We start from the raw sequence: 144,179 nt of genomic DNA, 5'->3' as shown, positions 1-144,179 counted from the left end.
GTGGGGTGAGGGTAGAGGGCCCAGCTGACACTCTGCAGGTCCGGTCTGTGGGGTGAGGGAGGGGGGAACCACTGCCATTTTGCCTGTGATTGGTGGGGTGAGGAAGGGGTCTCACTGCCACTCTGCCTGCGATCAGTGGGGTGAGGGGGTTACCGCTGCCACTCTGCCTGTGATTGATGGGGTGAAGGGGGGCTGCTGCCACTCTGCCTGTGATTGGTGTGGTGAGGGAGGGGGGCCAATGCCACTCTGCCTGCAATTGGTGGAGTGAGGGAAAAGGTCCTGCTGCCACTCTGCATCAGATCAGTGAAGGGGAGGGGGGCACGCTTGATCTGGGAAGTGCAGGGGGTAGCTACATTTAGGGTGGTGGGGGGCTCACGATTGGCTGCGGGCCCCCATGATTGTGTGCGGGGTGCTGTGTTGAGGCTGGATACAACAACAGAGGCCTGACAGCTCTCTCTCTCTCTGTGTCAGCCCTCTGCTTTTGCTATTACACGTGTGTAGACACAGAGGTCTGCACATGCACAGTAGTTCCCTTTGCTGCTATCTGGTGAATTAAGCCCTGCCCACTGCCTGTAGTAGCTCGAAATGGTCAAGTCCATTTTTCATGCACTATGTGCAAAAGATTGGGTATAAAAACTCACCCAAAAAACGGATCATTTTCATGCTAGCTGGACACTTAGAATCATTCTCGTAAGATTCCACCCACTGTGTTCCTTTTCTAAGGGCGCTTGGGAGTGGGCATAACCACAAGTCTTCATACTCTTGAGTAAAAATCAAATAAACAAATTAAAGCCTCATAAAGAAGCACTGTTATAAAATGTCAAAAGAAATTAACAGAAACTTATTAAATTAAACTAATGTTCCCACGTCTGGTGATGCACTCCGGCCGCTAAAGCACCCACTGATCATGCACAGAAAGCCTCAAAGCATGTCAATAGACACCACATGCTTTCTCTTTAAGGACAGCCGGGTGTCAATGTAACCAGAAGATTTCTTTATACTCTTTTGAGCAAACAAACAATATAAATGAATCAATATTAGGTGAAAATCCCTTAAAGAGGGTCTGTAACGAAAAACAAAATCCCAAAGGAAATTTATCAAAATCAAAGTAAAATATTATTTTGGGGGTCAGTAATACACCCCAGCCCCCATGGCGCCTACTGGTCTCAGAAGGCCTCAAGTGCACTGGTGAACACTGTGTGCTCCTTCTCAGGACAGCAAGATGTAGACATAGCAGAAGTATTCTTTATATGTTCTGAAGATACTTGATCAGTCAATGCCCTCTGCCTGCATATCCTTAATCTTGAACATACCATTAACACTGCCCAAGAAGATGACTCTTTGTCTCTTCTCACATTATGATGCTCTGTATCACAGGAACAACTGACAAACCTGGTGTCTCTTGCAGCACATGAGATGTACTGTCATGTGGAACACTTTCCCATTAGGACAGATTGAAGCTTTATTCATTTGTTCATGATTCCATAATAGTAACACATGTTGCTGCTTTCTCAGGTCAGCTAATGCAATTTTGTATTCCTTCATCACTTGGACAAGTTTCCTACATCACAACAGTGAGTGTACTTCAAAAGAACTTAATTGACTTTGAGATGTCCTGGGGTCATGAAGGATTCTTTAAATCCATTCTTGGGATATGGCATCAATGGCACGCCAGGATTTATTGCTCACCTCTAGCCCTTGAGGAAGTGGTGGTGAACCTTATTTTTATTTATCAATACCACATGCAAGTCTAGTAAATGCAGAGGAATTTTACATTAATCTAGATAGCAAAGGTAGCAATTGTTCTTTAAGTATTAATGTGTAAAAACACTACAGCACATTTACAACATGTACCTCACATGAATAGCAATTCTTAAAAATCTTATTGGCATTTACTTTTATGTTTCAGGGTAGATTACAGCTAACCAAATTCATCCTTCATTAGTACAAGCGTTCATTTAAGACAACAGAAAACATCTTAATAATTCAGGAAATGGTTGCACAGGACAGGCAAATGCAGGGGCTTAGAATCATAGAATCCATGCAGTGCAGAAGGAGGTCAGTTGGCCCATCAAGCCTGCATCGACAACAATCCCACCCAGACCCCATCCCCGTAACCCCATGTATTTACCCTGCTGATCCTCCTGACACTAAGCAGCAATTTAGTATGGCCAATCAACCTCATTCACACAGCTTTGGAGAGTGGGACGAAACCAGAGCAGCCAGAGGAAACCCACGCAGACACGGAGAGAAGGTGCAAACTCCACACAGGCAGTGACCCGAGGCTGGACCCAGATCCCTGGTGCTGTGACGCAGCAGTACTAGCCACTGTGTTGCCCACTTATTTGGCATGTTCTTTGTTTCAAGAATGTGGGGATGTTAGTGTCACTTTGGGCAGGGCAGTGGTTTTGGTAACCACAGTCCAAATCATTGACTCATATAATTGTTTCTTACTGTTCCACTCTCAGGCCATGCTCTGCCCCTCGCTTATATTTTAGGGAGTGGAAAAAAAGCAAGGGATTGAACAATCTTAAAAAGGAAAGGCATTTCATGGGTGAGATATAACACAAAGAATTTTCCACTGATAATATTTAACACAATTAATTTTAAATATTCTAGATTACAGAGTTTTTCAATGTAGATTAATGTGAGGTATCTTCCTTTACCATCTAAACAGCAAAGGAAGTCCTCTGAAGTTAAGTCAGCCAAGAAGATAAATTTTAGTCCATGCGTTTTCTACCACCACTCACAGGTTTGTGGGGTGGGTGTTGTTGTGCCTGCCGTACAGTCTGTTTTAACCCTTATACGGTGGACAAAGAACTGCGAGTAGACGCCTTGTTAGTACAACCAATATTTATTTAAAACACACAATCAGTAATCACCCACCCAACCAACAATAAGTTATCTTACAGAAAATACTAAAGTTCAAGTCCAATACAAGACCTTGACTTAACTTTGCGTGACTGGCAAGCACCCAAGCAGACATTGGCCTTTATCTGTGCGCTGGTCTCGGTCGTCCTCTGCGCAGTCTGGTCCTTTGATCTGGTCTGGCTCTGGTCTTCCTTCCTTCTCGGATGTGATGGCTCTCCTCGTGCTGGTCGTCGCTGGCAACGGTCACCGTTGTTGTAGCTCATTCGTGGGGTCAGAGAGAGAGATTCTTGGTTGCACAGCACCCTTTATACCCCGTTGGGTTTCACGCCTCTTTTGGCCATTGCCAATCAATTGATCAGGACTTGATCACCCTGATCGATAAAGTCCAATCAGGTGCTGCCAATCTCTGGGTGTGTCTCCAACGCAGTAAGAAGTTTAACACACCTGGTTAAAGTCCAACAGGTTTATTTGGTAGCAAAAGCCACAAGCTTTCGGAGCCTTAAGCTCCGTCTTCAGGTGAGTGGGAATTCTGTTCTCAAACAGGGCATATAAAGACTCAAACTCAATTTACAGAATGATGGTTGGAATGCGAATACTTACAACCAATCAAGTCTTAAAGGTACAAACAATGTGAGTGGAGAGAGCATTAAGACAGGTTAAAGAGATGTGTATTGTCTCCAGACAGGACAGCCAGTGAAATTCTGCAAGTCCAGGCAAGCTGTGGGGATTGCAGATAGTGTGACATGAACCCAATATCCCGGTTGAGGCCGTCCTCGTGTGTGCGGAACTTGGCTATCAGTTTCTGCTCAGCGACTCTGCGCCGTCGTGTGTCGTGAAGGCCGCCTTGGAGAATGCTTACCCGAATATCAGAGGCCGATGCCCGTGATATTCTCTGATATCCTCTGATATTCGGGTAAGCATTTTCCAAGGCGGCCTTCACGGCGCAGAGTCGCTGAGCAGAAACTGATAGCCAAATTCCGCACACATGAGGACGGCCTCAACCGGGATATTGGGTTCATGTCACACTATCTGCAATCCCCACAGCTTGCCTGGACTTGCAGAATTTCACTGGCTGTCCTGTCTGGAGACAATACACATCTCTTTAACCTGTCTTAATGCTCTCTCCACTCACATTGTTTGTACCTTTAAGACTTGATTGGTTGTAAGTATTTGCATTCCAACCATTATTCTGTAAATTGAGTTTGAGTCTTTATATGCCCTGTTTGAGAACAGAATTCCCACTCACCTGAAGACGGAGCTTAAGGCTCCGAAAGCTTGTGGCTTTTGCTACCAAATAAACCTGTTGGACTTTAACCTGGTGTTGTTAAACTTCTTACTGTGTTTATCCCAGTCCAACGCCGGCATCTCCACATCATATGTCCCCAATGGCCATGTCTGTAGGTGCTGGGGGCACATAGAATATACACCTCCCTCCCAAATAAGGGGTTACGGCGCCCCTATGCCTGGTAAACAACCCAATTTGACCAGAAAGCCTCTTTTGTCCTGAAGATAACCCATATCCTGTGAATTCATTAGTCTGGGTTGCAGCCTGTTTATCTCTGTCTTTTAGGCAGCCTGTCGTTTTAGTTCTTGCCCAATTGTCCCAGAATGCTTTACACATCACCATTTTAGATGGCCTGTTTGGCCACAGTCCCCCCTTTGATCCTGAACGCGAAGCGTGATGGATCACAAACTCAGGACCAGTATCTGTCAGGAATTCCCCAGTCACTCAACAGTCAAGCAAGGCCCAGGCATTGGCATGCACAGTAATAATACATTCATACAACATATTCCAGAAGCTACAGACAATAGCCCTCTACAAATACAAGCAACCACATGTTCTAAACACCATTATTACAATAATTACCCACAAATACAGACAATCAGATATTCTAAACACCATTATTACAATAAGCTAATCATAAACCAACACTCAAACAAACATTACAATAAAGTATTCGCAGATCTGAGGCACATTTTGGTAGTAGAATTTCCAACGGCTCATTAATACAAATCGCAAAATGGCAGGCTTCCTGTAAACATTGCTCTACTGCATTAGAGGGGACCATGGTTCAAGAGCGGACCCTATGTTCTGCCTCCGGGTGATCCTCTTTTTCCATCGGCTGAATTGGACTGTGAGGATGATTAGGTATACCAGGGTGAACAAAATCAGTACTACCGCCAGGTGTGACATTATGCGAACAAATGGATGGATTTGGATGTTTGAGCCCCAGTTCCAAAGGTCATCCCACCAAGAGGTGACTTTAATTTCTTTAATCCTCCTTTTCACCTCTTAGGTCTGCTGTACTATTGGTGAAGGTTCTGTGGGCTGTAGCCAATTTTGCCCGAATCAGGTTCAATTCCTCTGGCAGGAGTTTTAGGCTTGTGTCATATTTTTCATGGTACTCCCCTAGAGTCTGTCGGAGCTCGTCAGTGGTGTTCAAATCTACCCTCTTCCTCTTATGGATGTCTATTAGTTGAATGAGGCCCACCCTGGCTGGTATGTCTGGTTTGATGCAGAATGTAGTGTTAGTAATGTTACAATGTGTCACACCATACTGATATTGTTTCAGGGAGGTGGTGAGACAGTATCTCCCTGCTCCCTTGTAAGCCACCCGAGTTATGTCTGTGTCCAGGCTACGAGCTTCTACTGAGCAATTTAGGCTAGTGTTTGTTCTGAAGCCACACAGTGCATGCTCATTTAAGTAAACCGGGTATGGGCATGCGATTATTTCGTCAGTTTGCTGACATCTGTCCAGAGTAGTGCCTATGAGCCTCTCCTCTTTCTCCACTGCGTACGGTAAAGTGCCATCGTGCCCTATCCAGATATCCTCATGGATAGTCCCTATATTGTCCACTTCAAAGACCCTCAGTCCGACCCAGTCGTCAGTGATTATGGGGAGACCTAAGATCATTCCCTGGGTTTTCCCTGGAGTCCCTTTGCAGTCGTCATTGAACCAGACTTTGGTCAACTGTTGCATCTGGCAGCCAGATAACTCGGGGTGCTTTTTTCCCGTAAATAGGTGTTCCATCTGTTCGTCACTAATCCAAGGCGGAACCTGTCTACTGCGTACCTGCTCTAGGTTTTCCCTTAGCTGTACTATCATCCATTGTCCATGTGCACTACATAAAGTCCGGTTCTGTTGTCGGTCATCATCCTTTAATTTTTCCCTGATAATTTGATTGATTGTCTTGGCGTGTCCTTCTAATACAGCTACCATGTGGCTGCTGGTTATGTTCCCAGTCAGTTCCCCTTCAGCATCTTACTGATTGTCCTCATTGATAGAACTTAGTGTCTGTTTAACCTGTTGGATCAGAACCCTAAGTTTATTGTCCAGGTCAGCTAAATCAAGGGTGTTGATGGTCACTACCCCTGCCCCGTATGCTGTGGCCATGTCATTGACTAACTCCCTCCTGGATCCTTCCTGTCTTTCATCCATTCCTATCTTCCATCCTAACAGTCTGCGAGTCAAGTGGAGGTATAATCTCTTAAATTGGGGAGAGCACCACTCTGGCAGTTGGGTCCCAGATATATCCACCACCACAGGTACCAATTCGTGGGGGATGTTGACATACAAGGTTTTTCCTGTGTGTTTTAGTATCAATCCATTCTGTGGTCCGGGGGTGGCTTCAGGACAAATCGAGTGGGATGGGTCTGGGGTTGGCTTCAGCCCAGTTCTTATTTCGTACAATGCAAAGTTCCCCTCTATGAGAGTCCTGGGGCACCGCTGCCCGAGTTCTAATCCTTTTTCTGGGCTGTTGGCCAGACATCCAATTTTCAGGGCACCCATTATTTGAAAATCCCCACCAATCCCCTTCTATGGTGACACTCAGATAACATTCAGTTGAACTGCCATTTGCTTTTTTGTATACCAACCGCTGGTTGTTACACCCAAACATTATACTCTTCTCGGGGTGCACCCATAACACACCCTCCTCACAATCCCCCGCGTCAGGTGGGCAAACCATAAATAACCGGGATACCACAAGTTCATCTTGCTTGGAATGTCCTGTGTGCTTATCCCGATGATGAGTCTGATGAGGTAGATCGTAGGTTGCATCTCTGTCGTCGTCTGTCACTGTCCTGAGGAGATCAATGTAATTTCTGCTGTTATCGCATCTAATATTTGATGTATATACATGTATTTAAAGTGTCCATGCCCCACTCCCTTTTTTTTTGAACACTTATTGACAGTGGCGTGGTCAGGAGGACCCGGGTATATCACGTGTCGCTTGCATGTCGTGGTATTTTTATTCTAATTGTGGAGAACTATGGAGCAATTTTTGTTCAGATCGATGAATAGATGAGTCGTGGGGTGGTCAGAAAAGAGCTTATTTAACTGGCCAGCAAAATCAAGGTGGCCAGTTTTAGTCAAGCAGCAGTCACCATTAACTATAGGGATTCGAACAGCACTGGAGTCGGTCTGTAATGACCTGAAGAGGTGTCTGTTCTGTAAGTGTGTTGGAGTTCGAAGGCCGGCCGCCTGTAAGATTTAGCACAAGTGCCTCTAAGAGTTGAAAATGTGTCCCTTTATCATTAGAACACTGGAAATAAAATTCTCAGTGTCACTTGGAACGCTAAGGAGCCAGGTTAAGAGCAGCTGCATATTGTACCAGGCTTTTGCACTGTAAGAGTTTTGTTTGTTTTCCATTTCCTGTTGAAAATATAGCCCAGTCACAGCTGCCTCAATGACATTAAAATTTAGCATAGCTGCCTCAAAGATTTGTATAGTAGGCTTAATGATGTCTCAACTAGAGAAACGTGGCGAAAGAGCTGGCGTCGGATTGTATAGATAACCTGGCTAATCGTACTAGCAGTATACAAATGCTTTAAGTGGGTGCTTCCATCAGCGATTCTTGTACCTTGCATTGGTCTGTACTGTAGGCTGAATTTCATCATCTGGAGCACCTTAGATTCCTTCATTCAGCATTTCCATTAACCAATTGCCCAACAGAGACTCATCTTCTGAATCATTTGTCTCATGGGGCTCCATCATTATCTCTTCACCTGGTTTCCATACCCGTGTCTGTTCGTTGGACTGCACTGTGGGGGTCTGCATTTGAATCAGGTTTCAGGGGTCCTTTATCCTCGTGTCCCAGTCTAATTGATCTATGTGTCTGGTCCCTTATCCATATGGGGGATGCAGCATCGGGTGTCCCCATCAAAATAACCCGGTGTTGTTTAGTCAGGGCCTCACTGTTGGGTCTGGGGCTGTTAAGGTTTATGTTTATGGGAGAATCCATAATACTGCGAGGGTCAATATCTGACGAGTCGTGCCAGTCCTCTAGGGTGCGCAAGTCTCCTGATATGTTTGGGTCGATCAGTACCCCTAGGGGCACTTCAGGTGTGGACCAGGCTCTGGGCTGTAGTGTGCTCGGGGTAAGGGTCTGGTCTGAACCTGAAAGTGGATGAGAAGGTGTCCGGGGAAATACATTTCCTGGGTGAAGCCATTCCGGTCACCGAGTGTCATCCTCCCCTATCTCTAATGTGAGATGGTGGAAGTGATTATTCTGAGTCCCGTAAACTTTCAGTTGATTGACGTGGAACCAACCAGTTTTCCCATTGGTGATCAGGACCTTATACACTGAGGGGCTTATTTTGTCGGTGATGGTGTGCGGACCTGTACATCTCGGGGACAAGAAAGAACTGGGGTTGTAGAGGGAAATCATTACCTGCTGGCCAACCATATATTCTACGGGGTGTACCCTTTTATCGAAATATGCCTTGGTCTGTTTCTTTTTAACTCCTAATTGGACAGCCGCGGCTAACTGGGCTGCTTTAATGTTTTTGGTTATTTGCTGGACGGCTTTCTCGTGGGTGAGCGCTGTGATAGCAGGCTCAGTTAAATCAAACCCCAATAAGTATTCAGCTCCCCTCATAGGTCGGCCAGTCATTAATGTGTGGGGGGTGAACCCAGGAGAACTGGAAACAGTGTTACGTACCATCATGAGGGCAAAGGGAAGCGCTGTATCCCATGTTGTGTTGTTTTGCTGCACTGTCTTTCTAATGATCCCTTTTAGCGTTCGGTTCATGCGCTCTACAATTCCACTGGATTGTGGATGGTAGGTGATATGGAATTTCTACTTGATGCCAAACACAGCCATAACGTTCTGCATCACCCGCCCGGTGAAATGGTCAGACTCTATGCTGCGGGGAAGACCACATCATGTAAACACCTGCTGGGCTAATATCTTTGCGGTGGCCTTAGCTGTGTTGGATCTAGTGGGGAATGCCTTGACCCATTTGGTGAAAGTGTCTATTATTACTAGGACGTATTTAAATCCATTCCTACATGGCGGTAGTGGGCCGATATAATCAATTTGGAGATTTGTCCAGGGGCCTTCTACTGGGCGTGTGTGTCTTAGCTCTGCTTTTCTGGTATACCTATCGGGGTTGTTCTGGGCACAAATTAAACAATTGTCGATATAATGGGCAATGTCACCATGCAGTTCGGGCCGCCAACATAATTCTTTTAATCGCTCGGTTGTTGTCTCTATGCCCTGATGGCCATGTCCGTCATGGTACTGGTAGATGAGCTGATTTCTGTCCTGGGTTGGGACTACGTATGTGCCTGCCTTTAATACCAAACCATCCTGAATCTGTATTTTGTCCTTCCATTTCTCATATGGGGCCTTCTAAAATTTGTTTTAGGGACCTGTCAGTGCGCTGCGCCTGGACCAGGTCGGCTATATTAGTTTGGCAAATGGTCACAGCGTTTACTCGCTCTCCTACTGATGGCTGCCAAAACTGTCCCGTACGAGCACCAGCCTTACAGTTACCAGGTGGGGAGATCCTATGGTGGCTTCTAACCTTAATAATCCCATATGTGCGCCCTTCGGTGGCCTGCAGAACGTATTTTAATAAGGGGGCTGACAGTAGGGGCTTTCCGTTTGCAGATATGAAGCCTCTGGCTTCACATAATGGTAGGAACTCAGTCAGGCTGTTGCACACGTACATACTATCGGAGTGTATGTTGGCGGGGGTTGGAAATAGGTCTGGGTGACTCACTACTTATGCGACTGCTGTATGTCCCTGTTGATTTTCTACATAAATGCCACATCCTGTGATTCTGGTCCCATTCTCTCTGGTGGATGAACCGTCTACATAAATTCTCATGGCTGAGTCTGTCCGTTGGGTGGCTGTTTGTTTTGTCCCTGATCGTCTCTCCTATTGTTTCGGGATAAACAGACCTGTGGGGTCCTTTGTGGCTATCACCTGACACTCATGCGGATCTCCCCCATAATTTAAATTATCTGCCAGGAACGTGGGTACTTTGGTTCGCTTTACAGTGATGTCCCTACCCTGCAGTAGTAGTGTCCAACAGGCAGCGCGGACCTGGCTTACTGAGCCGTCTTTAAGGCGGCCATCCAGCAGAATCTGGGTTGGGGGGTGTTCAGTGAGGACGGTTATTGGGTTCAGTCTGGTGATTGAGGCGAAATGCTGCACAGCCCAAAATACCGCGAGCAGGTATCGTTCACACCCGGAGAAGCCCTGTTCGACTAGAACATAGAACATAGAACAGTACAGCACAGAACAGGCCCTTCGGCCCACGATGTTGTGCCGACCTTCATCTGAAACCAAGATCAAGCTATCCCACTCCCTACCATCCTGGTGTGCTCCATGTGCCTATCCAATAACCGCTTAAATGTTCCTAAAGTGTCTGACTCCACTATCACTGCAGGCAGTCCATTCCACACCCCAACCACTCTCTGCGTGAAGAACCTACCTCTGATATCCTTCCTATATCTCCCACCATGAACCCTATAGTTATGCCCCCTCGTAATAGCTCCATCCACCCGAGGAAATAGTCTTTGAACGTTCACTCGATCTATCCCCTTCATCATTTTATAAACCTCTATTAAGTCTCCCCTCAATCTCCTCCGCTCCAGAGAGAACAGCCCCAGCTCCCTCAACCTTTCCTCATAAGACCGACACTCCAAACCAGGCAGCATCCTGGTAAATCTCCTCTGCACTCTTTCCAGCGCTTCCACATCCTTCTTATAGTGAGGTGACCAGAACTGCACGCAATATTCCAAATGCGGTCTCACCAAGGTCCTGTACAGTTGCAGCATAACCCCACGGCTCTTAAACTCCAACCCCCTGTTAATAAAAGCTAACACACTATATGCCTTCTTCACAGCTCTATCCACTTGAGTGGCAACCTTTAGAGATCTGTGGATATGGACCCCAAGATCTCTCTGTTCCTCCACAGTCTTCAGAACCCTACCTTTGACCCTGTAATCCACATTTAAATTAGTCCTACCAAAATGAATCACCTCACATTTATCAGGGTTAAACTCCATTTGCCATTTTTCAGCCCAGCTTTGCATCCTATCTATGTCTCTTTGCAGCCTACAACACCCCTCCACCTCATCCACTACTCCACCAATCTTGGTGTCATCAGCAAATTTACTGATCCACCCTTCAGCCCCCTCCTCTAAGTCATTAATAAAAATCACAAAGAGCAGAGGACCAAGCACCGATCCCTGCGGCACTCCACTAGCAACCTGCCTCCAGTCCGAAAATTTTCCATCCACCACCACCCTCTGTCTTCGATCAGACAGCCAGTTACCTATCCAATCGGCCAACTTTCCCTCTATCCCACACCTCCTTACTTTCATCATAAGCCGACCATGGGGGACCTTATCAAACGCCTTACTAAAATTCATGTATATGACATCAACCGCCCTACCTTCATCAACACACCTAGTTACCTCCTCAAAAAATTCTATCAAATTTGTGAGGCACGATTTGCCCTTCACAAATCCGTGCTGACTATCCCGGATTAATCCGCATCTTTCTAAATGGTCGTAAATCCCATCCCTAAGGACCTTTTCCATCAATTTACCAACCACCGAAGTCAGACTAACCGGTCTATAATTACCAGGGTCATTTCTATTCCCTTTCTTAAACAGAGGAACAACATTTGCCACTCTCCAGTCCTCTGGCACCATCCCCGTGGACAGCGAGGACCCAAAGATCAAAGCCAAAGGCTCTGCAATCTCATCCCTCGCCTTCCAAAGAATCCTAGGATACATTTCATCAGGCCCAGGGGACTTATCGACCTTTAGTTTATTCAAAACTGCCAATACATCCTCCCTCCGAACATCTATTTCCTCCAGCCTATTAGCCTGTAACACCTTCTCTTCCTGAAAAACATGGCCCCTCTCCTTGGTGAACACTGAAGAAAAGTATTCATTCATCACCTCGCCTATCTCTACTGATTCCACACACAAGTTCCCACCACTGTCCTTGACCGGCCCTAACCTCACCCTGGTCATTCTTTTATTCCTCACATAAGAGTAAAAAGCCTTGGGGTTTTCCTTGATCCGACCCGCCAAGGACTTCTCATGTCCCCTCCTAGCTCTCCTCAGCCCCTTTTTCAGCTCGTTCCTTGCTAACTTGTAACCCTCAATCGAGCCATCTGAACCTTGTTTCCTCATCCCTACATAAGCTTCCCTCTTCCTTTTCACAAGACATTCCACCTCTTTTGTGAACCACAGTTCCCTCACTCGGCCATTTCCTCCCTGCCTGACAGGGACATACCTATCAAGGACACCCAGTATTTGTTCCTTGAAAAAGTTCCACTTTTCATCAGTGCCTTTCCCTGACAGTTTCTGTTCCCATCTTATGCCCCCTAATTCTTGCCTAATCGCATCATAATTACCTCTCCCCCAATTGTAAGCCTTGCCCTGCCGTCCGGCCCTATCCCTCTCCATTGCAATAACAAAAGACACCGAATTGTGGTCACTATCTCCAAAGTTCTCTCCCACAACCAAATCTAACACTTGGCCCGGTTCATTTCCCAGTACCAAATCCAATGTGGCCTCACCCCTTGTCGGCCTATCCACATATTGTGTCAGGAAACCCTCCTGCACACACTGCACAAAAAGTGCCCCATCCAAACTATTTGACCTACAAAGGTTCCAATCAATATTTGGAAAGTTAAAGTCCCCCATGACAACTACCCTGTGACCCCCACACGTATCCATAATCTGCTTAGCAATTTCTTCCTCCACATCTCTATTACTATTTGGGGGCCTATAGTAAACTCCTAGCAACGTGACCGCTCCTTTCCTGTTTCTAACTGCAGCCCATATTACCTCAGTGTGCATATCCCCCTCAAAGTGCTTTTCCGCAGCCGTTAAACTATCCTTGATTAACAATGCTACTCCTCCACCTCTTTTACCAGCTTCCCTACACTTACTGAAACATCTATACCCCGGAACGTCCAACAACCATTCCTGTCCTTGTTCTACCCACGTCTCCGTAATGGCCATAACATCGTAGTCCCAAGTAGCAATCCACGCCCCAAGTTCATCCACCTTGTTCCGGATGCTCCTTGCATTGAAGTAGACACACTTCAACCCATCTTCCTGTCTACCGGTACCCACCCTTGACCTTGATACCTTCCCCAATACCTCACCACCCTCAACACTGACTTCTGGACTACAACTCCTTTTCCCACTCCCCTGACAAATTAGTTTAAATCCCCCTGAAGAGCCGTAGCAAATTTCCCTCCCAGGATATTGGTGCCCCTCTGGTTCAGGTGCACCCCGTCCTGTTTGTAGAGGTCCCACCTTCCCCAGAACGTGTTCCAATTATCCACGTATCTGAAACCCTCCCTCCTGCACCATCCCTGCAACCACATGTTTAAGTGCACTCTCTCCCTGTTCCTCAACTCGCTATCACGTGGCACCGGTAGCGTACCAGAGATGACCACATGTTTTGTCTTTGCTCTCAGCTTCCAGCCGAGCTCCCGAAATTCCTGTTTTAAATCCCCGTCCCTTCTCTTACCTATGTCGTTGGTACCAATGTGTACCACGACTTGTGACTGTTTCCCCTCCCCCTTAAGAATCCGGAAAACACGGTCCGAGACGTCACGGACCCTGGCATCCGGTAGGCAACAAACCATCCTCGAGTCTCTTTTGCTGCCACAGAACCTCCTATCTATCCCTCTAACTAACGAGTCCCCAATAACTATTGCCCTCCCGCTCTCCTCCTTACCCTCCTGAGCCACAGGGACGGACTCAGTGCCAGAGATCTTCACACTGCGGCTCACCACTGGTATGTCGTCCCCCTCAACCGTATCCAAAGCGGAATACTTATTGCTAAGGGGAACGACCACAGGGGATCCCTGCACCGACTGCTTCTTCCCAGCCCCTCTCACCGTCACCCATCTATTTTCATTCCGCGGAGTAACTGTATCCCTGAAGCTTCTGTCTATGGCCATCTCTGCATCCCTAATGATCCTAAGTTCCTCCAACTCCAGCTCCAGTTCCCTTACACGGTTTTGGAGGAGCTGCAGATGGATGCACTTCTCACAGGTATAATCAGCAGGGACACTGACGTCGTCCCTCACCTCGAACATAGTGCAAGAGGAACATTGCACTGCCTTCACACCCATCCCCTCTAGATACCTTGCCAGTACCAGGTAGAAACAGCAAAAAATGAATTAACTCACCCCTGCTCGCCCAAGCCCTGTGAGCCAAAGCCCTACAGCTTTCACTCTGCCTCCTGCTCACTCTGCTGCCCGCTCAAAAGTGCGGCCTACTTTTAAACCCTCCAAAAACCTTCCCAGACTCCTGCTGGGCCCACTTCCTGTTTTAAAAAAAACCTCCGATTTTTTACACAAATTTAACTTAAAATAAATAAATAAATGTAGTGAACAAACCAACTGCCTTCTCCTCAGCCTGGTCCTGTGGAACAATGAGGCTGAAAACTGCAAGTTAAGCACTTTTAAACCCTCCAAAAACCTTCCCAGACTCCTGCTGGGCCCACTTCCTGTTTTAAAAAAAACCTCCGATTTTTTACACAAATTTAACTTAAAATAAATAAATAAATGTAGTGAACAAACCAACTGCCTTCTCCTCAGCCTGGTCCTGTGGAACAATGAGGGACTAGGTCCAATACTCGTGAGGCATAGGCTACTGGGCCTGGTCTACCATGTCTTTCTTGTAATAATAAGGGGGCGGCACGGTAGCACAGTGGTTAGCACTGCTGCTTCACAGCTCCAGGGACCTGGGTTCGATTCCCGGCTTGGGTCACTGTGTGGAGTTTGCACATTCTCCTCGTGTCTGCGTGGGTTTCCTCCGGGTGCTCCGGTTTCCTCCCACAGACCAAAGATGTGCGGGTTAGGTTGATTGGCCATGCTAAAAATTGCCCTTAGTGTCCTGAGATGCGTAAGTTAGAGGGATTAGTAGGTAAATATGTAGGGATATGGGGGTCGTGGTCGGTACAGACTCGATGGGCCGAATGGCCTCTTTCTGCACTGTAGGGTTTCTATGATTCTATAAATACTGCTGAAAGTGTGTGGTCGGTGGCTGCAACTTCTAAGGCGTATAGTAGATCTGCGTCAGGGACTAGTAAGGCTGGTGCTGTGGCAAGGGCACGCTTTAAATCGGTTACTGCAGCTATGGGCTGCACAGTCCACTTCCAGGTCGCGTTTTTCTTTAGCAATTCGGAAAGTGGGGTTGCCTTGGTGACAAAGCTGTCTGTATGGTTCTGACAGTACCCTACTAGACCTAGGAAAGATCAGAGGGCGCTCACATCTCGGGGCAGTGGAAGGTGCACTATGGAGTCTATCCTTTTCTGTTCAATCTCCCTCTTCCCATGGGTAATCACTGTACCCAGGTATATAACCTTGGGTTGCAAAATTTGGGTCTTTTTCGGGTTGACTTTGCAGCCGAATGAGTGGAGCAGTGCGAGTAATTCATCCAGCAATGTTATATGTTCCTCTTTGGTGTTAGTCTGTAACAATAAATCATCTACATATTGGACCAAGCACTCGGGTTGGGAAAACTTTTCTAGCTCGGTAACTAGTCGCCTGTGAAAGATTGACAGGGAATTATGGAAACCCTGTGGCAGGCAAGTCCAAGTGTATTGCTGTCCTTGGAAGGTAAAGGCAAACTTGTACTGGCAAGACCGATTTAAAGGGATGGACCAGAAGCCATTACTGATATCTAGTACCATGGAAAACTTTGCTTGGGCTCCCTGTCTCATCATGGTGACGGGGCTTGTAGCTACTGTGGGGGCCGTGAGTGGGGTAACCTTATTTAATTCCCGATAATCGACCGTTAACCTCCATGATCCATCTACCTTCTTCACAGGCCATATCGGCGCATTATTTGTGGATGCCACTCATCTCAACACCCCCTGCTGTAATAGACTATCAATTACTTTGGCTACCTCCCCCTCTGCCTGTCTGGGGAAACCGTATTGTCTCTGTGGTTTCGGGTGCGGCCCTTCAATTAACACCTTCCCAGGTATCTGGCCACAATCATGTTTATGCCGCACAAACACCCCATTGTTTCTTTGAAGCACCTCCCTGACGGCTGGATCACTGCTAATCGTCAAGGGATCAAACCAGAATTCCCCTATTGTGCTAACCCTATTAGCATATGTCCCAACTGGAATAATTGATGGCGCTCTGCTAATCGTAGCCATCTGCCAAATGCATCGATTAGCTGGATCGAATGAAAGATTACATTTATTCATGTAATCAGACCCAAGGATGTGTTCAGCGTTTGAGGGAAGGTCAACTAACACCACCGGATGGTCACACACCAAGTTACCTAGGCGGACTGTAATGCGTCCCTCCTGCATGTGTCCTGTGAATCCACTGAATGTAATTGTGCCTGAAGTGGGCCAAGGGATGTCTGTTTTTAATTTTGATACATTCAGGGTAGTTCAGGAGCCTCCGGTATCCCAAAGGAATTCTACGAGGTGGCCTCTTACCTCGCCGTTAACTAGGGGTCTCCCTCTGCTATCCCACCTGGTGCTACAGATCCAAGTTGGAGGGGCCGGGCACCGTCAATCTAGGGTTCCATAGGCGGGGACAGTTGGATACAGTGATGGGCTCGTGCTTGCAGTATGCATTGGGTGACCGGGACCTTCTATCGGTGGTGTGCGGTGATCTCTCTTGTACCTAGGAGCTGGCCTAACTGGTGGAGCCGGTGGTCCTGGTAGTCTCGGGGACCATGTATATGGTGGCGGGGGTCTCCTACAATCTCGGGCGAAGTGTCCTGGCTGCCCACAATTAAAACATGTCCCTCTATCTCTCCCCGGGGCTACTGTGTAAGGTGGAGCTGTACTTCTCTGGTATTGGTGATCCCCTCTACACTCGTTTCTCCATACTGGACCCTGGCTAGCCCTCATCGGAAGCATTCTCGCCTCCCTTTCTGACCGTGACATTGAGGCTCCCTGAACTTCCTGTTCCCAGACTCGAGCTAAGCGTCTGAGAACCCATGCTTCACTATGTATGGTCTCTGCGGGGTCAAAATTAGTGCAGGCTTTCTTGCCTTCCTCTGTGGTGTACGAGACTAATGTCCTAGCCCATTTGGATGAATCAGCCTCATTCAATCTAGCCCGATCTAATTCCCCATATACTCCTGTGAAGTGGATCCATAAACGATCAGCAAAGGCAGTCGGATGTTCCCCTTTCCTCTGTCTACATTTATTTAACCCATCTACAGGATCCCCTTTATTAAATCCTACCGCAGTCAATATCGCTTCCTTAATTTCGTTTAAGGTTCCTTCCCCGACATTTTGAGGGGCTGGCAGGGCAGACCGTACAGACTTGCTTAAGCACATGACTTTCAGCTTCACTTCTTCCCTTTCATCTAGCCCATGCATAATCTTCTGCTGCCTGATATCCTCAAAGAAACTGAGCCGAAGGCTCAAAAGTTGTGATTTTATTTGCGATTTCGGCCAATTGTGCCACCGTAAACGGGGTTGTGTATGTAACAGCTGGGCCCTGAGACTCTCCTACCCGACGTTCAGTCGTCACTGGGTGCATCGGTACTGGAGGTGAATCTGGGGGCGCGGTGGGTATGACTTCCCCTGGGAAAGATGGTGGTGGACCCCAATCCTCAGTTTGCGTAACGTAAAATCTAGCATTCTCCTTTAGCCCTCTCCAATCCGCATCCTCTATCTCCTCTTCCTCTACTGTCCCAAAGGAACACATAAATCCGTTCTGAACCGATAATAGGGATTCCAGCCGTGAAATTTCTCGCTGGTATTTGGAGTGGTCAGCGGTTGCCTGTCTCTGTTCTTTCCTGGCTTGATATAGCACTTTTATTGCCGCCTGCAGGTCAGCGCACTTAGCTTCCAATCGTGCTACTGCCCGCTCGACTTCACCTTTGGCCAAGACAGCGCGCTGGGCGTCTTGGTAGGCTCTCTCATACTGGGTTTGAAAATTGCCCAGATGTAATAAATTTGCCTGGTTGGTTCTCTTTAATTCATCTAATTCTCTGTCCTTTTTGGCTCTTATTTGCTCTATCCTCTCCTGCTGCTGTTCCTTTAGTTTCTTAATCTCCTCCTCCTTTTCCTCCTGTGCCTGCTTCGATTCCTCCAGTTCCTTACGAACTGTGTTTAATTCCTTTTCTGTTCCAAGCAGCTGTCCTCAGCAGCTCACAATGGCAATTTCTTTCTCACTTTTGTCTGCCCGTTTTCCCTGAACTTTCCTTAGATCATCCCAATACTCCTGTCCTCGGGATCCCGGTCCTGTCTCAGTATTGGACAAGATTCTGTCCATAGGGGCCACCCTTTCTTCTTAATAAATTCCCTGATTTTTGTTTCCCATATGTGACACTTCTCTGTCTCTGTGCTGTTTCCTGCCATTCTATATTCAACGACAAGGGGTGGGGAGTTGATCGGACTGCAGGTATGGCTTTGGGCTATATTCCGGTCCTAATCCCTCCGGATTCTAATGTAAACCTACGGAGTTTACTCTATCCTCCTTGTTAGTAACAATGCATGCAATTTCCCGAAAGCAGTTATTTGTCCAATAAGGAGTTTACACCTGTTGGTTCTGAGTTTTAAATAATCGTTCAATATACATTCTGCGGGATTCGATATTGGGTCAATGTCCCGGCGGAGTTGCCAATTGTTGTGCTTGCCGCACAGTCTGTTTTAACCCTTATACGGTGGACAAAGAACTGCGAGTAGACATCTTGTTAGTACAACCAATATTTATTTAAGACACACAATCAATAATCACCCACCCAACCAACAATAAGTTATCTTACAGAAAATATTAAAGTTCAAGTCCAATACAAGACCTTGACTTAACTTTGCGTGACTGGCAAGTACCCAAACAGATATTGGCCTTTATCTGTGTGCTGGTCTCAGTCGTCCTCTGCGTAGTCTGGTCCTTTGGTCTGGTCTGGCACTCTGGCTCTGGTCTTCCTTCCTTCTCGGGTGTGGTGGCTCTCCTCGTGCTGGTCATCGCTGGCGACGGTCACCGTTGTTGTAGCCCGTTCGTGGGGTCAGAGAGAGAGAGAGATTCTTGGTTGCACAGCACCCTTTATACCCCATTGGGTATCAAGCCCCTTTTGGCCATTGCCAATCAATCGATCAGGACTTGATCACCCTGATCAATAAAGTCCCACCGGGTGCTGCCACACCAATCTCTGGGTGTGTCCCCAACGGCCATGTCTGTAGGTGCTGGGGGCACGTAGGACACACACCTCCCTCCCAAATAAGGGGTTACGGCGCCCCTATGTCTGGTAAACAACCCAGTTTGACCAGAAAGTTTCTTTTGTCCTGGAGATGACCCATATCCTGTTTTTTCACCCGTCTGGGTTGCAGCCTGTTTATCTCTGTCTTTTAGGCTGCAGCCTGTTGGTTTAGTTCTTGCCCAATTGTCCCAGAGTGCTTTACAAATCACCATTTTAGATGGCCCGTTTGGCCACAGCGGTGTGGATAGAGTAGGGATTTTATATCTTATTTTGATAAAGGAAAGGGCTGTTTTGGCTTTGTTAGAATCTTCTGGGGGGAAGAAAAGCACTCAAAGGAAACACTAGTAAAGAAATCACTGGTCTGGTGGCTGTGTGGCCAAATTCCCCTCCAACTCAATTTTCAAGTTTGCTGATGACACCACTGTAGTGGGTTGGATCTCAAACAATGACAAGACAGAGTACAGGAAAGAGACAGAGAATCTGGTGAACTGGTGCGAAAACAATAATCCCTCAAAGTCAACAAAACGAAGGAGATATCATCAACTTCAAGAAGTGGCATGGAGGACATATCCCTGTCTATACCCCATGTGAGGATGAAGTAGAAATGGTCGAGAACTTCATGTTTCTAGGTGTCCAGATCACCAACAACCTATCCTGGTCCCTCTATAGTTAAGAAAGCCCACCAACACCTCTACTTTCTCAGAAGACTAAGGAAATTTGGGATGTCCACTACGACTCTTACCAATTTTTACAGATGCACCATAGAAAGTGTTCTTTCTGGTTATATTGCAGCTTGGTACGACTCCTGCTCTGTCCAAGACTGTAAGAAACTACAAAGGGTCGTGAACGAAGCCCAATCCATCACTCAAACTAGCATTCATCCATTGACTCTGTCTACACTGCCCACTGCCTTGGAAAGACAGCCAGCATAATTAAGGACCCCACGCACCCCAGACATACTCTCTTCCACCTTTTTCTGTCGGGAAAAAAATACAAAAGTCTGAGGACACTTACCAACCGACTCAAGAACTGCTTCTTCCCTGCTGCCATCAGACTTTTGAATGGACCAACCCCACATTAAGTTGATCTTTCTCTACATCTTAGCTATGACTGTAATACTACAATCTGCACTCTCTCCTTTCCCTCACTATGTACGGTATGCTTTCTATAGCGCGCAAGAAAAAATACCTTTCACTGTATACTAATACATGTGACAATAATAAATCAAATCAAATCAAATCAAATTGTGATAATTAAGTGCTGATCCTCACTTTCTTGTGCCCTGGCTGCAGAATTAAGGTGGGATTGATATGTGTGTGTGTATTCCTCACTTAATGCCATAGTCACACATTCTAGGAATGCAACTATGAGCAAAAGTGAATCATATTTTCTGCCAAAAAAAATGTTATAAGTTGAAATACTGTACATGTACATTTCTACGGTGGTACTGTAGATTTGTGCTCTAGAGATATCTATGCCTCTAGTCAAGCTATTCCAGAATAGCTATAACACTGTCATCTACCCAATAATGTGGAAAATTACCCAGGTATGTCCTATCCACAAAAGAAGGACAAATTCAATCTGACGAATTACCATCCCATCAGTCTAGTCTCAATCATCAACAAAATAAGGGAAGCTGTCATCAACAGTGCTTTCAAGGCCCTTATTAGTAATAGCCTGCTCTCTAATGCTCAGTTTGGGTTCTACCAGGGCCATTCAGCTCTAGGCCTCTTTACAGCTTTGGTTCAAACCTGGATAAAATAGCTCAATTTCTGAGATGAGGTGAGAGTGACTGCTCTTGAGATCAAGGCAACATTTAACCGAGTGGGCATCAAGGAGTCCCAGCAAAAATGAAGTCAATAGGAATCAGGGGGAAAACTATCTACTGTTGGAGTCATATCAAGCACAGAGGAAGATGGTTTTGTTTATTGATGACCAAACATCTCAAAACCTAAGACCATAACTGCAAAGTTTCTTAGGCCAGTGCCCTTGACCCAACCATCTTCAGCTGCTTCATCAATGCCCTTCCCTCCCTCCATTACAAGGTCAGAGTGAAGATGTTTGCATACGATTAATACTGAACATTGTGCATTCATAAATCCTCAGATACTGGAGCAATACATATTTGCAATTGGCTTGACCCAGACAATATTCAGGCTTGAGCTGATAAGTTATGTCACACAAGTGCCAGGCAATTCCATCTCCAACCACAGAGAATCTAACCAACCCCACCCCCGTGATATTCAAAGGCATTGCCATGGTTGAACACCCACATCAATACCTTGGGGCTACTATTGACCAGAAAGTTAACTGGAACAGGCACATGCATGCTTTGGCTACAAAAGCAGGACAGAGGCTGGAGATTTTACAGTAAGTAGCTCACTTCTAGTCACCCTAAAGCATGTTCACCATCTACAAAGCACAAGACAGAACTGTGATGAAAAAATCTCCACTTGCGTAGGTGAGTAAGCTTTATAAAACCTTGCCTAAGAGAGTTGCTGGCCAATCTGCAGTCCCAACAGCACCAGTTTCAAGCAGTGGCCACTGCTGGGACTACAGACAGTCCCCAAACAAGTGGAGGTTATTGGAACTGGACGTCAAGGTTAGTCTGTGGAATCAGTGGGACCTAGCTGGAGTTTGGGAAGCGAGGAGGAGTTTTAAAGAGGGCTGGGGCGTCTCCGATGGGCCCACCCTCCCTTACTCACCTTACATCTCTCTGTATTAAATTCCACCTGCCGTTTGTTTGTCTATTCTGTTAGCCTATGTTGTTTTGTAGTTGTTTTTTAAAATATGGGATATGGGTCTGGCTGGTTAGGCCAGCATTTATTGTCCATCCCTAATTTCCCTTGAGAAGGTGGTGGTGAGATGTCTTCTTGATCCGCTGCAGTTCAAGTAGGTACACTCACAGTGCCATTAGGTAGTGACCTCCAGAATTTTGATCCAGTGAAGGAATGGTGATATATTTCCAAGTCAGGATGTTGTGTGACTTTGAGGGGAACTTGTGTCCCCATGCTTCTGCTGCCCTTGCTGTTCTAGGTCCTAGGTCGTAGATTTAGAAGATGCTGTTGAAGGAGCATTGTGACTTGCTGCTGGCCATCTTGTGGATGTTACACACTGCTGCCACTGCACGTTGTTGGTGGGTGGAATGAATGTTTAAGGTGGTGGGTGGGGTTTCAAGCAGTAGGCTGCTTTGTCCTGGATGGTGTTGGCTTCTTGAATGTTTTTCAAGCTGCACTCTTCCAGGCAAGTGGATAGGATTCGGTGGCACGGTGGCATAGTGGTTAACACTGTTGCCTCACAGCACCAGGGACCCAGGTTCGATTCCCAGCTTAGGTGACTATCTGTGTGGAGTTTGCACATTCTCCCCATGTCTGCGTGGGTTTCCTCCAGGTGCTCCGGTTTCCTCCCACAGTCCAAAGATGTGTGGGTTAGGTTGATTGGCCATGGTAAATTGCACCTTAGTATCAGGGGGACTAGCTAGGGTAAATGTCTGGCAGTACGGGGATAGGACCTGGGTGGGATTATGGTCGGTGCAGACTCGATGGGCCAAATGGCCTCCTTCTGCACTGTAGGGATTCGATGATTCTATGATTCCCTCACACTCCTGACTTGTGCCTTGTAAATGATGGAAAGGCTTTGGTGAGTTAGGAGGTGAGCTACTCAACAGAGACTTCCTAGCCTCTGACCTGCTCTTGTAGCCACAAGTATTTTTATGGCTGGTCCAGTTCAATTTCTGGTCAATGGCTGCCCCTAGGATATTGATAGTGGGGGATTCAGCCAAAAGTGCTGAGTCGATGGTAATGCCATTGAATAAACATAGAAACTAGAAGCAGGAGTAGGCCATTTTGTCCTTCAAGCTTGCTTTCACCATTCATTATGATCATGTCTGATCATCAAATTCAATGATGATCTCATTGAATTCTCCCCATGTGTGCTCCTTCCCCCCATATCACTAGATCCCTTTAAACCCAAGAGCTATATCTCATTTCTTCTTGAAATCAGACAACTTTTTGGCCTCAACTACATTCTCTGGTGTGAATTCCACACGTTCACCACTCTCTGGGTGAAGAAATTTCTCCTTACCTCAGTTCTAAAAGCTTTACCCCTTATCCTCAAACGATGACCCCTAGTTCTGGACGCCCCTACTTTCTGAATCTACCCTGTCTAACCCTATTAGAATTTTGTAAGATTCTCCTCTCACTCTTCTAAACTCCAGTGAATATAATCTTCACCAACTTAGTCTCTCCTCATCTGATAGACCTGCCATCCCTGGAATCAGCCTGGTAAACCTTCGCTGTACTCCCTCTATAGCAAGGACATCCTTTCTCAGATAAGGACACCAAAACTGCACACAATACTTCAGGTGTGGCCTCACCGCGCCCTATACAATTGTAATAAAACATTTCTATTCCTGTACTCAAATCCTCTCGCTATGAAGGCCAACATACCATTTGCCTTCTTTACTGCCTGCTGAAGCTGTGCACTTTCATTAAGTGACTGATGCATGAGGACACCAAGGTCACACTGAGTATCTACCTCTCTGAATTTACACCCATTCAAGTAATAATCTGTCTTCCTATTATTGCTACCAAAGTAGATAAACTCACATTTATCCACATTATACTGCATCTGCCATGCAAATGCCCACACACTCAGCCTGTCCAAATCACACTGAAGCATCTCTGCATCCTCCTGACAGCTCACCTTCCTGCCCAACTTAGTATCATCTGCAAATTTGGGGATAATACATTTAGTCCCCTCTTCCAAATCATTAATATATATTGTGAACAGTTTGGGTCCTAGCACAGATCATTGCAATACCCCACGAGTCACTGCCTGCCAATCAGAAAAAGACCCATTTATGCCAACCCTTTGCTTCCTAACTGCTAACCAGCTTTCAATCCATCTCAAGACATTGCCTGCAATCCCATGTGCTTTAACTTTACATACTAGTCTGTTATGCGAGACCTTGTCGAAAGCCTTCTGAACATCTAAATAAACCACATCCATTGGTTCACCTTGGCCAATTCTACTAGTTACATCCTCAAAGAATTCCAATAGATTTGTCAAGCATGATTTCCCTTTTGTAAATCCATGCTGACTTTGTCTGATCATACCACTGCTTTCCAAATGCTGAGCTATGAAACCCTTGATAATGGACAGCAACTTCCCCAGTACTGATGTTAGGCTCACTGGTCTATAGTTCACCAATCGATCTACTATTTCCAGAGCCACTTCCTTAAGTACTCTGGGATGAAGATTATCTGGCCCTGGAGATTTATCCACCTTCAATCCCATCAATTTCCCCAAAACCACTCTTCTACTAATGCTGATTTCCTTCAACTCCTCACTAAAACTTGTTTCTCTCAGAACTTCTGGTACATTATTCATGTCTTTGTTTGTGAAGACTTAAGCAAAGTACGAATTTAATTTGAATGTCAAGGGGGGATAGTTAGATTTTCTCTTTTTGGAGGTGGTCATTGCTTGATCTGACTTGCCACTTATTGGCTAAAGCCTGAATGTTCAAGTCTGCTGCATATGGATACGGACTGCTTCAGTCTCTGAGGTGTTGTGAATGGTGCTGAACATCCCCATTTTTGGCCTTATGAAGGAGGAAAGTCATTGATGAAGCAGCTGAAGATGGTTGGGCCTGGGACACTCACTACCCTGAGGAAGTTCTGCAGTGAAGTCCTGGTACTAAGATGATTGACCTCCAGTAACCACAACCATTTTCCTTTGTGCTTGGTATGACTCCAACAAGTGGGGAGCTTTCTCCCAGTGCCCAGTGTCATTTTTGCCAGCGCTTCTTGATGCCACTTTTGGTCAACTGCTGCCTTGATGTCAAGGGCAGTCACTCTCACTTCAGCTCAGTTTCTTTATCCAAGTTTTGAACTAAGGCTAGAATAAGGTCAGGAGCTGAGTGAACCTGGTGGAACCCAAACTGAGTGCCAGTGAGCAGATTATTGCTGAGTAAGTGCCACCTGATAGCACTGTTGTGATATTTTCCATCATTTTGCTGATGTTTGAGAGTAGGCTGATGGGGCAGTAATTGACTAGATTGGATTTGTCCTGCTTTTTGTGGGCAGTCATGATGTGGAGATGCCGGCGTTGGACTGGGGTAAACACAGTAAGAAGTTTAACAACACCAGGTTAAAGTCCAACAGGTTTATTTGGTAGCAAAAGCCACACAAGCTTTCGGAGCTGCAAGCCCCTTCTTCAGGTGAGTGGGAATTCTGTTCACAAACAGAGCATATAAAGACACAAACTCAATTTACATGAATAATGTACTCACCTCAGTGAATCGGCCTCATTGCGTCTTGGAAGTGCAGCAGAGAGGGAGAGTTTCGCGAGAGGAGTGCTGCGGGTAAGCGCTGTTATTTTTAACTTACTTTTTCGCGGGTTTTTTCTTTAAAAATATCTAAACCCGGAAGTGGTCGCGCAGGGAGGTCTGGGAGAGAGAGATTTTTTTTTCCCCAATAAATTGGAACAGAGAGGAATCCCGATACTCTACACTTGTAGAGTATCCCACCCTCCCTCCTCCTCTAACCTAAAAAAAAAGACCCAGTGAGAGCAGGGCTTTGGAGAAAACAGGAGGAGGAAAGGTAAGTTTAAAATTTTCATTCACTTTTTTTTTCCTGTGTGTTTAAAGGGGCAATTATGAGTGTGAGGCCAGTATGTTGTTCCCAATGTAGGATGTGGGAGGTCCTGGAGGCTCCTAGCCTCCCGGACGACCATATCTGTGCTGGGTGTGTTGAGCTGCGGTTCCTAAGGGACCATGTTAGGGAACTGGAATTGCAGCTCGAGGACCTTCGCCGGGTTAGGGATAGTGAGGAGGTCATTGACAGGAGCTATCGGCAGGTGGTCACACCGGGACCACGGGAGGAGGGTAACTGGGTAACAGTGAGGAAGGAGAAAGCTCAGTTGATGGTGAGCACCCCGGTGGATGTGCCCCTTAATAATAAGTACTCCTGTCTGAGTACTACTGGGGGGGACAGCCCACCTGGGGGAAGCAGCGGTGGCAGTGTCTCTGGAGCTGAGCCTGGCCCAGTAGTGCAAATGGGTAAGGAAAGGAGGGTAGTGCTAATTGGGGACTCTACGGTGAGGGGGTCAGATAGGCGTTTTTGCGGACACAGACGGGACTCTCGGATGGTGGTTTGCCTCCCTGGTGCAGGGGTCCGGGATGTCTCTGGTCGAGTCCCAGAAATCCTGAAGGGGGAGGGAGAGGAGCCGAAGGTCGTGATGCATATAGGTACTGCTGACATAGGTAGGAAGAGGGAAGGGGTCATGAAAAGAGAATATAGGGAGTTAGGTTGACAGCTGAGAAAGAGGAATGCAAAGGTAGTAATCTCGGGATTGCTGCCTGTGCCGCGGGAGAGTGAGAACAGGAATCGGTGGAGAATGAATGCGTGGCTGAGGGACTGGAGCAAGGGACAAGGATTTGGGTACTTGGATCATTGGGACCTCTTTAGGGGCAGGTGTGACCTGTTTAAAAAAGACGGGTGGCACTTGAATCCCAGGGGGACCAATATCCTGGCGGGAAGGTTGGCTAAGGCTACTGGAGAGACTTTAAACTAGAAAGGTTGGGGGGAGGGAATCGAAATGAGGGGACTGAGAGCGAGGAGGTTAGCTCGCAAATAGATAAGGAATGTAAACAGGGTAAGAGGGAGGTTAGACGAGTGATGGAGAAGGGAAGTGCTCAGGCTGAAGGTCTGAGATGTGTCTATTTTAATGCCAGGAGTGTAGTGAATAAAGTGGATGAGCTTAGAGCGTGGATTGCTGCTTCGAATTGTGATGTGGTGGCCATTACGGAGACTTGGATGTCTCAGGGAGAGGACTGGGTGCTTCAGGTGCCGGGTTTTAGATGTTTCAGGAAGGACAGGGAGGGAGGCAAGAGAGGGGGGGGAGTGGCACTGTTGATCAGGGATAGTGTCACGGCTGTAGAGAAGGTGGACGCCGTGGAGGGATTGACTACGGAGTCTCTGTGGGTGGAGGTTAGGAACAGGAAGGGGTCGGTAACGTTGCTGGGTGTTTTCTATAGGCCGCCCAATAGTAACAGAGATGTTGAGGAGCAGATGGGGAAACAGATCCTGGAGAGATGTAGGAATAACAGAGTTGTCGTGATGGGAGATTTTAATTTCCCAAACATAGATTGGAATATCCCTAGGGCTAGGGGTTTGGATGGAGAGGAGTTTGTTAGGTGTGTCCAGGAGAGTTTCCTGACACAGTATGTGGATAAGCCTACTAGAGGAGAGGCTGGACTTGATCTGGTGCTGGCTAATGAACCTGGACAGGTGGAGGATCTCTCGGTGGGTGAGCATCTTGGGGATAGCGATCTTAATTCTATCTCCTTCACGATAGCATTGGAAAGAGATAGGATCAGGCAGGCTAGGAAAGTGTTTCTCTGGAGTAAAGGGAAATACAGTGTCATCAGGGAGGAAATTAGACGGGTAAATTGGAAGGAGGCATTCTTGGGGAAAAGTACCGAAGGAAAGTGGAGGATTTTCAAGGAATGTTTGTCTGGAGCTCTGCATGACAACGTTCCGATGAGACAGGGGGGTGTTGGTAGGGTACGGGAACCGTGGTGCACGAAGGTTGTGATGAGCCTGGTGAATAAGAAAAGAGAGGCGTACAGAAGGTTCAGAGAGCTAGGAGGTGATAAGGATTTAGAGGAGTATACGGGATGTAGGAAGGAGCTTAAGAAGGAAATTAGGAGAGCGAGAAGGGGTCATGAGAAGGCCTTGGCGGGTAAGATTAAGGAGAATCCCAAGGCTTTCTACAAATATGTCAAGAGTAAAAGGATGAGATGTGAAGGCATAGGACCCTTAAAAGGTGAAGGGGGAAAAGTTTGTGCGGAACCGTTAGAAATGGCGGAGGTGCTTAATGAATACTTTACCTCGGTATTCACGGTGGAAAGGGATCTGGGTGGTTGTACTGCTGGTTTGCGGTGGACAGTAAGGATCGAGCATGTGGACATAAAGAAAGAGGATGTGTTGGAACTATTGAATGGCATCAAGGTTGGTAAGTCGCCGGGACCGGATGGGATGTACCCCAGGTTACTGTGGGAGGCGAGGGAGGAGATTGCGGAGCCTTTGGCGATGATCTTTGCATCGTCGATGGAGACGGGAGAGGTTCCGGAGGATTGGAGGATTGCAGATGTGGTCCCTATATTCAAGAAAGGGAACAGGGACAGCCCGGGAAATTACCGACCGGTGAGTCTAACCTCAGTGGTTGGTAAGTTGATGGAGAGGATCCTGAGAGACAGGATTTATGATCATCTAGAGAAGTTTAGTATAATCAAAAGTAGTCAGCACGGCTTTGTCAAGGGCAGGTCGTGCCTTACGAGCCTGGTTGAGTTCTTTGAAAATGTGACCAAACACATTGACGAAGGAAGAGCGGTGGATGTGGTCTATATGGACTTCAGCAAGGCGTTCGATAAGGTCCCCCATGCAAGACTTCTTGAGAAAGTGAGAGGGCATGGGATCCAAGGGGCTGTTGCCTTGTGGATCCAGAACTGGCTTGCCTGCAGAAGGCAGAGAGTGGCTGTGGAGGGGTCTTTCTCTGCATGGAGGTCAGTGACCAGTGGAGTGCCCCAGGGATCTGTTCTGGGACCCTTGCTGTTTGTCATTTTCATAAATGACCTGGATGAGGAAGTGGAGGGATGGGTTGGTAAGTTTGCTGACGACACCAAGGTAGGTGGTGTTGTGGATAGTTTGGAGGGATGTCAGAAGTTGCAGCGAGACATAGATAGAATGCAAGACTGGGCGGAGAAGTGGCAGATGGACTTCAACCCGGATAAGTGTGTGGTGATCCATTTTGGCAGATCCAATGGGATGAAGCAGCAGTATAATATGAAGGGTACCATTCTTAGCAGTGTAGAGGATCAGAAGGACCTTGGGGTCCGAGTCCATAGGACTCTTAAATCGGCCTCGCAGGTGGAGGATGCGGTCAAGAAGGCGTACTGGCCTTCATTAATCGAGGGATTGAGTTTAGGAGTCGGGAGATAATGCTGCAGCTTTATAGGACCCTGGTTAGACCCCACTTGGAGTACTGCGCGCAGTTCTGGTCACCTCATTACAGGAAAGATGTTGAAGCCATTGAAAGGGTGCAGAGGAGATTTACAAGGATGTTGCCTGGATTGGGGGGCATGCCTTATGAGGATAGGTTGAGGGAGCTTGGTCTCTTCTCCCTGGAGAGACGAAGGATGAGAGGTGACCTGATAGAGGTTTACAAGATGTTGAGAGGTCTGGATAGGGTAGACTCTCAGAGGCTATTTCCAAGGGCTGAAATGGTTGCTACGAGAGGACACAGGTTTAAGGTGCTGGGGGTAGGTACAGAGGAGATGTCAGGGGTAAGTTTTTCACTCAGAGGGTGGTGGGTGAGTGGAATCGGCTGACGTCGGTGGTGGTGGAGGCAAACTCGTTGGGGTCTTTTAAGAGACTTCTGGATGAATACATGGGATTTAATGGGATTGAGGGCTATAGATAGGCCTAGAGGTGGGGATGTGATCGGCGCAACTTGTGGGCCGAAGGGCCTGTTTGTGCTGTGGCTTTCTATGTTCTATGTTCTATGTTCTAATGGTTGGAATGCGAATACTTACAACTAATCAAGTCTTTAAGAAACAAAACAGCATGAGTGGAGAGAGCATCAAGACAGGCTAAAAAGATGTGTATTGTCTCCAGACAAGACAGCCAGTGAAACTCTGTGGGGGTTACAAATAGTGGGACATGAACCCAATATCCCGGTTGAGGCCGTCCTCGTGTGTGCGGAACTTGGCTATCAGTTTCTGCTCAGCGACTCTGCGCCGTCGTGTGTCGCGAAGGCCGCCTTGGAGAATGCTTACTCGAATATCAGAGGCTGATATCAGAGACTTTGTATCTTGTCACGGGTGAGGTACAAGAGGATTGGAGAGTAGCTAACATTGTTCCTCTGTTTAAGAAAGGGCAGAAGAAACAATCCGGGAAATTACAGGCCTGTGAGACTTACAGCAGTGGTGAGAAAATTATTGGAGAAGATTCTTAGGAACAGGATGCACTCACCTCTGGAAGAGAATAAGCTTAGGAGCTATACACAGCATGCTTTTGTGAAGTGGAGGTCGTGTCTCACAAACTTGATTGAGTTCTTTGAGGAAGTGACAAGAAAAATTGACCAGGGCAAGGCAGTGGATGTTGTACATGTGGACTTTAGTAAAGCCTTCAATAAGGTTCCTCATGGCAGGCTGATACACAAGGTGAAGTCATATGGGATCTGGTAAGATGGATAGAAAACTGGCTTGGGCATAGAAAGCAGAGAGTAGCAGTGGAAGGGTACTTTTCTAACTGGAGGTCTGTGACAAGTGGTGTTCCACAAGGATCAGTGCTGGGCCTTTGTTGTTTGTAATATATATAAATGATTTGGAGGAAAATATAGGTAGTATGATTAGTAAATTTGCAGATGATACAAAAATTGGGGGAGTAGCGAAGAATGAGAAGGATTGTCAGAGGATACAGCAGGATATAATTGGGAGGAGGGTCAGGATTCGCCCCTTGGAAGAAAAGTCTGCCAGAAACTGACCGACTGTAAAAACTGGCATGCTGGCCTTCATCGATCGGGCCGTTGAGTATAGGAACTGGAAAATCATGTTGCAGCTGTATAAGACTTTGGTTAGGTCACATTTGGAGTATTGTGTACAATTCTGGTCACCACACTACCGGAAGAATGTTGATGCATTGGAAAGGGTGCAGAAGAGATTTACCAGGATGTTGTCTGGTTTTAAAGGATCTGAACTATGGATAAAGGTTGAACAAACTTGGATTGTTTTCATTGGAGCATCGGAGGTTGAGGGTGGGACCTAATAGAGGTTTACAAGATTATGACAGGCTTGGATAGAATAGATAGAGTCTTTTTCCCAGAGTCAAAGGGTCAATTATTCGGGGGCATAGGTTGAGAGTGAGAGGGGGAAAGTTTAAAAGAGATGCAAGGGGCAAGTTTTTCACACAGAGGGTGGTGAATGCCTGGAATGCGCTGTCGGCGGAGGTGGTGGAAGCAGATTCTATAACAACGTTCAAGAGGCATCTGGATAGATACATGAATAGGCAGGGAATAGAGGGATATGTACCACATAGAGGCAAGGAAATATTAGATTAGAGAGGCACCTGTGTCGGCACAGACTTGGTGGACCGAAGGGCTTGTTGCTTTGCTGTACTGTTCTTTGTTCTCTTTGTTCTTTGTCTTCAGTACTAATGCTGGAATATGGTTTGCAGTACCTTGCGCCTTCAGCCATGTTTTGATATCATGTGGACTGAATCAAATTGGATGAAGACTGGCATCTGTGATGCATGAGACATCAGGAGGAAGCCAAGATGGATCAACTATTCAACACTTCTGGCTGAGGATGGTTGCGAATGTTTCAGTCTTACCTTTTGCACTGATGTGCTGGGCTCCTCCATCATTGAAGATAGTTAGTAGTTTAATTGTTCACCACCATTCACGGCTGGATGTGGGAAGACTGCAAAGGCCAGACCTGATCTGTTGGTAGTGGGATTGCTTAGTTGTGTCTATCACTTGCTGCTTCCGCTTTTGGCATGCAAATAGTACAGTTTTATAGCTTCACCAGGTTGTCAACTTATTTTCACGTATGTCTGGTGTTGCTCCACTTGCATTCTTCATTGAACCAGGAATTATCCTCACTGTCTGCCACACTTCCAAGTTTGGTATCATTGGCAAATTTAGAAATTTTACTCTATTTCAATATCCAAATCATTTATAAACATGTATCAAAGAAGCAGTGGTCCTAGCTCTGATCCTTGCAAAATATGGAGATCTATCATCCTCTGGTTTGAAGAACAACCACTTGTCACAATTCATTGTTTTCTGTTCTTTAGCCAATTTTTTTATCCAAGAACTAACCACCTTTTTCCACCAACCTCAATTTGTTAACAAGCGATACTTTGCCAAACGCTCTCCTAAAATCCTTACGTACAACATTCCATTACTTTCCCTTCAACACCCTTCTCTGTTACTTCATCAGAAATTTCAATTAGATGATCAAACCTGATCTGTCTTTTACAAGTTCATGCTGGCTCATCTTAATTACTCAAACCTCTCGAAGTACCTGCTGAGACTATTGGGCTGAATTTTACACCCCCTACCCCCACCCACTGGGAGTTTTGAAGGCAGCAAGACAGCACAGCACCTTCCTGCCACCAAAGCCCCATATTCTGGGGGAGGTGGGTAGGGTGTTTGCTAGTCCACCTATTGAGGCCCTTAACCGCCCAAATATTGGGCATTTAAGGGGCTAAGTCGGCCTCTTCGCCCAATACACTAGCTGGCAGAAGACAGACCAGATTGGGCAGGCTACTTTTTCCCCAAACTTGGTGAAAGGGCAAGAAGGAAGGGGGTTATCTCTTTTTGGGTATTACCTGATGTGCATATGGGACACCCCACCACCTTTTGTGCCTCTCCACCTAGCCTTCAAAGCCCACTCATTCACCTCACTCCCTATTCCTCCATCCCTCCCTATCTAAAACCCCATACTTACTTCTTTCCAGTGTGCCCTCCTTGCAGTGGACTGAGAGGCAGAAGACCAGACCGTAGCTTGCACGATATCGCTCCTGGGCAGATATTTTTACAGTCGATCAGTTTCTGGCAGACTTTTCTTCCAAGGATCCAAGGGGCGAGTCCCCATCCCCACCACCACCATCACCACCACCACCCTCCCCCATAAAGTTTAGCCCATTGTTTTCAAAATCTTATCTACCACAGATGTTAAACTGGCTAGCCTGCAGTTACTACCAAATGTCATTACACCCTTTCTTGAATATCACATTTGACACTTTAGCAACCTGTGATGCAGGGCATCAGGACTTATCTGCGTAAAGCTTAGGCAACCTTACCAGTGTATCCTTCCTGTCAGCTTTCACCCCATCTACCAGTATTTTGTTAATATACCCTCCTTTAGCTAAACACCTATAGTCATTAAGTGTTCTAGCCTCGTCCTGTCCCTCTAAGCATGGGACTTAACTGACCTTCTACTACTTGTTTACTATTTATATGCTGGTAGAAGATTACTGGATTAACTTTTATGTTAACTGTCAATTCTATTCTCAATTTCTCTTTTCCAGTCTTATTTTTTTCTTCACGTCTCCTCTCAACTTATGGCATTTGGATTGGTTCTCATTTGAAGAATTCACCTGACTTGCACCACACATCCTCTTTCTCTGTTTGATCAGATTTTCTATCACCCTTGTCATCCAAGGAACCCTGGCTTTAGTTCTCCTGTTGGGATGTACCTCCAGTCTGTATCTTAATATCTCCCCCTTAAAAGTTACCCATTGTTCTGTTAGTTTTTCCTGGCAATATTTGGTAACATTTTACCCTGGCTTGATGTCCTCTCTACTCACTGAAGTTCACCTTCTTCCAATTTTGACATTCCACTTTAGACTGTTCCTTATTCTTTTTCAGCAATAATTATGACATGATGATCACTCTTATTCAAGTGTTGTCTCTCAGACACTTAGGCCTCCAATTTTCCTCCTGAGGCCAGTGCACAGAGTCAGGAAATTTTCCAATCCATCACACCTTCCTTGGAAAAGTACCCCGAATTGCAGGATCTTCATTCTGGAGAGGTGGGTTGGGTGGATGGGTCGGTGGGGATAGGGGTGTTGCTTGCTGGAGTCAGGCCCACCATTCCTGGAAACAGTTCAAAGGTGAACCCAAGCCTCCTCCCTTATAGGCCCTATGCCAACTTAGTGCCATCTCATGCCACCCCATGCTCATCACCCACCAACCTTTGCCCTTATAACCTTCCTTCCAACACACCCAGTATCCATCATGGCAGAAGTTAAGAAATATGCTGAGATTAAATAAAATAAGGTTCTAAGTATCTAATATAGACTTCATTACATAACAAAACACTCTAACTGATAAAAGCTCTTTCAATGCATTTAAATCCCATCCAGTACTGAATCCCTTATAAAAACAAACATTTTATTCACAACCCACACGAAGGACAGCTAACCCCCTAATAACCTCTTGGAGCTGTCAATTAAACTGTGGACCTACAGTTTCACCACAGTGAAAATGATAGGTTATGGAAGCAGTCAAATAGTCATAATGCTATATATAGAAACATATGATAGTCCTTAGAGTTATGGCAACAGAGCTGCAAGCACAATTTCTTTTCAACTCAGAGACATAGGTAGGCTTTTTTTTAATCAAAGGGCAGGGTGTTTAAATAAATATGCAGCTTGACAGTTCCACAGACTTTATCACTTCTGCAACCATTTATAACTACTCTAAAAAAATGTAACTCACACACTGCAGGATAAAGCATGCAGTTCTGTTGGAAATCAACAATGCGTTCAAATGGTCTTGCTGAGTTCAGGTTTCCTCCATGTGTGACCCATGTCCCTTCTGCAATACTATCCATTGCTTCCACTTTATGCACATTATTCTGCTTTTTTACTTCCATGCGCTGGTGCCAATCCTCCTCTCAATTTTATTTAAATCCTCCCTAATCATCCCAATGAATCTCCTCAAGAGGACTTTTGTCCCAGTGGATGTCACTCTTCTCTTTTGATTAGGTGCCTCTTACCCCATAACTGGTCCAAATGCCCCAAGAATGAAACTCTCCCTCCTGAATCATGCCTTAAAGTGACTCACTGATTGTCTTTATCTTCCTATCTCTACTGGCACCCAGCACTAGGAGTAAACCAGAGATTACTACCTTTGAATCTTACTTTTGAATCTCCTCCCAGCTCCTGAAAATCTGACTGTAAGACCTCAGTATCTGTTCTCTCTATGTGGTTGGTACTGATGCGGACCACAACTTCTGGCTCATGCCCTTCCCCCTGCAGAATATTATGAACCGTCCCCATGGTTCTCTTTTCTGACACCAGAGGGGCAGCACACCAATGAGGGACTCATGATGACAGTTAGAGAAACACCTCTCTGACCCCGAACAATGGAATCTTCTCTTTCGACTGAATTTCTACTCTTTGCTATTATCTCCGTGCAGTACCTCGTCCATTGGTGCCATAGTCTGGACTGCACTCCTTCAAGCTATCGAGCTGTCGTCACTCCCAACAACTTCCAAAACTGAGTTCCGGTTTCAGAGTGGCACACAGCCCGAAGACCCCTGAACCTCTTGGCTCCTCTGACGCTTCAGGATGGCTCCCAATCTGCTATCCAGAACTCTCACTGACCATTGGGGGTGACCACTTCCTGAAATCTACCATCGAGGAAACACTCATCCTCCCTGATACTCTGCAGTGACTCCAGCTGCCCTTCAATCTTAGACATCCTTACATTTACCTGGAGAGACCTCCTCCACATGTGGACACATGGAATGTCATGAAGATCCCTCAAGGTGTAAGAATTGAAAATAACAGATCTCAGCTGCCCATCCATAATTTAAGAAAAAAAATCTCTATTTCCTCTTTTAGAATCTGGTTAATTTCCTGTTAATTCCTAGTTAACTTTATTTAATTAATAAATTATTAATTTTAATTAATACATCTTGACTTCTCTGTACTATTACCTTTAATAATAATTAGAATGATATTTCCCTTACTATGATGCTTATCCTGATTGAAATTGATTAGTTTAGCCAGTTATGCTATAAAATACAGTACTTTAGTTTCCTCTTCCTAGTTTAAACATAGAAACATAGAAGATCGGAGTAGGAGGAGGCCATTTGGCCCTTTGAGCCTGCTCTACCATTCATTATGATCATGACTGATCATCCAACTCAGTAGCCTAATCCTGCTTTTTCCCCGTAACCTTAGATCCCATTCGCCCCAAGTGCTATATTCAGCCACCTCTTGAATACATTCAATGTTTTGGCATCAACTACTTACTGTGGTAATGAATTCCACAGGCTCACCACTCATTGGGTGAAGAAATGTCTCCTCACCTCCATCCTAAATGGTCTACCCTGAATCCTTAGACTATGATCCCTGGTTCTGGACTCTCCCACCATTGGGAATATCCTCCCTGCATCTATCCTGTCTAGTCCTGTTAGGATTTTATAAGTCTCTATGAGATCCCCCCTCATTCGTCTGAACTCCAGCGAAAACAATCCTAACCTAATCAACCTCTCCTCATACATCAGTCCCGCCATCCCCAGAGTCAGCCTGGTACACCTTCACTGCACTCCCTTGAGAGCAAGAACATCCTTCCTCAGAAAAGGAGACCAAAACTGCACACAATACTCTAGGTGTGGCCTCACTAAGGCCCTGTATAATTGCAACAACACATCCCTGCTCCTGTACTCGAAACCTCTCACAATGAAGGCCAACATGCCATTTGCCTTCTTTACCGCCTGCTGTACCTGCACGCTTACCTTCAGTGACTGGTGCACAAGGACACCCATTGCACACTCCCCTCTCCCAATTTACAGCCATTTACAGCCAATTTACAGTAATCTGCCTTCTTGTTTTTGCTTCCAAAGTGAATAACTTATCCAAATTATACTGCATCTACCATTGATTAGCCCACTCAACCAACCTGTCCAGATCATTCTCAACCACTGCTGTAGTATTAAAATAAAACCTAATTCTTACCAACCAATTATCTACCTGCTCTCAACTGACCTTGCTATTTTATTGAAATATACCAATCAGTTTAGCGCTGTTCCTGTCCTTGTCTCGCTCTCTCTTTGATCCTCTGCCACCACCAATGGTGTCTCTGATCAGTCCCACCACCACCTTTCTTTATCCTTTGTTGCCGTTGCTGGTCCAAACAGGTCCAGAGTTCTCAACTGCTCTCCTGTAGCATCAACCACCCTTTGTTTTTTTTTGTAACTACACCAATCAGGTCCTCTAGTTTTCCTCTCTCTGATCTAACAGCCATCGCCGCTATCTCCAATTTCTCAATCAGAGCCATTGAAAGAAATTGGAGGAGCCGCTAAGTATTTGGATAAGTTGAAAAGAATCAGTGTGGCATTTGAAACTGTGTATTCTTAAATTCCTTCATTTAATAAATTTATTGAGGAAGTTCATTCAAATATACAGCAATTTAAAATTCAAAAATTCTGCTTAACTTTATTTTTATACTACATCTGCTCATCTCCACAAACCACTTATGTTGACAGAATTACAATGGTTCCCAACATGGTGACGTATTTGCATATCTTTAAATAAAATGCACAGCGAGAGAGATTTAAAGCATTTACTTTCATTGCCATTGAAAAACGTCTGGTTGTCAAACTGCCAATTTATTTAACTTTAATCCATATTGCTTTTGTTAAAGACAATAGAGGTACATAACAGGAGGCAAGGGCTCCAAGCAGGTGGTAGAGCCCCTTAGGAGAAAACATTAACGGCAAAAGAGATCAGACTTGTTCTATTAATTGAGAGGGAGGTTTTCAAAAGCACAATTCTGAGGTGTGTAGGCAGAACAAATCGTGCATACCATATTAATAATATATTCTTTGATTTGCTACACATCATATGTCAACGTGTCAAAAGGTTGATTGTGCTGAATAAATTAATGAGGAAGGAAATAAGAGGCACAATTTTAACTCCAGTGGGTTTTGTTTAGGCCAAATAATCATAGAACCATGGAACCCCTACAGTGTAGCAGGAGGCCATCTGGCCCATCAAACCTGCACCAACAACAATCCCACCCAGGCCCTATCCCTTTAACCCCATGTATTTACCCCGCTGATCCCAGTGACAGCCAGAGGCAATTTAGCATAGCCAATCCATCTAACCTGCACATCTTTGGACTGTGGGAGGAAACCAGAACACCCGGACAGATGGGAAGGATGCAGACGGGAAGGATGTGCAAACTCCACCCGAGACAAATACCTGAAGGTGGAATTGAACCCTAGCCCCCGTGCTGTGAGGCAGCAGTGCTAACCACTGTGCTACTGTGCTGTCCTTAGCGACCTGGGTTTACAATCTTGCTGCAAACAGGCTTGTGTAGCTCTTGGTGTCATCTCCTAAAGTGTTTGCACTCTGCAATCTATCACGGAAAGTGTCATCACCTCCAGAGATCTTACAACCAGGCACTCACAGGAGCCCATATTCACAGCCTTAGTGGCTTTGCAAAGCTCAAATGGCTGTCACACAGACTCTGGGTTCAAACCTGTGCTTCACCTTGAAGGGACAGACATCCACCTGATACAGATTGACAGAGTAAATGTTTAGTGCTTTCCAGACCTTGAAGAAAATATAGTGAGGAACAACAACAGAGTTGTTCAGTGATTAATGGTATATACCTCAGTGCAAAGTGTCTAGTGAATAAGACCAATGAGCTAAGGGCACAGAAATACACTTGGAAGTATATCATACTGAAACACAGCTTAAAAAGGGGGAAGAATGGAAGCTCACCTTTCCTGGTTGCAGGGTTTCAGACAGGATAGTGAGAGGGCTAAAAATGGAGAGGGGTGTTAATTTGGTTAATAAGACAACTCTAGCTGTGAGGAGGGATGATATTCAAAGTTGGGTCAAATGAGGCCTTATGGGTTGAGCTGAGGAATAAAAAAGGGGCCAACATTACTGGAACTATACAATAGACCCCAAACAGTCAGAGAGAGAGAAAGAAGAGAAAATATGTTGATGAGTGCAGGAAAAATACGACAGAAATAGTCAGGGATTTCCATAATATTAATTGGGATAAATCAGTGTAAAAGGCACAGAGGATGTTAAAATTCTTAAAATGTCTTCAGAAGATCTTTTTTAGCCAGTACATAACAAGCCTAAGATTTGGACTTAGTTTTGGGAAATGGTTTCATTGGGAGAGCATTTCGGTGGTAGTGATCATAATTACAGTTAGTGTGGTTGTGGCGGAGGACACAGATAGACTAAAAGTTTGAAAATGGGGAAAGACCAATTTTAGTAAGCTGAGATGTAATTTGGCAAATCTAGACTGGAAACAGTGTGTTGAAGGTAAACCAGTATAGGAGCAGAGAGGCATTGAAGAGGAAATAAAAAGGTTTTGGAATAAGTATGCCCACACAAGTTCTGGGTTCAAGTGCTGTTCCAGGCAGTTCTGAGGGAGTTCTGCACTGTCGGATATGCTGTCTTTCAGATGAGACATTAAACCGAGGTCCCATCTGCCCTCTCAGGTGGAAGAGAAAGATCCCATGACATCACAACAGTGACTACACTTCACAAAGTATTTCAGCGACAGTAAAATGCTGTGTGATTTCCAGTCATTGTAAATAACTTTCTATAAAGGCCAGCCGTTCTTTTCACATAGAATTTTTTTCTGCGAATGTCAAAGCACATTCAGAGTAAGATAAGGTTAAAAAAAAACCAAGAGCTCAACGCTTAAGAACCCAGGGGTGTATAGAAAGCACAGGCATGGAGTTAAAAAGGAAATTGGGGAAGCAAAGAAAGGGTATTAAATATTGGCAAGTAAAATTAAGGAAAATATGTTTTTATAAACACATAAAGAGCAAAGTTTAACTAAGGGAAGAATAGGGGTGATTAGAGACTGAAAAGATAACATGGGTGAAGACAGAAGAAGTGAGCATGGTTCTTTTGTGTCTGTTTTCACAAAACAGCGTGATAAAGCTGTAGACGGCAGGAAGATATTGATGGACCTGCCAGATGGACAGAAAAGTGGCAACTTGAATTCAATCTCTGAGGTAATTATTTTGGGATGACAAACAAGGCAAGGGAATACATAACAACTGGAAAGATGTTGAGAAGTTGTAAGGACTCAGGAAGCTTGATAGGAAAGGAACATAATTTATTACAGAACGCAAAGTGAGCCCACTACCTTGGTGTACACACACTGGTCCCTGCCTGGGACTACCATTCAGTAGGCCCAGTCCTGGGCCTGCCTTAAAAAAGGCTCAGGTAATGAGTTCAAGCTGAGCAGGCCACTGTCTGTTACCAGAGGAACTCATACTCAACGAACCCCGGAGATAAAACAGTGATTCCCCATGGACCTCTTAGGTTTATCGCACCCTTCCTAGCTCTAGTCCGAGGGTTCCCCTTTGCTCCCATGACAATTGGGCCTTCTCTGTCTTTTTGCTCATGGCCTCATCTCCGTTGCATGTAGGGTCTAGTCAGACGGCGCAAAATGGATAGGTGAATGCCTCTTCAGAAGAGCATTGAAGAATCACTACAGGGGGCTCACCCTTGGTTGCAACCTCTGACTGGGTGTCTACCGCCTCTGCCTCCATGTCCGAACCAGAATCTTCATCATCCAGATGACTGGCTCTTGAGTTTTTCAGAGGGCAGAGTTTCCTTTCCACAGGCCAGTGTGACAGATGCTGACAATGGCACAAATTGTTTTGGGCGCTCAATGCCAAGTTCCTCTAGACCTTTCAATTCCATCTCTACTTTGGCACATAGGGCATAGGGAACCGGTTGTGCCTTGAAGTATTTATGTTGAGCCTCTGAGTCCACGTAGATCTTGGCTCTCGCACTTCTAATCCTCCCAAGGTCTTCTTGGAACACTTTGGGATACTTCCCAATGACTTTGTACAAATTCCCAGTACCCATTTTAAAGAACTGTTGCCAGTCCAGGCAGATTTTCTGTAGCCAGTCCCTTCCCAAAAGGGTGGGCCCTGGTCCTTGCACCACTAGTAGGAGAAATTGGACTTCTGTAGATCTCTGTTGGCACACTTAAGCCCACATTTTTGACTTATTCCAGTTGAGCTTAATGGCTGTTACATAATGTCTACAATTTGGAACTCCAGATCTTCATTCATGCCATTGCATTGGGCTCTCAGATTAATTTATCCTCTTGATATGGGTATTGTGCCAATATATAGCCTCGACCTTACTTTAGAGGTCTTCATTTTTGGATCACCATGTTAATCCTCTTAGGACAAGTCTGTGAAAGTCATGATGTTGCATGATGTACCAGTGTCTATCAGATACTTCTTGTTCACTTGACACTCTTTTATGATTATCATTCTAATAGTCAAAAACCATTTATCACCTATACATTTGACCAACCAACCTGTTACATGGTGCACAGTGCTTCCATCAGACTCTTCAGCTGCTATCTCTCCAGTGGCACCTGTGTCAATGTGATTTGCTTCTTTCTAGCCAAACACTTGTATGCAAGATGATTCAGCTTAATGTAATTAAACACTGCTTTTCCTTATGCTTGACATTCCTTCTTTTCCTTTGTATGATGTCCTCCACAATATTTGCATCCTGCCCTTTGTTTGCTATTGTCCTGATCTTTTGGACTGGAAGATCTCTCAGCAGAATGTAACTCCTAGTGTGTTCTGCCATACGTATGCTCTAGCTAATATTTTAGAACCTCTGTGTTTCTGCACAGGTCTACCACTTTCTTGAGTTTCTCCTCTCTCAGTAGACTTGCTTTCACTGCCGAATCTTACACCTAAAAATTCACATGATTCTGCGAGCTGTGTTATGACAGTCACATACTGATCAGTGAGACTTTTGCTCACTTTAAACCCTGATATTTAACAGATATTGTTCATAAGTTACATTCACTTGGGGTTCAAATTGCGTCTTCAAGGCTTTAAACATTTCTGCCTTTTTTTTCTGCTCTGTGGATAGATTGAGGGTGGAATACAATTTGTAGCAGTCTCTTCCCACTAGTGTTAAATTGTAGCCACTTGTATCTGGTATGGCTTCTTAATTAAGTCTGTTGAAATCTTGAAGTTTTTGCCATCACAGGTGGAAAAAATATCAGTTCTTTTACGTATTTCCTTTCATTTTAGCAGGAACTGGGAATGGAAAATTTACAGCCATTTTTGTCTTACCCAATATTTTACTTGCAGTCTTTTGTTTATGTCAGCTTTTCCTTGTCTCTTTGTATGCTTTTAGCAGGATTTTACATTTCAGTGTTTCACTTTCAATAGCTGTGACTTCTCTTCCAGCTTTTCAAAATTCACTCTCAGCTCCACTCCTGAAACCATGTTATGAGTTCAAAGACCACTGTCTTTCTGGTGTGGTGTCTTTGTTGAACTGAATGTACCATGGTTGCTTACAGGTATTCCCTCATGGCATAAGTCGCATAAGTGTGGCAACCCAGGTAAGACACTTAGGAATGATTGCATTTCAAAACCCAAACAGTGAGGTTCTTATAACTCACTGTCTGAAAGGGTGATAGAGGCAGAAACCCTCATTGCATTTTTAAAAAATCCTTTGAAATGCCTTTGGAGTGCCGTAATCTGCAGGGCTTCAGGCCAAAAGATGGAAAGTGAGATTAGACGGGCAAAGATAAAATGAACCAAATGACCTTCAAGTGCTCTAATCTTTCTGTTTAAATTGATCTTTTGATTTGATTTCATTCATTATTGTCACATGTTTTGGGGTACAGTGAAAAGTATAGTTTCTTGCACGCTATACTAATAAAACATACTGTTCATAGAGTACATAGGGGAGAAGGAAAGGAAAGGATGCAGAATATAGTGTTACAGTCACAGATAGGGTGTAGAGAAAGATCCATTTAATATATGGTAGCTCCATTCAAAAGTCTGACAGCAGCAGGGAAGATGCTATTCTTGAGTAGGTTGGTACGTGTTCTCAGACTTTTGTATCTTTTTCCTGATGGAAGAAAGTAGAAGATAGTATGTCTGGGATGTGTGGGGTCCTTGATTATGCTGGATGCTTTTCCCAGGCAGTGAGAAGTGTAGACAGAGTCAATGGATGAGAGGCTGGTTCGCCTGATCGACTGAGCTATGTTCATTATCCTTTGTAGCTTCTTGCTGTCTTGCTCAGAGCGGAACCATACCAAGCTGTGATACATCCGGAAAGGATGCTTTCAATGGTGCATCTGTGAAAATTGGTGAGGGTCGTAGTAGACATGCCAAATTTCCTTAGCCTCCTGAGAAAGTAGAGGCATTGGTGGGCTTTCTGAACTATGGTGTCAACATGGAGGGACCAGGACAGATTGTTGGTGATCTGGACACCTAGAAACTTGAAGCAGTTGGACCATTTCCACTTCATCACCATTGATGTAGACAGGGGCATGTCCTTCACTACGCTTCCTGAAGTCGATGACTATCTTTAACTATAGAATGTTACAAACTTCTACCATTCTTTGCATGTGCAGGTCTTTCCTAATTTCATCCCGGAAAGATCTGGTTGTAATTTTTAGATTGCCGTGCAACCCTTGATTCTCAACCAGCTATCTAACCTATCTGATCTCCTTAAAGTCTTGAAATTTGATGAAATCACCCCTGAAGATGTTAAGTTCTACCGATTACAACCTTAGTTTATGAAATCACTGCTGACAATTTAATCCTTCAAGTTCAGGTATAAATCTGGTCGATCCATCTTCCAAAGTGTGATGCCCAGAACAGTTCACAATACTCCAGGTATAGTTTAACCATGAATTTGTATAGCTGTGGTGTGACTTCTACCCCCTTGAATTCCAGTTTTCTAGATATAAAGGCCAACATCTCTCTCTGATCTCTGTCATTTTACCTATTAACAGATGTGTCTAGTTTACTGTGGACAGTCCATGTGTGCCTCATTGCATTGAAATCAGCCTTATTTAAATCTTAGTCTTAAATTTTAGTAGCTGGTTCATGTTTCTCCTCTTCAAATGTTGAATGTAATCAAATTATGACTCACACTGAAATAGTCTCGCTTCTGAGTGTGTTTTCTTTTTGTGGTTCTTGTACATTTCTGTGGGAAAATCCTTCTCTGTCTTCGCTATGGATTATTCTATGTGCAGACACTTGACCTAGCATTTGAAAAATGAGTTTTGTTTTGTGATGGTATATAGATGGTGCATTTCACTCTCAGGAAAATAACTTTCCACATGTTGAAGAGATGAAGTCGTCTTCTTTGACAACCTACACTTGAAGCATGAGTTCTAGTTTTTTCCCTTGGGACAGACATGGCTTTGTGACTCAAAGAGCATTTCCACAATTTGAGCACAGTTTTGAAGACATCTCACTTTGACACCTGGATGTAGCAAATCTAGGTGAGACTTTGGTACCTGTAGTAATTCAGCTGATGAGAGTCCTGTTGTTGTTTGTGGAGCGATACGATATTGAAACAAGAATTGTGAGAGCTTGGTTCCCAGAATATCACTTGCCATTTTCCTCAATCCTTCTTTCTGTGTCTGAACAGCTCACTCTGCTGAACCATTTGAAGCTGGATGAAAAGATGCAGTACACACATGGTGTATTCCATTCCTTTGCATAAACTCTTGGAACACACATCACTCGTAAATGTTGTACCATTATCAGAAACAAGAGAATCCGGTAAACCATGAGTTGCAAAAACATGGCGTAGCTTCTCTATCGAAATGAGAGCTGTGATGTTGCTCATAGTGTGTACTTCTAACCACTTAGAATGTGTGTCCACGATGAATAGAAACATGTGACTCATTAAGGACCCATTAAGGAGAGGCAAAGTCCACATGAAATCTCGACCATGGATGATCAGGCCACTCCCCATGGGTGTTGTGGTTATGGTGGCGCCATCTTCTGTTTGATCTGACACACAGAACAGGATTTCACCTTGTTCTCCAGATCTTGATCCATATTAGGCTACCAAATATATGATCTAACCAAACTTTACATTTGGGAGTCATTGGGTGAGCCTCATGAATTTCATCCAAGACTTGTGAATGACCAGGGGTTGGGGTGACAAATCTGGATCCCCAAAGGATACAGCCATCCTGCACACTCAGCTCATCTTTCCACTTTGCATGATGGTCTCAATTCCTTATCCTCTATAACCGTGGCCAACCCCACACAAGGAATTGCTTCACCTGGAATGGAACATGGTCCAAGTTCATAGAACATAGAAAATAGAACATAGAAAAACTACAGCACAATAGGGCCCTTTGGCCGACAAGTTGTGCCGAACACATCCCTACCTTCTAGACCTACCTATAACCCTCCATCCTATTAAGCTCCATGTACTCATCCAGGAGTCTCTTAAAAGACCCTATTGAGTTCGCCTCCACCACCCCTGACGGCAGACGATTCCACTCGCCCACCACCCTCTGTGTGAAAAACTTACCTCTAACATCTCCCCTGTACCTACCCCCCAGCACCTTAAACCTGTGTCCTCTCGTAGCAGACATTTCCACCCTGGGAAAAAGCCTCTGAGAGTCCACCCGATCTATGCCTCTCAACATCTTATACACCTCTATTAGGTCTCCTCTCATCCTTCGTCTCTCCAAGGAGAAAAGACCGAGCTCCCTCAGCCTATCCTCATAAGGCATGCCACTCAATCCAGGCAACATCCTTGTAAATCTCCTCTGCACCCTTTCAATCTTTTCCACATCCTTCCTATAGTGAGGCGACCAGAACTGAGCACAGTACTCCAAGTGGGGTCTGATGAGGGTCTTATATAGCTGCATCATTATCCTAAACTCAATCCCTCGATTGATAAAGGCCAGCACACCATACGCCTTCTTAACCACCTCCTCCACCTGCGGGGCCGATTTCAGAGTCCTATGGACCCGGACGCCAAGGTCCTTCTGATCCTCTACCGTACTAAGAGTCTTTCCCTTTATATTGTACTCCTTCATCCCATTTGTCCTACCAAAATGGACCACGACGCATTTATCTGGGTTGAAGTCCATCTGCCACTTGTCCGCCCAGCCTTGCATCCTATCTATGTCCCTCTGTAACTTCTGACATCCCTCCAGACTATCCACAACCCCACCAACCTTCGTGTCGTCGGCAAACTTACCAACCCATCCCTCCGCTTCCTCATCCAGGTCATTTATGAAAATGACAAACAGCAAGGGTCCCAGAACAGATCCCTGGGGCACACCACTGGTGACTGACCTCCATTTAGAAAAAGACCCATCTATACCCACTCTCTGTCTCCTTTGGGCAAGCCAGTTCTGGATCCACCGGGCAGCAGCCCCTTGGATCCCATGCCCTCTCACTTTTTCTCGAAGCCTTGCATGGGAGACCTTATCGAACGCCTTGCTAAAATCCATATAAACCACATCTACCACCTTCCCTTCGTCAATGTGTTTAGTCACATTTTCGAAGAACTCCACCAGGCTCGTAAGGCACGATCTGCCCTTGACAAAGCCACTGCTTAATCTCTTAAGCAATCACTGGGGAATGTGAAAGTCTCTCAAGGAAGGAAAATGGCTCCGGCTTGGTGGGCATGTCTGGTAAAGGAAGACAACTAAATGTGTCTGTGTTTGCATTGTCTTTCCCTGCCCTATACAACTTTATACTGGTATGCTGACAATGTGACAGCTGTATTCTTGCCGAGGCACTGAGAAGAATGCACTTGGATTCACTTAAAAGATACATCAATGGCTTATAGTTGGTACATATTGTGAATGAATGACCATAAAGGTACTGATGAAAATGTTCTGCTGCAAAGAAAATGGATAGACCTTTCTTGTCTAATTGTGAATATCCCTTCTCAACAGTTGACGTACGTGATGCAAACCCAGTAGGATTTTCTGAACCGTCCTCCATCAGATGAGGGGGTTTTGACCCAACACCATCAGGTGAGGCATCACATGACAGAATGACTTCTGTCTTGATCAAAGTGAACCAGCAGATTAGCTGATTGTAGCAGCGCTTACACGTCCTTGAAAGATTTCTTTTATGCTAGCCCCACTTCCATTTTGTTTCTCTGTGAATTACTCGATACAGTGACACCAACACTGTCCAAGGGTCTGGCAGAAACTTCCTGTAGTAATTTACCATGCTCAGTAATGTCCTGAGCCTGGGCACACTTCTGGGTTTTGGAGCTTCTTTAATAGCTCTGACTTTGTCTTCCACTGGGGACAGACGCTGCACTGTGACTTTGTGACTCAAATATTCCATAACTCAATGCCTGGAAGATGCACTTGCTATTCTTCAGGTATAGCCCTGCCTCTGAAAATCTCTTTAACACTTGATTCAAGTTGTTGAGTTGCTCCTCCTCACTTTTTCCTATGATTAAACTGCTACATGAGGAATCCCTGCAGCAGGTTTGTCCATTGTTCTCTGAAAAATCACCAGAGGGCACCCTGAAAACTAGAAGGTTGTATTTGAACAAACCTTTGTGAGTGTTAATTGTGATATACTATTTTAAGTCCTCCTTTAAAAAAGCTGCTGGTAGGTGTGGCTCATGTCAAGTTTTAAGTACATCTTGCCTCCTGCAAGAGTTGAAATCAGATCAACAACTAAGCATCCAGCTTGGAGGCCTGATTAATGGTAAGTTTATAGTCCCCACATCTGCGTACAGTACCATCACTTTTAAGAACAGAAACAATTGGAGTTGCCCAACAAAAGAACTGAATGGGCTCCATGATTCCATGTCTTCACAGCTGCTCCAACTCCTCCTCTACTTTGCCTTTCATGGTGTAGGGTATTGTTTTGGGCTTGAAAAAACAAGGAGTAGCCTGAGGATCTATGAACAATATAACTGTAGTGCCATGCAATGTACCCAGTTCATCATTGAAAAGCTCAGGATATTTCTTAATGATATCCTCTGTCACCTGTGTATGCTTAATCTCATCCCAGTTCAACAGAATTTTACTGAGCCAGTCACGCCCCAGTAAACTAGGCCTTCCCCTTTTACCACCAGGAGCCGTGTTCTTGCTTCTTGGCTGTTGTATGCAATGTCCACCTAAAATGCCCCAAGCAATGGTTTAGCCTCTCCATTGTATGTCCAAAGTGGGATTCCCACTTGAGTAGGGGTTGACTTAGAGCCCCAGGTCATCCTGTAGGTCTCCTCACTGATTACTGATGCCAAGGCTCCCATGTCTACCTCCATCTTAATTTCCTTTCTATCGATCTGCACTGTAGCATAGATAGGATCCGTATCCCCCCTCACTAACATTAAACATATTGTAAGAGTGCTCCTCTGCCTGCTTTGAGCTGATGTGTAGCTGACAGAGGCTTCTTTGAATTTGAATTTCCCTGACCAGCCTTCGACTTGCTCTCAGCACTCCTGAATATTTTAGCTAAATGACCCTTTTTATTGCAATGGTGACAAACAGTGTCCATAAATGTGCAATGATTTACATAGTGTCTCCCTCCACACCTGAAACATTCCACTGCTTTCACCTTTTTGCTTGCAGCCTCTTTCTTTATTTGACACACCCGCCTGTGCTCCACCAATGGCCTTTTGGATATCTTGTGCATTGCTGGCAGCCATTTCCATGTCCTGAGAAATTTGTAGAACCTTCTTGGAAAGTCAGTGTGGCTTCTCTCAATGGATGATGCTGTATGCTGCCTTCATTTATGCCATGGACTAATCTATCCCAGAGAATGCCCTCCAACAGTACCCCAAACTCATAATGTTCAGAAAGCTGGCTTAATTCAGCAACAAAGTTAGCTACACAGACTGTCCTGTCTTGTGAAAATGACTATTGAACTTGAAACACTGGACAATCATTAAGGGCTCTTGATTGTAGTGATTTTCGACAGGTGAAACTAAACCCAAAAATGAAATGTCCCCTGGTTGTCATGGTGTTGCAAAATTCATCACTAACTTGTACGTTTTTGCCCCACACACACTCAGGAGAACTGAGCACTTTTCAGCCTCATTCCATTTGCCAAGAAAAAGTGTTCCAACCTTTCCACATTTTCAATCCAGTCCCTCTTCTCTTCCACAAACTCACTCATAGTCCTGAACATGGTGGGTAAACTTCAAACTTGCTGATCAGAGCCCTCGACCACTGCTCACGTTGCAAATTAGCTACTCACTGTGCAAATCTTCATTTCAGCTTGCTGAACCTTGAATTTTCCCTTTTCTTTGTCTTTTTATTTTCCAGTTTTCTCCCCATTCCCAGTAGATGCAGTAAGTAGGCCTCAAAAAGGTAGTTAAATGCATTTGATCTTCTTTACTTATAAAGACATTGAAATACAGTACAGCATGGACTCAGAACTAGAAGCAGCTAGTTTCACAGGTCCCTTGTGGTCAGACTAAACCCACGGTAGCCCACGCTTCCTAGGATGTCACTCATGCATGCTCATATCCGCTAAAGACATCAGTATATACATTCAAATAGGAAGGTGCTTACAATAACACTCTATAACAATGATCTTTTCTGTAGTTTAGAAAATTCTCCATTGTCGCTGGCAGTAGTGGTGGGACATACAAGACTGGAGAATTCCGGTCATAATTTTATTTATTGGGCCCAACCAAAACTTGGTAAAGTTGGGCATGAGGCGATTAGTGCAATCCGCACCCACATCCGCGCAGATGCCCACTTTACCAAGCCCGAAAATGGCCGTGATCCGAACCGTGTCTAAAATGGGTGCAACGGCGATTTAAATGCATTTAAATTGAATTAATGGGCTGCCCGCCCAACTTTACCAGCACTTCCCCTTTACCACCGCATTCGCCAATCCTGAATCGGCACAAAACGGACATGCTCAATAAAAATCCAATTCGGGCGGTCAGCAGTGAGGGTTAGCGAGGAGGTAGGTGCACAGGATCCGACAGCTCTCTGCTACTCACGGGTGTCCTGTTGTTGCGGCCATTTTCTGTCTCGGGTCGGTAGTGGCTCTGCGAGTGTGGGGGGGGGGAGGGGTGTGGGTGGGGGGCTGTTGCTCTGCAGGGTCTCCGATGTTTGTCTTACAGCACGGACCCAGGTCTCAGCACTGACCTCGGGTCTTGCAGTGCTGCTGGGTCCGAGTGCACTCAGCTCATTTCCAGCTGAAGGATGTGCACAAATCCCTTGCAGATTGCACTGCTGCAGCCTCTCAACTTTGCAAGGAGCTGTGATTGTGGGGAGCATGTGGCTGGGGGAATTGGGGGGGCTGTGATTGTGGGGAGCAGGGGGAATTGGGAGACAGGGAGGGCTGTGATTGTGGATGTGCTAGGGGCAAGCAGCATTGCATAACCTCCACATTTGTTTCTCTCCACCTCTCTCCCTGCCCCTTCAGAGTGACGAGATGGCTTTTATAATGCAACCAATCGATCTTGCTGTTCTTTTGGTTGCTGCTGGAGCTGAGGAGGAGGAGCTGGAGGAAGAATTGCGGGCACAGGAGGCCCAGGCCTTACCACTTGCAGGACCAGAGGGAGACGACCACCAGAGGCAGGAGGTGGCCGCCATTCACCCAGAGGAGGCAGGGGCATCGAGAAGGAGGGAGCAGAGACCCCAGTAGTTCCGTGCACGAGTGTCCTTTGAATAGATGTCGGACACCGTATGCTGCTGATGTCTCCAACTCCGAAAGGAGACCGTGCGACACCTGTGCAACCTGTTGCAGGACTTGGCGCCTAGAGGCGGGGGGGGCACCCGCTCTCAGTGGCTGTCAAATTGACGGCTGCTCTGAACTTCTACGCGACTGGTTCTTTCCAGAGCCCGAGCGGAGATGTCTGTGGCATCTCCCAATCTTCAGTGCACACCTGTGTCAAGCAGGTCACTGAAGCCCTGCATGCCTGGGCTGGGCAGTACATCAAATTTAACCTGGACCAGGCCCATCAGGAAGCCTGGGCTGCAGATTCGCTGCAATTGCGGGGATGCTGAATGTGCAGGGGATGATCGAGTGCACACATGTCACCCTCAAGGCCCCCCTACAGAATCCACGAAGATTTGTTAATAGGAAGGGGTTCCACTCCCTGAATGTACAAATCGTGTGCGACCACAATCTGATCATCATGTACGTCTGCGCCAGACATCCAGGCAGCGTGCATGACAGCTTCATAGTCAGGAGCTCAGACATCCCGGAGGCATTCAAGGAGGAGCCCAGGCTGCGGGGGTGGCTCCTGGGTGATATGGGTTACTCGCGTCGGGCATGGCTGATGACGCCTGTGCGGAGGCCTGCGTCTGAGGCAGAGACCCGTTATAATGAGGCCCATGTAGCCACCCGCGTGACAGTAGAGAGGTGCATTGGGCTTCTCAAGATGCAATTCCGGTGCCTGGACCGATCCGGAGGGGCCCTCCAGTACAGCCCCCTGATCTCCTCCCACATAGTAGTGGTGTGCTGTGCCCTGCACAATCTGGCTCTGCAGCAAGATTGTGACCTCTTGGAGGAGGAAGAGGACATGGAGGATGACCAGTCAGCCGGCCGTTACTGGGGAGGGTGACCAACAGGAGGAAGAGGAAGAGGAGGAGGAGGAGGAAGAGCATGCCTTGGAACTCCAGCCAGGCGATGGAGGGGTGACATCTCAACTGAGGCATGCGAGGGCATTAAGGGAGGCCCTGACAACTAGGTGGTTCAGTCGCTTGGGGATGGTGATTGTGGGTTCCATTCCCCCCCCCCCCCCCCCCCCCCCCCAAAGTGCCTCCTATATATCCTGCACATTGTCACACCAGAGTGCTGGGCCTGGGTACTCTGTGTTAGTTAGTTTTTTGGCAGGCAGGAGGGTGATGACGACTCGCTAAGCACCATTATGATGATGCCCTGGTGCAAACTAGTCTGACTTCTACCTGAGCACATGCACACTGGCACCTGGGCCCACATCTGTGTAGTGGATAAGGGATCTGAAACCTCTATGGGGCGGGTGGGGTGGGGAACGGGAGGGAATCGCTCGTGGGGTATGAGAGACCAATGGCTTCTTTTCTCAGGGACACTGCATTGAGGGGCCTCCCCAACTGACATCAGCATGAAGCATCCGTCAGGTAATCGTCAATGAGGCAGGAATCATAATCGAGACAACTTGTTCGCAGGTGGGTGTTGAAAATACATTTATTTACAATAAAGGCGTTTAGATATGCTGTTGTAACATAAAAACTTGTGAACAGAAAACGTTAAGGTGCTTACATTTCTTTCTAATTAGTGCAGCCCTTCACCCATGCCACGTCAGTGCAACTACAACTTCCTAATCTTACGTGGCCTACCACTATGTCTCAGTGACTCCCCAGAGTGTACATCGGAGGTGGAGGGGGCCAGCTGCCTACCTCGCCCCATGGCCCGTGATGCGTGTGGCAGGTGTCCTCTGGAGGCCCTGGACTTTGAGGGTCCTGGCCTGCTTCCAGGTGTCTGGGATGTTTCCATGACACCCTCTTCATCCCGTTGCCCCTGAGATGCCCCAGTGGCAGGAAGGGGAGAGTCAGAAGGTGTTGCCACAGCCACAGTCTCCTGGCTGGAAGGCCCCGGCGTGGGCTCGAGCCCTTCCTCCTCCCTTGGGGTCCCTGTTGGCTCCTGGGTCACTCCATGGGACACTGGTGCTTCTGCAGTGAACTCCAGAAGCTCCAGCGTCACCTGGCACTGCCAGTCCTGGAGGACCACCTGCGTCCTATCCATGGTGGTCGACCCCTCTGCGATGGCCACTTGAGTCGTGGGCCATCTCTCAATGGCCACAGCAAGTGCCCTCTGAGACTGGGCCACACTCTACAAGCCCTCAGCCATGGCCCTCTGAGACTGGGCCACGTTCTCAAGGCTTGCTGCCATAGTCTGCTGTGTCTCAGTGCTGTCCCGCTGGGTCTCCTGCAAGCTCTCGAGCCTCTCACCCATGGGCCGCAGAATCTTGAGAAGCCTGTTCAATTCCTTCGCTGTGGCCTGCTGTGACTTGGCCATCGCTTGGAGCCTGCCACTCATGGTTAGGATCCCCGACCCCAGGCTTTTCACTGCAGACACCACCCTTGCAGTGTTGGCCTGGGAAGCATGCAAGACAGGCAATAGTTGGTCCACCAGAAAGCTTTGGGACTCCTCCCAGCAGCCTCTCAGTTGGTCCAGTGTGGCCATCAGCCTGCATTCCCTGGCTCTGTTGCTGCATCTCCAGCAGCTGTGGGAGAAGTGATCTCAGAGGCCCAGCATGTAGTCTGGGGCCAGCTGAGTCCTCACCTCCAGCAGGCCCCCACTTGCCAGAGGCCTCGGACGTTTCCTCCTCCACCCGATGTACATCAGTAGATGTGTCGTGCTCACCAGAGAGTGATCCAGAAACCTCAACACTAACTGGACCCATCAACGTGTCAGTTTCTGGGATGGGGAGGTTGTGAGATGCAAGCTGACAGATAAACGGTGCCACCCTCGGAGGTCCCTTCACCCATATTCTCCGAGGACTTGTCTGAGCTATCGTTATCAGGATGGGTGGGAGCTTTAGCCGTGGCCTGTGGTCCAGAAGGCCCTGGGGCGTCCGGATCTGTCTCTGCAACACAAGACACAAGGTTAAGTGCAAGGGAGGGAGATGAATCCGGGATCACATGAATCACATGTCTCCATTGAACATAGAACAAAGAACCCAGAAAATTACATCACAGGAACAGGCCCTTCGGCGCTTCAAGCCTGTAGCGACCAGGCTGCCCATCTGATTTGTTGGCTTCTACCCTTCCGGGGGCCAAATGCCTCTATACATCCCATTCACGTAGCTGTAAAGATGCATCCACGACCTCCCCCAGCAGTGAATTCCAGGTACCCACTATCCTCTCTGTGCAAATAAACATGCCTCGTACATCTCCTTTAAACCTTGCCCCTCGCACCCGAAATTCATGCCCCCAAGAAGTTGTCTCAAAGTGAGTGGAGGAATGACAGGTGTTCATGTCTGGACGCCAGCCCGACCATGGTGTCGCCGACAGCCTGTGTCTCCCCTTCTCTGGAGAGCTCCAGCACTCACTCCTCAGGTGAGGACCTGGAGGTCTGGCTCACCACCCCCTGTCTTCGCCCTCTCACGGATGTTGTGCTCGGTCTTCTTCTGTGGAGACAGAAGGAGCCATGAAAGAAATGGTGGTGTGACTCCTGCAGAGAATCAGGTGGTGGCCCTTAGAGGGCAAACACAGCGGGGCTCATTGGGGGGAAAGGAAGGAGGTGCTTGGGGGTCAGGAGCTGGAAGCATGCAGGATACTGGGGATGGGAGGATCTGGAGGAGAAATGGGGGAACATGTTAAATGGGGTTTAGCATTCACCCATGCTGCATGGGTGAGGTCATTGAGTTTTTTCCAGCACTGCTTCGTGGTTCGTTGGGCCAGTGCCCTGGCACTGACTGAGGCGGCGATTTCCTCCCAGGCCGCATTTCCATCAGCCCCCCGGGTCTGTGTCCTCCTGGGAGGAAGAGAGTGTCCCACCTCAACTCTGCTGCATCCAGCAGCCTCCCGAGGTCGCCCTCAGAAAATCAGGGAGTTGAACGTGAGCTCATTTCCTCCTTGCACTGCCTGCCTGCCTGTCCATTCTTGAGTTTTTATGGAGCTGCCCCTTGTCAGGGCAGATCAGCTGCAAGCATTTTGGCATAGCATTCCAGCAAGTTCCATGCACTTTTCTTGTTAGCATTGAGCGGAAGGCAAGTGAGCACTTGCAGGTGAGCTGATGGGGAGGGGGGTGCTGGTGGATCAGTGCCTCAATGATTGGGGACAGGGGAGAGAGAAGGAGATGTCACAGAGCCATAGGATTCCAGAGGAGATGGGGGCCTTGTGCAGGAGGGTCCGGGGTGGGGTTGAGGGGGATCACTCTGCCTGATATCTGTAGGATGGAGGGGGCAGGGTGAATCACTCTGCCTGAGATGAGTGATGGGGAAAGGGGGGTCTGCTGCCACTCTGCCAGAGATGAGTGAGGGGAAAGGGGAGAGGGAGCCGTGATCGGTCCGGGTGGTGGTGGGGAGCGGGGGGGGGGGGGTGGTGGGAGGATAAGTGGGTCTGTTATGTTGTGGGGCTGGGGCAATGTCTGTGGGGGCCAGGGGGAGGCATTAACCGGCCCGGGCGCGATGTGGCAGGAATGCGCTTTTCATTTTTTTCTAACTGCGCATGCGCAGTTGAAGGCTCTGATCAGAGCTGCAGCGTTTCAGGCGTGATAAGCCCCACCCACAGTGCAATTCAGACTCCTGTATGGGGGCCCCTGAGAGCAGTTTTCCAAGTCGGATCTGAATTATGCCCAGATTCAGCACTTCGAATCAAAATGGTAAAATTGGGCCCATTGTGTTCTTTTTATTATTGAGACTAAACATGTATCACCCTATTGATCAAAATCCAATGGCACACAAAGCTTAAATTAACTTTTAAATAAAATAAATCTGTTCATTTTGTATTTGTTGTCAGGATGAATAAAGGGGTAATTTTTAAAGCTTGCCTTGATGATTTGAAGTGTCACCTCCCATCGGCACATACCAGGAAGTCACAGGTCCGTTTCGCACAATTTTCGTAATTCTCCTCTTAATAAGAGGAAATAATAAAGACTAGTGTTTAGATAGAACCTTCCAGGATTTTGGGAAGTCCTTTAGCAAAACAAATGAAGTACTTTTTCAGACATGACCACTATTGTAATGTAGGAAATTTAGCAACCAATTTATGTACAGCAAGGTCCCACAAGCAGCAATGAAATTAATAATCAATTTACCTGGTGTTGGTTGAGGATCAAATATTGGCCAGGACACTGGGGACAATTCCTTTGCTGCTTATCAAAATAGTGCAGCAGGATATTTTACACCCACCTGAGAGTGCAGATGGGGCCTCGGATTAATGCTTCATCTGGAGAAGTCTGACAGTGCAGACCAGACTGAGGTTTGCTATCACAGGCAGACAGGGAAAATGATCTTCCTTATTTTAAATAGGAGAAAATGGATTGGTTTAGGTAAAAGCATAGATGGTGAAGTGGGCCTACATATAGCAGATGAAAGTTAATGCGGAGAAATGTGAAATGATTTTGGGGCAAGAATGAGCAGAGGCAATATAAACCAAATGGAACAATTTTATAGTAACAATTTTATCGGAGGTGTCAGAAACAAAAACATGGGTCACGATTTTCCAGTCCTTACCACCAGTGAGATCTTCTGGTCCCACTGAAGGCAATATCCCTCAATGCATTCTCCAGCGGCACTGCTGGCGAGCAACACGAATAGCCATTGACTTTGGCGAGACCGGAAGTGGCCAATGGCAAGCCACCTTTGCTGCTGGAAAACCTGTCATGAGGAGGCTGGAAAATCCTGTCCATGGGGTTCCATGTATACAAATCTCAGGGAAGAAGAACTTTGATTATGTGGAGAAACAAGGTGTTGTATATTTAAGTGGTTGCATGATTGCTTTAAGAGCAGGTCACATGACTTGATCATGCAGTCATTGGATGTTTCACAGGCTTCTGTCTTAGTTTAATTTTCTGTTCTGTGCAGAGAACATCCCTTTCAATAAACCTGTTGTGTGTACTTTGAACCTAGGTGTGCAATAACTGGAGGTGACTCAATGTGGCTCCAACAACAAGAAGGGTTTATTAAACTATGATAACTATTTACACTGTAAGGGTCAGACAGAAGAATTGCACAGGTCTGCTTTCTTCTCCCTGGCTCCAACTGAACTCTTCCCAGTCCCAGGACATGTGCCCTCGTTCCCAATTGGCCTGGCTTCCTACAATTCATTCCATAGGGTCCTGCCCGATCACATGGCCCACAAAGGATCACTCCTCAAACTTTACTACTCTCCTTTGCCCCTAACTCTCAAGTCCACTTATAAATGAAAACTAAAGAGAAACACCATTGCACATAGGCACACAGACACAATATCATTTTAGGGACACCAAAGAGAAGTCCATTCACAAAGTCAGTCGGTCCAGAGACTTCCAGAATTTTGAAAAATGCCGTAACTCTATACTGAGTCCTTTAGCAACCAATGAACCCTGTTCAGCTCATGGTCATCGTCTACCCCGGTCCCCTATTCCTCCTCAGATACAGAAGTCGGAGGCTGCCTTGGCTCCACAAAAGCCGCAGGTATACCTGGTTCCATAGCTGGTACACATGAGTCAACAGCGGGACACATCTGTTGGTCCCTTGGAACTGGCCCAGCTCTCTTCCTCAAATGGTCCACATGTTTTTTCACATGGTGACCTTGTACTTCCAACATATGTGAAACTGGTCCTGTTCTCTCTATAATTCTTCCTGGCACCCAGGCTGGTCGATAGCCAAAGTTTCGAGACATAACCTTGAATGCTCTGTCTCTCTTTGAGTCATGGTGTTCTTTCTGAGAGGTTTGCCTAACCTCCACCCTGGAATAATCAACTCCAAGCGAGTTCATAGGCATCACCCCATTAATAATTCAGCTGGTGAAACCCAGGTTGTAGCAATCAGCATGGTATTACATGATAACAAGAAACTTGCCAAGCATAAAGTCAATAGCCTCTGAGTTTGAAGCTTTAAATGTCTATACAGCTTACTCTGCCGAGGCATTTGAAGCTGGGTGATAACAGGCTGATCGAAAGTTGCGTACCTCATTTGACCTAGTAATAGGCAGAACTCCTCAGCTGCAAATGCTGTACCATGTCGGACGCTAAGACCTCAGGGATGCCATGGATGGCAAAGATTTGCCACAACCTGTTGATGGTGGCTGTGGTAGACTTCATTAGCTGGACATCTATGAATGTGCATCAACTACGATGAGGAACGTATGTCCCATGAATGGTCCAGCGAAGTCTATGTGCTAATGTAACCATGGCCAGTCCAGCCACTCCCATGGAGGCGTATCTGCCAGTGGTGGCAATGACTGCTGGGTCTGACAACTCAGGCACTGGCTGACCATTCTTTCAATCTCCTTGTCGATTCCAGGCCACTAGATATAGCTATGGGCCAGTGCCTTCATCCTGCTTTGCCCAAGGTGTGCATCATACAGCTCCTGTAGTAAACATCATCACCCCTGGGGTGGCAATATAACACGAGGCCCCCAAAAACACACCAATTATCTCCATCTTATGTTGTAGATCGGGTCTGATCTGCTCCAACTTGTCATAGTGCCAACCTTGTAACATATCTTCTTAACTTTGGAGAGCTTAGGATCCCTATCAGTCCAGGTCATTATATGGGCAGCTGAAACTAGCAATGTCTCTAGAAGGAGCAATGGCAACACTATTTCTTGTGGCACAGATGGTGACGGTGTAGTCTACAGAGGGAGACGGTTGAGTTCATCCGCATTTGAAATTTGCGTCCCTGGTCTGTGCTGGAAGGAACAGCTGTACGCAGCCAACAGCAAGACCCATCTCTGTACCATCACAGGGGCAATCGGCGGCACTAGTTTATCCTCTCAGAATAATGGCTTGTGATTCCCAAGTGCCTCTCATATATATATTGGTGAAATGTCTTCACTGCATAGATTAATGTGGGACTCTGTTTGTCAATTTGAGAATATTTTTCTCAGCATTGGATAAGGATATTGATGTAAATGTAATTGGCCTCTCAATTCCATCTGACATCTTGTGGGAAAGGACTGCTCCCACTCCATTTGGCAATGCATCACAGGTAACCACCAACAGTTTGATTGGATTAAAATGTGCGAGTATGTTGATGACTGTAAGGTTTGCTTTACTTTAGCAAATGCCTCTTTTTGCACCTTTCTCCATTTCCATGGCTGGTGCTTCTTCAGGAGCTGGTGTAATGGGCCACAGTCGTGAACACATTCTGCGGGAATCTCCCATAATAATTTACCATCTCAAGGAAGGATTTTAACTCCGTCACATTCTTAGACTTTGGTACTTCTTTAATAGCTTTCACCTTGTCCTCGAGGAGATGCAAATCCTTGGCTTCTACTTTGAAACTGAGGTACGTAACCTCATCCACTTGAAAGGTGCATTTCTCACATTTTATCCGCTTCTTTAAACCTTATTAGGACCTCCTCCAGGCTTGCCCCGTGCTCCTCAGGGGATGCTCCTCTAACTAGGACATCATTTAAGTATACCACCATTCTGGAGATTGCCTACAACAGGCTTTCCATAGTGCACTGGAAAATGGCATAGGTCAATGAGCCGCCAAATGGCAGACAAGTGTATGGATATAACCTTTTGTGGGTGTTAATGGTGGCCAACATTTGGGAGCCTTCATCCAGCTCCAGCTGCTGGTATGCATGATTCAAATCTAATTTGGTGCACTTAAGGCCCCCTGCTAATTTTGCATAAATGTCTTCTATCCTGGGAATGGGGTATCGATCTATCGAGGCTCCTCAGTTCACAGTTAACTTATAGTCTCCACAGATTCTCACAGTGCGATCTGGCTTCAAAATAGGGACTATGGGCATAGCCCATTCAGCAAACCAAACTGGTTTTATGACACCCAAATCTTCCAATCTTTTTAACTCCACATCTTCTTTATGGTAAATTGCAAAAGGCACTGGGCGGGCTCAAAAGAATTTAGGTGTAGCCTAGGGGTTCAAGAAAATTTGCCTTTAACCCCTTTTATTTATCCCAGTTCCTTCTGGGAAACTTCCGACTATCTGCACAAGAACCCTTGAAAACCTCCATTCCAGACATTCAGTATCTCCAGCAGCCCAATTTTATCTATAACCCTCAATCACTAGAACTGGTAATTGTGCTACGTGGTTCCAATAGGATACTGGTATGGCAGCTGTCCTTACTGTCTGCAGCATTTCTCCTGTATAGGTTGATAAAATGGCTTCCAAACAACTCAACCTCCAGAGTTGCTGACCTTGCTGGAGGTATCTGAATGCATGTTCACTTGTGACCATGGCCACGGCTCCAGTGTCGACCTCCATCTTCAGGGGTCTTCAGGACAATCTCAATAGGTGGTATCCAGTTGAGTTGGACCTGGTTTAAGGTATACGTTTTGGATCCCTTGTTGGGTTCCTCAGCCTGTTGGTTTAACGGTGTTGCCTTAGAATCATAGAAACATAGAATCCCTACATGCAGAAGGAGGCCATTTGGCCCATCAAGTCCATACCAACTCATACCCAGGCTTACCCTGTAATCCCATGTATTTGCCCCACTAATCCTCGTAACCTATATAGCTTGGGACATGAAGGGACAAGTTAGCATGGCCAATCAACCTAACCCCATAATCTTTGGACTGTGGGAAGGAACCGGAGTGCTCAGAAGAAACCCACACAGACATGTGGAGAACGTGCAAACTCTACTCAGACAGTCACCCAAGGCTGGAATTGAACCTGGGTCCCTGGCATTGTGAGGCAACCTTCACCATCTTTTTTTTTGTGCAGCTCTGCTTTGCACCAAGCCTGCAAATGACTCTTTTTCTTGCAGCAAAAACATGTATAATTTTTGTACTGGCATGTCTTCCAGGAGTGCTCTCCCCCACACTTAAAACATACTTCCCCGCCTAATGTTGTACTACCCCCCTCGGGCTCTGCTGCACCCTCACTTGAGCTGTTTCTTGCAATAGCTGTTTCTCACCACAAACAGTTCACTGCATTAGGCATGCCTTACAATTCACTCATGCCTTGCTCAGTGCATTCAGTCACCTGGGCCGTCTCAACGGCTTTATCCATAGAGTCATAGAGGTTTACAGCATGGAAACAGGCCCTTCGGCCCAACTTGTCCATGCCGCCCTTTTTTTTAAAAACCCCTAAACTAATCCCAATTGCCCGCATTTGGCCCATATCCCTTTATTTTAGTTTCAGTCAGCAGCTTTTTCTTGTATTATGAGGCTGTTGATCCCGTAGACCAAACAGCCTCTCAACATTTCCCCCAAAGCTGTGCCGAATTAACAGTCCTCTGCTAAACATCGCAGTCAGGCCACCAACCCAGAAACCATTTCCCTTGGTTCCCTCATGGCAGAATGAAACTTATACCTCAACATGATGATTGAAAGTCGGGGGTTAAAGTGGTCTTTAATCAGTCCCACGATTTGATTGAAAGACTTTGGGCGGAATTTTTTCATCCTGCCCACCACAGGAATAGTAGTGGATGGGACATGAACCATACAACGGTCCGTTGACCTCAGGGAGGGAATTTGCAGTCTTGGGGCAAGCGCGGCCGGAAAATCCCATCCTTTGTATCCGGAGCTTGGGATCCTCACCAGACTGTAAGTTTGTAGGCCACAGACTGTGTAGTATTACCTTTTGTTTTTCCTCCGTAGTGATTTTATCAGCCATGAAGAAATATGGCAACCTTATACAATAAATTGCCCAAAGCTCTCAATTTCTGGATCAAGCAGCTCAATCTTCCCAAATAAAGGCATGTTAAGGGCGTCTGTACCTTTTTCTTCTTGGCTTCAATGATTACTTTCCTCCCCTTTAACTGCGCACTGCAATCTCTGATAACCGACATAGTGTTTCCTTGTTGCCAGTGTAATAACTGGGGGTGACTCGATGTGGATTTATTAAACTTTGATAACTAAATGCTTTCTGCACTTCCAATCCAGGGGTCCTGTCAGATAAGGTGTCCCACAAAGAATCACCCCTTAAAGAGGCCATGTTACCATAATGTGCAAACCACATCTTCTCCTTTTTGTGTACAATCCGGAATCCCTAACATAGTTAGGACATTACAAAAAAAAATTGGTGATGAGTTTTATTTTGTCAAGAACATTGAGGTTTTTTTATAATTAGAGGAGTGTGAGATTCCAGGCAGTATCTGCAATATTTAAAAAAAGGAATGCTTTGATGTATAGCTGTTGATGGTCTGCAGAGTAAAAAGAGAGCACTGGGAAGACAGATAAACAAATTGCTAGTGCCTGAAAGAGAATTGACAGGTCAATTAGGTTCCATGGGTCCTTTCAATTAAGGAATTGAATCATGGAGATCCTATATAGAGCATTTTCAATGCTATATACAAGTGATTAAAATTGCAAAAAGTTGCTTGTACCAGCTTTTCTCAGTACAATAAGAAGTAAAACCTTCAATTTGTTTCAGAGCTTGGTTCATCCAGGACTTGACAAAGATTCTTGAAGAGCGTTACTCTCCAAAGCCATTGATCATCATGAAACCGTTCATGGTTTCACTGAAGGAATCAAGTAGAAGGTGAAAGCATTGCTCACTTTGTGGTAACGTTAAAAAAGGTTGGCACAACATTGTGAGTTTTATAAGAAATTAGAAGATACTCTTTGAGATCGTCTAGTTTGTGATCTCCAAAATTAAGCTATCCAAAGAATATTTCTTACTGAACATGCTTTGACTTTGAAGACAACAGTAGAATTTGCAGTGTCGATGGAACTGGTTGCTAAAGAGGCTTCACAATTTGGTGCAAGAATGAAGTTCCACAAGCTGGGAACTGCCATAAGGAGTCAAAACAGCAACAAGTATGTCACAGATGTGCCAAGATGGGCCATTCAGTGAGTGAATGTTGGAGCAAGGACAGTCAATGCAAGAATTGGAAAATGGGTCACATTGCAAAAGCTTGCTGGGCTAGACCAGCTTTTCCTGAGAAAAGAATCTGGGTATCTTCAAGAAGAAGAACAAGTTACATTCTATAAAAAGAATTTACAACATGGAAGAAAAGGATTTTGACTGTGAAGAAGAGAATGTTCAGAAATATGATTAAGAGTTCCAACTGAATGTCTTATCCATACTGGGTGAATCATAAATACCGTGACTACAAGAGCAGGTCAGAGGTTGAGAATGCTGCATTTGAGTACCTTGCCTCCTAAATCTTCAATTCCTGTCCATCATCCAGAAGGCACAAGTAGGAATTGTAATGGAATATTCTCCACTTGCCTGAATGTGTGCAACACCAACATCACTCAAGAAGCTGAACACCATCCAAGGAAAAGCAGCTGCATGATTGGCACCCCATTCACCACCTTAAGCATTCACTCCCCCCACCATTAGAAGCGCACAGTGATAGCAGTATGTACCATCTACAAATTGCACTACAGCAACTCACCAGTGCTCCTCTGACAATATTTTCCACATCTGTGATCTCTACCACTCAGAAGAACAAGGGCAGCAGACAAATGGGAACACCACCACATGCCAGTTACTCTTCAAGGCACACAGTATCCTGATTTGAAAATATATTTCAGTTCCTTCACTGTCACTGGGTCCAAATCCTGAAACTCTTCTTAAGAGCATGGACTGCAGTGGTTCAGCAAGGCATCTTACCAACATCTTAAGGACATTTAGGGATAGGCAATAAATTCTGGACTTGACAGTATCTATAACCCATGAATGAATAAGCAAATTTGAATCAGGCTGGCAAACAGGGTACATAGATTCCATCTGAATTCCCTCAGACAGTCACCTGTTTCTCTAGTGAGAAAAAGACAGCTGGCAGATGCCCCTTCCCCTCACCCTCACCTTCCCCCCTCCCCCCATCACACCATCAAAACATTTAAGGCAATCTTTACCTTTGGTGTGAGCAGAGAAATATTACGTGTAGGTCAACTACCTGGTTTATGCCTGTCCTAAAAGTATAAATTGCACCAGTGGAATTTTAAGTCCCTTCTCGAACCATTTATGTCCTTCTTGTCAGCCTCTCCCTTGGTCTGATATTACACACCGCTTTCCTGTTTTCTCACCAAATGAATGTCAGTTTCTGCTTTCCTCTCCAATAAACTGTTTTATTTAGGATCTGTATAAGAACACCTCATACAATGCATTACAGGTTATAAGATTTCATAGTAGAAATCCACTCCCACTAAAATAAATCTATGAGAGTGACTGTCCAAGTCTACTTTGTAAGAAGTTTAACAACACCAGGTTAAAGTCCAACAGGTTTATTTGGTAGCAAAAGCCACACAAGCTTTCGGAGCTCCAAGCCCCTTCTTCAGGTGAGTGGGAATTCTGTTCACAAACAGAGCATATAAAGACACAAACTCAATTTACATGAATAATGGTTGGAATGCGAATACTTACAACTAATCAAGTCTTTAAGAAACAAAACAACGTGAGTGGAGAGAGCATCAAGACAGGCTAAAAAGATGTGTATTGTCTCCAGACAAGACAGCCAGTGAAACTCTGCAGGCCCAGGCAACTGTGGGGGTTACAAATAGTGTGACATGAACCCAATATCCCGGTTGAGGCCGTCCTCGTGTGTGTGGAACTTGGCTATCAGTTTCTGCTCAGCGACTCTGCGCCGTCGTGTGTCGTGAAGGCCGCCTTGGAGAACGCTTACCCGAATATCAGAGGCCGAATGCCCGTGACCGCTGAAGTGCTCCCCAACAGGAAGAGAACAGTCTTGCCTGGTGATTGTCGAGCGGTGTTCATTCATCCGTTGTCACAGCGTCTGCATAGTTTCCCCAATGTACCATGCCTCGGGACATCCTTTCTTGCAGCGTATCAGGTAGACAACGTTGGCCGAGTTGCAAGAGTATGTACCGTGTACCTGGTGGATGGTGTTCTCACGTGAGATGATGGCATCTGTGTCGATGATCCAGCACGTTTTTCAGAGGTTGCTGTGGCAGGGTTGTGTGGTGTCATGGTCACTATTCTCCTGAAGGCTGGGTAGTTTGCTGCGGACAATGGTCTGTTTGAGGTTGTGCGGTTGTTTGAAGGCAAGAAGTGGGGGTGTGGGGATGGCCTTGGCGAGATGTTTGTCTTCACCAATGACATGTTGAAGGCTCCGGAGGAGATGCCGTAGCTTCTCCGCTCCGGGGAAGTACTGGACAACGAAGGGTACTCTGTCCACTGTGTCCCGTGTTTGTCTTCTGAGGAGGTCGGTGCGGTTTTTCGCTGTGGCGCGTTGGAACTGTTGATCAATGAGTCGAGCGCTATATCCTGTTCTTATGAGGGCATCTTTCAGCGTCTGAAAGATGCCCTCATAAGAACAGGATATGGCGCTCGACTCTTTCAGCCAGTCCAACTCCGGCATCTCCACATCAAGTCTACTTTGCCGGCCATAACCCTCACCTATTGTTCCCTAAAAACAGAAGTTCAGGTGTATGCTGTCCTTGATTTTTCGAACAAGTATTTCCTGGCCCACGTTTATCCCTCAACCAATTACAACAGGCCACAGCCAATCAGCCACAGCATTGGCCACAACCAACGGGCACGGTGGTACAATGGTTAGCACTGCTGCCACGCAGCGTCAGGAACCCGGGTTAGATTCCTGCCTTGGATGACTGTCTGTGTGGAGTTTCCCTGTTCCCCGTCAATATGTTATGCTATGTCCCCATCCAGCCTTTGACTTCAAATTGGAGATACCCCTCTCTCTCTTACATTAAATGGAGCCACAGCTCCTTCCATTCTGGACGATCTCCTCTTAGTCCTCTAGAATTGACAACTTGCTGCCTATCTTTAGTTGGCCACTAATTCATTAATTCAGGGAATATTTCTGCCTAGTGACTGTTCGCCACACAGTGCGGGTGGAGACCTGATTTTGAACTCCTGATCCAAATCCCCAAATCCTGGGTTTTTACTTCTCCCAGAAAATTGAGGGGTAAGAGGGTTGCATGGGCAGAGAAGATACATTTAGTGCACAGAAATATACATACATTCAATGGATGGAGCAAGAACGGAGGTCTGATGGCCTTTTCTGATCCTGGACAATGAAACAATTTTCAGCTGAATTAAAATCTGTTTTAGTTGCTGGACTAAACAAACTTATACGGGATAAAAGCAAGATATTGTGGCTGCTGGAAATCTGAATTACAAACAGAAAATGCTGGAGCAGCTCAGCAGGTCTGACATTATCAGTGGAAAGAGAAGCAGAGTTAATGTTTTGAGTCTGAATGGCTCGTCTTCAGAACTGAAGAGGGGTAGAAATGTGATGGATTATGTAGTTGGAGAGGGGGGTGACCACAAGACCCTAATACATAGGAGCAGAATTAGGCCACTCGGCCCATCGAGTCTGCTCCACCATTCAATCATGGCTGATATTTTTCTCATCCCCATTCTCCTGCCTTTTCCCCATAACCCCTGATCCCCTTATTAATCAAGAACCTATCTATCTCTGTCTTAAAGACACTCAATTACTTGGCCTCCACAGCCTTCTGCAGCAAAGGGTTCCACAGATTCACCACTCTCTGGCTGAAGAAATTCCTCCTCATCTCTGTTTTAAAGGATCGTCCCTTTAGCCTGAGGTTGTGCCCTCTGGTTCTAGTTTTTCCTACTAGTGGAAACATCCTCTCTGCATCCACTCTATCCAGGCCTCGCAGTATCCTGTAAGTTTCAATAAGATCCCCCCTCATCCTTCTAAACTCTAATGAGTACAGACCCTGAGTCCTCAACCGTTCCTCATATGACAAGCTCTTCATTCCAGGGATCATTCTTGTGAACCTTCTCTGGACCCTTTCCAAGGCCAGCACATCCTTCCTTAGATATGGGGCCCAAAACTGCTCACAAACTGGGTGGAGAAATTGGGGCAGAATAGAAGGTCAGGGATAGGTTGGAGCTTAAGGAGAGATTGACAACAATGTCATGGACACAAGACAAAGTGAGTATTAAACCGATATGGGAGGCTGAAACATGGAAATAGAGAAAGTTATTTTTGCACTTGAGTATAATGCTGAGTAACTGAGCACAATTTTATAATTTTTTGAGCACAATGAACAACCAATTAAACTAAATCAAATAAACTGAGGGACAACATAAAAGAATAGCCCCTTAAAGAGATACAATATTAAACAAAAAACAAATCACAAAGGAGAGCCCAATTTTAGAACTCCACTGCGTTAAAGTTTCATTGTGCAAACATTAATCCATTGTGAAGCAGATGGTATGTAAAGAGACGATTATAGAATGATTATATGCATCACAGGCTGGATTCCTTGACTATGTTTACTTTGTGTTCCAGTTCTTGAGATAATTTGAACAGGATAAATGCATGAAGATCTGTACCTGTTGTAGCATTTCATGTGTTTCAGGGGCCAAATGATGACACAGTGGTTAGCACTGCTGTCTCACAGTGCCAGGGACCGGGCTTGATTCCTGCCTCGGATTACTGTCTGTGTGGAGTCTGCATGTTCTCCCCGTGTCTGCGTGGATTTCCTCTGGGTGCTCTGGTTTCCTCCTACAGTCCGAAAGATGTGCTGGTTAGGTGCATCGGCCATGCTAAATTCTCCCTCAGTGTACCCGAATAGGCGCCAGAGTGTGTTGACTAGGGGATTTTCATAGTAACTTCATTGCAGTGTTGGTGTAAGCCTACTTGTGACTAATAAATAAACTTTAAACAGACATGTAGAAAGCTATTGCCTGAAGTACATGGAACTATTTTCAAAATACTTAAATGCGTTGGGCATATGCTACAGGTAATGGGTCGTCACAACCATTTTTGGATGTGAGTTGCTGGGGTTGAGGGTGGCAGAAGAATACATTTATATGATGAGGCCCACCTGGCCCTTTCCCTGTAATCCCACACATTTACCCTACCAATCAATATAAACTACACATCATGAAACACTAAAGGGCAATTTTGCATGGCTAATCTATCTAACTTGTACATCTGTGGAAGGAAACCAGAGCACCCGGTGGAAACCCTCATTGACCCAGGGAGAATGTGCAAACTCCACACAGACAGTCACCCAAGGCCGGAATTGACCCAGACCCCTGGTGCTGTGAGGCAGCAGCGCTAACCACTGTGCCACCCCTTGGTAGTTTTTTTTAAACTTGCCAGGCTGGTTTTGGCTTTACAGGGTTGGTTTTCCTGAATGTAGCTGCCCCAGAGTGAAGCAATCTTGCTGAATTTTTAGGCCACAGCTGTCTTCATTGTGATTTTCTGAAGCCAATGAAGTAATGAAGCCAAAGCCTAGCTTGAGGAACACCCAGAGATTTGGGCATTACTGGGTTGCCACTTGAGACGAGATTTTTCAATTGACAGATTGCATTTTTCAGCTCAATTGTTTGTCATTCGCTATCAATGTTATAATCAGTATGCTGTGAATACTAATTCTGTGTGGGTGGTGCAAAAACAGCAGCTATTGATGCAAACCACCTATTTGCCTTTGCTTTGCTGTAAGCTCAAAGCACATGGTTTCCTGCTCTTCATATTGTACAAGTTCCACATAAAAAGTCTTAAAACTGTACAACACTAAACTATAACATTTAAATTAGTTGAAACCTGAAGTATGTCCAGGTTCAATAAAGTTCAAATCGGGTTTGCATGAAATGAGAGCTGCCTGACTTACACTGGAGTGATTACAGGAAAATCAATTCCCCAACCTAATCACTCTGAGGAGAATTCAACCCCCTTTTCTATCATGTTTTATAATATTTAGATAATGTTCTTCTTTTGCATAAAAAACCCTGCATTTACAAAATGCTTTTCACAACCCTTAGGGTGTCATCGGTTCAATCATTTTTGTGAACAGTTTAGCATAGAAATTAAGTCGATACATCCGTCGAGGGCACCAATTTGTAAGATGTTGGTTTACAAGATTATCTGAGCAGAAAATGTGCTTAACAGGTCACTTTGGGGAAATATGTCCTTTAGTTGAAATGCTGAACAATTGGGGGAATGTTACCCTTAGTTGAAGGGTTGTTCAATGCTACTGCTGCAAAATTCCTTGCCAAATAGTCAGCAATCTTAATGTGAGCCATTCTACCAAATGGTCAGCATATTGGTCTATTCAGTTATTTCAGTGCGGATGCCCTTCAGAACTGGTAGGTTATGCAGCACACCTAAAATCATAGAAAAGATTATTACTTATGTTGCAACATCGTGAGAACAGTGAAGTCTCCTGTGGACCAGAGTGGTGAAATGATTCCATATGATATTAATGTACCATTGCTTATAATGCTGATGTGAGCTATTTTCATGGAATTATTAACCAGTTAATTTAAAGTATAATTAAAGAGCTGGTTAATGACCATTATTACTTTCCTCCATTGAAGGCAATGATCTTCAATGGAATATATTACTCCCATTATGATTATTTTTTAAAATATATTTTGAATAAAATTATATGTAAAGGAAATAATTTAAATGGTTGTGGATTTACTTTCAACATTGTAATCTTTTCTAAGCTTTGCACAGCACATTGTTAAAACAACTGAAAAATGTTCCATGCTTTATTATTCAAGAAGATAGGATACATGAGAACATAAGAAATAAGAATAAGTATGGGCCATTTGGAGGTTGATTCTCCGAAAAAAATTCTAAGTGCCGAATTCGCGTGAAAACTGGAGTAACATCTGCCGATTTTTTTAGCACGATTTTCAGAATGAATCTTCCTCACTCTGAGCACTGCAGAGTGCCATAGCGAGATTCACACTGAAAATCTAGGGGCGTGGCCTATTCCCGCTGGAGACGCCGGTAGCAGAGCGCTGAGTGGGCCACTGTGCATGCACCAATCTGTCAGTGCCGTGATTGGCGCATACACAGTGGCCCTGCACTCCCCGCCTCCCAATCACTGCCCGCCTCCCAATCACTGCCTCTCCAACCTACCCAGTTTGACCCTTTGGCAGTGTCAGGGGCCAGGCTGGCAAAGGCAGTCTGGCACTGCCCAGGGCCACCCCCCACTTACACCCAACCTCCTGGAGAGGTGTCAATGGCCTGTGTTCCCTCCAGCGGGGTCAGCCACCTGTTCCCTGTTAGTGGGGAGCCGTTGTAAACCTCACTGGAGTGGACCACTCCTGGGGGGGGGGGTGGGGAGAGGCTATGCGGGCCAGAAACTTCAGTCCCGGACCTGCTAATGGGATGGAGATTGTAATTTAAATATTTAAATCAGACTGCGCCAAAGGCCATGGCTCACAGAGGGGAGCCCCTAACTCCTGGCCCATTGCGGTGCTAAAGCAGTGCAGCAGGCTGGGAGAATCGCCCTCTTGGTCTTTCAGGCTTGTTCTACCATTCAATAAAATCATGTCTGATCTTCTATCTCTATTCAATACTCCCCCATTATTGCTTGATCACCTTAATATCTAAAAATCTATTGATCTGTCTTGAATGGATTCAGTGTCCCAACAAGCTAGTGTTGAACTTGCAGGGGCCCTGGCAGACATATTTAAAATGTCAGTATTCACGGGGGAGGTGCCGGATGATTGGAGGGTGGCTCTTGTTGTTCCGTTGTTTAAAAAAGGTTCCAAAAGAAATCCGGGAAATTATAGGCCAGTAAGTTTGACGTCGGTGGTGGGCAAGTTATTGGAAGGTGTGATAAGGGATAGGATCTACAAATATTTAGATAGACAGGGACTTATTAAGGAGAGTCAACATGGCTTTGTGTGTGGTAGGTCATGTTTGACCAATCTATTAGAGTTTTTCGAGGAGGTTACCAGGAAAGTGGATGAAGGGAAGGCGGTGGATGTTGTCTACCTGGATTTCAGCAAGGCCTTTGACAAGGTCCCTCATGGGAGGTTAGTTAGGAAGGTTCAGTCGCTAGGTATACATGGGGAGGTAGTAAATTGGATTAGACACTGGCTCAATGGAAGAAGCCAGAGAGTGGTTGTGGAGGATTGCTTCTCTGAGTGGAGGCCTGTGACTAGTGGTGTGCCGCAGGGATCGGTGTTGGGTCCATTGTTGTTTGTCAACTATATCAATGATCTGGATGATAATGTGGTAAATTGGATCAGCAAGTTTGCTGATGATACAAAGATTGGAGGTGTAGTGGACAGTGAGGAAGGTTTTCAAAGCTTGCAGAGGGATTTGGACCAACTAGAAAAATGGGCTGAAAAATAGCAAATGGAATTTAACACAGACAAGTGTGAGATATTGCACATTGGAAGGACAAACCAAAGTAGAACGTACAGGGTAAATGGTAGGACTCTGAAGAGTGCAGTTGAACAGAGGGATCTGGGAATACAGGTACAGAATTCCCTAAAAGTGACGTCACAGGTGGATAGGGTCGTAAAGAGTGCCTTTGGTACATTGGCCTTTATAAATCGGAGTATCGAGTATAAAAGTTGGAATGTTATGGTAAGGTTATATAAGGCATTGGTGAGGCCGAATTTGGAGTATTGTGTACAGTTTTGGTCACCTAGTTACAGGATGTAAATAAGGTTGAAAGAGTGCAGAGAAGGTTCACAAGGATGTTGCCGGGACTTGAGAAGCTGAGTTACAGAGAGAGAGATTGAATAGGTTGGGACTTTATTCCCTGGAGCGTAGAAGATTGAGGGGAGATTTGATAGAGGTGTATAAGATTTTGATGGGTATAGATAGAGTGAATGCAAGCAGGCTTTTTCCGCTGAGGCTAGGGGAGAAAAAAACCAGAGGGCATGGGTTAAGGGTGAAAGGAGAAAAGTTTAAAGGGAATATTAGGGGGGGCTTCTTCACGCAGAGAGTGGTGGGAGTGTGGAATGAGCTGCCGGATAAAGTGGTAAATGCGGGGTCACTTTTAACATTTAAGAAAAACTTGGACGGGTTCATGGATGAGAGGGGTGTGGAGGGATATGGTCCAAGTGCAGGTCAGTGGGACTAGGCAAAAAATGGTTCGGCACAGACAAGAAGGGCCAAAAGGCCTGTTTCTGAGCTGTAATTTTCTATGGTTCTATGGTTTTCTAATTCTCTGGGGTGGTGAATTCCAAAATCTCACAACCATTTGTGTGAAGAAATTTCTCCTCACCTCAGTCCTAAATGGTTGACCACTTATTCTGATATTCTGATCCATGAGCTATACTGCCAAACCATTTAAAAATTCTATGTACTTCAATGCACTCGCCTTTCACTCTTCTAAGCTCCAGGAAAAATAGGGCTAGTCTACCCAAAGTTTCCTAAGAGGACAATCTCCTCATGTCAGGCATCAGACTAGTTAACCTACGAAGCATTCCCTCTAAGACAATTATATCCTTTCTTAGATAAGGAGCTAACAAAATATATAATTTTGTATAGTGACATGTAGGGCAGGATTTTATCCTAAAGCCGTAAAATCCCACTTGAGGTCAACGGAACTTCCCATGCTCCACCCCTTGCCCACTCCAATTTCCATGACGGGTGGGTTGGTAAAATTTTAGCCATCATCTCAATTTGCATTTTATTACTAAACCTTGTCAACTTATCCTAGATTAGGTTTTCCTCAGCATCAGAAATGTCTTGAGATAGTTTAACTCACTACATGCATTGTTTGGCATTAAGCACTGATATATATTATGGTACACTATTAAAGATATGAGGTTGGAAATTAGCATTGTTGATATTAATGGATAATGTTAAATATTAGATTCTTTTTCAAAACAGAAATTAACCTATTTATGTGAAAGCGGTTAATGTCTTTTCTGGAATACCAAAGTGCCCTGCAAACATATATGTACTAAAATGGAGACTTGAGCACATAATCTAGGTTGATACCCCAGTGCAATATTGAGTGGGTTTAGTGTCAGAGGTGCTGTAATGTCAGACAAACTAAGGTCTCATCTGCTCTCTCAGGTAGATATAAAAGATCTCACAACACTAGTTTAAATTTCATGGGAGTTTGTCTCCAGTACCCTGACCAATATTCATCTTTCAACTAACGTCACATATGGTTCATTATCTCTTACTTTTTTAGGTCCTTGCTCGGTGCAACTTGGCTCTTGCTTTTCTTACATTATTAGAATGACATTACCAGAATGACTACTTTTCAAAAAGAAAAAAAATCTTAATTGGCTGTAAAATGCTAGTGGACCTCCTTGGTTTGGACAAAGAATTGTAGGGGGACATAAGGCCAGGCAGAGCAGCACCAGCTCTGCAGGAGAGAGCAGGAGAGCCAAGACAGGGGATAGGGTGGCATTCTTCTGCACCACCCTACCCCTGCACATAGCCCCCCCACCCCGACTGCCCCCCGCAACCCATGCACACTTACTGCTACAGGTCTTCATTTCTATTCTGGATTTCTTCCACCAAGACATCTGAGAACATGTACACCTTGTTCCTTGGTCACTGAGCCATGCTGCAATGTGCCACTTTGTACCAAAGTGAGCATGCCACATCTTGAGTGCATGTGGGTACAAGGAGCTGATATTTACTGTTCCACAGCAGTTTCATTTAATTGGCATTTGTGTGTAAACCTGCAAGTGTTTGTTTAGCACATTCAGACATAGCTCTTGGGGCTAAAGGAATCAAGGGATATGGGGGGAAAGTGCCATCAGGATATTGAATTTAATGATCAGCCATGATCAAAATGAATAGCGGAGCAGGCTCAAAGGGCCGAATGGCCTACTCCTGCTTCAATTTTCTATGTTTCTATGACAAATAGAAATTACGGTGACCATTAATTAAAACCAAAATTGAGTGCTAAACCTGGACTTTCAAACAGGCTAATCGCATTCACACTGCACCCATTTAGCACCTGTTTTAAGCCTTTGACCAAAAGAACCCGCCCCCAAACATTCTCGGCGTAACTTTGACTTTGGCTGATAGTCTAAAATAGATATTAATTCAGGTATTTGTTATACATGTATCCACATTTTAACTTCCACTGACTTCCTGTGAAAGGTGAATTGATATAATCTGTTTTACATAATCACCCAAAATCAAAATTACACCCTTTAGTTTTCTTTTACCTGCTGTGGAGTACTTTTGACTCATTTCATAGAGCCACAGCTTAGTGATAATGGGAATACTTCCATCTTCAAATGAAATCCAAGTGAGAATTCAAATTGTCAGTAAAACAAATACCATGAATTCCAGGTTTTTAATGTTTTTTTTATTTTGAATGTATTTAGTAGAGGTGAATGATGATATATTATAAAGCAGTTTACATGGTTATAGAAACATGGAGGCAACAGTACGTATGCATTGAAGATGAAACTTTGTAGAATATTAGCTACCATTGCCTGAATAATTAAACTTGTTCAGCAACATGAAAAACGTCTTCAAAATGCTCGTTTGTCTTTCCCTTGTAAGAAAATCTTAGATTTTTTTCAAGTATAAAAAAAAATCTACATTTAGAATATTCACCTGTTTGCAGCATACATAAGAATAAAAACATTGAAGTCAGCAAGCAATTGAGAATTTGAAACAGGTTACAGAGCAGCAGTTACAACTTTCTACCAGGCAGAATAATAGTTTAAAATATTTCAACATAAATCCAAAAGTTAGACATTTCTAAACTCCTAAAGTCAGAGGTCTTTCTGTGTACAGCTTATAACATTACGAAAAAAACCCTTGAGTAAATATTAATTTAATATCCTAAAATTGACAAATGTCAAGGTAACAATACCACTGAATAGTGCGTCATAGAAATATCTTAAATAAACTGGAGTCAACATTTTGAAGGTTGATATGGTCTAACATTCTAAACTAATACCTACTTAATAATTTATTGCAATGAGCTGAATACATATACAGTTTCGCACTTATGTCCCCTTCCATAGTGCGCAGATTGTAAAAACATTTACAATAAATAATTTTAAAATAGTATTACAATATTTTTATAAGGCACAGTTTTGACCAATGACTAATAAAATTCACTATTTCTTTCCTTTTTGCTTTCAATCAATGACCATGGACAGATGCAATAAAACAGAAAGAGGAGACTGTTATTGTTAGGGGCTGATCCGATTTCAGAATCCAAAGTGCTGACAGCAGCAGTTAAAGTTTCCCGAAAAGTGAAACAGGACGGGGGGGATTAAAATGTGACAGGTCATCAAACACGCACAAGTGATGTGTATTTCCAGAACTGTCTACCTTATTAATTGTCCGCACAGCTGTTCTGTCCATTAAATCCAGATCACTTGCTCAGAGTTCCATTCATGCATAGAAGGGAAGAATATATTTTTAAAAATAAATAACGTCGGTGCCTGTCCATCATGCCACATGGTCATATGCTTTGATTGTTCGATGCCCGAGAGAGACTTCAAATATCTCAAATACTTTGCATAGGTCAGAGTTAAAAAAAAAAGGAGTATGACATTCAGTGCTTTGAAATTGAAACGGTAGTCGTTACTCTAATGTAGAACTGTCTCTGTATCTCATTAACCCCCTGATGTGCACATTTCATTTATTTTTAAATTATTCTTATTGCATGTCGCAATGTTATTGCATGCAACTCCTGCAGTTACACGCTGAAAATATTGCAGCATTTTCCCTGATGAAGAAATGGTTTGCACAAAACAATTATACTACGTTATGTCCCGTTGTTAATACATGAACATTGCAGGCTGGTTGAAGGCTTTGGACTTGCATCTTAAAAGTTTTTCTTGATCGTAAACAAAAAAGCATTTTCTGCTATTCCATCTTCTTGTGCTACGACAGTATATATAACACAATTTTTTGTAGTAATCAAAAGCTGCAAAAATATTTTTCCTCGCAATCTGAAAGTAGTACACTTTTTTCCCCCACCCCATGTCCATTCCTGTTGTGTGCTGTGGTTGTAACTAGTTGGGGAGTTCTGGAATATATGGTTGCTCTCCTGATTCTAAAAGTAGTGTGCACTTTTAGTTTTATTTTTAAATGTCCCAGTGTTATTGCAGGCGGTCTGTCTGCAGCTGCTGCGGCTGGTACTGGCTGAAGGCTGCGGCAGCAGCAGCCCCAGGAGCTGCACTGGGCATGGGCTGCTGCACCGCGTAACTGTACCCGGCGGCGGTGACATAACCAGCGGCTGCTGCCGCGGCAGCGGGGGAGGCGGCGAATGGATATTGCTCGTAGGCGGCGGCGGCAGCCGCAGCTGTGGCTGCGGAGTACTGCGCATAAGCAGTTCCTGTGTAGTCAATGTAAGGGGTCGCGGCGGCTGCAGGTTGGACATGTGGGATGACGACTCCAGGTTGCATAAAGGCCTGTGGGTAGACATAATGAGTGGGGATCCTGTGGGATAAGAAAGAAGAAAACACCAGTAAAGAAACAGTCAGCATTACTTTTGACTCAATCTGTCCACAGTCTTTAAGATTCTAGTTGTTATTGTGCATATAGGGTTGCCACAATAAGCGAAGGCTTAATTAATCCACAGCCTAATCTTTGAATGCCCAAGGGCCTTTACAAGTGTAATAAATTTTACAAAAAATTTTGGCCAACTAGATACAGTATGATTTGTGACTAAAACTAGCGAGAGAAAACACTTGTGCATCAATTAATATTATATATCAAAAAGTAAGTTTTAACATTTTGCAAATTTACAAACATAAGCAGTTAATCATAAGAAATAGGATTCTATTCTAGTTGCACAAGTTGAAGTCAGTGATAATGCAAAGAAAATTGTAAACATTTCACCAGGTTTCATTAGTTACCAGGTTTTTAGTCTTAGCTCCTAAAAATTCAAAAAATGTTTTGAATTCTTTTCACAAGATTTCACTGTCACATTTTGCAGGGCAATGTCTCTTGATATTTTTGGTTGCAATAGTTATGAATATATCATGGCAACCCTATGTGTTGCTATGCAGTCTCGGCACTCATTAATATCATATCACAGATCCACAACCCCATCACCCTAATTAAAGTAAAACACAGGCAAAAAACAAAAAAATAAAAAAATTAAAAGTACCAAACAAAGGCCACATGGTGATAAACAAATGGTCACACTGCAAGATCACTCTACACGTGAAATCTAGTGAGGTTCTCACTCGTCACCAACGAGGCTCCAGAAGAGACCCAACAAACACTATTAAAATCACAGCACTGAAGTCCAGTACATGTGCATTGCATTACTTTCTAGGAAAAGGTCGCAGGAAGAAGTCCTTGAGCAAAATGAAAACACATAGACCTGGACCCCATCATCTGGCTTGCAACGATCCGCCTAATGACATGCAAAAGAAAAAAGACACTAAAAGACAAAGAGATTGAATGAAAGGAAGACATGTCACAGTGAGGGTGGAAAGTTGGCTGCAGAGACTTTTGAAAAATTCTGTATTTTTTAAAAGAAAGACAATACGGATGATCTAGCTTTAAAGAAACTATTTTTGAGGTGTTCTATCATCTATGGGATTACACTGCTTAAATGACAATGCCCAGTCAGGCGCTCAAGCAATCCGGTGATTCTGCGTGTTCTTCTTCAGCCGTGACTGTGTAAGTTCCACGTCAGTTAGTAAAATGCTCATTAGTTTAGACTTCCCTTCCTGAGTTATTAGTTATCAGTGTGAACTAAATATTAAAACCTGAAAGCAGGCTTGATCACCAAACAGCTAGATAAAACTTGGAGAAACTCATCTCGTATTAGTTGATATGTTGCAACACCTGTGTCCACAGTTAATTATAGCTTCTTTCTTTCATGCTGTTTAGCAGTTAGGTAGAAGTTGATGGTACAATCGGCTGTCCTGTTTTCCTCCTGGAGGACAGCTCCATATTATTGCTAAATGTGGATAAACTGAAAAGATGATTGGGAGTTAGCTGACGAGTCCAATTCAGTAAAACTGCTAATGTCAGAAACACAACGGCATTTCCTTTTCAAGTTTTAGGATATTGGAAGAAGCAATTTCCTTCTTGCTTCAAAATTAATAATTCGACAGTTTATTGCATTATTCCATGTGCAATAAAAAGCCAAAGGGAAAAAAAAATCAAGGAGTGTAAAAGGTTCACTTTAGAAAAAACAGATGAATATCCAGATTCTTGGTGAATAAAGATGCTGTGGGATTTTAAAGTACATCAATTATCAACTGAAAGACTTATTATACCATTTCCAACTGAGGAATATAATGACTATGACAGGAATGACAAAATGTACTAAAAATTATAACAGAAATCTATTTTGATTATTCCTACAATTCTTGACCAACAACTTTCATTGCAAACCTCAATTGCAGCAAAGCATTGTGGCATTATTATAACCCCCTACAACCTGAAACATGAGGGCTTCATTCCAGTTAAGTAAAATTTCCCTTAATTTTAAGTGATCTTTCATTTTGTCCATAATTGCAGCAATTGAACTGCTATAGTATGAGTAGTTCTAAATAGACTTCAGGAACCCAAATTAGAAACAAAGACCAGTGAATCATGTCCAATATCTATAAAGTCAGACACTTGAACTTTCCACTTAACGTGAAGTGTACATAAATATGCACACTGAATTTTACCTCGTTAAACATATGGCTTACAATCTGCTCAATGTGAAGGAAAGCACAGCTTGAATAACAAAACTGGATTTAAAGATGCTCTTACATTGTAGAGGTAGAGGTAAACAAAATTAAATCTTATAAATTCACCTGTACGTACTGGATAAAAACAGATATTTACAGATCACTACCACCTTTTACCGTCCTTGATCGAAGAATAGGAAGGTACAGGCTGGACTGAGGGTTGGCCAAGATTGTGCCAATGGCGGTCATAAGGATGGAACGTGTATGTGACATGGGGCAGGTTGTGGGCAAATCTTTCTTTCCTTCTAACCCCAGATAGAATGCAATATCTTTCTTAGTATTTAATAATGACAGAAGTGTTGAAATTAGGGTACAGTAGCACATTTGTTACATTGCTGGACCAGTAATTCAGAGGCCTCAACTAATGACCTGAAAATAGGAGTCAAATCCAACTACAACAGTTGGGCAATTTAAATTCAATTTATTAAAATAAAACATGGAATAAAAAAGCTAGCACAGTAATAGTGACCGTGAAATTACCGAATTGCCAGAAAAGCCTATGCGGTTCACTAACGTTCATTAGGGAAGGAAATATACTACTGCCCTTATCTGGTCTGGTTTATGCAAATCCACAGCAATGTGGTTGACTCTTAACAGCCTTCTGAAATGGCCCAGGAAGTTACTCAGTTGCTACAAAAATGGTGGTTCATTCTCAAGGGTAATTAGGGATGGTCAAAAAATACTGGCCTTGCTAGTAATGTCCACATCTTGTTAATGAATAAAAAAGATGCCACTGCTGGGATTCAATCTCTGCCCCTTACCTATAGTTACTGCAAGAAAAATGAATTTGTTCATCGTTAAATAATACCCTCGCATTACAAAGGACTACCAACACACAACTAGAGTTTAGAAGTGGCTGGATGCTAAAATTAGCGTCTCTGGCCTGTATGCCAGTTCATGAGTTCCATCCTGTCTCCAGGCCATCTTTGTGCAGGTGTGATTGGGGGTGGGCCACAAGTGGTGGTTTCCAATTAAGGTTGTTTACAGCCTATTAAAGCTGATGGTGATTTTCCAGATGGCCTCCAGGTCCCCAAAGGCAGAGGGGGCCAGTTTAACTCCATTTTAAATTTATTGAATGATGTTGGAGAGTGGGTGCCTCCATTTTGAAGCAGCCTCTCTCTGACCTGCCAGGGCATCCTGCTTTCAAGCCTCCAGCTTTGTGAGCTTGCCCACTGTCTTTAATTGGATGGACTACCCACCCTCTAGCCATTAAATACCCCTCCCCCCCCAAGAAAATCACATAGTGATTGTTTCATACCTAGTACTGGGGTCTGACACAAATTTCATCTTGACGGCCAGGTTCAGAAGCCTGTTGGAAAAAGCCTGCCCCTAGTGTCTGGGGCAGTCATTGCTCCACCAAGTCAATCTCACAGCATGTGCAATTATTTACCCATAATTGATGACAACTGTATTTAACTTCCCGTAAATACCGAGATACTGCTGGTTCTCAATATTTCTCCAATTAACTAACCATTGATTATTACTTTAAGCATTAGTTACAAATCTCCCTGGACACAATCTGTTCTAGAGTGATCATACCTTCACCTTTTGGGATTTTTACAAGGTGGAAGACACCTTCTTCATGCACAACACTACAACAGTCTGTGGAATTGATCTAAAAGGAGTTGATCTCTTTCTTCAAACCCTTCATTCTCAGTTGGACTTCATCTTGCACCTCGCCACAATGATCCCTACTAAATTATAGATGCACTTTATCTTCGAGCAACAAAACTGGAGGTAAAATATTTTTCAAAATATAACATATCTTCCATTTCAGTCCTGTCACATTATATATGGCTGTCATTTGACAGTTAAACCACAAATGAAGGAGACCAATGTTGCCCTTTCACTTAGTGTACTCTGGGCTGATAAAACGGTGACATAACCTTTTAGGATCTTAAGAAGTATGCATGGTGGAAGAGGGAACCTGGCACCCTCTGCTAGCTTGAGCTCGCCAAAACAACTGCTGCCCATAATACCAACCAAGACCCATTCATCCACCATCTTTATTTTCCCTTACATTCATTTGTTCCCGTCCAGCGACGTCTAGACTTTAAATGCCTCATCTGAGGTCATGGACCATCTCAGCTTTGTAACTGCCTCTGTCCCGAAAACTCTCCAAGATCTCTATGCTCTTGAATTCTGGTCACTTGTACTTCTCTGATTTCCATCACACTAAGCTTTCAGCTCTGTATGTCCTCGGCACTGAAATTCTCTCATCAAACCTCTCAGCGTCTCCATCTCTCTGTCCCTGTGAAGCACCTTGTGGTGGTTTATTTTGCTAATGCTATGTAAATGCAATTTGTATGTTTAGTAAATAGACTGCCCTCATGCAATCCCTTGAAATGAACTAAAATATCTTATTTCATCTCCTACCAAATTCCCATCAATCTTAGCAGTACGACGGAACTGAGCTATTTCATATAAAGCTGTTCATTTTGACATCTTTTTGGCTGTTGAAGACCAGCTATTTGGGGTCTTCCCTCTGACATCAACATTAAAAGGAACACCAGTAAGCAGCTTCAAATCGAAACCAGTTGTATCTATGGATAGGTACATAACATTAACAGCACAGAAACTGGACATTTGGACCAACAAGTGATTATGCTCCAAGCGAGCCTTCTTCATCTAACCCTGTCAACATATTCATCTATTATTTCCTCCCTCATATGACTATCCAGCTTCCCCTTAAATGCATCTTTGCTATTCAACTACTTTGTGGAAACACATTGTAACCACTTTCTGGGTAAAGAAGTTTCCCCTCTTTCCCTATTGGATTTATTAGTGACCACCCTATATTTAGTTCTGGTCTCCCCAGCAAATGGAAATGTTTATCAATATTCTTCAAGACCTCTATCAAGTTACCCCTTGGTCTTTTCTTTTAAGAGGAAAAAGCCCCAGTCTCAGTTCTGGCATCACTCTAGTTTTTTTTTTGCATATTTTCTGGTGCCTCTGTACCCTTTCTATAATATAATGACCATTCACAGTCTTCCCAACTGTGGTGTAACCAAGACTCTATACAAGTTTAGCATAACTTCTCTGCTTTTCAGTTCCATCCATAGAACCATAGAACCATAGAAAATTATAACTCAGAAACAGGCCTTTTGGCCCTTCTTGTCTATCCCTCTAGAAATTAACTTCAATGCTTTGTTACCTTTTTTAAAATGACTAATTCACTTGTGTCATTTACTTTTAGTGATTTGGGCATTTGTAGCCCAGATCTCTCTGCTCCTTTACCCTACTTAGACACTTATTTTCCAAGGAGTAGGTGGCTTCCTTATTCTTCCTACCAAACTGCAGCAACTCACACTTATCTAAGGTGAAATTCATTGCCAATGACATACCCATTCCGCACGTTTATCAATGTCTTTCTGTATTTTGTTGCAGTCCTCCTCTATATTACGTACACATCTCAATATGGTGTCATCCACAAACTTTGAAATCGTACTTCTGATTCCCAAGTCTTATATAAATGGTGAACAACAGTGACCCCAGCACTAATCCCTGCGGAACACCACTTCCCACCTTTTGGCAGTCTGAATAACTGCCTTTAATCACTACTCTGCTTTGCAGCCTGTTTGTTATTCATTGCGCTACTTGGCCCTATGGCCTCGTATTCTGACCTTAGTCATGAGCTTGTATTAAGCGTAAACGGTGAATGGGCCAAATGGCCTATAATGTGCTTGCATGAAGTTTTTCCAGCTTAACAAGCTCTGATTGTCGATCAGCAGGGGCAGCTGATCATTGATACTTCCATAAGCAACTGAAAGAGGCTAGTTAAAATATGCTAAAATTAGGCATACCACTTATGAGAATTAAATCTGCTCACCCCAACCCCCCCTCCCATCCCCCCCCATTATCTCCATCTTATTTGCAGTCGGTTAGGAGAAAATAAATTCATTAAAAGTAATCACCCTTATAATTTTTTAGCCAGCCACATTGGTAAAACATGCTACCAGATATCATGTAGAAAAACTGCAACAAATGTCAGTGGGTAGCTAAATAAATACCCATTGTGAAAGGAAACAGATAAGGAAGCATCTTTTTGTGAAATGTAATGAAAGTGCTATCATAAGACCCATCCCCTATCAAAATTTTAAACTTTTTTTTACTGTGACCTATACATCTAAGAATGCTCTGTATCATATCCAGCAGTTACCACAGAGTTTTACAAAGTTAATAACTTAAAATTAATAACAGATTTACATTTCGGAATTTGAGAGAAATATGTAAACATACTGCCTCAAATGATACTACATTTGCAATTCACCTAATTGTAGGTTAAGATATATTTATTAAAATCTGTTACTTTTCATGTGTCTATGCACAGAAACAGGCCATCCAGCCCAGTCACAATTCATGCTGCACACAAGCCTCCACTCACTCTTATTTACTTCACCTCACCCTGCTAACATACGTTTCTATTTCTTTCTCTCTCATGTGCTCAACTAGCTTCCCCTGTCTGTTCAGTCTTTCAGATCAGGTATTATCCCCGTAAATATCTTTTGCACTTTTTTCCATACTGCTATATCCTATACATAAATTAAAAACTTTGCAAATGACTGTTGCTGTGTTCAGATACTGGTATATAAAGTGTCTCCTTCATCACACTTTCTTAAACCTATCTATGTGTGTTTGTGTTCAATGGGGGCGGGGGGGGGGGAGGCGGAGGATGGTGGCTGGGCCTCTGGTTGAAATCCACAGAAAACCGAACAGGTGCTGGAACGTGAAACCTGAGCTCCCAAGGGTCATTCTTTTTTAAAGTCATGGGAACTCTTAGCACACTCCCCAGCCCGTGCCATTTCATGCTGGATGAGTGACAAGACAGGCTGCAGTATGACTCCCCACTCTATTTTTAATCTTCTGCTAAAGGGATCTATTAAAGAGAAGGAATGTCTGTATAAGGCAAAATGAGCAACTTTTCTTGTGTAGTCCACAAGGGTACTGATCAAAAAGTGTCTGATTTGTAGTCTATGTTGAATGTCTTAATGTAGAATGTTTTCAATTTTACGGCCTCAATATACAGTCAGCGAAAATGATCCATTCAGATTGGCTTTCCTCAAATTCCGAACATCACCATAATTAGGTGGAATAATAGGATTTTGAAGTACCTTAGATTATATCATGTCAAGTGCTTTAGTAAAATAATTGTCGCAAATAGGGTTGATTTGGACAGGCAAGTTCACATGAAGGTTGCAAGTGCTAACCTAGGTCTGCAGTTATAAAAATTAGATGAGTCCTTCAAACTAGCCAGTACAATGAAATAATTATGCTGCCTTTCAAAACTTAGAATGACTTGGTATTTTCCACTTGCATTATTGCATGACTCATTCATTATTTACTACGTTTATTGTTATGTGTCATCATTTATTCATAGAGAAAAAACAGATTAGCAGACAAACTGTGCGCACACCTATTTTAAATGTACACAGTGCAGCACCCGGTTCACTATGGGGCTTGCAATTGTGCATATTTTCTATTTTTGCAATTTTTAAGCTCCTGTTTAAACTACATGACTGTGACACAAGTCGAGCAACAATTATTTGTAAAAGGAGAAAATATCTTACAATAAAGCTTTCCCTCCCGACACAAAATTGACACATCCAAGACAATGTGCAAGTAATGCTGGAACAAAATTACTACAGGGATTTAAAGATTCTGGATTCAAAAGCATTTTAGAATACATTTTTTAATGAACTAATCTATAGGAGAAAGCTCGGGATATGACTAAGTGTACTGATGTTCTGACAAATCTCTTGCACCTAACTCAACCATGACATGGTACCCAGCCTAAAACTAGATGGGCACACCAAACAAAAACGTCTTTAGAAAATGTAGCACTTGGAGGTCGCACTCAATTATGAAGTTGTGGATAATTATTAAGTACTGTACCCATGACTTCATAGAACATAGAATGGAAGTACTAGTGTTAAAGAAAATTTTTAAAAAGCAACCAAACCAAAATAAATAAACATCGCAACATGCACGCGATGAGTTGATTTGGTAATCAAAAATAAAGTCACACAGAATTTAGCACTCACTACAACCCAGAAACTGAATTGTTAAACTGGAAATCAGGCTAGAGCAACAAAGCAAAATAAAGTGGGACCCCTTGCTCCCAAATGGCAAAACAAATCAACACTCTTCAACAAAGAAAACTCCAGAAAAGTCCTCACTACAGCTCTCTTCATTAAAAAGCACGCAGTTTGCTTGTTTAGCTCTAAACACCACTTCATTAAAAGTAAAAAGCACACGCAACTCTATTACACTCTAAGAAATAACATACATGCAACAGTTAATCACCATTTTTAGCTTGTTTGTGTGTTTGAGTTTACTGGTTACAGTTTAAGATCTGCTCATTCGGTAACTATTCCACCTCATATCATCAAATCCTTCTCTCATCATCATGTTATCTTAACTGTAAACGACCCCTGTCAGATCAGAAAGAAATACATAGAATTGAGTCAAGCCAAAAGCGGGCACAAAGTCGATTTGTTAAAATAAGTAAATAACACCAATGTACAGCACCATAAAGTATTTTATCTGGGTGGCCGGTTGGATGAACGGACTCGCTTTCAGAACTTGACTCATTGAGAGATTGCACAGCACAATAGTTTTTTATATTCTCCAAAGTTTATGTTAGTCATTGACTATGGGTGTTAAAACTACAGCCTGTAATAGATAGTTAGCTAATCAGACACAGATTCGCTTTCAAGCGTCTTTTGGTCTAAAGGATAACGCTGAGAACAGTTTGCTCAACTGCAGTTCGGAGAAGTCGGAAGGCGTTAACAGCAGAAACATATCTGCCTTGTGAGTGGAGCGGAAACCCGGTTCTGAACTGTTGCTAGGAGTGCGGCGGCACTTACCCATATGGCCTGGGAACGAAAGCTGGGTGAATCTGCTGCACTCCGAAAGCGAAACCTGTCAAAATAGCCAGAAGTCAAGGTTAGAAATGGAAAGAGAAGTTGGGCAAGCACAGGAATAAAATCTGATGCACACACACACACACACACACACAGTAACTTCACTGCAGCGTTAACGTAAGCCTATTTGTGACACTAATAAATAAACTTTACAAACATCGCCCCCCAACTGCTGATCATCGCTTTGAGCAGCTACCTGGAGGCGCATGTGGGTGGCAGCGTCATTTGCTAACCTGAATCTTTCCTTTCTCATGACTTATTCTTTTTCAATGGGATGCAGGGTGATTTGTTTCTGGGGTGGGAGATGTTGAGGGGGTTATCTTGCTCTCCTATGGCTCTCACACACACTCACTCACTCACACACACACTCACCTGGCTGCATGATGCGAGGCTTGGCCCCCAGGTAAGCCAGGTTGACATTGGCTTTCCTGCCGTCTATGATGGGGTTGGGATCTTTGCATGCCCGCTCCGCCGCTGCCCGGTCTGCCATGGTCACCTGTGAAAGCCCAGGGCGCGGGAGAGAGAAAATAAAAAAAAAACAACAAAAAAGGGGGAAAAAGAAAAGGAGGGGGAAAGAAAAAGAGAAGCCGGCACACAACCCGGGCATCAGTAAAACAAGCATGTGGGAAGCGAGCATCATTCAATCAGCAATTGTGTTTGTCAATGTGACCGGGCTGCGAGCTCAGGCTCCGCTCGCTCGCCCTTTACTTACAAAGCCGTAGCCGCGGGACTTGCCCGTCTGCCGGTCGGTGATCACCACCGCCTCCTCGATGTCGCCGAACACCTCGAAGTACTTGCGGAGAGACGCGTCCGTGGTGTGGTAGGGCAGGCCGCCCACGAAGATCTTGGTGAAGGTGGTGTCCTTCTGGGTGGTGTGCATCTTCCTGCCCCCGGGGCGCACTCAGGCGGCGGCCGCTCTCTCACTCGGTGCCCGCTGTCTGCTCCTCACCGCAGCCCGATTGTCCGCACTGCCCCCAATGAATTAACACATCAACATATCAACCTCCCCGCCTGCCCTCTGAGGTAGATTCCTTTTTATTTCTCTCTTTTTTATATATAAAATAATAATAAATTAAAATGCAAACTCACTTGCTGGATTGCGATTCCCCCCCCCCCTTCCCCTGTCACGTTCGCGCAATCCTCTCTTTTCCAGCCCCTTGCCTGCGGTGCCGGGCCCTTTAAATGCCCGCTGCCGGCCCGGCTGCTCCAGTCACTGCCCCTCCCCCACGGCCCCGCCCACTCCGCCCGGACAAACCTGTGAACACAAGGCCCCACCCACTCACCCTGACCACGCCCCCTACCAAGGCCACACCCTCCTTTAGCCACACCCACTCCCTGCTGCCCCGCCCAATCCTCCGCCCAGATAAACCTGCAGGCACGATTTTCGCCCTTCTAGCCCCGCCCACTCGCCTGGCCACGCCCACTACCCCCCCCAGACCACCGCCCCTCCCTCTAGCCCCGCCCCCTCCCTTGGCGACACGAGCAATGGGCCATTGTTCGTGTCACCAAGCCCCACCCATTTTCCACCCGCTTCACACCCCCATCCATAAGCTTCCTGTCCCCAGGCTGGAGAGTAAGCCTTCCCCCAGGCTGGAGAGTAAGCCTGGCTTGCAGCTTGGCTGGAGGCTAAGCCTTCCTTGCAGCTTAGCTGGAGGGTAAGTCTGGCTTGCAGCTTGGCTGGAGGCTAAGCCTTCCTAGCCGCTTGGCTGGAGGGTAAGCCTTCCTCCTAGCAGCTTCATGGCTGGAGGGTTAGCCTGGCTTTTAGCTTCTTGGCTGGAGGGGGAATTTGTGTTTCCCTGGGGTTGGGTAATGCTCGCAGTCAAAGGACTGTGAACTAAAATAGGGGGGCTTTCTTTGTCCTTTGTCATTCTGAATCACATTTCAATCAGTAGCATCTTTTAACCATTGGGGGAATGGGTAAGAGAAGTAGGACAGAAATAACTCCCCTGTTTAACTCACACGGGATTAAGTTTAATTTCGAAAGTGAGAACTGAAAGTGAATTCAACAGTAAAAAGAAATACTAAATGAGTCAGTGTTCAAGTTGCACTTTTATTGTGCATTACTTGATAACGCTTGGCAAAGAAGTTGTTGGGAGGTGAAGGCAGACAAATCCAAACAACTGATAGCATCCCTTTCTTTATTCCTCCTTCTAATCCCTGGTTTTGAAGAATTGAGGAATAAAAGGCCTACATAAAGAATTAGAAGAGAGAAGAGACATGGATTGGCATTCCATAACTCAGTAAGAAGTCTAACAACGCCAGGTTAAAGTCCAACAGGTTTATTTGGTAGCAAAAGCCACTAGCTTTCGGAACAGGCTGTCCCTTTGTCAGGTGGGTGGGATTCCATAACTCAACAGGGATGACCACAAAACTGGCTAGAGGGACTAGGTTAAGGCTGAGAAGATTGGTTTATTTTAAGTTTATTTATTAGTTTCACACTGCAATGAGGTTCGTGTGAAAATCCCCTAGTCGCCACACTCTGGCTATTCGGGTACACTGAGGGAGAATTTTAGCATGGCCAATGCACCTAACCAGCATGTCTTTCAGAGTTTGGGAGGAAACCACAGCACCTGGAGGAAACCCATGCAGACACGGGGAGAACATGCAGACTCCACACAGACAGTGACCCGAGGCTGGAATCGAACCCAGATCCCTGGCGCTGTGAGGCAGCAGCGCTAACCACTGTGTCACTGTGCCACCCACGGTTTATGGTCCAGAATACGAGCCAGTGGGCACTATGAAGAGTATGGAGTGGGCATTGGATATGTTAGGAATTTGCATTGGCCCTCACTTGAACCTGAGAGTCCAAAGCACATATTGAGATTGTGACCAATTGAGTAGTCAATGCTTTCAGAAAGGGAATAGGAGAAAATGGTCTGCGAGAGTGAAAACAGAATCAGGCCTACCCGTCCAAATTGGCAGGGATCCAGGAGTACGGTGATTTATGACTCGATTAGTGCTGTTTCGATCTTGTGTATGTCATAAAAGGAATATAACATTGAACTATGTATGATTCCAGAGTAACAATGGTACTGCTGCAACACATTGGCTGAAAGAGCAGATAATTAATAGTAATTGAAACAGATACTTTCACTAAATGAAATTAATTGATTTTGGTTAGCCAGATGTCTGACATGTGGAAACTCTTGTTTAAGAAGCTCCAAAACAGGCAGCTATGAGATTTACACCTGCATTTAATAGTTCTGTTTGTTCCATTAAGCAGCCCACACTTTCTCCATGTACTATAGAACCTAAGAGGTGCAGGTTGGCAGAACCAAGGTTTAAGGACACTCAATAATGTACATGGGTACAGCTGAACTTTAACCAACTGTAAAACATGCAGCATTCAGAAGTTGTTACCTGATGCTCTTCCAGCCAGGATGTATCGAGACATTGGCTTGCAGGATTGTATGGAACTGAGTGAGAAGAATGTCAACCCATTTGTAAACCAGACTGGCTAGCTAATCATCTAAGCACCCTGGTGTCCTGACTGCCATAGATTTTGGATTAGTGAGTTTGCCATAGATGGCTGATTTTGCTACTGAGCTTCACCACACGGCACCTTAAAGCAAGCTTAGACTGCTGCTTATTATACCTTTTAACACACCTTTTCAGTCTCAAAACTACTTTAATTGCTGTTTTTATTTTTAATAATTTTGACATAATAATGTCAAATAACAGAGAAACATATCAGAACACAAAATTGCTTTTGACCAATTAACTCGATGAGTCCTGTTCTCTTAGCAATAATCTGAGTTTAACTCACTGCAGTTTAAGAGTTAGTTTATATCTTCAATGGGTACAGATGCTCAGTCATAGAATCCCTTCAGTGCAGAAGGAGGCCATTTGGCCCATCGAGCCTGCACCGACTCTCCAACAGAGCATCTTACCCAGGCCCTAACCCTGTAGCCTCAAGTATTTACCTTGCTACAGTGGCACAGTGACACAGTGGTTAGCACTGTTGCCTCACAGCGCCAGGGACCCAGGTTCGATTCCCTGCTTGGGTCACTGTGTGGAGTTTGCACGTTCTCCCCGTGTCTGAGTGGGTTTCCACCGGGTGCTCTGGTTTCCTCCCACAGTATGAAAGACATGCTGGTTAGGTGCATTGACCCGCACAGGTGCCAGAGTGTGGCAACTAGGGGAATTTCACAGTAACTTCATTGCAGTGTTAATGTAAGCCTTACTTGTGACTAATAAATAAACTTTTTTAAAAATCTCCATAGCCTACACATCTTGGACACTAAGGGACAATTTAGTATTGCCAATCCACCTAACCTGCACATTTTTGGACAGTGGGAGGAAACCAGAGCAACCAGAGGAAACCATGCAGACATGGGGAGAATGTGCAAACTCCACACAGACAATGATGCAAGGCTGCAATCAAACTTGGGCCTCTGGCGCTGTGAGGCAGCAGTGCTAACCACTGTGCCACCGTGCTGCCCAAATGAAAACCAAAAGAACTTTACCTGATGGAACAAACGACTTGATGTAATGCCGCATGAAGGCAAACAGTATCATATAAATGGCCATTGCAGTACATAATAAATCAATACCATGTGGCTACCTACCCCAATACAATAGGTACAGTATATGTAACAGAATGAGTCATTCTGAAAGTTAGTACATTGCCGGGTGCTTTGGAGGCCCAGCACAACTATCGTTTTCACAGCTACTTAAGGTTGACTTTGCTCATAGGACTGTCTGAGCAGATGAAAATGTTCACGACTAAAGAAAATAAGATTTCATTTAAAAATAGCAATACCATAAAAATGATTATATTTTTAAGCATTTTCAGAGCATAAACAATATTGCAGATAGGTAGTTATGTTTCCAGTAAAGTTTAAAGTTTATTTATTAGTGTCACAAATAGGCTTACACTAACACTGCAATGAAGTTAGAGTAAAAATCCCCTAGTAGCCACATCCTATTTGGGTCCACTGAGGGAGAATTTAACATGCCCAATGCACCTAACCAGCACGTCTTTCGGACTGTGAGAGGAAAATGGAGCACCCGGAGGAAACCCACGCAGACACAGGGAGAATGTGCACACTGCACACAGACAGTGACCCAAGGTGGGAATCAAACCCGGGTCCCTAGCGCTGTGAGGTAGCAGTGCTAACCACTGTGCCACCATCTCATTCCTACAGGCAGTACAGGCAACCCAATTATTTTATACAAGTAAAATGGCTCTGTGACAGGAGTCATTCCTCAATGTGGTGCCATGTTTCACTGGACAAAGAAACATTTTAACAATCTACTATAGCAATAGTTTACTTTGGAATGCATCAAGGAAACATGTCTATTACCAATTCACCTCTATACAACTAATGGTTTTAAAAATTTATTAGTTCACAGGATCTGGGCTTTGCTGGCTAGGCCAGCATTTTTATTGTCCATCCCTCATTGCTCTTGGGAAGCCAGTGATGAGCCACCTTCTTGTACCACTTCAGAGCATGAGATCCACGTACATCGGCAGTGCTATTAGGAAGGGAGGTCCAGGATTTTGGCCCAGTGGCAGAGAAGGACAGCGATTTAATTCCAAATCAGGATGATGTGTGGCTTGGAGGGAATTTGCAGGTGGTAGTGTTCCCATGCAACTACTGCCAGTGGTTAGCACTGCTGCCTCACAGCATCAGGAATCCAGGTTCTATTCCGCCCTTGCGTGACTGTGTGGAGTTTGCACGTTCTCCCCGTGTCTGTGTGAGTTTCCTCCAGGTGCTCTGATTTCCTCCCACACTCCAATGGTATGTGAGTTAGGTGGATTGGCCATGCTAAATTGCCCATTAGTGTCAGAAGGAATAACAGGGTAAATATGTGGGGTTACGGGGATAGGGTTTTGATGGGATGGTTGTCGGTACAGGCTCGATCCTTCTGCACTGTAGGGATTCTATGACTCTATGATTCTTGTCCTTCTAGGTGGTAGAGGTCATAGGTTTGGAAGGTGATATCAAAGGACCCTTATGAGTTGCTGCAGTGCATCTGCTAGATGGCACACACTGCTGCCAATGTATGTTGGAGGAGGTAAATGTGGGTAGGGTGCCAATCAAGTGCACTACTTTGCATTGGATGATATTGAGCGTCTAGTTTTTGTTGAAGTTGCACTCATCCAGGTAACTGGAGTTAATATGTATGTAGAGATAGCCATTGCTCATGGTGAAGCTGAGGTTATGCTGTGCAAGGGGTTTTCTCAATGTCGCAGAGGGATGCCATTAGAAAATGTGGGATAAAGTTTATCAGTGATACATGCAGACAATGTTTGTTTCCTGTGAATTCTGAGATCACCAGGGTTTTTTGAGTGAGGGACAATACACATGCACAACAAAAAATCACCATACCCATCACATACTGTCAGCCTAACTCCATGGTTGCACTCTCACCTATATGAATCAAAACTTTTGTTGATTCAAGTCCCACGTGTGAAACGTGAACACATAATTTAGGCTGAAACACTTCAGTGCGATACTGAGGGAATACTGCACTATCCGAGGTGCAGTCTTTTGGATGGGACATTAAACTAAGACCATGGGTGGAATTCTCTCAACCAGCCTGCAGTAGGTTTGGTGGCGGGTGGACATAGAAAATTTGGGAGGAGCCAAAAAAATCCGAAACAAGCTGGCATAAAATCCTGTTGCAATTCTCCCAATGGTGGGTTAATAGTGGGTCACTCTTTCCGCTAATAGGTGGCGCACATTCCTCTTGCATTAATTTGCATCTAATCAATGCTCCTTAAAACAGCTGCCCCCATTCGGGGTGAATGCAACAACTTTCTGCCACAGCGCTGCACTGCTCCTGATGCACTGTTCACCACTCTGTTGGAGCAGACTGATTCCTGCCTCCATCTCTGTACCAAGTTGGTCTTCATGGACAACATCATGCTGCTGAACTCATGGACCCTCCTGTGTCATTGAGTCAGATCAGTGCTGCACCTGAGCTTGGGGAGTACAGAGATCGCTTTGCACCTGCTACCACATACCAGTGTCTACCTGGATAGCACTGTGCTGCGGGACTCATGCTGCCACCCCAATAAAGGTCTGAAGTTCAACCTTGGGTGGACCATGAGGTGAGGCCGGAGATGTTGTGGATGGAGGGGTCTCATGAAGACAAGTGGGGAGGCAATGTGGAAGAAGAGCTGTGGAAGTGGAGGGAGGAAGGGCGAGGACTCATGATGGTAGGCAGAGTGGCAAGGAGGTGGATGAAGAAGATTAACAATGGAAAGCAGGAGGAAGACCGAGGGGAGGGAATCTGGACCCCAACAAGAATGCACAAAGAGCTTACAAACAAGGGGGGTCAAAGGATATGACATTGTTTACTGTAAAGGGATGCACGAAGACACGGTAGATAGATATCCAGGTAGGGCTTGGGGGGGGGAAGGTTGCTGACATCCTGCATGGTCTGGTGAAGTGGGCTGCAGTGAGTGACAGGATTGTGCTGGACTGTTATTTAAACATGGCGGAGGGACCTTCAAACCTGTCAGCTGAGGCAGGAGGACGGATCAGCTGCCGACTGAGTCAGAGGGGAACTCACCTGTGCATAATTAATAAGCTTCCAAGTGCAGAATCTGGTGCGTGACTCCACCATTCTGGCCGGCGGGATAGGTGACAACCAAGCCGCCTACCTCTGCACTTAGTCTCAAAATGGGAGAATTCTGCCCCATATACTCCCTCGTAGATGGATGTACAAGCTGCCAGGGCACAGTTTGGAAAACAGCATGGAAACTCTCCCACTGTCCTGTCTAACATTACTCCTTAACCAACAACATCAAAAAAAAATTAACTGCTACATTTCTGACATTACAGTGGCCATTCTGCTAAAGCATTGAATTTGCTTTATGTGCTTTGGGATGCCCTGAAGTCATGAAAGGTCTGACAGAAATGCAATTTTGTTCTTTTATTGGGATGCTGCTCAATGGAAACAACCTGTGGAACTAGGGGAGTCAATTATGACTTTTAGGAGCAAACTACATATTTTTAACAGTAAGTCCTAGAACGACCAGCTGTAATGGGAACTCTTCACAGGTGCTCCAGAAGCCTGGAGAATTTTGTCACAGAGATCACACTACCTCAGATGGTGGAACTCCAAGCCATGGCTCAGCTGGCAATAATCTCAGCTCTAAATAATAAAGTTCCTGGTTCAAGTACCGCACAAAGACTTGAGCACAAAAATCAAGGCTGACACTTGAGCACAGTACTGAGAAGACACTGCACTGCTGAAGTTGCTGTCTTTCGGGCAACATGTAATCCAAACTCTCATCTCTGCCTGCTCAGGTGGATGTAAAGGATCTCATGGCATGGTTTTGGAAACGTGCGGGGAATTATTCCTGATGCCCTAACCAATATCTATCCCTCAATCAACATACAAAAGGATTATCTAGTCACTATTACATTGCTGTTTGTGGGACTTTGCTGGGCATAGATTGGCTCCCTGTTGCCTACATTATGACTGACTACACTTCAAAAGGTACTTCATTAGCTGTAAATCACTTTGAGACATCTGGTAGTCATGAAAAGCGTTTGTAAATACAAGTCTTTCTATTTTATAATTATGTAACTTGTTGCTTTGACATCCAGGCAAGACATTGTATTCAGTTTGTAGCTCATTTTTTAGTTTCCTTTTACACATGCCTGTTGTTATCAGACAGGGGGGTAAATGGTGCATGCGAGTAAGATGGCTCCCGCTAAGAAAGGTGGAGAGAAAAAGAAGGGCCGTTCTGCCATTAACGAGGTGGTTACGAGGGAATACACAATAAATGTGCACAAGCGCATCCATGGCGTGGGTTTTAAGAGACGCGCTGCCCGTGCCATTAAGGAGATCCGTAAATTTGCGGTGAAGGAGATGGGTACTCCAGATGTCCGCATTGATACTCGTTTGAACAAGGCTGTTTGGACAAAAGACATAAGGAATGTTCCATATCGCATTCGTGTGCGTTTATCCAGAAAATGCAATGAGGATGAGGACTCTCCTAACAAACTCTACACATTGGTAACTTACGTTCCTGTCACGTCATACAAAGGTCTGCAGACAGTTAATGTTGATGAAAACTGTGGTGAACCATCGTTGGTTACCACTGTGGGGTTATTCCAATGTTACTGTTGGGTTAGGGTGTTGCCACTGTGGGGTTGTTATAATGTTGTTGTTGGGTTAGGGTGTTTACACTGTGGGATTAATATACCTGTGGTGGATGCTGTTATGGCACATCCCGGTCGGGCCCCGCCTCCTGGGGAGAAGTATAAGACCCTCTGCTCAGGCGGGACCCCTCCAGTCTGGATTGGTGTACTCGTGTTAGATAGTTCCATTGTTTGTCAATAAAAGCCTTCAATCGCTGAAGCCTTGTACCTCGTGCTTGATTGTCGCGCATCAATTTTATTGACAAACACAAAACTCTCGACAGTAAAGAGAGTATGGAGCAAATGCTGAAACCAGAGCGTCTGACGCTGGACCCACGTGCGGTCGGTGCCTCTAACACCTTCGACCACTGGCTGAAGTGTTTCGAGGACTACCTCTGCTGCAGTTACTACGGACGACGACAGACTCCAGGTCCTCCACGCGAGGGTAAGCGACACGGTCTATCTCGCGATTCGTGCAGCCACCACTTACCCGAGGGCCATCGAGCTCTTGAAAAAACGATACACGAGACCACCCAACGAGATTCACGCTCGTTACCTCCTCGCTACACGACGTCGGCAGTCGGGCGAAACCATGGAGGATTACGCCAATGAGCTCTTGCAGCTTGCCAGGGGCTGCGACTGCAAAGCTGTGTCGGCTGAGCAGTACATGTACGACCTCGCCCGAGATGCGTTTGTAGCAGGGGTAGGGTCCTCGTACATCCGGCTTAAGCTACTGGAGAAAGGGAACCTCAACCTGACCCAAGCGATGGAGATGGCTGAGATGCTGGAGGCAGCGTCGAAAAGCTTGGCTCTGTACCCCGAAGACCACGTGGAGACAACGTGGCAGGAGCAAGCACAAATCCCTCCTCGCCCCACGGGCTCGCGCTCCCATATCGACCCGACGACGGCGGCAGCTCCAGGCGGCCAGCGGTGCTATTTTTGCGGAGGAGCCAAGCATCCACGGCAACAGTGTCCAGCTAAAACAGTGATCTGCAGTCAGTGCGGTAAAAAGGGGCACTACGCGAAAGTCTGCAGATCAAAGCCCAAGAACGGCAGTGCAGCCTGTGACCCTCCAGAGCGGAGACAATCTCCTTCAGCGTCGCAGTATCCACGAGGTCCGACCACGTGCGAATCCAGGACGACGCCATCGTGGCTGGCGGAGGAGGAAGATGACCACCAGGAGTCGCTACGCTTGGCGCCCTCACCCACGTGCGATTCATGGGGGCGGCCATCGTGGTCGACGACGACCAGGAGCGACCAGCAGGGGTCCTCAGTATCAACCTCGGCTGCCTGCAGTGACGTCCAAGGGCCAACGGTGGCGTCGATCTCTCTGGACCAGACAAAGCATCACAGGCTTGACTGTTCGATGATGAACATCAAGGTAAATGGTCGTACTGTGTATTGTCTGTTTGACAGTGGAGCACCGAGAGTTTTATTCACCCTGACACTGCAAAGAGGTGTGGACTCCGGGTTCTACCTGCCAAACAGACAATTTCTATGGCATCACGGTCCCGGTCTGTACCGATCCAAGGACGTTGTATGGTAACCCTGGAGGTGCAGGGCACAATTTACGAGCGATACAGGCTCCTTGTGTTGCCGCACCTTTGCGCGCCAATTCTCCTCGGACTAAACTTTATGGTCCACATGAAGAGTGTGATCCTACAGTACGGTGGGCCACTCCCTTCGCTGGCAGTAGGGAATCAGCCGCAGCCTCCAAATTGTCCAAAGCGCCCCGCATGCAATCTTTCCACACTAAAGATCACCACACCCTCTTTATTTAAGAATCTGGTACCAGGCTGCAAGCCCATCGCTACTAAAAGTAGGCGTTACAGCGCTGAAGACCGGATCTTCATTAGATCTGAGGTTCAGCGGCTCCTCAAAGAAGGGATCATACAGCCCAGTGCTAGTCCGTGGAGAGCGCAGGTCGTGGTGGTTAAAAGCGGGAACAAACCCCAGATGGTCATCGACTACAGTCAGACCATTAACCGTTATACGCAGCTGGATGCGTATCCTCTCCCGCGCATATCTGATATGGTCAATCAGATTGCGCAGTACCGGGTGTTCTCCACCATAGACCTTAAGTCCGCCTACCACCAACTCCCCATCCGCCCAGAGGACCGACAATATACAGCTTTTGAGGCGGATGGTCGTCTGTATCAGTTTCTTAGGGTTCCATTTGGTGTCACCAATGGGGTCTCGGTCTTCCAGCGTGCTATGGACCGAATGGTGGACCAGAACGGGTTGCGGGCTACCTTCCCGTACCTGGATAACGTCACCATCTGCGGCCATGACCAGCAGGACCATGACACAAACCTCCAGAACTTTCTGCGCACTGCGTCTCGCCTGAATCTGACCTATAACAGGGAGAAGTGTGTATTCCGTACGCGCAGGTTAGCTATCCTGGGATACGTGGTGGAAAACGGGGTCATCGGCCCTGATCCAGACCGTATGCGCCCCCTTACTGAACTTCCCTTGCCCGCTAGCGCAAAAGCACTGAGGAGATGCCTCGGCTTTTTTTCTTATTATGCGCAGTGGGTCCCCAACTACGCGGACAAAGCCCGTCCGCTCATCAAGTCCACGACTTTCCCACTCACGCCGGAGGCCCAATTGGCCTTCAAGGCTTTGAAAAGTGACATTGCGAAAGCCACGATGCACGCGGTGGATGAATCAATCCCTTTTCAGGTGGAAAGTGATGCATCGGATTTCGCCCTGGCCGCCACACTGAACCAGGCAGGCAGGCCCGTCGCGTTTTTTTCCCGCACCCTTCAAGGTCCCGAAATTTGGCATTCAGCGGTGGAGAAGGAGGCTCAGGCTATTGTGGAGGCCATCAGACACTGGCGCCATTACCTGGCGGGGAAGCGGTTCACCCTGATCACGGATCAACGATCCGTGGCGTTTATGTTCAGTAATACGCAGAGGGGCAAGATCAAGAATGATAAGATCTTGCGGTGGAGAATTGAGCTCTCCACCTATAATTACGATATTATGTATCGTCCAGGGAAACTCAATGAGCCCTCGGATGCCCTCTCGCGCGGAACATGCGCTATCATGCAGGAGGACCGCTTGAACGCCCTCCATAATGACCTGTGCCATCCTGGGGTCACTCGGCTCTACCACTTCATAAAAGCCCGTAACCTGCCCTACTCGGTGGAGGATGTCAGGTCTGTAATGAGAAGCTGTCGGATTTGCACGGAATGCAAACCGCACTTTTATCCACCTGACCGGGCACAATTGGTCAAGCCACTCGCCCCTTCGAGAGGCTGAGTGTGGATTTTAAGGGCCCCCTTCCCTCAACGGACCGGAATGTGTATTTTCTCAATATCATAGATGAATACTCCCGGTTCCCGTTTGTTGTCCCCTGTGCGGACACGTCGACTGCCACAGTGATTAAGGCATTCAGTGATCTTTTTACCCTGTTCGGGTACCCCTGCTACATACATAGCGACAGGGGCTCGTCGTTCATGAGTAACGACTTGAGGCAATTCCTGCTCTCAAACGGGATTGCCTCTAGTAGAACCACGAGCTACAACCCTAGGGGTAACGGACAGGTGGAGAGAGAGAATGCTACAGTCTGGAAGGCTGTCCTATTGGCGCTGAAGTCCAGGGGCCTTCCAGTCTCCCGTTGGCAGGAGGTCCTTCCAAATGCGCTTCATTCCATTCGCTCCCTCCTGTGTACGGCAACCAATGCTACTCCCCACGAGAGGATGTTCTCATTCCCTCGGAAGTCGTCCTCGGGGATCTCCTTACCAGCCTGGTTGACGTACCCAGGACCTGTCCTTCTGCGGCGACATGTGAGGGCCCGCAAGTCCGACCCCTTGGTCGAACCGGTCCAACTCCTCCACGCCAACCCTCAGTATGCCTATGTGGCATATCCTGACGGGCAAGAGGACACAGTCTCGATTCGAGACCTGGCGCCCGCAGGGGACGTAGCAACTCCTGTCGCTCCTATACCCCCTGTCACGAACCCCCTTTCACTTCTTTCTTCCCCAGACGTGGCGCGGTCAGCACCGGGACCAGTGCATAACAGTTATACTCCCATGTACAGCTTGCCTGAGACTCGGAGATCGGCGCCACCACAGAAGGTACCAGGATCCCCTGCACCACCGCTTCACCAGGGTCAACCGGCCCGTGAGTCCTTGAGGGGACAGCCGGACGCTGTTTTGGAGAGAACGCCACCGCAAGCACCTGCTCCGGTGTCGCAACCGGTGTTGAGGAGATCACAGCGACGGTGCGGTCCTCCAGACCGTCTGGACTTGTAGATTTTTGTATATATGTAATCTGTTTTCGCACCCCGCCGGCCTTTGTTTTCAAAGGAGGGGTGAATGTGGTGAACCATCGTTGGTTACCACTGTGGGGTTATTCCAATGTTACTGTTGGGTTAGGGTGTTGCCACTGTGGGGTTGTTATAATGTTGTTGTTGGGTTAGGGTGTTTACACTGTGGGATTAATATACCTGTGGTGGATGCTGTTATGGCACATCCCGGTCGGGCCCCGCCTCCTGGGGAGAGGTATAAGACCCTCTGCTCAGGCGGGACCCCTCCAGTCTGGATTGGTGTACTCGTGTTAGATAGTTCCATTGTTTGTCAATAAAAGCCTTCAATCGCTGAAGCCTTGTACCTCGTGCTTGATTGTCGCGCATCAAAAACTAAATTGTAAATGTTATGTTTAATAAACTCCAAAAAGTGAAAAAAAAAGTAAGAATTGCCTTACTGAGCCACACAGAAGATAAATAAAGGAAGGCAGTTCAACATTACCAAGAAATCGACATTTTCACAGGAAATTTAAAAATGTATAATCTTAAAATCTGTACATATCTAACCTGCATTACATAAATTAAAGCAAGTAAACCAAACGACGGATCCCTGTTTTAAAGAACATTTTTTTCATTCAATTTGAAACATAACTTTAAACATCAAACAATTTCTCCGTCGGGTCATAAGAAGGAGGAGCAGATATAGGCCATTTAGCCCCTCAAGCCTGCTCCGCCATTCAATAACATCATGGTGATCTGATTGCAGCCTTAAATCCACCTCCCAAATGGCAGATAACCATTGGCTCTCTTGTAAATCAAAATTCTGTCTAAATTAGCCAGACCCTGTCACCACTGTTCTCTGGGGTAGCGAATTCCAAAATTTAATTATCCTATGTGAGACAACATTCCTCCTCAACTCCATCTGAAATGGGACACCCCTTCTTTTGAAACTGTGATTCCCTACTTCTAGATTCCTCATGAAGGGAGGCATCTTCTCAGCATCTATCCTGTCAAACCCCTTAGAATTATATATATTTCAATCAGATCACCTTTCAATCTTCTAAAACTCCTATCAATATAGGCCCAACATGCTCAGCCTTTCTTTCTAAGACAATCCCTTCAACCCAGGAATCAACTTTGTGAACCTTCTCTGAACTCCTTCCCATGCAACTATATCCACCCTTAAATAAGGAGACCAAAAATATATGCAGTACTCCAGTTGCCATGTCTCAACGATGCCCCATACAGTTGTAACAAGACTTCCCTACGTTTATGCTCCATCCCCTTGCTATAAAGGCCATTTTTAGTTTCATGTTGTCTCTTGCCTCTGAATAGAAAGATATATTGTAAATTGTAAATGCTTGAGACCCCAGCACTGAGGCACCCACTCGTTACAGTTTGCCAACCTGAAGATGACTCATTCATCACAAATCTGCTATTTCTTGTTAGTTAGTTAATCCTCGATCGATACTAATATATTACCCACAGCACCTTATCACCTTATCAGTAACTTTGTGGCACCTTATCGATAACATCTACTGCTTTCCCTTTATCCATCCTGCTTATTCTCAAAGAATGCTAATAAATTTATCAAATACAATTTCCCTTTCATGATGTTGACCCTGCCTGATTGTATTTTGATTTTCTGAATGTCCTGCTACTATTTCCTTAATAATTAATTCCAACATTTTACCAATTATAGTTCCCTGCTTCCTGTCTCCCTCCTTTCTTGAAAAGAAGTGTTGCATTTGCAGTTTTCCAATCCACCAGAACATTTCCAGAATCTAGGAAAATTGGGAAGATTACAACCAATACATTCAGTATCTCTGCCGCCACTTCTTTTAAGCCGTTGGCTGCGGGTCATCAGGTCTGGGGTCCTGTCAGCTTTCAGTCACATTAGTACTTTATCTCTAGTGAAGATGATTGTTTGAAGTTCCTCCCTTTTGCCCTTTGAATTTCTACTATTCTTGGGATGCTTTTTGTTTCTTCTAACGTGAAGACTGATACAAAATATTTGTTCAAAATCCTTGCCATTTCTTCATTTCATTTAAATGTAAATGCATAAAATACAATATTTCTAACTACAATAATGCATCTTTAAAAACTTTCCTTGCCAGCTACTTGATTACAGTATTATCAAATGGCGGTTTGTCTTACTTAATTAGAGATTTTATAATGAAGACTGAGAAATGTTACACTTAAAAACATAGAACATAGAACAGTACAGCACAGAACAGGCCCTTCGGCCCACGATGTTGTGCCGAGCTTTATCTGAAACCAAGATCAAGCTATCCCACTCCCTATCATCCTGGTGTGCTCCATGTGCCTATCCAATAACCGCTTAAATGTTTCTAAAGTGTCTGACTCCACTATCACTGCAGGCAGTCCATTCCACACCCCAACCACTCTCTGCGTAAAGAACCTACCTCTGATATCCGTCCTGTATCTCCCACCATGAATCCTATAGTTATGCCCCCTTGTAATAGCTCCATCCACCCGAGGAAATAGTCTTTGAACGTTCACTCTATCTATCCCCTTCATCATTTTATACACCTCTATTAAGTCTCCCCTCAGCCTCCTCCGCTCCAGAGAGAACAGCCCTAGCTCCCTCAACCTTTCCTCATATGACCTACCCTCCAAACCAGGCAGCATCCTGGTAAATCTCCTCTGCACTCTTTCCAGCGCTTCCACATCCTTCTTATAGTGAGGTGACCAGAACTGCACACAATATTCCAAATGTGGTCTCACCAAGGTCCTGTACAGTTGCAGCATAACCCCACGGCTCTTAAACTCCAACCCCCTGTTAATAAAAGCTAACACACTATAGGCCTTCTTCACAGCTCTATCCACTTGACTGGCAACCTTTAGAGATCTGTGGATATGGACCCCAAGATCTCTCTGTTCCTCCACAGTCTTCAGAACCCTACCTTTGACCCTGTAATCCACATTTAAATTTGTCCTACCAAAATGAATCACCTCACATTTATCAGGGTTAAACTCCATTTGCCATTTTTCAGCCCAGCTTTGCATCCTATCTATGTCTCTTTGCAGCCTACAACAGCCCTCCACCTCATCCATTACTCCACCAATCTTGGTGTCATCAGCAAATTTACTGATCCACCCTTCAGCCCCCTCCTCTAAGTCATTAATAAAAATCACAAAGAGCAGAGGACCAAGCACTGATCCCTGCGGCACACCGCTAGCAACCTGCCTCCAATCCGAAAATTTTCCATCGACCACCACCCTCTGTCTTCGGTCAGACAGCCAGTTATCTATCCAATCGGCCAACTTTCCCTCTATCCCACACCTCCTCACTTTCATCATAAGCCGACCATGGGGGACCTTATCAAACGCCTTACTAAAATCCATGTATATGACATCAACTGCCCTACCTTCATCAACACACTTAGTTACCTCCTCAAAAAATTCTATCAAATTTGTGAGGCACGACTTGCCCTTCACGAATCCGTGCTGACTATCTCGGATTAATGCGCATCTTTCTAAATAGTCGTAAATCCCATCCCTAAGGACCCTTTCCATCAATTTACCAACCACCGAAGTAAGACTAACCGGTCTATAATTACCAGGGTCATTTCTATTCCCTTTCTTAAACAGAGGAACAACATTCGCCATTCTCCAGTCCTCTGGCACCATCCCCGTGGACAGCGAGGACCCAAAGATCAACGCCAAAGGCTCTGCAATCTCATCCCTTGCCTCCCACAGAATCCTAGGATACATTTCATCAGGCCCAGGGGACTTATCGACCTTCAGTTTATTCAAAACTGCCAAGACATCCTCCCTCCGAACATCTATTTCCTCCAGCCTATTAGCCTGTAACACCTTCTCTTCCTCAAAAACATGGCCCCTCTCCTTGGTGAACACTGAAGAAAAGTATTCATTCATCACCTCGCCTATCTCTACTGACTCCAAACACAAGTTCCCACTACTGTCCTTGACCGGCCCTAACCTCACCCTGGTCATTCTTTTATTCCTCACATAAGAGTAAAAAGCCTTGGGGTTTTCCTTGATCCGACCCGCCAAGGACTTCTCATGTCCCCTCCTAGCTCTCCTAAGCCCCTTTTTCAGCTCATTCCTTGCTAACTTGTAACCCTCAATCGAGCCATCTGAACCTTGTTTCCTCATCCCTACATAAGCTTCCCTCTTCCTTTTCACAAGACATTCCACCTCTTTTGTGAACCATGGTTCCCTCACTCGGCCATTTCCTCCCTGCCTGACAGGAACATACCTATCAAGGACATCCAGTATTTGTTCCTTGAAAAAGTTCCACTTTTCATTAGTTCCTTTCTCTGACAGTTTCTGTTCCCAACTTATGCCCCCTAATTCTTGCCTAATCGCATCATAATTACCCCTCCCCCAATTGTAAACCTTGCCCTGCCGTACGGCCCTATCCCTCTCCATTGCAATAACAAAAGACACCGAATTGTGGTCACTATCTCCAAATTGCTCTCCCACAACCAAATCTAACACTTGGCCCGGTTCATTTCCCAGTACCAAATCCAATGTGGCCTCACCTCTAGTCGGCCCATCCACATATTGTGTCAGGAAACCCTCCCGCACACACTGCACAAAAAGTGCCCCATCCAAACTATTTGACCTACAAAGGTTCCAATCAATATTTGGAAAGTTAAAGTCCCCCATGACAACTACCCTGTGACCCCCACACATATCCATAATCTGCTTAGCAATTTCTTCCTCCACATCTCTATTACTATTTGGGGGCCTATAGTAAACTCCTAGCAACGTGACCGCTCCTTTCCTATTTCTAACTTCAGCCCATATTACCTCAGTGTGCAGATCCCCCACGAAGTGCCTTTCCGCAGCCGTTAAACTATCCTTGATTAACAATGCCACTCCTCCACCTCTTTTACCAGCTTCCCTACACTTAGTGAAACATCTATACCCCGGAACGTCCAACAACCATTCCTGTCCTTGTTCTACCCACGTCTCCGTAATGGCCACAACATCGTAGTCCCAAGTACCAATCCACGCCCCAAGTTCATCTACCTTGTTCCGGATGCTCCTTGCATTGAAGTAGACACACTTCAACCCACCTTCCTGTCTACCAGTACCCACCCTTGACCCTGATACCTTCCCCAATACCTCACCACCCTCACTGACTTCTGGACTACAACTCCCTTTCCCACTCCCCTGACAAATTAGTTTAAACCCCCCTGAAGAGCCGTAACAAATTTCCCTCCGAGGATATTGGTGCCCCTCTGGTTCAGGTGCACCCCGTCCTGTTTGTACAGGTCCCACCTTTCCCAGAACGTGTTCCAATTATCCACGTATCTGAAACCCTCCCTCCTACACCATCCCTGCAACCACATATTTAACTGCACTCTCTCCCTGTTCCTCAACTCGCTATCACGTGGTACCGGCAACGAACCAGAGATGACCACATGTTTCGTCTTGGCTCTCAGCTTCCAGCCCAGCTCCAGAAATTCCTGCTTTAAATCCCCGTCCCTTCTCTTACCTATGTCATTGGTAAAAGATAAATTAATTTCTGTAATTTCTTTTTGAAATCAATTTCGCAAGTACTTTATGTAAATAAAAGGTTCTGATTGAATTAACAGGTTTTAAAAATGTTGAAATTCAAAGCTTCACTCCAAACAATAAGTACAGTACAATCTTTCTGGAATATGCTATTTGTCATTCAATTTGTCCAGTTTAGGCACTGGCTTCCCAAATATCACTCGTAATCAAAACTTTTTAAATATCCTTTCAAACTAGTTTTTGGACTAAGCATTTGGTCAACTGTCCTAATTTCTCCACATCTGACTCAGTATAAAATTTGGGCGGCACAGAAGCACGGGTACACTGAGGGAGAATTTAGCATGACCAATGCACCTAACAAGCGCGTTTTTCGGACTGTGGGAGGAAACCATAGCACCCAGAGGAAACCCACGCAGACATGAGGAGAACACGCAGGCTCTGCACAGACAGTCACCCAAGCCTGGAATCAAACCCAGATCCCTGGCGCTGTGAGGGTTTGATTCCCGGCTTGGGTGACTGTGCGGAGTCTGCACGTTTTCCCTGTGTCTGCATGGGTTTCCTCCAGGTGCTCCTGTTTCCTCCCACAGTCCGAAAGACATGCTGGTTAGGTGCACTGGCCATGCTAAATTCTCCCTCGGTGTACCCGAACAGGCGCCAGAGTGTGGCGATTAGGGGATTTTCACAGTAACTTCATTGCAGTGTTAATGTCAGCTTACTTGTGACATTAATAAATAAACTTTAAAAAAATTCTCCTATGAAGTAGCTTGGGACATTTTGCTACCTTACAGGTGATACGTAAAAAGCAAGTTGCTGTTTATCTGTCGTTTTTTCTCAATAACTAAAATTCCTAATGTTGAAAATAAGGCTCTAAATCAAATGTAAAAAGTCTAAATAATTTCACATTTGACAGTAGCAAAATTAGACTTATCTCTGTCTTTTATAACTTTTAACACCTTCATTAAAGTTCCAGTCTCTCCCAAAAAATTGGACTTAGACCTAATAAGAATTGTTACTGCAAGCTATTATTTTGTGCAGGTTAAGCATGTTATCATGTCCAGTAAAGGCATATCATATTAGAAAAATTTCAGTGCACTTTTAAAAATTGAACACAAATAAGTTGTTGAAACGGCTACTACAAATAATGTGACATTTGCAATTTGACTACAACAGTATCAAGGTTTCATGGAATAATTAAATATGGACATAAGTGAGGGTCACAGCCATTTGTGGAATTCACACATCTCATTGTTTAAGGATGGGCCAATATCTAAAGACTACTTAGTGTCCAGACTGTTTATCTCTTTGTTTCAGAACGGACAAAAGAGATGTTCAAAACACAATGGCCATGATAAACTTCTCGCTGGATCTGGGTGGGCCTCGGAAATAGTCATTCAGTTGTATTGTGATTGAAGCTGGTTTCAGGGACTGCACACTAAGATCCAGCAGGTCCATCAGAGTGATGAGTCATCAGTCTGAAAACCAGACTCTGTCATAGAGTCACAGAGCACAGAAAGAGGCCCTTCAGCCCTTCATGTCTGTGCCGGCCAACAAGCACCTATTCAAATCCCATTTTCCTGCACTTGGTCCATAGCCTTGTATGCTATAACATTTCAAGTGCTCATCTAAATGCTTCTTAAATGTTATGAGGGTTCCTGCCTCTACCAGCCTTTCAGGCAGTGAGTTCCAGATTCCCACTACCCTCAGGGTGAAAAAGATTTTCCTCAATCCCCTCTAAATCTCCTGCCTATTATCTTAAACCTAATCCCCCTTGTTATTGACCCCTCTACTAAGGGGAAAGATTTCTTCCCATCTACCCTATCAGTGTCCCTCATAATCTTATAAACCTCAATCAGGTCCCCCCTCAGCCTTCTCTGGTCTAAGGAGAACATCACTTGCCTAACCAGCCTCTCTTCATCGCTGAAACATTTCAGCTCAGGCAACATCCTAGTGAATCTCCTCTGCACCCTCTCTAGTGCAATCACATCCTTCCTATAGTGTGGTGACCAGGACTGCACACAGTACTCCAGCTGTGGCTAAACAAGCATTTTATACAGCCCCATCATAACTTCCTTGCTCTTATTTCTATGCCTCGGCTAATAAAGGTAAGTGTCTACATGCCTTTTTAACCACCTTACCTACCTGTCCTGCTGCCTTCAGTGAATTTTGGACATGCACCCCAAGGTCCCTCTGGTCCTATGTACCTCCTAGCTTCCTACTATTTATTGTGTATTCCCTTACCTTGTTAGTCCTCCCAAAATGCATCACCTCACACTTTTCAGGGTTAAATTCCATTTGCCACTGCTCTGCCCATCTGACCAGCCTGTAATCTAAGGATTTCCTCCTCACTATTTACCACACTACCAATTTTTGTATCATCTGTGATCTTATTGATCATATTCTCTACATTAATGTACACTACAATAGCAAGGGACCCAACCCTGATCCCAGGAGTATACCACTGGACACAGGCTTCTAATCACAAAAATGACCTTTGAACCTCACCCTTTGGCTCCTGCCACTTGGCCAATTTTGGACCAATTTTCCAAATTGTCCTGGATCCCATGTCAATTCTCTTCTTGATCAGTCTCCCATGCGGGACCTTGTCAAAAGCCTTACTGAAGTCCATATAGACCACATCAACTGCACTGCCTTCATCTACACAACTAGTCATCTCCTCGAAAAATTCAATCAAATTTGTTAGACATGGGGGATGATTTTCAAACCTCGCTGCATAAATCATTGAATCAATTTGAGAAACCATAGGCCTGCCATATGCAGACGAGAAATTGCTCATCAGATACTGAATGGCAGAATCTGTAAAAGTGCCCTACCTTTGTGAGACCAAGGGTGCGACACTAGCATGTGAGAAATTACCTTCTTTATATTAAACTCACAAAAGCTTGATGCTGAATTAATTAATTGCAATACACACTCCAGGTAAGAAAGGACACACATTTTTCCATGCGAGGCACACTGATTATGGGCAGTAAAGAGTAAATATATTGGGGGCGATTCTCCCATTCCGACCCGCTAATTTTTTGGCATGTCGGGTCGGGAGATGCATGCGTTCGCCGATTCGTGCAATTTGCGCATGCGTTCCCGGCACATGCACGTCTCCCACCTCCGGAAATCAGGCGCGATCGGGACCACACAGGAAACCAGTGGGAGACTAGGTAAGTACATTAAATCTATTTTTAATGTTATTTGCATATGATTATCGGGCCCGGGACTTAATTCTCCAGGCCCAATAGCATATCCTACCCCACCAGTGCAATTTCACTCCAGCGGGGTTTAGAGTAGCTCCCCACTTTCGGGGAACTAGCGGGAGACCCTGGCAGTGCCAGCCTGTGTCCCTGGCACTGCCCAAGGGGCATAGTGCCAATGCTCAGGGGGCACCTTGGCACTGCCCATTGAACATTGGGCAGTGCTAAGGGGGCGGGGCTTAGTGGTGATCGGTGGAGATGGGGGGTCCCGCTACCACTCTGTAGACAAGATCAGTCGGGGCTGAAGGGAGGTCAATGATTGGGGTGGGCTGGGGGGTGTCTGCCGTGGGGGTCTGCCTCCCGTGGGTGAGGGGTCTGCAGTGGTGGTGGGGGGTCTGCCTCCCAGGGGGATCTGCCTCCCGGGGAGGGGTCTGTCTCCGTCGGGGGGTTGGGGGATTGTCACTGCTGGGGGGGGGGGGGGCGGCTGGAGATTGCAGGGCTCCGGGATGGGAGGTGGGGTTGGAGCTGGCCCGGGAATGGTCATGGAGGTCGCAATCAGGCCATGGGGACTGAGGGGCAGCACTGTGGGGGTCCCGGGCTGGCCAGCAAACTGCAGGCTGACAGTTCGGGGCCACTGCGCATGCGCAGAGTTCCGGAATTGTCAGACTCTGGCATGAATAGGCCCCACCCCTCGAGCTTTTAATTATATTCACAATTGTGACCTCAGCATTGCACAGAGTGTGGGAGATTCGAGTCTGAACTCCCACTGAAAAAACAATCGTGAATTACACCATTTTGCCCATGAATTCATCACTTAGAATTTTTTTGGGAGATTCGCCCCCATTCTGTCTGTGACAATGCACCACTTACATAATTTCTGAGGATGCATCAGTACTTCTGAGTCAGAGGCATATTTGTTAATGTTATATAAATTGTATATTGTGTGCTGGTGGTGGGCAATGTTTGAGGTTTGACTTGAGCACGTATAGAGTGATACTTATTGAAATTATGGTGTGGTTGAGTTAGGAAGCATATGCTTGTAATGTTTCACACTGTAAATAAATTGATTAAACCACATCTTGAGAACTGGGTGCGGTTCTGGCCATCATATTATAAAAAAGGATATAAAAGCACTCCTAGAATGCAGAGAAGATTTACAAAGATAATGTCAGAAATGTGTGGGTCGATGTATCAGTGGGGACTGGTTAGCTTAGATGGTTAGTATGTGGTTCAGAATAAAGCCAGAAGTGTGGCTTTTATTCTCAATCTAGTTGAGACAGATTCGGGACCTGCCTACTCGGCCTGCCCCCAACAGTAGAAAGCAATGGCAAACTGCCTCTGACACAAACTGCCAAGAAAATGGCTCAGGATGAAGCATCAACAGACACTGAGCCAAAGACCTGTCATTGGGCAGAGCATACATGACATGATATATTTATTAGTAAAGGATGAACAGCCAGGGTCACTTTCCTCTTATAAAAAGGCTGAGGGGTGATCTAATTTAGTTCTTTAACATAAGAACATAACATATAAGAATTAGGAGCAGGAGTAGGCAATTCAACCCCTCGAGCCTGCTCTGCCATTCAATACCATCATGGTTGATCTCATCTCGGCCTCATCTCCACGTTCCTGGAGTCCTCCACCTGGAGTACTGTGTACAGTTCTGGTCTCCTTACTTGAGAAAGGATATACTGGCACTGGAGGGGGTGCAGAAGAGATTCACAAAGTTGATTCTGGAATTGAGAGGGTTGGTTTATGAGGACAGACTGAGTAGACTGGGACTATACTGATTGGAATTCAGAAGAATGAGGGGGGATCTTACAGAAACATATAAAATTATGAAGGGAATAGATAAGATAAAGCAGGGAGGTTGCTTCCTCTGGCAGGTGAAACTAGAACTAGGGGGCATAGCCTCAGAATAAGGGGGAGCAGATTTAGGACTGAGTTGAGGGGGAACTTCTTCACCAAAGAGTTGTGAATCTGTGGAGTTCCCTGCCTAGTGAAGCAGTTAAGGCTACCTCATTATGTTTTTAAGGCAAAGATAGAGTTTTGAACAGTAAAGGAATTAAGGGTTATGGTAAGTGGAGCTGAGTCCATGAAAAGATCAGCCATAATCTTATTGAATAGCGGAGCAGGTTTGAAGGGCCAGATGGCCTACTCCTGCTCCTAGTACTTATGTTGTTATATTCCTGCCCATTCTCCATAATCCTCCATCTACTAATTAAAAATCTATCTATCTGCTTCTTAAATTTGTTTAGTGTTCCAGCGTCCACCCGGAACACTAAATTCTCTGTAGAGAATTCCACAGCTTCATCACCCTTTGAGTGAAGTAATTCCTCCTCATTTCTGTTTTAAATCTGCCACCCATTGCGTTCATTGGTTTCTCATTCTAGAATGTCCAATAGGGGGAAACATCTGCTCTATGTCTACCCTGCCAATTCCTTTTCGCATCTTATATTCTCAATTAAATCTCTTCCCATTCTTCTAAACTCCAATGAGTATAGGTCTAAACTGCTCAATCTCTCTTCAGAAGACAAGTCCTTCATCCCTGGAATCAATTTAATGAACATTCTCTGAACTGCCTCTCATGCATTTATGTCCTTCCTCAAGTAAGGAGACCAAAACGGTGTGCAGTACTCCAGATGCGATCTTCCCAATGCTATACAGTTGCAACAGCACTTCCCTACTTTTATACTCTATTCCATTAGCAATACATGCCACAATTCCATTTGCCTTCCTTATTGCCTGCTGCACCTGCATACTCACTTTCTGCGCTTCATGCATGAGAACACCCAGATTCCTCCTCACCGAAGCATTTTGAAGTTTCTCTTCATTTAGATAATAAGTTGCTTTTTATTCCTGCGACCAAAATGGGTAACCTGACACTTATACGCATTAAATTCCATCCACCATATTTTGACCCACTCATGTAACCTATCCATATCCATTTGTAAATGTCTTATTTCCTCACTGCAACTTGCCTTCCCACCTATTTTAGTGTCATCTGCAAATTTGGCTGTAGTGCATTCTATCCCTGCATCCAAGTCATTAAGGTAGATTGTAAATAGTTTGGGCCCAAGGACCAAACCCTGTGCAACACCACAAGTTACAGCTTGCCAACCAGAAAAAGACCCATTTACCTCCACTCTGTTTTCTGTTGGTTAGTTAATTCTCTATCCAAGCTAATATCCTCTATCCAAGCAGTAGTGGACTCGCCAACATTAAGGGCATTTAAATGGTCATTGGATAAACATATGGATGATGTTGGAATAGTGTACATTAGATGGGCTTTAGATTGGTTTCACTGGTCGACGCAACATCGAGGGCCGAAGGGCCTGTATTGCGCTGTAATGTTCTATGTTCTATGTTCTAATATATTACCCCCTACCCATGGGATCTTACTTTGCACATTCATTTAAGATGATGAAAGATTTTGACAGCGTGGATACAGAGAGAATATTTCCCCTTGTGGGGAAGAACATAACTAGAGGCTATCAATATAAGATAGTCTTCGAGAAATCCAATAGGGAATTCAGAAGAAACTTCTTTACACCAAGGATGGTTAGAATATGGAACTTGCTAGGACAGGAAGTGGTTGAAGTGAACAGCATAAATGCATTTAAGGGAAAGCCAGTCAAGTAGATGAGGGAGAAGGCAATAGAGGGTTACGCTGATAGATTTAGATGAAGATCAATGTGAGGGAGGCTCGAGGGCAGCATCAATGCCAGCAGGGCAGGTTAGGCTGAATGGACAGTTTCTGCGCAATACATCCAATGTAAATGTAAGACTTAATAAAGATTAGTTCCAGTACTATCTTTCACCAACTGGCTATCTAAGTTAGAACATAGGGATGGAACTTTCTTTCTCAGTAGCTTCTCACCAACTTCTTCAGAGAAGTAAGTGGACATGTTTCAGAAGTTTTGTTGAGAGGGGTGAGAGATGGAAGGAGCAAAAGACAGCAAATGTCTTTCTTCCATTCAATTTTCCAAAAAAAGGATGCAATTTTAAGCAAATCAATTATCTCATCAATGTTTTGTTAGCAGTTAGAAAATATAACGGCTGAAGCTTTCCAGCTATTCACGCCGGCCGGAACTTCTGGTCCAATCGACAGTGCACCCCCGTCATGCGTTTTCCAGCAATGGGAAATCCCATTGACAGCAGTGGGACCCGGACTGGCGAGAAACACGCAGCAGTGAGGCTAAAAAATCTCACACAGATGTAAAATAGAGGGCAGAATTCTCCGGCCGTGCTGGTCTAAAAACCAGAAATTCCCACCCGACTGTCAATGGGGTTTCACATTGTCCGTTGCGGACAAATGTGAATCCGCTAAAATTCCAGTGGCAGGCGGGATGGGAGAATTCCGGTCAGAGATTCTAATGAGACAGAGGGAAAGAGAAATTTCTACAAAAAAAGAAAAAAAGGCCAACAGTTTATTTCCTCCTAATCCAATTTCTTTAAAAAGTTTCATTTTATAAACAAATAAAGCTTCTTTCAGGAAAACGGATAGGAAAGGTAGATATACTTTCTATCCACCTGTTGAGTCTGTGAGGCCCCAGGGCCTTTACAAGATGGCATGGGGATGGGGGAGTGCAGACAGGATTGGGGTCGGGTGGGGGTTTGTTGCAGGAGAGCTGTGGAGGTAGGTGGAGGGTTAAGGATGAAATGAGTAACAGCAGAGCAAGGAGAGGGCAGAAAAGTTGAGCAGATGGTTCAGAGAGGGAGTGGTGGGGTAATGGTGGGAATGAAGGTTGGTAGGAAGAAGCATGGGGAGGGGAGGTGAAAAGATGGGGGATGTGTTTGGAGCAAAGGAGTGCGGGAAAACATAAGTAATTGGGGGAGAGGTGGGAAGGAAGCCACTGAGGGCCAGACTTAATTGCAAGTCCCATCCCAAATGCTGCCTGCGGCTAAGCACTGGTGGTTCTTTTCATGCTATGCCACACGCTACTTCCCACATGTGAGGAAAGAAGAAAAGAAAACAGAAAGGTGGAAGAGGGAGAAGAAACAAACAGCAAGACTAAGGTATCAGAAATAAAGAAGTGTGATCATATTCTCTGACTCAATCTCAGAAACATCATGGGAAGTCAAAAAGATTAAATATAATAGAGAATAAAGTTCTTAAACATAAAAGAAATGGCACTTAGCCTTTGAATGGTATGAATAGCTTATAGGTACTGGCGTCATGTTGTACCCATTTATATGAGAGACCCAGTCTAAGAGCACAAGAATGGTTTAGCGATTTGTGATTTTTTAAGTCACATCCACCCATGTAATAAATATTTGTAGCAGCTATAGATTACTGTGCAGAGCCGAAACCATCTCCTGTCATAATTAAGTAGTGCAAGTGGACATGATGGTGTGAAAGATGAAAGTCTTTTCCCTTTGACTTTTTTGTGAATTTTATGTTGATTAAGTTGAGGGACATTGGTGCTGCAAAACACCAGGTCTGGCTAAATCCGCAAAATGCAAGGCCCTACCTCAGCAGTCTGCATCTTTTCCCACACCACCTTCAGCCTCTGTGAATAAAACTCCCTATTAACTTGTGCTCTGGAAAATGGATTTAAGATATTAAAAAAATCTGGAATTAAGAATCTGCTGTTGACCATGAAACCATTGTCAATTGTCAGAAAAACCCATCTGGTTCACTAATGTCCTTTAGGGAAGGAAATCTGCCATCCTTACCCGGTCTGGCTGACATGTGTCTCCAGAGCCACAGCAATGTGGTTGACTCTCAACTACCCCCTGAACAAGGGCAACTCAGGCAATAAATGCTGGCCAGCCAGCAACGCCCATGTCCCACGAATGAATAATAAAAAATGGGAGGGAGAAACAAAATTGCCAAATCGTATCACTGTCTAACCCAATGTGCCATTGAATTAAATGTTGCTGAATGTTTTTTTTCTATTATATAATATGAACAAATAAATGCAAAGAATACTGTGAGAACTGAAACAGGTTTGGTAAAATGTAGTGACTCACTGTAATTATAAAGCTGTTGTTGTAACAGTAAACCATAGATATCACTATTGTGTAATATCTCATTGAATTTTAGTATTTTTAAAATATTGTATCTCCAAATTGTAACTGTTAAATACAGTGATGATGTGGTGGAGAGGATACATAACATTGCAACTAAATTTAAAATCTTGATTTTGCTCATTGTCCACTGAGATGACACTGATGAGAAAATTTCTCCATGTTCTGTTATTATCTACATCTTTACTCTGATTTTAATGTAATCTTAAAAATAATCATACAAATTTGCATTGTAATGGCCAGGGTGGGACAGGGCATGCATTTGACACTTGGCTGAAAACTTACTGACATGATTGTTCAATCAATACAACTTTTGACTAGATTTGTGCAATTATCTTCGTACTTTGACATATTTATATTGATTATTTTTAATCTACCTTACTTTGCCATTGGAAAACATGACAAGCACTGTGAACTTAGCCCCGTGTGGATTGATGAAAGATGATGATTATGCAATTAAAGGGTCATTTCAGTCTAATTATAATCATGGAGAGAATAGGAGGCCAGACATTTTACAATCATAGCACACAGTCAGAGACAACTATGACATGGACAGGTATACACAGATTTGACCATTGTGATTGTTAAGACTTTGAGAAACCATATCGGGTATACAAGACTAATTTGGAGTTTTCCCAAAGCCTAACTAATGTTTAGTCTTTGTATTTTCTATAGCAGGCAAAAAACAGTAGTTTATGATAGCACATACACTTTCCACTGGTTTTGCAAACACCAAAGACTTGCCATTCTTCTGTAGTGATGGTCCTGAGATATTTCCTCATTATTACATCTACTGGTCATCCAAAAGTTCCTGCTGAACATCCTTTTTTTCAACTAGTAGAAACCTTTACATAATGTGGCAAATTAAGTTCAAAAGAAAATGAAATTTGAATTGGCAAAGTATTTCCGTTTGCAGTTGGCTGATCCTAGGCATATCGCCTAGCAACAATTTTTGTTTACAAAAATGCAGGTGGATGCCACACATTTTCCAACTTTAGCATTGTTCTTCAGCTGAATCCAAATGGAAGTCGTGGTAATGCTACCGTCCTCCATCTTATTTACCAGCTGGGTAAATGGCACATAACATTCCCTTAGACCCGTCTTGATTATTTGGTTACTGCATTAAGCAATATTGGCCTAGTGACATAGCGGGGTGGCACAGTGGTTAGCCCTGCTGCCTCACAGCGCCAGGGATCCAGGTTCGATTCCTGGCTTGGGTGACTGTGCAGAGTCTGCACGTTCTCCCCATGTCTGCATGTGTTTCCTCTGAGTGCTCTGGTTTCCTCCCACAGTCTGAAAGACATGCTGATTAGGTGCACTGGCCATGCTAAGTTCTCCCTCAGTGTACCTGAACAGGTGCTGGAGTGTGGTAACTCGGAGATTTTCACAGTAATTTCATACATGTTAATGTATGCCTACTTGTGACACTAAAAAACAAACTTTAAACTTAGCAGTGAAAAATATTACGTTAAACAGGTGCTATATTTCATTCCAGGCTTAAAATGACCACAGATCAGTTTACAGAGCTCACATATTGAGGCTGCTGATTTGAATGCTGGATATTTTCAATCACTTCTGAAATAATAGCTATGTTAACTGTTCTGAAGTGTCACATTGTCTTTAAAATGATACCATTCCCTTCATGGGTTTTTACTTTTTTTAGCTGTCTAAAATAACCATTTGTACTTTAACCTCCACAAGTAGCAAAATCTAATTCTTTGAAATACAAAAACAAAACAATTTATGTAACAACAACAACCTGCATTAACACAGAGCCTTTAACATAGTAAAACATTGCTGGAAGCTTCATTTGAGTGAAATCAGGCATAAATTGATACTAACTCAAAGAAGGAGACATTAGGCCAGGTGACAAGGTTTGGCCAATGAGGTAGGTTTTAAGGTGTCTCTAAGGAGGGAGAGAGGTGGAGAAACATAATAAAGGTGGGAAGTCCAGGGCTTTGGGCCTAGATGCCTGAAGGTGAGGCTGATAATGATGGGGCAAACAAAATGGGAGATGCACAAGAGGCCAGAATTGGAAGAGTGCAGATATCCTGGGAGAGTTGTGGGCTGGAAGTGGAGGTTATAGAGATGGGATTCCAATGACGACATTTTATTATTTTAGTTTATTATTATTGAGTTTATTATTTTATTGTTTTAGTTTATTATTAAGTTTATTATTTTAGTACAGAACAGAAAGACAGTGTCTGACTCCTCCACCAGAGTTAACAGAGCATTGATTATTTATTTAAGTGTAACAGGTGACACACTGGCACAGTGGTTAGCACTGCTGCCTCACAGCTCCAGGGACCCACGTTCAATTCCAGCCTGGGTGACTGTCTGTGCGGATTCTGAATTTTCTCCCCCGTGTCTGTGTGGGTCTCTTCCGGGCTCCAGTTTCCTCCCACACTCCAAATATGTGCAGGTTAGGTAGATTGGTCATGCTAAATTGCCCCTTAGTGTCAGGCATGGGGTTATAGGGATAGGGCCTGGGTAGGATTGTTGTTGGTGCAGGCTCGATGGGTCGAGTGGCCTCCTTCTGCACTGTAGGGATTCTATGCAGAGTTGTTTTTCCTTGATTAGAGAGTCATGGGGAGCTGCCATTGTAAACCAATGCACCAGCTTTAGAACATTTGGTGGTGTTAAACTGGTACTTTCAGTCTAGAGACAGCAGAAAGAAGTGACAGTGGAAATTGAAGAGGCTTTGGCCATAAATTTCCAGTCTTCCTTAGACTCAAGGATGGTGCTGGAAGACTGGAGAACTAATGTTACACACTTGTTCAAAAAAGGGGCTGCAGGGGCACAGGGACCTGAGTGTCTATGTGCATAAATTATTGAAGGTGGTAGGATAGGTTGAGAGAAGGATTAATAAAGCACATGACATCTTGGGCTTCATCAATAGAGGCACAGAATACAAAAGCAAGGAAATAATGTTAAAATGTATAAAACACAGGTTCAACCTCAACTCGGGTATTGTGTACTATTCAGGTCCCCACACAATAGAAATAACATGAAAGCATTAGAGACGGTTAGAGAGGGTTCAGAAAAGATTCACAAGAATGGTTCCAGGGATGAAGAACTTCAGTTACATTGAAAGATTGGAGAAGTTGGAACTGTTCTCCTGGGAGAAAAGAAGATTTGGGAGAGATTTGACAGAGATATTCAAAATCATGTGGGGTCTGGGCAGGGTAGATAGGGAGAAGCTGTTCACATTGGTGGGAGAAAAGAGAACCAGAGAGCACAGATTTAATTGGCAAAGAGGCAATGGGGACAGGAGGGGAAAGGATTTCACCCCCACCTCCCGTGGTTTGGATCTGGAATGCACTGTCTGAGGCTGCGTCATTTGAGGCTTTCAAAAAGAAATTCATAGAATCATAGAATCCCTACAGTGCAGAAGACGACCATTCGGCCCATCGAGTCTGCACTGACACAGCATCCTTCCCATGCCTTATGCCCGTAGCCCCACGTACTTACCCCGCTGATCCCCCTAACCTACACATCTTGAGACACTCAGGGGCAATTTAGCAAATTGGATCATTGTCTGAAAAGGAAGAATGTGCAGGGCTGGGGGGGCGGGAGACTAGTACTAGGTGAACTGTTTCTGCAGAGGGCGAGCACAGACCCCGGGCCGAATGGCCTCCGGTGTTGTAACTATTTAATGATTCTATGAATTCCACACGTAAGCAAGGCGCTGACCCTAAAAATGCACTTTCAAAACGCAGATAGATATATTCAATCCTAAAGATTTCTTATTACTTAGCGTGTCAATGTATATTGACGACTGGTTAGACTCAATGTGCGTGTGTTCTTGATCCAGGATGACTCACTCAGTATTCCGCTGGCTGGAGGATCATAAATCTACACACAGCCACAGATACAGTCGGTGCCGCCTGTAGACCGGCTCCTTCCGACCGGTTAGCGACACACTCACTGACCTCTTACCAACTGTCATCATTCCCCAATGTAAGGAGACCAGGCACTCTGCTGTTACCCTATTTCACCAACTAGTTTGCAATGGGCAGGAAGATTGCAGGAAAACTTGGGATAATTCATGCCGACAGTGAACATGTGAACGTTTTAAAATCACCCGTTTAAAAATAACCAAAAAGGAATAAGTGTGCCAAAACACTTAAAAAATAGTTTTAAATGGTCTCACTCGAACATTACTTCGGGACATTTTATGTTTTATGAAGTTATTTTGTAAATACATAATTTATAAATAAGCGTGTTTGAGTATATAGATATAAGTATTTTATATAGTTTATGAATATATATATACACTAAGGAGATGGTTTGCTGCTGAGAGTATTTCAGAGCCGCGGGCTATCACCTAACACTTGTCAAACTTGCCCCATGACGCTTTTGTTTTTTGCTGTCCCCCCCCCCCCCCCTCTATAAAAGTGCTGGGGCTAAATGCGAACTCACCGACTGCCGCAAGCTGGTGAATAGCGTTACCCGATCGGCCTGTAACCGGACGCCTCTTTATTTATTTATCATCGCCAGATGCGCATCGCATCGCCCGAGAGGCGCGGTGTCATGTAGCCGAGTGGCCCGGGGGAGTTGGTGCGCTGTCCCCGGCGCTGTGCACCGGCTCAGCCCAGGGGGGGGGTGGTGGTGAGTGGCAGCCAGCTTCCCTGCCCAAGTAGCGACCCGGAGCGCCGCCTTTCGACAGCCTGTCTCCCAACCAACCCTGCAACTGAATGCACTCAGTTAATCCTGTTTACAGCTGGTTCAACATTGCAGGGAGGGCCAACTCACATTACTGATCTATAATATTTTTTTGATTTATTATTGTCACATATATTAGTATACAGTGAAAAGTATTGTTTCTCGTGCTATACAGACAGAGAAAGCATACCGTTCATAGAGAAGGAAAGGAGAGGGTACAAATGTAGTGTTCCAGTCGGAGCTAGGGGGTAGAGAAAAATAAAGCATTTAAAATATTTAACCATCTTCCAATTTATTCATCATTACATTAACCTCATTTACAGCGTTGTCCACGTTTAGCTATAGAGGCAAAACAACCCCCTCCCACATATATACTAACATCATGTGCTATTATTACCTTGTTGAGGAACATGAGGGGAAGGATTCCTGGAATCATGTTGGTTTTAATTAACTTGGAGACTATTATCCCTGGCAAGGCGAAGTCTATCAGTCCCAGTCTGATTACATTTGAATCATGATTAAATGACACGTCCAGCTCTCAGTCTATTTTGCTTCATTTACAATCCCGAAATCGTTGATTAAAGTTATTTTTCTTTGGTCTCTGCTTTCCTTTTTTTTACACTTCTCTCTCTATATTAATTGCTCCAGGAATTCTGATCGTCCACTATAGTTTTGACGGATGATTGACACAAAACCCACCAAGCTGTGTAAAGGGTGTGTGTGTGGGAGGACCATTCCTCTCTGCTTCTCCTTTCAACTTCTGATCATGTTCATTCACCTTCTTTATCATCTTTTTTTCCTACTTCACTGTCCCTCTCTTTTTCCTGTGTCTCTATTGTGTTAATGTTCCTCTCTCTCACTTCATTTGTTTGTCTCTCTATCCATTTGCCTTTTTCTCTTTTTATATAGAAAAGGGCAGCACAGTGGCACAGTGGTTAGCACTGGTGTCTCACAGCGCCAGGGGCCCGGGTTCGATTCCTGGTTTGGGTCACCGTCTGTGTGGAGTTTGCATATTCTCCCCATGTCTGCATGGGTTTCCTCCCACAGTCCAAAGATGTGCAGGTTAGGTGGATTGGCCATGCTAAATTGCCCCTTAATGTCAGGGGGACTATAGCTAAGGTAAATGCATGGGGTTATGGGGATAGGGCCTGGGTGGGATTGTGGTTTATGCAGACTCGATGGGCTGAATTGCCACCTTCTGCACTGTAGGATTCTATATCTTCCCCCTCCTCATTGTCTCCCCTTTTTCACGGTGCACTTTTTCTACACTATTGTAGAATAATACCTCTTTTCCCAAATGTAGGGGAGTCTAAAACTAGAGGGCATAAGTTTAAGGTGAGAGGGGAGAGATACAAAAGTGTTCAAAGGGGCAGTTCTTTTCACACAGAGGGTGGTGAGTGTCTGGAACAAGCTGCCAGAGGTAGTAGTAGAGGCGGGTACAATTTTGTCTTTCAAAAAGCATTTAGATAGTTACATGGGTACAATGGGTATAGAGGGATATGTGCCAAATGAGGGCAATTGGGATTAGCTTAGGGGTTTTTTAAAAAAGGGCAGCATGGACAAGTTGGGCTGAAGGGCCTGTTTCCATGCTGTAAACCTCTAAGACTCTATTGCTTCTCCCTTTGTTTTGGTCGGCCACTCTGCTTCCTTACGCTCTTCTGCCTTCTTCCTTCACCATCTCTCTCAGTTGTCTCCCCCTCTCATGCCAGTAGGCACCCAGTGGTAGCAGTCTAGCCTGAGTCAGAGTCACACTGTAAACAAGTTGGGCCAGATCTTCTGATGCTAACAGTAGCAAATGTTGAAACCTCTGCCGCTCTTGCGCTTTTGGATCCATCGGAGGTCTTGCTGCACTGACATGCACTGTAATTGTCAGGGACGTTTAAACTTCCCATGGGCTGATTTGCACTGTCCGGGATCCTCCATGAATGCCTCTTAACATAGATCTCAGTGTCAGAGACTTGAGCTAGATGTGCTTCCCCAACTACTTACCCTAGAATTGTTTCATCTCTGGTGTAACTAGCTGATTAACAGCGTAAATCAACCCACCAATTGCACCCCCTCGACCTACCTCCCCCACCGACACCCTCATCCACTCACTAACTCCCCCATTAACCCATTGAAAATCATTGAGATCTTTATCTAAATGCAACAGCAAATATTGTTTAAAAAAAAGGGGATGGCGGGGGGTGGGGGGGGGAGGCGTTAGTCCTCTGCACCATTCCTGTCCTTGGATTGAGGTGCTGGAGTATCACTGCTGCAGCCAGAACAGGAAGTCCCAGCTCAAAGGATGCAAGAAGGTTAGGGAGCAGTGAACTTCTCAGAGCCTGGCACCCTTGCATTGCCCACCAGGCACCAGGCAGTGCCAAGGGGTGGGGCATGAGGGGGCGAGGCCCAAAGGTATGTGTGGGGCCTGGATGGGGAAGGTGGGGGGGAAGCTGCGCACTCTGCAACTGGGACTGGGGGGAGGGAAGATGCTACTTTGCAATCAGCAATTGATCGGGGGTGGCGGCGATCGGCCGGGCCAGGGGGGTGTGGGTGGTGGAGTCAATCGGTCGGCGAGGCCACCAATCATGGGGGGGAGGCATGTGATATACAGGGGGGTGGAGGTAACTAATAGTCTGTTCCTGGCTTTCTGATGAGCTTAGACCCACCTCCTCCCCCACTGGCAGGAAACAGATTTACCATTTCTTTGAACAGAGTGGTGTAAGATTGAACCTGTGGCCTCACCAAAAAATGTATCTGAAACTCTCCCATTTTCATGCTCGTTTGGGATTTAGAATTTTTTGGGTAAGATCACCCCTGCTGCCTGTGTCCCTGAGTTGAGAAAGAAACCTCTGCTTTAAGTTTCAATAGTTGTTTGTTAACATAACCCTATCATTATAATATTATTACTGCTTGGCTGCTCCACAACCTGTCATTTCATAGTGCAGTCCGTAAAATCACAGTGTCATTGACAGCTCCGAAACATATTTTAGGAATTAGCTACCTTTGATTGGGGTAACGCATGCACATGCCTGTTTTAATAAGGGATTAAATATTTGAAGGGATTTAAATGCATCATGTAGCCTTTTATCACACCCACATTATAGGAGGGTTCTGATAGTACTGGAAAGGGTACAGAGGGCATTTCAGAGGATGTTGCCTGGGCTGGAGAGTTTTAGTTGTGAAGAGAGATTGGATAGACTGGGGTTGTTTTTCTTGAAGCAGAGGAGACTGATGGGGGACATGATTGAGATCTATAAAATTATGAGGGGCATAGATAGAATAGACAGGAAGAAACATTTCCCCTTGGTGGAGGGATTAATGATCAGGGGGCACAGATTTAAGATAAGAGACAAGAGGTTTAGAGGGGATGTGAGGAAAAACCTTTCTACCCAAGGAGTTTGGAACTCACTGCCTGAAAGGGCGGTGGAGGCAGAGACCCTCATAACATTTAAGAAGTATTTAGATGTCCACTTGTGATGCCAAGCATACACGGCTATGGGATTAGAATAGTTAGGTGGTTTGTCTTTGACTGGCGCAGACATAATGGGACAAAGGGCCTTTTTCTGTGCTGCATATCTCTATGACTCTATGGGACTGTGGCAGGTAGTGAGGGAATCAACAAGAGGGAAAAGCATACTTGACCTCAACCTCACCAACCTGCCTGCTGCAGATGTATCTGTCCATGACAGTATCGGTAGGAGTGACCACCCCACAGTTCTTGTGGAGACAAAGCCCCATCTTCACCCACTGCGCTAAATGGGATAGACTTCGAACAGGCAAATCAAGACTGGGCCTCCAGAAGACCTCTCTAGCCCTGATTAATGTTACACTGTAGCTGCCATGTTAAGACAAGATCTGTCCCATCAATTTTGTGTAAAGACTGATAGGTCCCAAGTCCATTGTTGGGTTTAATGGACACAATGGCCTTTCATTGTTGTGTGGGTTTTTAAGTGCTAATGAAATTATTTGTACAAACATCAGCTCTGTTGATTTTCTTTACTGTTTTGCTTAACTTTCTAGATCGGGTTTAAGGACAGAGTAGGTAGCAAATACAATCCATTGAAATTTAGCCCACTTAACAGGCGGGATTTTCCGGCCACGCATCCCCTGAAACCAGAAAATACCACCCGAGGTCAACGGACCATTCCATGGTCCGCCCTCACTCGCTTCGATTCCTGTGGCGGGCGGAACTGGAAAATTCGCCCCAATGATCTAGGTATGAGTACTCTTTTCAAGTGAAACAATTCCCCAATGTTTACAAGCTATTTTAAATACAAAAGACAAGCAAAAAATATTACTCATAAAATAAGTTGAATCTGACAATGTGAATATTCAGTTTGTTGTTGTTTCTATGGCAGTTTCTTTTTCATTTTTTGAACACATGGTATACGCTGAACACTTTTTATTTCAGGTAACCGATGCCTCATTGTCATTGAAACCAAATGCACAAATTCAATATCCATTTAAATAAAACAACGCTGATGTTTCCATTGTGTAAATCCGCAAAAAGTAACCTTAAACTCAGTGCTTCTGCATTTTTAATGAGCAAACTCTTCTATTTAATGAAGTGCTTCAAACGTGAGGCTCAATTCTGGGAAGTTGATTGAAAGTGTGTTGTGTTTTCAAATGTTGGCTTGGTCCAGTCGCTAACAATTTACCGACTGAGTCAGCTAGTTATGGGTTCAAGTCTCATGCTGCATGATCTTGGCTGAAACTTCGCGGGGAAGTGCCCTGCTGTTGAAAATGGATAAAGGATGCATGTATTGTGTTCCTGAACCTCAGAGTATAGGATCATTGGCCAGAATTGCACATGGCAATAGCGGGTGTATCCAACCCAGAAGCCCATAAAATATTGTGAGAAGACATCAGGCGCGTGTGCCAACACCATGCACTCACACATAACATTACAACATACACAGGAGTCAAAAGTCCACCGGCTGACAATTAGCCAGTTAAGGCACTTAAAAGGGCAACTAACTGAAATTTTGCCCGTGCGATTTTTAGGTTAGTGCACAGGCAACTCGGACACGCAGCCATCCCACTTCTTCACCTTTCTATCCAAGGATGGGATGAAAGGGGGCGGAGCATTGGCTGTGTGAGTTGTTAGGAGTTCAGGTGAGAATTTGCTACAGTTTTATTGTTGAGATTGCAGACTTTTTCCTCTGTTTTATTGTGGAGGTGTTTTCTTTGTTAGCTTTGTTCTGAGGACTCTATTTTATCAGCTCTTTTGCGGCATTTCTGCCCATTGCTGTCTTCAGTGCCCGGGGCAGTGCCATCTGTATCTCAGCAGATAGGGATTGTTTACTCAACTGAGGGCATCTCCTCTGGGGAGGAAGAAGGGGGCCAAGGGGAGAGGAGACCAGGTGTCCACAGGCAGTGTTACAGGGAGAGACTTGTGGGAGGGAAGGCGCAGGCAAAGGGGGTGCAGGGCCAGCAGGGAGAGCAAGGCGGATGGGACCACAGAAGATACCACTATCTTGCTCCCAGAGTGTACAGGCAGCGAGTCAGCTCCCTCAACATGTCCGAGCTCCAGTGCCGCGGGAAGCTCCACCTCTCTAGGGACACCATGACATCATTGTACTCCATGATTGGACTGGAGATCACCTCTACTGTGGGTGGACACCCAATATCACAGTAGCCCTCAATTCCTATGCATCCAGATCATCCCTGGGGTCCCTGGGGGTCAGTGTGGAGTTTCCCAATCAGCTGTCCATAGCTGTGTCAAGCTGGTAACTAACGCTCTGTTCAGACGGGTTTGCACATTCATACATTAACAGACCAAATCAGCCAGGCTGAGTGAGCCAGAAGCTTCGCAGCTATTACTGGGTTCCCCACAGCCAGGATGCCATAGGCTCAACACACGTAGTCATCAATGTGCCAGCGGGTCAGCCAGGTGTCTTTGTCAAGAGGAAGGGTTAACATTCCATGAACGCCCAGATCGTATGAGACCACAGGACCCAGATCCTTTACATCTGTGTGAGCTATGCTGACAGCTCCCATGATGCACACATTCTGTGACACTCCCAGGTGCCAAGGCTGTTTGTGACTCCAGTTTGGCTGGATGGTTGGTTGCTGGGTTACAAAGGGTATCCATTGCCACTCACAATGCCGCTCTAGCATCCTAGAACAGAGGCAGAAGAAAGGTACAATCAGAGTCATGCCCCCACAAAGTGGTGGTGGTTCTGAGGACAATAGGGCTACTGAAGATGAGGTTCCACTGCCTAGACCATTCCAGGGGTGCCCTAAAATTGTATCCAGAATGCGTGTCACATGTAACAACTTGGCATTGCAGGCAGGGACCCACATGACGAGGCAACTCCTGACGCTTCAGAGGAAGATTCAGCAGATGGATTTGATGAGGAGCCCAGGCATGCACTGGGTAAGGATGAGGAGGTAAGTGATAAACATTTAGGTAGGCTAGGACACCAGAGAGGCCTTGATTAAAAGTACCTTCAGGCTGCCAAGTCTTGCCTTCCATCTCAATGCAAGGGAGCCACGTCCTACACAAACAGCTTGTGACAATACAATGTCACCACTCCAATGTTGCCTCACAACCTCTGTAATAAAGTTTGTTTCCCCCGCTATGTACCATAAGGCACTGATGAGGCCTGCACCTATGGAAAACATGAAAGACACTCAGGGCACTGAAACACAGGGCCCGATTTTCCCATCGCGACCCACAACTTTTCTGGCAGGTCCGGTGCGGAGAATCACATCGTCGGCCTTTTTACGGGATTTGTGCATGCGCCGGGAACGCATGCTCATCTCCCAGAGCCGGAGAACAGTCACAGACAAGACCACGCTGGAAACCGGCAGGAAGAGAGGTAAGTCATTTGAATTTTTTAAAATGTAGTTTAAATATGCTTTGCATGTCATTATCGGGAACTTGCTGGTCCCGATAGAATCTCCCACCCTGCCAGGAGTACTTCATTCCGACGGGGTTTAGAGTAGCTCCCCATGTTCAGGGAACTAGCGAGAGACCCCGCCGGAATGAAGGGGGCAATCGGGGCCTCCAAGGAGGTCAGGTGGTGGGGGGGGTGGTGCCCCCTGGGCATGGGCACCCTGGCAGTGCCAGCCTGTGCCCCCTTGCATTGCCCAAGGGGCAAAGTGCCTATGCCCAGGGGGCACCTTGGCACTGCCCACCGGGCATCAGGCAGCGCCAAAGGGGCAGGGCCTATTGTGGGTAGGGCCTAGGGGGTGATCAGTGGGGGTGGGGGGTCCCGCTGCCACTCTGCACTGGGATCAGTCTGGGCTGGAGAGAGGCCAGCGATTGAGGCGGGCTGGGGCTGGGGGTGGTCTGCCGGGAAGGGTGGGGGAGGGGGCCTACCTCCTGGGGGGTCTGACCCCAGGGGAGGAACAGTGGGGGGGGGGGGGTCTGCTGGGGTGAGGGGGGTGGGGGATTGCCACTGCTGGCGGGGGGTGGGCTGGACAACGGGGCACTCCAGGGCGGGGGGGGTCAGGGCTGACCCTGGAATTGTGATCCGGAGCTGTCAGACTGTGGCGTGAATTGGCCCCGCCCCTGGGTTTTTAATGAGATTCCCAATTGTGACCTATGCAGTGCACACGGTGGGGAGATTCTGGTCTGAAGCTGCACTGAAAAAACAGTCATGATCTAGAACAGTTTTCCCACCAATTCAGCACTTTTGGCAGAATCGCCCCCACAGTCTTGATTTATATTCTTACCAGAGATGCAAGCAAGGAACAAAACATAAAAAGGTTGCCACAGTTACACATGGACAATATATTACACTGATGAAATGATCGAATTTCCAGACTCGAAACGTTGGCTCTATTCTCTCTCCACAGATGCTGTCAGACCTGCTGAGATTTTCCATCATTTTCTGCTTTTGAAAGGGAGGACTAACAAGGCAATGGAATTCACAATGAATGTTAAGATGCTAGAAAGTACAGAAGACCGGAGGGACCTTGGAGTGCATGTCCATAGATCCCTGAAGGACAAGTAGATAAGGTAGTTAAGAAGGCATATGGGATACTTGCTTTTATTAGCTGAGGCATAGAATATAAGAGCAAGGAGGCTTTGATGGAAAAATGTTAGGCCACTGTTAGAGCATTATATGTGCTTCTGGTCGCCACACTATAGGAAGGATGTGATTGCGCTAGAAAGGGTGCAGAAGAGATTCATCAGGATGTTGCCTGGGCTGGAGAGTTTCAGCTATGAAGAGAAGTTGGTTAGGCTGGGGTTGTTTTCCTTAGGTTAGAGAAGGCTGAGGGGGGACCTGATTGAAATATGCCAGATTATGAGGGACATAGATAGGGCAGATAGGAAGAAACCTTTCCCCTTAGTAGAGAGGTCAATAAACAGGGGGCATAGATTTAGGGTAAAGAGCAGGAGATTTAGAGGGGATTTGAGGAAAAGCCTCTGCACCCAGAGGGTTGTGGAAATCTGGAACTCATTACCTGAAAGGGTAATAGAGGTGGGAACCCTCACAATGTTTAAGAAGCATTTAATTTCTGACAGGTCCCCAACCATTTTTTGGGGGCTAAGATTTAGACTTTGGCATCAGGCTAGGCTCAGTTGGGTGGGTGCCTCTTTGCCTCTAAGTCACAAGGCTGTGGCTTTGAGACTGACTCTGGAGGTATAATTATATAATCTAGGTGGAAACATCTATGCAGTACTGAGGGCTGCTGCACTCCAAATCCATTGCATACAAGGCTACGGACCATGTGCTGGAAAATGGGATTAAAATAAATAGATGCTTGATGGCCGGTGCAGACATGATGGGCCAAAAGGCCTTTTTCTGTGCTGTAAAACTCTGGCTTTATGAATGACACCTGCGAAAACCCCATCCTGTGCTCACAGTGCTGTAAACGGAGCTTCTGAGTGCTACATCTAAATTAATGAACATAAAATTGTGTGGGTTTCTTTCAGATACACTAACCACCCCATACTATTCTTCATTTGCTGAAGTTCAGCAATCCCTTTCATTCAGGGCATAAATAAGAAAGGAAAGAGCTTGCATTTATATAGCACCTTTCATCCAACAAAGTGTGTTTTAAATGTTGCTATTGTTGTAATGTTGCCAGCAATTTGCACTCAGCAAGATCCTACAAACAGCAATAAGATAACTCACAAGATCATCTGTTTTGGTGGTGTTGTTTGAGGGATGAAGGTTGGCCAGATCTCAAGGAGAACTCCCCAAATCTCCTTCAGACAGTGTTTGAGATCTTTTATGATCACCTGGGCGGACAGATGGTGCCTTCATCAAGCAACATATCTGAAAAATGGAACCGCAAGGAGTGCAGCAGCCCTCAGTACTGCATAGATGTTTCCACCTAGATTATATAATTATACCTCCAGAGTCAGTCTCAAAGCCACAGCCTTGTGACTTAGAGGCAAAGAGGCACCCAACTGAGCCTAGCCTGATGCCAAAGTCTAAATCTTAGCCCCCAAAAAATGGTTGAGGTCCTGTCAGAAATTAAATTGCAAAAAAATCTGAAAGGAGCCTCAAACCCAAAAACCTCTGGATTTAACAGAGGGGCAGGGGACTGAACCACTAACAGAAATTGAGATGGACATTTATGTATTATAAGGAAGCTGTTTTTCTTCAATTTAATAGTCATCCAACAGCTACAAGGAGGCAATAAGGATTGAATCTATAAGGTATCAGCTCACCTCTGATCCCATGCGACTTCACCTTCTGGTGCAGAAGGTGAAGTTGCATGGGATCAGAGGTGAGCTGGCAAGGTGGATACAAAACTGGCTCGGTCAAAGAAGACAGAGGGTAGCAGTGGAAGGGTGCGTTTCTGAATGGAGGGCTGTGACAAGTGGTGTTCCTCAGGGATCAGTGCTGGGACCTTTGCTGTTTGTAATATATATAAATGATTTGGAGGAAAATGTAACTGGATTGATTAGTAAGTTTGCGGACAACACAAAGGTTGGTGGATTTGGGGATAGCGATGAGGACCATCAGAGGATACAGCAGGATATAGATCAGTTGGAGGCTTGGGCAGAGAGATGGCAGATGGAGTTTAATCCGGACAAATGTGAGATAATGCATTTTGGAAGGTGTAATACAGATAGGAAATATACAGTAAATGGCAGAACCCTTAAGAGTATTGAGAGGCAAAGGGATCTGGGTGTACAGGTATACAGGTCACTGAAAGTAACAATGCAGGTGGAGAAGGCATATGACATGCTTGCCTTCATCGGCCAGGGTATTGAGTTTAAAAATTGGCAAGTCATTTGCAGCTTTATAGAACCTTAATTAGGCTGCACTTGGAACATAGTGTTCAATTCTGGTCGCCACACTACCAGAAGGATATGGAGGCCTTGGAGAGGGTACAGAAAAGATTTACCAGGATGTTGCCTGGTATAGAGGGCATTAGCTATGAGGAGAGGTTGGAGAAACTTGGTTTGTTCTCACTGGAGCGACGGAGGTTGAAGGGAGGTTGATGAGAGGCATGGACAGAGTGGATAGTCAGAAGCTTTTTCCCAGGGTGGAAGAGTCAATTACTAGGGGGCATAGGTTTAAGGTGCGAGGGGCAAGGTTGAAAGGAGATGTATGAGGCAGATTTTTTACACAGAGAGTGGTGGGTGCCTGGAAGTTGTTGTTGGGGGAGGTGGTGGAAGCGGATACGGTAGTGATTTTTAAGGGGTGTCGTGACAAGTACATGAATAGGATAGGAATAGAGAGATATGGTTCCCGGAAGGGTAGGGGGTTTTAGTTAAGTCAGGCAGTGTGGTCGGTGCAGGCTTGGAGGGCCGAAGGGCCTATTCCTGTGCTGTAATTTTCTTTGTTCTTTGTTCTTTGTAAGCGCCCTGATCATGAGCCTCCTTACCACCATTGAATCTCCCCACCCCACAACTGGGATCTCCCTGACCACCACTGGACCACCACAACCCCCTGTGATCTGGATCCTCTTGTACAATGGATGCCCTCATAATTTTCGTCACTTGGATTATCGAGAACAGATTATTCAATCTCTTTTGATTTTGTACAATTTTATCATTCTCCATGCCTCGAGGTACCCAACAGGCCAAGCAAGTAGCCAAAACAAATGGATTCATTGCAATAAAGTACACCCACATGACAGTAATGTAAAATAAGTGAAATTCTTTGTGCAACTCAGACTGTTTCTACATTCTCTTCTTCATATATCTACGTGGTGCTAACTGTGTGGCTGGAGTAAATGTACAGTCAGCCTGCTCCAGCAACTGAGATGCCTGTGATGGGTGTTCTCTAGGATATTTTTGTGCCCGTGATGGTCTGGCCACAGACTGACCCCCTGAATTTATAGAGGGGCAGCTTTGGGCATGGAGCAGGATGTAGCATTTGTGTTTCTGTCAAAAAGAGCAGAAGGGGTGGTTACAGATCAGGAAATGTCTTGAGGAGAGTCCTTAATGGCATCAGTCCTGCCTCCCTCTGCCCTTTCAGGACTCACCTGTCAATCTATGTTAACCAAAAAGAGTGTGAAAATACCTGGCTGCATCTCCATGCATTTCTGAGCCATCAATGCGACTGGCCAATCCGTTAGAGGTTGCAGGTATAATGTGGAGGCCACTTCACTTGGTCCTGCAGCCGTGGCATGAATGGTCATCTTCATCTTCTGCACAAAGGTCTGCACTGCCTCAGGAAACTCTGACAGTTGGCCACACATCTCCATTTACTACTCCACTTTGTAACACCCACTTTGTACATGAGTTCCAAGGCATCAGTTTCAAGTGGAGCATGGCTGGATCTGCCCTCCATCCCTTGATGGGGATCACTGCCTCCAACACCTGCTCCTAGTCGTGTGACATGTTCCTCACCTTGCACTGTTCAGTATGTGACTGAGGCCCCACTCTGTGCTACGTCTGCGCCGTGGGGCATGCGCCGTGCATGCATTTAAATTGGCTTAATGGGCTGCACGCCCAACTTTACCGGCACTTCCCCCTTTACCACCGTGTTTGCCCATCCAAAATTGGTGTGAAACAGACAGGCTCCATATAAGTCTGATTCAGGCACTCCATCCGTGAGGGTTAGTGAGGAGCTAAGTACCAAGCGTCTGATGGCTCTCTGCTTGAGATCGGTGGGGGTTGGGGGGGGAAGGCGGGTCCGCTGCCATTCTGCCTGTGATCAGTGGGGAGGAAGGGGAGTCCGCTGCCACACTGCCTGAGTTCAGTGGGGGGAAGAGGGGGAGGGACCTGCGATCGGTCTGGATGGCAGGGGGGATAAGCCGGTCAGTAATGTTATGGGGGTGGGGCAATGTCTGTGGGGGCCAGGGGGAGGCATTATCTGACCTGGGAGGGATGTGGCAGGGGAGCAGCATTCATAAGAACATAAGAACATAAGAAATAGGAGCAGGAGTAGGCCATCTAGCCCCTCGAGCCTGCCCCGCCATTCAATAAGATCATGGCTGATCTGAAGTGGATCAGTTCCACTTACCCGCCTGATCCCCATAACCCCTAATTCCCTTACCGATCAGGAATCCATCTATCCGTGATTTAAACATATTCAACGAGGTAGCCTCCACCACTTCAGTGGGCAGAGAATTCCAGAGATTCACCACCCTCTGAGAGAAGAAGTTCCTCCTCAACTCTGTCCTAAACTGACCCCCCTTTATTTTGAGGCTGTGCCCTCTAGTTCTAGTTTCCTTTCTAAGTGTAAAGAATCTCTCCACCTCTACCCTATCCAGCCCCTTCATTATCTTATAGGTCTCTATAAGATGCCCCCTCAGCCTTCTAAATTCCAACGAGTACAAACCCAATCTGCTCAGTCTCTCCTCATAATCAACACCCCTCATCTCTGGTATCAACCTGGTGAACCTTCTCTGCACTCCCTCCAAGGCCAATATATCCTTCCGCAAATAAGGGGACCAATACTGCACACAGTATTCCAGCTGCGGCCTCACCAATGCCCTGTACAGATGCAGCAAGACATCTCTGCTTTTATATTCTATCCCCCTTGCGATATAGGCCAACATCCCATTTGCCTTCTTGATCACCTGTTGCATCTGCAGACTGGGTTTTTGCGTCTCATGCACAAGGACCCCCAGGTCCCTCTGCACAGCAGCATGTTGTAATTTCTTTCCATTTAGATAATAATCCAATTTGCTACTATTTCTTCCAAAGTGAATAACCTCACATTTGTTAATGTTATACTCCATCTGCCAGATCCTCGCCCACTCACTCAGCCTGTCCAAATCTCTCTGCAGACCTTCTACGCCCTCCACACGATTCACTTTTCCACTTATCTTTGTGTCGTCTGCAAACTCAGTCCCCTCCTCCAGATCATCTATATAAATGGTAAATAGTTGAGGCCCCAGTACCGGTCCCTTCTATCAATCCATTCTATCACTATTTTCTGCGCATGCGCAGTTGGAGGCACCGATTGGAGTTGCAGGGTTTCAGGTGCATTAAGTCCCGCCCACAGGCTTATGCAGCACGATTCAGAATTGCTGGTATTTTTGCAGGCAGAGTGTGTATGGGGGCGCCGGAGAGTGGGTCTAAAAGTCGTATCTGAAACACTCCTTGTTTCAAGTCCACCCAGCACTTAGAATCTAAATGGTAAAATAGGGCCCAGGATGTTGGCTGGCTGAGTCATATATAAGGCTGTGAGTTCACCTTTGAATCATCCTCACTGAGAGTAATCTTGGGCAATGTCCTTTGCAATGCAGAGAAGAGAGGGCCAACTGAGCCTACAAGTTCAACCATGTCCCACAGAGTGATGAGTATAACACAGGTCACTAACATGAACATTCAATAAAGAATAAAATAAACACAACATTGTTTCTTCCACAAAAAAGCAAGGTTGCTAAACTCCCTATAACCATCAATGTATACCAACCATGAGGCATGCCAGTACATTTAGCTCTCTGACTAAGCCTCTCTGAACAAATAACAATAAACCCATGAATATAGTGAAAACAAAGGTAATGTGAAATATTTACAAGTGAAAATTAAATCTGAAGAGCACCCACAGCACCTTTGCGCTCCTCAGTCTTATGTTCATGGCAACATAGTTGCACGGAAAGCTGTGCCCGTGATGCAGAACCTACCTGTGTGACCAGGAAGCTCTTTTATAGCCCACCTCGACCTGCTCCATTGTCAGCTGATGGCAGGTTTTACCAGTGAATAGCTCCAACCCCTAAATCAAAGGGGTTTTTTGCATATACATGGTAGGCACTTAGATTTTAGTTTTAATAATACGGGATAAGGCAAAAAGAGAAAAAGAGGAAGTGGTGCATAGTTCTTTTCCATCTTTGTTAGATCTGCATCATATTCAATGCAAGTTATTGCCTGGGATATTGCTGTTGCTGTCAGATAATTTATCCAACAGATTGACAAATTTATTCCATAAATGATCATCAGCTTATCCTACTCTATTCTACAATCCAAGAAGTTTACTCCACACATTGGATAGCCAATCCACACATTGAGGAATTTATTCCACATATTCATCAGAATTTATGCTGCAGTTTGAAAAGTATAATTCACAGATTGCAATAGTATTCAGCATATTCAGAATTGTATTCTACACATTGTGGAATTTATTCTACAGACACCAACCTTTATTGCACACTGAAGAATTATTCTACACCTTGAAAAGCTTATTCCACACATTCAGAAATGTATCCTGCACCTTGGAGAATTGATTCTATACATTGAAAAGTTTCTTCGACACATTCTACTTGGGCGGCATGGTGGCACAGTGGTTAGCACTGCTGCCTCACAGCGTCAGGGACTCAAGTTTGATTCCAGCCTTGGGTGACTGCCTGTGTGGAGTTTGTACATTCTTCTCGTGTCTGTGTGGGTTTCCTCTGGGTACTATGGTTTCTCCCCAAAATGTGCAGGTTAGGTAGATTGGCCTGCTAAATTGACCCTTAGTGTCAGGGGGATTAGCAGGTTAAATATTTGGGCTCACAGGAATAGGGCCTAGGTGGGATCGTTGTTGGTGCAGGCTCAATGGGCCAAATGGCCTCCTTCTGCACTGTAAGGATTCTATGATTCCAACATTTTTTTATATACGGAAACGAAGTTTGCACCACACATAATTGGATAGAGTTTTATGGTGGTTGGATTTCCTGTCCCACCATTCAAATCCCTGCAGCCTTTTAACAGTCCGAGGAAAAGTCCCAGCTGCCAGCCAATCTGAACGGTTGGAAGCTCTGTAAGCCCAGCAGTGCATTAGGAAGTCTAAATACAGTGGTGGAACCCAGAGGATCAGGTAGGTACAGTAGGATCTTACAGTGTCCAGAGTGGAGGTTAGGAGATGGGGGGGTGGTGGGGGGAGGTTAGGAGATGGGATGGGGGGGTGGGGGGGGGGGGTTGGTGTTGTGAAGGAGAGCTCAGGCGGGGATGGAGCACCTGGTGATTGCAGATTGGGGTGGCCATTGAAAAGGGCCCAGTGATGGAGGTGCACCTCCCTTCCACCCAATGCCTGATCTGTCAGGCATACCACCCCCCCCCCCCTCCCCCCCCCCCCCCCCCAACCCCCCTCCCACAGCCTTGGGCTTTGGACTGCTCCTGCCAGCCAAGAAATTACAGCAGTTTGAGAAGTTGCCCTTAAGTGGCCAATAATTGGGGCAAGTACAAATGGACCGCTGTAGGCCTTGCTGACTTCCCGCAGAAATTGTAAGGGACCCCCAACAGCAAAACATCCTGTGGGGGACTATAAAATTCTGCCCTTTGAGAAGTTTCATCCACATATTGAGAAAGTTATTCCAGAGTTTGAAAACTTGATTCCACACAGTAGAAAGTTCATTTCACTCAGTCAGGCTTTACTTGTTCTCCAACTGTATGCAAGGGAGCACATTTACAGATACTCACAAGAAATGTGTCAGGCTTCAACCTTTTAGAAAACGGATGCTTTCTATTCTGTGCAATGAAAGGATCTGAATGCAGGGCTTATTGCGAGCTAATTTGATGCAGTTTTGGGGTAGTGTGATTATTTAATCTGTTGTGTTGGGCCTTCTGGTCTCTTGTGTGAACTGCTTTCTGATCATTGTCCCTTTGGCTTATGACCACATGCTGCTAGCATGTGTCTTATGATTAGATATCTTATTTTAATAGAGAGAAAATTACTTTCTGTGTAACGAGTTGGCCAGCTGCATGGGAAGCAGAAGGACACAAGTCTGTATTTCACTGTTGATTCTGGGACCTTGCTGTACATACTTTGGCTTTGATATCTCCTATACTATAACACTGACTAAACTTCTGAAATATGTCATTGGATTTCAAGTTCTTTCTCTTTCCCCGATGGGGCTGGCATTGGTTACTGTTCTGCTAAGCAGTGCTCTTTGTTTGCAACTGGCCAACAAGTAGAATAAAAATAACACTTAATTGTCAGGCACTTATGCATAGCCACTGTGTTACATTACAGAAGATGTACAGCACAAATACAGGCCATTCAGCCCACCCAATTTATTCTGACTTGCTCCACTCCAGCCTCCTCACACCCTCCCACTTTCCTCATTTCAACATTAACTCTCTATTCCTTTCTCCCTCATATACTTATCTAACCTTCCCTTAAATACAACTTCATTGCAATGTTAATGTAAGCCTTACTTGTGACTAATAAATAAACTTTACTTTTTTACATCTTTAATATTCACTTCAACCACTCCCTGCAGTACCAAGTTCCTCATTCTCACCACTCTTTGGATAAATACATTTTTTCTGAATTCCCTAAGTGATTTTTTGTGACTATCTGATATTGATGGAGTTTAGATTAGCTTTTCCCCACAAGTGGAAACATTTTATCTGTGCCCACTCTATCAATACTTGTAATAATGTTAAGACTTCAATTAGGTCACTCCTCTACTTCAAGATAAAAGAAATCCAACTTGTCCATCCTCTCCTGGCTGGGATACCCCACATTTCTCATGCTGTTCTCGTAAATCTTCCTTGTAAACTCTCCAGTGCCTCTGTGCCCTTTCTATATTACAGCAACTAAAATTGTATGCTGTACTCCAGGTGCGCTATACCCAAAGTTTGACACAATTTCCCATTACTTCTTTACTTTTCACTTTTATGGGTGTCACGGGGCACACAGGTTACCACTGCTGCCTCACAGCGCCAGGGACCTGGTTTCCAGCTTGGGTCACTGTCTGCATGGAGTCTGCATGTTTCCCCCCATCTGCATGGGTTTCCTCCGGGTGCTCCAGTTTCCTCCCACAGTCCAAAAGACATGTTGGTTAGGTGCGTTGGCCGTGCTAAATTCTCCCTCAGGTACTGGAGTGTGGCGACTAGGGGATTTTCACAGTAACTCCATTGCAGTGTTAATATAAACCTACTTGTGACACTAATAAATAAACAATTCTGTCCCTCTAGAAGAGTTTGGTATGCTTTTTATGGCCTTTTATTGTGCTCCCAGATCCCTTTGCTCCTCTACCCTGTTTGGAGTCTTCTAAGTAGTATATAGCCTCCTTATTGTTCTTGTCAAAATGTAACACCCTCACATTTATCTATGTTGAAATTCATTTGTCAATCATAAATTCTGCAAGTTTGGTAAATACCTGCTTGTAATTTCTGGCAATATTGCTCAGAATTGGCTATCCTTGGTGTCTTCTGAAAATGTAGAAATTGTGTTGAAACAATTTAAATAAAGAGTGAACAACAGTGGTCCCAGCACTGATCACGGTGGAACACTTCTTTCCACTTTCTCAAAGCCAGCTAGCTATCCATACTTTGCCCTGACCCTGCATTCTCTGACCTTATTCATCAGTCTATTATTGCGTTTTTGAAAATCTAGATAAAATACATCTGTTGCATTACTCTTTATCTACTCTCTCTATTAACTCTTCAGAAATTTGAACAAGTTGGTGAAGCAAGACTTTCCTTTTGAAATCCATCCATTCATTGTTATACTTGATTTCTAGATGTTCTTATATTTTCTCCTTTTTAGAGATTTCATGATTTTTTTCTACCACCAATATTTAATTAAATGAGCAATAGTTTCCTACATGTTTTCTATCTCTCTTTTAAAGTACACATTGGCCTGTAACTTCTGGGCTCATGGGCAGTAGTGTTCCACCGTGATCAGTGCTGGGACCACTGTTGTTCACTCTTTATTTAAATTGTTTCAACACAATTTCTATATTTTCAGATGACACCAAGGATAGCCAATTCTGAGCAATATTGCCAGAAATTACAATACGGAGAGGGTGGAAGTCGCGGTGTTATGCCCGCTAATGACATTTTAATTTATTATAATGTATGCTAATCAGGCTCGTGCCCTTCCTGGGTTTGAACCAGATTGTGTCATCGGGAGGATCGTGTTCTGAGATCCCATTGGTGCAAATCCCACTTGTGGCCTCTCGCGATACTTAGCAGCCATTGTGGGATTCGCACCCATGGCTAACGCGGCCATTAAATCGCAGCCTTTATCTCCATCTTCTAGTCAATTAATATCAGGGTAGTTGAAATTCATGATTATTATTCCAAGTATTTTACTCATTTCCATATTTTGTTTACAGATTTTTCCTTCCACTCCCTTTCCACTATTAGCTGTGCTGCAGACTACACCTATCAGTGTGATTGATCCTTCATCAGCTCTTAGCCTTATCCATGTGGATTCTATTTCTGTCTTGTTGATAGTCACGTCACTTTTTCCGACTGTCATTTTGTTATCCCCAGTGAGTACAGTTACTTCACCTCCATTACACCCTTCAATATTTATTTCGTGGTGTTAATTTTTCTGTAGCCATTTCTCAGTAATTTCTCAGTTCTAGATCAATGCACCCTTGTTTCCAAGTCTTCTGCTGTTTTACAGAGCATTGTGCACATTGCTGTTCAGACAGTTTAACTTATTCTTAACAGCAGTTTCCCTTTGTACTTAACCATCCTGTTCCATAATTCTACTTATTGCCTTTCCATCCAGGTTTATTTAATCACTTAGTTTACTCTTTCTGATGTTCTCAAAAGAACAAAGAAAAGTACAGCACAGGAACAGGCCCTTCGGCCCTCCAAGCCTGTGCTGATCATGATGCCCAAACTAAACTAAAGAAACCTTCTGCCCTTACTGGGTCCATATCCCTCCATTCTCTCCCTATTCTTGTATCCATCCAGATGCCTCTTAAATGTGGCTAATGTGCCTGTTTCCACCACCTCCTCTGGCAGCGCATTCCAGGCACCCACCGCTCTCTGCATGAAAAACTTCTCCCACACATCTCCCTTAAACTTTCCCCCTCTCACCTTGAACCTGTGCCCCCTTGTATTTGACACTTCCACCTTGGGAAAAAGCCTCTGTCTATCCACCCTGTCTATGCCTCTCATAATTTCGTAAACTTCGATCAGGTCTCCCCTCAGCCTTCGTCTTTCCAGTGAAAACAACCCTAGTTTATTCAACCTTTTCTCCTTTCCTGTTTGATCTTTTTAGATGGAATTAATTTCCAATGCACCTCTTCCCATTATATTCATTTGCGGATATGTTAAAATAACATAGAAATCTGAATAATATGGTACATACTATTTGAAAGTAACTTTTAAAAGAGAATTGGCACTTACTATAAGAGTTAAAGTTTGAAGATTTAGGGAGATACAAGACTATGAATGGAGAATGGGAATTTTCAGACAAGTGAAAACAGAGAGAATCATAAAGTCATAGAATCATAGAATCCTTACAGTGCAGAAGGAGGCCATTTGGTCCATCAAAGGGCGACAAAAACAATTATGCCGAAGAAGACAAGGTCTATAGGGAAAAGAGCAAGGTCATTGGATTAATTGGATAGCTCCTCCAAAAAGGTGGTATAGGTGTGATGGGACCAAGAACCTCCCTGTATGCTGCATGTTTGACTCTATATACTACAAACTCCCAGCTCTTCTGCAAAATTTGGGGAGAGCTGGTACCTTATGAACACCCTCTCAAAGAAAATCAACAATTCCTTCCTCATAAATTGTGACTGCTTTCATGTTATGGTGTTCTATCTTGTATCCACTTGTTATGTCCAATTATACACAGCACCTTTGGCTCTAGAGATAAGTGGAGATTGAGGTAAGACCCAACATAAACCCAATATTCAACTTTTAAAATACTTATAGTTTAAAATTTATTTTATTAGTGTGACAAGTAGGCTTGCATTAACACTGCAATGCAGTTACTGTGAAAATCCCCTAGTCGCCACACTGTGGCGCCTGTTCGGGTACACTGAGGGAGAATTTAGCATGGCCAATGCGCCTAACCAGCACGTTTTTCTGACTGTGGGAGGAAACAGGAGCACCTGGAGGAAACCCACGCAGACATGGGGAGAACATGCAGACTATATACAGACAGTGACCCAGGCCTGGAATTCAACCTGGCTCCCTGGCGCTGTGAGGCAGCAGTGCTAACCACTGTGCCACCGTGCCGCCATGAACATGATGCTATGAACATTTTCTTGTGCCTCTATAGGATGTATTTACCTTATACTTTTAATAAGTAATATGTTTCTTTCTGTACAATAACTACTGGAAACATTCAGAGGGCCAGATGAGTTAACATTTTAGGAGTGGATTTTTCTTCAGCACTCTTTATTTTTGTTTCAGACTTCTGCGATCTGCAGATTTTTCTTTTTCTTATATAAATGTAAGCCTGTTGTTATTTTGGTAATGTTCATGCCTATGCCTCTGTGCTCCTCCATAAATGGAGCAATTCCATCCAAGCCTCTTGCCAAAACCTCCAAGATTCTGATCCTTTCTTGTTGCAATTATTCCCCACCAAAAATGTGATTACATTTCTCCAACACAAGATCTCCAAACTAAATCAGGCTGTACAAGCTTGGCATTGAACCACCGCACACAAATTCTGCATGCGCAACACAACCGGGTAAACAAACTTTTCGACATTAGTAGTCAAAGGGCCTCATTAGCTACTTGAGAAATGTTAAAAAGAGTAAAGTTTATTGCAAATCTTTTGGGATTGACGGCCATTTTTCTTGCTGCAAACAAAATTCCGTTCATAAAAATTGTCCTACAATCCTCAGAATAGTCTTCACTCTACTGGCCTGTTATGTAACAGGCTCCTCCCCACCCCCCTCCCCTCCCCGCATCTTCTCACCCTCGACCCTCAGCATTGTCAATTGTGCCTTCGGCTGTCAATATCCAACGATCATCTAAAACAGATGATCACCACCATCTTTTCAAGGGCAATTAGGAATAGGCAACCATGTGGCCTAGCTGGTGAAGCCTACACCTTGTGAAAAAACAAAAAAGATAAGGAGATAAAAGAAGAGATGACCAAAAATGGTCAAAGAGACAGGTTTTAGACCGTGTGTTCTAAGGGATGATTATGAAAAACTCACAATTCTGCCCCTTCTTTCAAATGGAGGAAAATACAGCTTTTGGTGTTGTATTTTCTGGGTTAGTAATTAGCATGTTGCTGTCAGGGCATTTTCACAGTAACTTCATTGTAGTGTTAATGTAAGTCTACTTGTGACACTAATAAATAAACAAACATTGCTAATTTTGCTAACATTTGGTTTATGGCACAATAACGGTCGTTCTGCATTCTGTACCCTTGAACTTAAAAGTTCATCAAATGTATTTTGCAAGTGTTAAAAAGGAAACAGCTGAGGTGATTTCAAAACACTTTGGGGGGAATAAAAACGAAAGCTGAAGATACTGTAACAACAGAGTGCCATCTAGCTGTCTGAGACTGTAACTGACCATGATTTACCCGTTGGCTTACCATGGCAATGTTTACAGACAAAACAAATGCGATAATAGATTTTCGTCAGGGAAATATATCAAAGGGTATGGAGCAAAGATGGGTAAATGGAGATGAGGTTACAGATCAGCTCTAATTGAATGGCAGAGCTGGTTCAAGGGACCACCCTGTTTCTGCCTCTCTTCCTGCAACTGTCTCTCTGCTTGTTTTCTCAAGTCTAATTATTTTCATCTTCTCTCTGTCTTAACATTCTCATTCTCATTTGTAAATCCCTTCATCGCCTTTCCCCATCCTACTAACCTCTCTAGCCCTACAATCCTCAATGTGGTCTTCACTCCACTGGCCTGTTATGTAACCCCCACCCCCCTCTCCCCCCTGCATCATCTCGCGCCCCCACCCCCCCCCCCCCCCCCGACCCTCATCATTGCCAGTTGCGTCTTCAGCTGTCTATGTCTAATGATCATCTATGATCACCACCATCTTCTCAAGGGCAATTAGGAATAGGCCACAACGTGGCTTGGCTGGTGATGCCCACAGCTTGTGAAAAAACAAAAAAATAAGGAGAACAGATGACCAAAAATGGTCAAAGGGATAGGTTTTAAGGAAAATCATTGAGCGAAGGGAGGGAGGTGGAAAGGCAGAGAGATTTAGGGAAAGAATCCCTGAGCTCAGGTCATCTCATCCCTCATGAGGACTTCAGAGATAGAGTCCCCAGTGATTCACCAATCAGTAAGCCACTGTGATGCCATTGATATCAGTCGCACCCAGCTCTATGTTATGGACATTGACTGTGTGATGAGTAATAGTACTGACTGATTGTTTTCCTCCCGCAGATGAGCAATTCCCCAGAACCAGCAGGAACCCAATGACTCCCCATTAACGACAGAGCCACCCACATCGCACCCTCTCTCTGCACAAATCATCAGCGCAGGTACTGACATGTCAGTGGATAATAGTGCGTTGGCTCGGATGGTAGTGCATAGTGGTGATGGCACATCACACTCACATGAGCAGATGGCAGAGAGTGCCCAGGGCGGCGGCAGTTGGAGGACTGATGGAGACCAGGACCACGCTGACTCCGAGGCAGATGATGAACCTCTAAGTTGTTAATAAGGCAGCGGATTCTGGATGTCCAGCGGGATGCACAGGGAGATCGGGTAGAGATCCCTGAGGGTCTGCATGCCATGATCTCTGTCATGGAGCAGCCCATGTGGAGCATGAGCACTGTTGACCCTGAGCTACGAGCACACAACCTCATCCACAGAGAGTGACAACTCTCAGGGAGACGCAGCACCAGAAACAGAATCAGAGGTTCCAGAGGTTGCACCCAGACCTGTAATCCCACACAGGTCACTGGCACCGTGAGAGATGGATGTGGCATCCAGTCTCTCTGCTAGATGCCCATCCATCAATGGTGAGCAGAGAGATACAGACATACCTCACGCTGGCAGACCAGCTGCCTGTGGTCTCTGTGAGCTCCTCGCACAATGCCCCGGACAAGGGCGGCAACTCCTCAGGCTCTCTGCCAGTCACTTTGCCATTCACATAACCTGTGAGGACTGAGGAGTGCCCAGTCTGCTCAGTCCCTGCTGACCAGAGAACCACTGCCAAGGTCACCAGGGCCAACATGACAGCAGAAGTAGCAATCTGCCTCCAATATCGCTGTCAGCGAGGGAGGGACACCAAACCATAGCAGTCACAAAGCTAAGCTAAAGGCACAGTGAGCACAGGAAAGGATTTGCACAAGGGCCATTAGTTCTTTTTGTCAATAACACATGTGTAATTATCAGTTAAGGTTATATGTTTAATTTGTTTCACTTCTTCAAAGTCATGAAGATAAATGACTGCTTTGCTCACAAGCCCTGAGTGTCCTCTGTGTTCGATGGGTGTTTGCCTCCTCAGTGCCTAGAGAAAGACGATTGGAACAGCAAACTTCATTACTGAGGCAGTGAGGCAACATTGGGTTCATGGCATGGTTTTTTGTGAAATGTTTGTGAAGGAGGTGGTGCCTTGTTCCCAGACATAGACAGGCCTTGGCCAACCTAGTTGAAGCAATGTTGAATCTAGGCTTCCCTGCCTCCCTGAAGGTTCCTCATTTCTGGCTCCTGCTGCTCACCATGTACCAGCTCAAGCTTCTCATCAGAGTCACCTATGGATTCTTCCTCTGAGGTGACCGCACCTGCCTCAGAGTCCTCCTGGTCCAACGGGCCCCCCCCTTTGAAAGAGCAAGTTTATGTAGAGCACAGTAGACAATGATGATGAATGGCACTCGTTCTGACGGATATTGTAGAGCATCCCCGAGCAGTCCGGGCATTGAAAACTCATTTTTAGCATACCCATTGTCCTCTCCAACACTGCCCTTGATGAGGCATGATAGTGATTATATATTTCCTCTGCTTCTGTCCTCGGATGCCTGAGTGCCGTCGTCAGCCACCTTTACAAGGGATAACCCTTGTCACCCAGAAAGCATTCCTTGAGGTGAGCTGGAGCAATCAACAGCCTGAGTATTTGTGAGTGTCTCAGTGTGTAGGCATTGTAGGAGCTGCCAGGGAACCTTGCACAAACTTGCAGAATCTGGGTCCTGTGTTCACACACAATTTGAACATCCATGAAGTGATTCCCGTTTTGATTGACAAAGGTGCCCGGCTGGCCAGCTGGTGCCCTGATGGCCACATGGGTGCAGTCTATAGCACCCTGGAAGCGGGGGACCCAGCAATAGCTGCAAAGCTTCTGTCCTACTCAGCTTGGTTGGCTTGGTCCATCCTGAAATGGATGAATGTGCAGATCCACCTGGACAAAGCATCAGTCACCAGCTTGATGTAGAGTTGCACAATTGACTGGGAAACACCGCAAAGATCACCTACTGACCCCTGGAAAGATTCGGAGGCATAACGGTTAAAGTCTATGGTGACTGGTCACTGTGATCTCCACGCGTAGTGGGTATCCACCCATACAGTTGAAGGCTATCTCTGGGCCATTCATCTGGCAGATGGTTGTGAAATCCAGAGCCTCCTGCTGTACTGGACCTTGGTTATGTCCAGGTAGTTGGATCGATGCCTGTACACCTGACAGCTGGATAGTGCCATCTTCTGAAGGGCCATCCTCCTTGCCCTCCCTGCTGGCCCTGAGCACCATGTGCCTGCGCCTCTCCTTTGAGGTGATGCCTGCAGCAACCTGGTCTCTTTCTTTTGTCTTCCTGCTCAGAGGAGGTGCTCCTTACTGAATACACAACTGCAGAGATGCAAATGGAACCGACACATGTACTGTAGGTGCCAAAGGGTTAGAAATCTCAAGGAGATATTACAAGATTGAAATACCCTGAAAAATCCAAACGATGTCCACAAACCTCAAAAGAAAACAGTGAACCGGGTGGCAAAGTGGCGAGCACTGCTACCTCACAGCGCCAGGGATCTGGGTTCGGATTCCCAGCTTGGGTCACTGTCTGTGTGGAGTCTGCACGTTCTCCCTGTGTCTGCGTGGGTTTCCTCTGGGTGCTCCACTTTCCTCCCACACTCGAAAGATGCGCAGGTTAGGCTGATTGGCCATGCTAAATGGACCCTGGTTTCGGGGGGATTAGCAGGGTAATATATGTGGGGTTACGGGGATAGGGTGGGATTGTTGTCGGTGCAGGCTGGATGGGCCGAATGGCCTCCTTCTGTACTGTAGGGATTCTGATTCCATGATTCTATGAAAACATTACAAAACTCTTACCAACTCAGCCTGCCTTTGCTCCTGCCTCCTTTAATCAGGCAATGTAAAATGCAAGTTAATTGGTGTTTAAATGGTGTAACTTGTTTTCTTAATTGTCAGCGGACGTGCATCCGACTCCTGCTCGTGCCCACTGACTGAAATGTTGCACAATGGCATCAGGGTGCAGGCCCAAAGTCTTCTTGTGCAATTTTTGCACACTTCAGGGTCAGGCAGGTGCTCGCCCGAGCAATGTAAAACTTTGACTATAGGAAAGTTATTTATCTTTATTGAAAGAGCTTGAGAGGACTTCCCTCTGATCTCAGTCCAAATGCTTCCTGCACCAAACTGCTCTAAGAAAGCCTGCAATACATTTGTCATGATTTGAAACCAAGCACTTATGTTATGGGAAGATAGGTTTCAACAGTTTTGGGGGAGGGCTTGTGCTTTGGTTCAAACCAGGCAATAGAGAGGATCTGCAATGAGTTGTAGGAATGTCAGAATGAACACCGAAACATGAATTGGTAGCTGGAGTAGAATATTTTAAGGGAGAATTTAGAAGAAGGGAGATTCTACAACAAATGAAATTTACCTTCCAGTGGGATAAAGTGAAGGCAGTTAACTAGAGATGCAAATTTATAAAATCAAAATTCAAGGCGACAATACCTGTTGCGGAAGTGCACGAACAAGATGGGAGACCAGCAGGGATGGTCTGAAAGGCTGCTGTAAGCTTCAAATCTCTAGCATCATAGAATCCCTACAGCGCAGAAAGAAGTCATTCGGCACTTTGAGCCTGCACCAACAACAATCCCATCCAGGCCCTATCCCCATAAGCCCTCATATTTATCCTGCTAGTCCCCTGACACTAAGGGGCAATTTAGCATGGCCAATCAACCTAACTCACACATCTTTGGAACGCAGGATGAAACTGGAGCACCCGGAGGAAACCCATGCAGACAGGGAAAACTCCACACAGATGGTCACCCGAAGCTGGAATCGAATCCCGGTCTCTGGCGCCATGAGGCAGCAGTGCTAACCACTGTGCCGCCACAAGGTAGCCCATACCTATTGTTTGTGATGTCTGTACAGAGAATGCCAAAGCTTTGAAATAAAGCTCATATTGTTCAATCAAGTGCTGAAATCCATTTTTGGTTCACTTTACCCTGCACAGTTAGAGGTGACTTCAGTTTTGCTTTATCATCAGTGCCATGAAAAGAAGCACACAAGAGGAGAAAAAAATGAATCACAATTCTGATAGAAGCCCATAACCTCCACAAGAATGAAGAATTGCCGGTCTTGCCCCATCTAATTATGATTTGTAGAAATATTGTACAATCCTTTTTTGGCGGCATGGCGGGAGCTCAAAATAACTTCAATGCTTGTGGCACCATTGTTGTATTTGAGCGACTATGCTGCTATATTTATTTATTGATGGTGCAAATGTAATTCTGCTTGGCGGAATCATATGTTCCACACATAACCGTGGTCAGAATTTGATGTCTCACCCCAGGAGTGGGCTGACTGGTATGAAGTTGGTGTAAAATTGGGTGGGATTTGGTGAGAGAGGCACCATGCCCATCACCTACAGTAGAGTAGATGTTGGATGACCGACTTGTCCTCAGGCCAATTGAGACTCTTTTGATAAATTCGGAATGCCT

General features: G+C 45.1%; 1 protein-coding gene and 1 pseudogene across 4 annotated transcripts; one reads left to right on the top strand and one right to left on the bottom strand.

The window, feature by feature from the left end:
* Positions 1-73,189: 73,189 nt before the first annotated feature.
* On the bottom strand, positions 73,190-117,196 carry rbm24a (RNA binding motif protein 24a). 4 transcript variants are annotated; one of them, XM_078241792.1, is made up of 5 exons: positions 117,023-117,196; positions 85,207-85,462; positions 84,867-84,990; positions 84,438-84,492; positions 73,190-75,310 (listed from the first exon to the last, which is right to left on the bottom strand). In XM_078241792.1, exons 2-5 carry the CDS (start codon positions 85,372-85,374, stop codon positions 74,971-74,973), a joined length of 687 nt encoding a protein of 228 aa, XP_078097918.1. In that variant the 5' UTR covers positions 85,375-85,462; positions 117,023-117,196; the 3' UTR covers positions 73,190-74,970. The 4 variants fall into 4 exon arrangements, with proteins under 4 accessions (XP_078097918.1, XP_078097908.1, XP_078097935.1 ...); XM_078241782.1 differs by lacking the exon at positions 117,023-117,196 and adding an exon at positions 85,584-85,717; XM_078241809.1 differs by lacking the exons at positions 84,867-84,990; positions 117,023-117,196 and adding an exon at positions 85,584-85,671.
* Positions 93,134-141,657, top strand: LOC144481033 (large ribosomal subunit protein eL31 pseudogene; annotated as a pseudogene).
* Positions 141,658-144,179: the final 2,522 nt, after the last annotated feature.

Source organism: Mustelus asterias, chromosome 2 (assembly GCF_964213995.1).
Source record: "Mustelus asterias chromosome 2, sMusAst1.hap1.1, whole genome shotgun sequence".
In the NCBI taxonomy this organism is placed as follows: domain Eukaryota; kingdom Metazoa; phylum Chordata; class Chondrichthyes; order Carcharhiniformes; family Triakidae; genus Mustelus; species Mustelus asterias.
The sequence above is the reverse complement of the archived record's forward strand: the minus strand, read 5'-3'. Positions and strand labels throughout refer to the sequence as shown.

Bases quoted from the DNA above. Each gene is read 5' to 3' on its own strand.
- rbm24a (XM_078241792.1), bottom strand. From the start codon at position 85,374: ATGCACACCACCCAGAAGGACACCACCTTCACCAAGATCTTCGTGGGC. The intron at 84,991-85,206 runs GTAAGTAAAGGG...GGGCTTTCACAG, and splicing joins AGTCCCGCGGCTACGGCTTT to GTGACCATGGCAGACCGGGC. The intron at 84,493-84,866 runs GTGAGTGTGTGT...CTATTTTGACAG, and splicing joins GCCTCGCATCATGCAGCCAG to GTTTCGCTTTCGGAGTGCAG.